Raw genomic sequence first — 125,581 nt, forward strand, 5'->3', positions numbered from 1 at the left:
AGTGTCGGAGGAGCGCTCGCTCTTCAGAATCGCGCTCGCGCCAGCTAGGCGCGACCCGCGACAAAACCGCGCATAAACCGCGATGAGTTTCTGGAAAAGTTTGGAGGCGCGCCCGCGCCTTCGGTTGGCGCGACCCGCGCCTAAACCGCGCTAAAATCGCGTCAACTTTCTGGAAATTCAGAAAGTTGAGATTCCAGAAGAGGAGCGCCCGCTCCTACTTGAGGAGCGCCCGCTCCTCCTGGTGGAGCGCCCGCGCTTCTGTGTGGCGCGCCCGCGCCTCTTCGCTCGCGCCCGCGCTTCTTGCTGTTTTGCGGTTTTATACGACGATTGATTCTATTTTATATAGAGGAGTTTCTTTCGAAACAGATACACAGAACATTATTATCTTCATCTTCTCCCCAAGAATTCTCCACTTTTCTCTAAATTTTCTTGCAAACTATTTTGAGGAAAACCTCTTGATTTTAGCCTTCGTTGTGAATCATCCATCGGTTTTCGATTCTTTGTGCTAAGAACGGAAAGTGCTGTCCATTGTTTCTCAAAGGGAATTTCCGGATCAACCCAAGCACCGTGTGGGGGAAATTAATTCCTTTAGGAAAGTATTCATACGCCTTTGACAGTGTATCAAGATCATAGTCTCAAGGGACATTGCAATTCTCATGTTCATGCTTGGTTGATTGGCTTGGAGTTAAGGCAAGTGTAATTAAACTTCACATTAGTGTTGTCATTAGAAATTTCTGTAATTTCTTAGTGATATTAATACTTGATTGTAACACATTGGTTGTGTTTGTTTGTATTACATTATATTGTTAGTGTAATCACTTTACTTAGGTTTTGTCCCACACAATTTATTAAGTGTTTTCTAGTCTTGAATTCACTGTAAACCTAACAAAGACTACAATAATTAACTCAAAGCATTGCCCAAGCGTCCAGGCTCAAAGTCCGAAAGAACTACGAGTCAATAATAGAGGTGTCTTAGGGAGTGATTTAGTATAAAACCGCTAATATCATTAGAGGTTCTATATATAGAACTGCTAATACCATTAGAGGTTATATGCATAGAGCCCCTAATACCATTACCGGTTCTAAGTTGAAGCTACCTCATTTACTTTAGCTTTCACAACCAAATTATATAGAACCTCTAATACCAATATAGGTTTTATATTAGTTAAAACCGCCAACAATGGTAGCGGTTTTATACCTACGAATACCGAACCTTGAAACCGAGCCTGCGTGGACAGTATCGTAGGAAATAGTTTTTAAACCAATATATATAAGGAATAAGTTTGTGTTATTTCATTATTTTGGGAAATCACTCTGTATTAGAAGTTTTACTTAATTACGAAAGTATTTCTTTAGTTTTTTATTAGATGCATCATTTTTGAAATTGCGGACTCTAGATAGTTTTTTTTAGTAGAGAGACATAGAAAAATAAAAAGCACTCATGTGATATGAGAGAGATAGAAAGAATCAATGCGTTTTGTGTGCGGCTGACCATACCATGTGACTGCTTGTAAAATAATAAAGTAACCCCTATAAGTTTATAACATTGACCGAGTAACACTTGTAACACTGACTGTGTAACCCCTATAACACTGACAAAGTAACCCCCGTAACTCTGACCAAGTAATCCCTATAACACTAACGAAATAATCCCATGATTAGGCCTGTACAAAACTATCCGAGAATCCAAAAATTCAATAATCCGATCTGCAACCGATCCGAGTTTTCATTTCAGATCGGATATCCGATCCAAAAAAGCGGATATCGGATGCAGATTTGGATATTGATTTTCAAAATTTCGGATATCCGAAATATAAAGGTTGAAATAGTCAAATATATATAATTTTTTAAAATTGTTCTTATAAAACTAACCCTGTATTATTAACTTATTATAATACTTAATATATTTGATGATAAATTTCATTGCAAAAAGATTACAATATTGTTAAAATATGCTGTACAACTTAACGATAAAAAAACTGTAAAATTAGTGAAATTTAGAAAGTAATCATAATCAATTTTACTTAATATTGGATATTGGATATTCGAATCATCCGATTCGAAAATTTAGGATATCCGTCTGAAATTTTCAAATCGGATTTGGATATCAGTTTCTGGTACTCGGATATCCGATTCGTAAACAGGCCTACCCATGATGGCTAGCCGCACCGTGTGTATAATCAATAATTTGTGAAAAAAATAATGCGTCCAATAAAAAACAGAGGAAGTATATAATCTATAATTTGGGCTCTTGATTCTCATGCTAAACTAAGTATAACAGCAGGCAAACGACTAAAATGGCGACGGAGGAGAAGTCAAAGAACAGTGTACCGGAAACCCAACTCCTAGGAAAGATCTCCGGCGCTATCTCCGCCATTACCACTGCCAAATACGTCGACGACGTCATTTTAGCTCTTCATCCCGTCGCAATTCTCATTTTTCCCGTCGATACTTCCTCTCTTTCAGGTGGGGTGCAAAAACAACTCCATATTTGCTGTTAATTTCTTCAATTTTTTGCATTTTCTTCCTGATTTTCAATATTTTTAAGCACCCATTATTCATAAATGTTACAAGAAATAGTAATTTGAAGCATTTGAACTTGGAAAACTCGAGAATTTATCTATTTGTTGTGTATAAACAATGAATTTTGAGGTGTTTGTTTAATTTTGGGAATTAATTTAAGCATTGAATGAAAGGGGAAAACGTGGGGTTTGCTAATAGTCTTGTATTTGTGTGCTCATTGAATTGGCAGGAGTAATTTCAGAGAGATACAGGGATCAGGTAACTTCTATCATTATTATCTGACTTCTTAATAAGTTTTCTACTTTTTTCGCCGCGAAAACCCTTATTCTAACTTATTAGCCCTTATTAGAACTTGTTGTACCGAAAAGCTGATATCTTGTTCATGCATACATGAAACAATATACTTTAATGTTTAAGGCTTGCTAGATGACCATGGGCAGTAGAAGTTTAATGTTGCTAGGTTGTGAATCTTGCACAAATGCCAAATGGGTGCCTCTTTTTTGCCACATCTTGAGTTCCGACTACTCACCCACCCTTACCTTTAAGAAAGTTACATTTGTAGACTGCAATTCCAACTCACAATACTTTGGGGGGGGGGGGGGGGTAGGTGATTGTCTATATGGGATTACAATTATAGAATTTTAGGGTTTGTTTGACATTGTTTTTTGTTTTATGTTTTCTGTTTAATTGAAAACAAAAAACCAAAAGCAGGAAATAGGAAAAAGGTGTTTCCACTTTTCTGTTGTCAGTTTTCAAAATTATCATGATTTTATTAAGTTTAACTAGTTTTTGGTTAATTATATGACATATATCATATGATTTTGAAAAACAAAAAACCAAAAAACAGAAAACCACAGCAATGCCAAACGAACCCTTAGCTATTGTTGATTTTTGGTGTGGGTTGTTGATATATGATGATGCTCTTGACATTAATATTCCAGCTCAATCAAGTAGAAGTAGCCTATACAAGTGAGGGGAGGAGCCAAGTGTGGGAAGTCTTCTATAAAGGAGTTTCATTTCCTACATTAGCTCGATTTTTGATTCATGGTATGTTTTCTGTTTCTCGTGTTTAAATGCTATTCAATGATATGGCTTGTTAGATACATTGATGTTGCATCAGTATGATGAAAAGAAGTTAAGTAACTAGAAGTACTATATCATGACAACCTGGGTCATTTTGTTTAGCAAATGGATGCAAGAGGAGAAGTCTTTCAATGAGGAAAATGGTACTTATGAATCTTGTCACTTTGTTATAGTTTCTTGCCTCCACTGTTTGAAAAGATAGAACTTACCTAGATCCACTATTCCATGCTAATCAAGATGCTTAACATTCTCTTTTCAAATTTTATACCCATTGCGATTTATTAAACCTCTCAATCTATTACTTCAGAAGGTCAGAAGAGGAGGAAAATGGTTTGAACACGAGTTCTACAGTTGTTCGTTGGTAGTTCTGAAGGGTGAAGCTTAATATACCAGTGAGAGAAAAGTTTCTGTGGAAGCTTGTGGTCATGATGACCAAAGAAATAATATGTCATATATGAATTTGTCAGAGGCTTTGCTCAAACTTGAGTTGGATTTGTTGTGTCTTTGGGGTGGTTTTCCAATTCTGTGAATTAAGGCCTAGACACTTTCTAGTTGTGAATGCTAGTTGTATTTTTTTTTTCTTTTCAATTTAAGCTACCTGAGTGACGACGTGGAGAAGCTTGACTTGTTTGAGGTTATTATCTGCCAGCTCAATATATTCACTTCATGAGGCTACAATTCTTTCTTCTTTTGATGATTTTGCAGATGTTGCTTCCAATTGGTTATCTTGCTTCCCTTTGACTGCAAGGAAGCTGGTTTATGATGTATTTTTCGTAAAAGGTCTCATTTTTGAGGTTGTTCAAGCATTGATTCCTTCTCTAAATCATAGTGCCACTGTTGTAAGATCAAATACTGAAAGGTGATTATGATGTTGATAATGCACTTGTCAAGTTTCAGATTTGTTTCCTGTCGAATTTTGTCATGTTCTTACTGGAAGATTGGTTGCAATTTGTCTACCATAGGCAATTGTAAATTTATATAATGTCGCTCACAATCTCTCTCTCCAAATATTCACAGATTAGTTGAACTCTGCTTGTTAGAAAATGAAGGAGCTCTTCAGTTGGCTAAGGAACTTGATTTTTACCATGAATCTAATGATAACTCTGATTCTTTAGTCAAGCTGACAGTGTCTAGAGTGGCACAGCTTGTTGCATCTGTCCCAGACAAAACACGGCCTGGAGTTCTGAAATCTCTTTCACCTCAGTATCCTTTCATATTCTTAATATGCATGCTTAATTCAGCTTCTTGAAAGTGAACTCCCAAATGGACATTTTGCACATTTCCTGATATTATGAAGGATTGTTGAGTCTTTTTGTTACTGAAAAGATATCTACTGAGGTATGTGTATTAAGCTGGGCAGCTCTGGTTGTTTATTCTTGACAAAGGCTCTTAGTTTATTTTTTAAGAGCATCACTATCCAGCTTCTGGATGGAGCAGAAGAAAAAAGCAGGAAGTTATATGGCAAAGAAGTTTACACTGATGTGGATGGTTCCTTCCAATTTGTTGCAGAAATGTTTGCTCGCATTTGTCGACGTGGATCAGCTGGTAAAATATTAATGCTGCAATTTCCATTGGCTACTGTTGAGCTTGCAATTTTTGGCTTTTAGCAATGAATTTTCCTGGTTAATTGTGGTTACAATTACTGAAATTTCTGAGCATAAAAGTAGGGTTAATACATTTCTACTATTTGCTCCATCGTCATTATCAAATGTTTGGTATATATGATATATCTGTATTCATTTAGCAATCTAACTTTCTTAGAGCAAACTTTTTAGACCATATAATATGCTAACATGTTACTTGTCTCAGAAAATGGTAAAAGATACTGAGACAAGATTATTGGTTTTTTCAGACAATGGCAATGAAACGACGAGTATATCTGTTGGGGTCAAATATGATGACTGTAGCTTCTACTTTATGCACTGCTTGCTTCCAACTTTTATTTGTTGTAATTTTTTTGAAACTTATCAAGTTATCTCGGTCCATTTATGACTGTCCAGATATGATAGGACGAACTCATTTCCTGTAGGTGCAGGGCAGGCTGTAGGGGGCTCAGATGCTTCATGTGGGGTTCGAACTATCCAACTGTCTGGGGCGCTAGGGTGGGTGGGGTGTTGTAAGAGTGCTTGCGAACACATCATCCCTGGCAGGGAATGCCTTATAAGTTAATACGTTTCCAATCAAGGATTTTATTTTGGAAAGAGTTAGATTTTGTGAGGAGTAGACTATTTAGTTGAAACCAGCTTGGCCAGTGCTTCAAAAGTACAAAGTGAGTGCTACCTGTAAATCGAGTGATATATCTGTTTGTCATATCCCGTATGTCTATATATGGATCATAAGTTTGGTAATTATGTGCTGTAAATTTTTTGGAATGCTATGATTCCACCAACCGTAGTGAATCATGAAGTGTCTTTTACATGTATCATAACAGCACTGTGGTCTTTGAGAGGATGGTAGTTGAATGGTAAGTTTGGGGATACATGAGATCTGTTCCATAGTAGGGAATAGGAATTTTTTCGTTTGAGGAAAAGAGGAATTAAATGAAAATAAGGAGGTTTTCCATGCTTTTGTTTGCTATGAGGGGGAGGATGGTTGGGCAAGTAGAACCTTTATTAGCATATCAGTGGTGGTGTTGATGGTATTTCCATCTAAGCCTCGTTTTCCACTGTAAAAACATCTGGAACTTTTCTAATCTAGTGCTTCTTTTCTCTATGATAATACAACGACAACGACAAAGCTTTAGTCCCAAAATGATTTTGGGGTCCTCTATGATAATAAATTAAACATTGTCCCCGTTCCTTTTTGTTTTCTACACTTTCTTCATATGTTTGTTCCTTTTCGTTCTTTACACTTCTACTTTATTCCATTTTTGGCAATGTGTTTTTTTTTGCACACTTTTATATCTTTACCCCACACAGAAGGGCATACTTTTCCCCAAATGATTAATTTTGCCACGTAAACCCCACTTTTTAAATTTCTTTATCCCTTTTTAAAATTTTATGCAAATAGCAAGCATCAAGAACACTAAGGAGGACCAAAGGTAGTGCATCTGATTAGAACTCAATCAATCAATCAAAGCCTTAATCCCATAAGTGGGATTAATAATTACAGACAACTTTCTTTGTCACTCCTTCACTTGAGGTAGCTTTAGTAGTTATATTTATTGAAATGGTGAATGTAATTTAATACAGTGATTTATTTTTTTTTAAAATGAAAAAGTAAGTGTGAAAGGTAATAATGAGGTATTGTTTTATTTAGTGCAATAGAGTGTGGGATACTATGTTTTTGTAGTGGAGATGAGATTCCGAAAGATAGAACGTAAAGATTTATGTGAGAGAGTGAGACAGATGATATAAGAATGTGTAAAAACGAATCGGCTACAAAGTGAGTAATGGATTTAGAAAGTTTCAAACTTACTTTAGCGACCATGTGGAAATTGTCCCCCATCCCCCCCCAGTATTTATATACTTATATATGTGAAGCAAAATAGACAATTAGATAATTGCCTATAGAGGGTAGCAATCTTAATGCTGACTTGAAATGCTGACTGCAGATTTGCTGGTAAGTGAGGTGACTCCCCGAATTCATAGACGTGTACGAAACCTTTTATCGTCCCATGACAAGGATATAATCACTGAGAAAAGTTTCAAATCAGACCCCAGTTTCCAGTTCTGGTTATTGATGATAGGAATCATTAAAGATGCATATGTTTTGGAAAAAATGACTGAGCAAATCTTGCATCAGCTGGTATATGAATGTGCAAACGACACCGAAGCATATTGGATATTATGGATATTATTTCATCAGTCATTCCAACATCAGACAACAGTCAGGTGAGAGCAATTTTTTTAAAGGGTATATCAAGTATAGGTTTAGTTTGATGTAAAAGTTGGTAAATTTATTGCCAATATTTTTTTTAATAAATTTCTTTATTTGATTTGTTCTTTGGTTGGACAATGATTGATACATTTCTTGGTGGTGGTTTGCACTGCACTAAATAACTATATAGAATTTGGACTTAATGTCAGATTTTATGTTTCTAGGACTCTACATTTCACTTGAAGAACACATGCCAGATTCTCGACATTCCTATTACTCGATAGTCCTACACAAGTATGGGCAGTTGATACATCATTTTGAACCAAAAATATTACTAACCATAAAATTGCCGGTGACTCTTTAACACACACCTGTGTCTAATACCTCATTTTGATTAACATTGGTCAAATATGGAAGTTTGGAAAAGTCCATGTCCAAAAATGGATTGTTATATAATTATGTACTAGTATAGTGCCGGTGCAATTGCACGGTTTTGATAGTTTAAATATTAAATCTCACAATATCGAAACCAAAGTTAGCCTAATGCATAATAGTGATATTTTTTACATTATTGATTATTCATTATCAATAATGTGTATCATGATATCGCGTATCATTATTTTTAACTCAATGTTGAATATATATATATATATATATATATATTTTTTTTTTTTTGAGATATAAAAGGGTTTATGGTCTTTACATATTTTACCTTTTAGATTAGAATGACTCATGCATTACCTAGGGATGGCAATGGGTTCAGGCTCAGACCTAGATCTAACCCATATTTTAGGGTCTGAGTCCTAAATGGATTTGGGAAAAGTTCAAACCTAGACCCGACCCAGATTCAACCCATAGACCCGTAGATTTTTTTTTTTTTTTCTTTTCAAAATGACATAAGTCATAAGCTACCTAATAATCTAAAGAATCAGATGAAAGGAAAACCTAAAGAGCCTACCTTCCTCAATTCTATCATGCATACGGAAGTAGCTAGGAAATCACCATTATCAGAAGTATTGTGGTCGATCACATGCATAACCGGCCGCTAAATTCTGGATTAAATCCTCTTGATTTTTATTATTGCCAGTAATTTAAACATTCATTTTTTCAAATGTAAGATTTCTATATTTATTTACACCTTTTGATTGTGGGTGATGATTTCTATTTATTTTTTCCTAATTTTGCTGAATTGATTGTGACAATTCAATTTGGATTTTGATGTTACAGTGGGGTAGCTAAGTTTGGTATTTTTTGTAATTGGATATTAAGTTTGGAGAAGTAGAACTAGAGGGTAAATTTGTAGACTTAGAGGCTATTAAGTTAGGATTTTTTTTAAAAATCTATTGCATAATGATATACTGTTGATACAAATACAATTTATGCTCACCATTATAGAATGATATAAAATATGGATATAACTCATATAAGGAATACTACACTATTTTTATCATATATATTACGTAGTAGATATTTTGGAAACAAGGAAATCATATTGACAGATTCATATAAAATGCCTAAATGTTCTCTTGTTTCCTTCCCATATATCTTTCGTTTTTATTATTATTATTTTTTTTTAAGATTATCTTTTGTTTATTACTCCGTATTCTTTATGACATTCTACTTTCTTGTGCTTTTCTGACAATTAACAATAATATATACTACGTACTTGACTACTTGTATACATTTAGTTATATATGATAGCATATACATTATTTTTATTTTTTTGGTGTTTATAGCATATACATTATTTAATGTTAATCTAATAAGATCACTATTCAGAATCTTGCTTTATAATTTATACACAGCTTAAATGCCTTATTTTGTTAACTAAAATCTATAATATCATTTTATATGTTATGAAATATTTGTATTGTTTATACTACCATATATATTTAGTTATATAAAATATCCTATATATTATTTACTATATTTAATGAGATTGATTATTGATTATTAGTAACTAAAAAGATTCCTTTAGATTGCATATAAATATATCGTAATAAACTTTAGAATTACCATAAATAGTATTCAGTAATTAGGTGGGAAAATATTCATTGTAAGAGCGACATGTGTCAAGTATTAGGTTGAGTGTCCTATATAGATATAGATAGATAGATTCTGTCCTGAATAGGGATTTTTATTTTTTATTTGTGAATGAAAAACGCATAAGCAGACTTACATTGTTATCTACTTTCTACCCAGGGTCATATTTGTTGATAAATTTCTCCTCTTGAAAGTATTTCCATTCTGCTGCTTGAGATGGATACTCCAGTTTGCTGTTTTTGGTTGCCCTTTTGATGATGGCAAGTTGAAGAAAAGTGAAAACAATCATGTTCTGTTGGAAGCTGTCAACCGTGTTGTACAAGTATGGTCTACACGGGAATTTGTACAATCGGCTCCTTTAGAGCAGCAATTCTGTATCCTTTTCGGAAAATATTTCTGTGTGATTATTTGCTGTTTCTTCTTATATCTCCATGTAATATCTTCTTGTTTCTTCTTACCCTTTGTACATGATTCCACTATTATTTAGCTAAACACTGAATGCCACTATTTAATATTGTTACTTGTGTTTTGGAATGCATTTCACCTTAACCTTTACTGCAGATGTGACAGCTGTGGCAGGTCTTTTGTTGGAGAATATGTCTAGGGAAGAGCTAGACTCGACCAAGGATGTTATGCGCTTAATTCTTGAAGGAGTTAGCTGTACAATCTTGAACCCTCTCAAATTTGTTTTTTGTTTCTTTTTTTTTTTTTGGTTTTTTTTGGCAAGTTATTTTAAAGCTTACCAGTGTGTTTTCTTTTCTTGATAGGTAGACTGGAGAACCCTGATGAATTAGTCAGAAAAATGGCTAGCAATGTGGCACTTGTATTTTCTAAGGTAGTTGATCCGAAAAATCCTCTTTACCTTGATGATAGCTGCAGAGACGAAAATGTAGATTGGAAATTTGGATTACCCTCCTCAAAGGGTGCTTTGTCTAGTAAAAAAAGAACCTCCAACAACGTGGTGAATACAGAATCAAATGATAAAGGTGTGCATCTGGAAGACCAAAACCATGGAGATACCCATGAAAGAGGAAGCAAGCTGAATCCTGAAAAAAAGAAACCTTTTGGGCTTATGTTGGTTGATCCTGATGAGATTGTTGATCCAGCATCATTGAACGATGAGTTTCTCACTGGTGAAGAGGTGGATGATAACGCAAGTGATGATTCTGAATCCTCAAGTGACTCGTCATTGCAGCCTTATGACTTGACAGATGATGACACTGATCTTAAGAAGAGGATCTCTCAATTGGTGGATGTTGTTGGGGCCCTTCGAAAATCTGATGACCCAGATGGAGTAAGCCTTGTTATTCAGCCTGATTTCTAGTTATATTTCTTGTCTTGACTGTTTAGAAATAAGGAACTGTGCATCTAGATTGTAAATGGCTGGAGCTGTGCTGGATGGCTATGGTGGTGTTGGTGATATCTGAATTTGATATTGCAAAATACTGGGCTTAAATTGCACATACATTATAAAAAAATAAAGAAAAGGGTCAAGGTGAGGGGGATATTGCAGGTGACTTGGGGTCTAGAAAACTAGGAATATTTTATCACCTGGACTTCTAAGTAAAACTGTCCTGGATACCCTATTGTTAACTAAGTGAGCAGCACAGCAAGCATGCACACTTGTGCTGGGGGATACTAATGGCTGCCAAGTGCCAAATGTAGTTGTAGTGTTCAACTCAAACCTAAAGGTGCATATAGAAGACAAGATGACCTGTGGTAGTATGTTCCTCATATGGTATTCAAGATGTTTTTGCACTTTCTGATTGTTCATCCCAACCCTGTCTTCGTTTCTCGCATTGTCGTGGTCAGGGGGAACCCTGACCTTTCACTCATTAAGCTCAGAGTCTTTAAATGATTTTAGCTCTACAAAAACACATTTCTGCTTGAGCTTTAACCAAGCATCTTTTGACATAGTTCTTGAAATGTCTGTCTTGTAGTAAATCTTGTTGTGAATGAAGGGATCATTATTTCCAAGTTATATAAGGGTGTGTTCTATTTACCTTTTACCTGATTATCACTTCTTTGAATGTATCCGAACTTTTAGACATTATCTTAGCTGAAATAAGTGGAAACAAGATGAACAGAACAGGGCCTAAGTCTTGGCATGTTGAGTGCCCTGATCTATAACTCTATTGAGTTCGATAAGTTTTCAGCCAATAAGATTTTAAGGGGTTTGTTTTGTTTTGTTTCTTAATTTTGCAGATGCATTGGTGGGGGTATCTTTGTGAAGTTACAATATATCAAAAAATCATAACTGAATTTAATTAGCATTAATTTCAAATCAAATATGGAGTACTCTATATTAACATGAATTTTAAAATGTTGCCGCCTAATCTCTGACAGCATTCTAGATTTAAAGAAAAGGCAGCTGAGGGGGCCCTTTTTTTTTTTTTTTTTTTTTTTTTTTTTTTTTTTCCGTTTTGTAGTTTGATGTACCTGTAGTTTGATCAAATAATTTCAATTATACTGCTCCTGTTTGTGGATCTTCTTGCTTAGTGGAATTTTCATTTATGCATTCTTTTTTACATTATTCATAATAGCGGAAAGGATGATGATTTGACACCATATAGAAATATGTTTAGATAATTTTGCTCACTTTTTATGCAGGTTGAAAGAGCTCTTGATGTTGCAGAAAAGCTTGTGCGAGCATCACCTGATGAACTTCGGCATGTAGCCAGTGATCTAGTAAGAACGCTTGTACAAGTCCGTTGCACTGATTCAGTATTAGAAGAAGAGGAGGATTCGGCTGAAGAAAAAAGGCAGAAGGCACTGGTTGCATTGCTTGTGACGTGCCCTTTTGAATCTGTAAATACTACGAATAAACTTTTATATTCTCCTCATTTGGATGTGAGCCAGCGTATCATGATACTTGATGTCATGACAGATGCAGCTGAGGAACTTGCTAATGCTAAAACCATTGTTAGGAAAACCCAGCCAAAATCTCTGATATCATCCGCATCTGAACCTCAACCCTGGTTCTTGCCTAGTAGCAAAGGGCCATCTGGAGCTGGATCCTGGAAAGAAATCCCAGATACACTTCCTTTCTCTTCATTGAATTTGACCAACCGATTTGAGAGAGAACTTCCTTCAAAGTCTGTAGAAATCAAAGGAAAAACACGCCGATGGGGTCGTAAACCGGCAAACTTGCAGGGTAGTGAGAGTGACTGGTCTCAGAACAAGTTTCCTCTTTATGCGGCAGCTTTTATGCTTCCTGCTATGCAAGGGTTTGATAAGAAAAGCCATGGAGTTGACTTGCTCGGAAGGGATTTCCTTGTTTTAGGAAAACTTATTTATATGCTTGGAGTTTGTATCAGATGCATAGCTCTGCATCCAGAAGCATCTACTTTGGCTCCTGCTCTTCTGGACATGCTTAGGTCAAGGTATTGAATGATGATTATTGAACAACTAGCCTAATACTTTCCTCATCACATACATTTTCCCCCTTTCGCAATTTAAGCACACTTTCAAGCGTATTGTATACAGAAATTTATGTGGGATCTCGTAGGGATTTGTTCTTTTTGAAAGGAATTTGTGCCATTAAAATAACCGACTGAATTGAATGTTTGTCTGTATGCTTGATAATTTTTTACTGCATTAACTAATGCTGAACTAATGGATTTACTGATGCAGGGAGGTATGCCACCACAAGGAAGCATTTGTTCGGAGATCAGTCCTCTTTGCTATATCATGCTGTCTGACAGCACTTCATCCCTCATTTATAGCATCTTCCTTAATGGAAGGGAATGAGGAAATTTCTAGAGGACTTGAGTGGGTTCGGACATGGGCGCTTCAGATAGCTGAATCAGACACAGATAGAGAATGTTGTACGGTGAGTTAGATTTGGTGAAACATATGTCACTTCTTCAGATTTTTATAAACACGCTCTAACGGTTTTAATGGTTGTCGGTGCATATAGATGGCCATGGCATGCCTTCAGCTTCATGCACAGATGTCTCTCCAAGCTTCCCGAGCTTTGAACTCCGCTGAAAGTAGTCTGCAAAAGAAAAGCACCGGGCTTCCGTCTAATCTGTCAAAGGGGGTTATCAGAATTCCTGGATCCAACAGTTTTCTTGGCTAATTGGGTTTTGATTTTGGTAGGCTGTACTGCACAGTTAGGCATTGTTGCAATCCACTGTAAATATTACTTGTATCTCATAGGTAGCTACTTAAGTGTTGGAGGCCTGGACACTGCACACTGTACTGGGTTTTTAAGTGTTTATAGCCTACTTTTATTAATCTTCTTAATTTTTGATGATACTAATAAGATAACAATAAGATGAAAAAGGACCCAATACATCATCTTAGTGTTAGCATTTCTAATAATATGGTCACAAATTCTCCACTTTCAGTTTTCCTACCATAATTGTAACCATGAACTAAGCTTATTTACCCAACACATCAATATGACTAGATCATCATTTGCCTTGGTCGATATCAAATGAACATCCCCTACCTGCAAATTGTCATATAACATGTACTGATGTACATTCTACGTTTCACAAAAATGATTGTATTTTGTAATTGATTTCTTAACAATATCCAATGCATAACTTTGACCATTATCTTTAGTGAGACATCGGAAAACGAGAATACTCTGTAATACATATTACAATAGCTAACTAGTTTATAGGCCCGGACGATGCCCCGAGTTACTGCATTATAGCTTAGTGGTTAGCACCTTAGAGCTTAAACTTAAGGCAGTCGGATTTAAATGAAGGATTGGAGTTGCCACATGACTTAAACATATAGAGTAAAAAATAAAAAGAGTGCCATGTGGCACCTAAACTTGTTTAATAACCCCTTTTAATAAATAGTATAAATTCACACCGTGCCTTACAAAAAAAAAAAAAAAAAAAAAAAAAAATTATAACTAGAAGTTCTTGGAACATTCTTGGTTCATTTGAAGCAGACCTTTCTAGTACCTTAAGCCCCAGCAAAACCCCACAAAATCACAAAAAAGTACCAACAAATTACTCTGCAAAGACAATTTTGAAAAAAAAAAAAATCAAAAGTGAAGAAATCCGCCATGGCTGCAACTTCAAGTTTCTCAAAACTCATCTCATTCTTCCCCCAAACTCAGAACACCAAAATCCAAATCCCTCCTTCCCTAAAAACCCACCTTTCATATCCTCTAAATTGCCCTTCAATCTCTCTCAAAAACCCAGAAAACCCTAGAAATCGAAATGGGTTGTTCATAACATCAATGGGTACTTATAATGTGCAGGTTGTTGTCGAAGAAAACGAGCATGAAGAAAAGCTGTTGAGTAGGTTTAGGAGAGAAGTATTTAGAGCTGGTGTTATTCAAGAGTGTAAGAGACGAAGATGGTTTGAGAATCCTCATGATAAGAAGAAACGCAAGTCTCGTGAAGCTGCTAAGAGGAATAGCAAAAGGTTTGGTTTTTATATATAGATTTTTTTTTTTTAAAAATTTGTTTTGGTTAATGTTTATTTATATTAATTGTCTAGACGAGATTTGATTTCAGGTCCTCGGGTTTGCCGCCAAAAGCTTAATTCTTTGGTTTGAGTTGATGGGTTTTATTTTGTATATAGTTCTTGTTTTTGTATGTGGTTTTGGAGTTTTATTTTGGTTTGTTTGGTATTCAATACTCAAAACTCACCCTATAAAATTAGAATTTTGGTAAAAATGTGAAAATTCCATCATCAAAGTATCAAAGTCATCAAACAAACCTTCAGAGAAGAATTTTGCTTGGGGTGGGGTGTGGTTGTGAACTTGTGAAGTTGTGATGGTTTTTTAACTTTTTTTTGGTGATAGTATAAGATATTTCATGATTAATAACAGTAATGATGAAAATTGAAGCAGAATTAGAAGTGGTTTGTGAGTTACAATGATTGGAAACTCATGTTTAAATTAAGAATAGAATTTAGGTGGGGTAATGTGTTGTTGGGCCTTGTGATGAGCATTGAGGTAAGCCAATCGAGTTTGTTGTTGTTCGATTGAGCTTGACTGAGCTTTACATGGTGTTTCATCTGGCGACCAGCTACAGAATTCTGTCCCAAACTTGTAAACATGATTCTTATATGAGTCAGGAGAAATTGGTGAAGGAAGTTTGAAGATTTAGCTGCAGACTTTTCTCCTCTTTATGTGTTCTTGTCATTTTAAGGAATTTTTGTGGCTTTGTGAAGTATGGAGTTATGGACTATAGGACTGAGATTTTGCTAATAAGTTAACTACAGAAATTTGTCTTTTTTTAAGATTTTAACTCCAAATTTAGGTTTTGTTTATGGAGTTATATTTTGCTTGAGGAAGAAAAGCGGACGAAAGAGCTGAAATTGAAATACGGATTGACTTACTATAAAATTTAAACATGTGAATGATAGTGAAGGATTAGAATTTGAGGCTTTTAGAGATGAAGGTTTTGGTTTCATGGTTTCTATGAATATTGAATAATATGATTGACTAATAGAAATCTAGAAGAAGTCATATGAGGCGCAATGAAAACATAAGTTACTCCTCGGACAGACATGATGCTTATACATCTGCATTCCTTTGGATGTTCTGGTATACTCTGTTACTCCTTTGACCAGAGTCTAGACTCACCAGAGTAATCTTGACCAAGTTTTAGTGTATTTGGTATTTGAGGACTTAATGTTTTCGGGAGATGAACAATTTTATAGTTAATTTTGCTGCAGCTGTGGTTATATTATAACACCTATAGGGGATCCTGAAGCTTTCTTGTATTGTGCAAATATCATTTTGTGAATTATGCACTGCAAAGTCTTTGATGGGCAAAGCTAACACTGTTTAGGTAGTTTCCTACTGAACGAATCTGAGATTCATTAATAACATTGTTGTTTCCCTCTTTATCTTATACGTAGTATAAAATTTATGTCCTAAGATTCCAATTCTGATACGCTGCGGAAGGAGTATTAGAGCTATTAACCCTGCTTGATGTAATACTTGATTCAAAAGAGAACGGAATATTGGGAGTCTTGTCTATTATGTCATGCAACTTAACAACCAATATGACAGATCTTTTACCAAATGTGAGATTGTTTACATGGAATCTTTGGAACAAATTAGCATTCATTATCCTTGTGAGACTTGAGAAGCTGCAACCTAATTTTATGCTTGCTATTGCAGTATTGCTTACTTATGCAACTGTGCTATATTATTTACTCCTTTTGCTTTTAAATAAGCCACATTTCTCCTGTGCATGCGGTTTTAGGATAGGAATGTAGTGGGGTTTTGTTGATTAAAGTTGAATAGAAAGAGAGGTGGTTGTAACAATTTATTGGTTTTAGGGGAAGTGAGAGAATGTATAGTGGGTTAAGGAGGTTTTGTTGGTTAATATTGACGGAGAAACGAGGTAAATGGATAATTGACCCTACCCAAATGGGAAATGAGGCTTTTATTTAGGCACAAGAGTTTTGACAGAAACGGGGCTTTTATTTAGGGACAGAAAAGTATCATTTTGCCTATGATGTGATGTGAGTTTTGTATGTTATTACAGTTTCCTCTACTGATATTCCGTGTTAATCCCTCTGTACTTAAAATCTGGTTGACATATTATGCGACTTTGACAGATGAAAAGGTTCTTCAGTATACTACTTACAGAATCGTTAATACTCCATAGCATCTTGCAGCTGCTACTTTGTGTTTCTCTGATATGCTTTGTACCTTTTAATTTGTGTTGGAGACTTGAGAGAGCTTGATCTTCTGCTGCTTTCTTATTGGAATTGACATTTTTAATATTATTTCTGGGCTGTTGTAGAATTCAATTTAATACTTGTTAATACAGGCGTTTTCAGCCAAAAGTTACAAAACAGAATAATACTGATACTCCAAAGAAGGAAGATGATGATTTTGATAATGATAATTGGGAACTTCCTGAAGGCAACCTTCCCTATTGACCAAGCTGATGCAGTTGCTAGCAGGTGACATGCTGACAATGACAGATACTGAGATACAAAGCTAAATTTTTCGATACATTTTGACCTGAGTTTTGGATTGTGAGTTTATGACACTGTAAAGAGCAGTATAGTATGAATATTAGAAGTATATGTGATCTCTGTTTGTTTGAATTACTTAGTATTATTGGTGTTGCTAATTTCACGTTTCAAATCCAAAGAGGCAACTCTTATGTATCTTGATCATCAGAACAAGAATGTATTAAGAGAGTTTGTGGTACATGTCATGCCCACTCGATTTATGTGCTTTGATTAGACATGTACAATATGCTTTCGATTCAGGATCACAAATCACAAATCGCAAAATAGCTAGTGGAATGCGTACCAATTTGTATGTCTTATTTATTTTAAATAGCCCCCGAATCTGGTGAAGTATTTGATCCAATGTTTTAGCAAACTTGCTCAAATATTGCTAATCGAGCTAATTGACTAATGCATATGACTATACCCAACCAAGGCAAAATCTCACCATTAACTAAAAACACGAATGATACAATTTTTTTTTTCTCTCCATCATAAAAGTTATTAGTGGTAATTTGCCAAATTTAACACTTCAAGAATATACAAGTAATCTATTTGGGTTCATCTACAATGAAGTTACAAGATCTCTCTAATTCAAGTGAAGAAAACACTTTTGACTCCTACAAAGTACATTGAAAAATGTCGGGATTCTTTCAAACAAAAACCTATCAGCCTACTACTACACTCAATTTGCTGTATATAATGCCTCATACTAGAAGGACTTGTATGAGCAAGTAGATGTGTCAATTTGGTTACTTGGGTTGAGTTCGGTGAGGTTGGATTAGATCAAGTCTATTTCAAAGGTAAGTTGTGTAAAATTATTGTGTCCTCAAACCGGGATTTTTATCGGATCAAGTCAGTTTTTAAAACCATCTATAAGCAAGCCCTTTTTAACAGGCGACTGTCCGGCCCAAAACTCATTCTTAGCCAGAGAGAGAAAAAGTAACATTGTTTTCTCAGGAAATACAAACATACTCTCTACTCTCTAATCTCTACAATTACAGTTTCTCCTTCTCCAAGCAAACAACACAAAAACCTCTTTACTCACAGAGGAGAGAGAAACTCGAAGAAAGAAGCCATGGAAGCTAAAGAAGATTCGCAAAATGAGCACCTTAAACTCGCTAACAAGATCTTCCACCTTACTCATCCCGATGTTGAGGATATCGAGAAAGTTCGTCTCAAAGATGAGGTCTTATCTTCCATCAAATCTGATTGTAAGTTGTTTTTTTTTCGATTCAAACCCTAATCCTTCATTTCAGTCATTTTTTTAGAATCAAATTGTGTTTAATTTTGTGTTTTATTGATTTTGCAGTTATGGTTTCGCTTTATGAAACCCTAGCTGGTGATGGAGTGTTGGAGTTGGATCAATCGGTGCTTGATTCGATGCGGAAAAGTATTGAAGATGAGCTTAAGAAGCTTGATGAGAAGTGAGTCTTATGTGAATTTTGATTTAGGGTTTGTTGGATGGTTGAATTGAGTTTTTCTGTACAATTTTGTAGTTACTATTGTTGAATGCAAGTTGATTTGATTTTTTAGGGTTTTATTCTATGCTGTTTTTATTCTATTGAGCTGGAATTCTTCTAGTCTGTGAAATGAAACCATTAGTGTTGACAAAAATATGCTTCGGGGGTGTTGCCATTACTGATGTGTTGGTCATCAATTTGGGTAATTCTATGTTACTTTGACCTGGGTAATCAAGTTGTCCGCATTAAAATTTCTAAAATTGACCCAAAATGGAATGTCGAAGTGTCTATCCCGAGAGTCTAGGATCCGACAAGGGTACTTGAGGTGAAATGAGAGTAGCATTATGTGGTACTATACATCAGAGGGGCTTATCACTGTCTAAATAGATCTGCCTGCTCCATCATGCTCGTTGTCTATTGCTGTACTATTTAGTGGATCAATATTGACCTCCAAATCTTCAATATTGGTTGTTAAATTTTACATATTTCTTTTACTACCATATAGCTCCACTGTTTTTAGCTTTTGAATCTCTGATTACCTACAAATATGTGGTGACCCTTACGTTGAATTTGCATGTCTCTTTGTAATAGCCTAATAGGGGAAGGAAGGGTGTTTGTGGGGGGGGGGGGGAGGTGTTAGAATTTTATGGATAATTAGCTCTGATATTCATTACAAACAAGTATTTCATGTGTTAAAGTTTACTTGACTTAGTTTTCCATTTCTTTAGCTCCCCAACGTAAGCTGCTAGACTATGTGATATATGTTGCAAATAAAAGAATCTAGGAAAGGGTATATTTGTTACAGTTTATCTGCTATTAGTTGAGGAAGGGCCTATCTTTGATAGGAGAAGCAGGTTAAACATTTGTTTTTATTCTGCATAGGTACTTAGTGTATCAATTAATATTGAGAACTTAAATTTTCAACAATTTTGCTGTGATGTATAACAGGAATTAGATGATGATTAAGTCGTAAATTCCTTTCTTTCAATCCCCAATTGTGAATTTGTTATAGAATTTGGCTTTAAAAATGAAGCACTGCCATGTGTTTTGGATGAAGTGCAATGATCCAGTGATGTATGATGCTCGTTGATATCGTTCCAATTCCTGAAAATGCGGCTTTATCATATCTGGTAAAGTTCGAGAGGTGGAAATGAAGAGACATCTGAGGATTCATGCCTTCTAGATTTTCCTAGTTACACCGTTGTTTACCTACTGGTGTGAAACATAGTATTTGTATTACTTTTGAGTTCAATAAAAGCACAGACATGATACATCCAAGTGCAGAATATTGGTTCTTTGTTCATTTACAAAGGTTGTGTTAGTGAGGCATACAATTGAGTGTTGTCCCCAGAAACTAGCTTAAAATTGTTTTCAGTCATGAGTAAAAGGGTAAACATTTTTTTGGTTGAAACATTCAATTAAAATTGTAATTGTCCTTGATTCCTTCCTATTAACATCCTCTCTCTCTTAAAGTATGAAGGATAAAGTCCTATAACATGATTTTGTTGTGATCTCTGGAGTTTGATGGATTGAGCTGTTTGAGTGTAGATTTGTTTATGTATTGTATTGTTTTGTATTGTATTGGAAAGATTCCTTAATTTCTGATCAATATGATCTTACCTCTTTTAACTTTTTTGATTAGTTTGATAAAGAAAGAAGATAATTTTTATATTTTCTGTTACTAACGCTGGCCAGGGATCATACTATGTTCATATTACATGCTAGACTAGTCAATGTTTGATTTTCTGTTTACTTTTTATTTAGAGGGTAAGTAGTGGTTTTAGTTTGTTTAATATCTTTGCCTGTTGCATGGTTATGCATCTTATAAATACTACTATGAAGCTCACTGGAAAAGTAGTTTTACAGCTTTATGACCTTTTTTTATCTGTTCTTTGTGTAGGATAGCTGATGCTGAAGAAAACTTGGGCGAAAGTGAAGTTCGAGAAGCTCATTTGGCAAAGTCTTTATTCTACATAAGAACTGGTGATAAAGTAAGGACCTCTTCAGCAGATCATTCCTCTTAAGTTTTAGGGGTTTAGGGCTGTTTATTTTGTAATGTTACTTCATTCCATTTCTTAATCTGATTTATATCTAGGATAAAGCGTTGGAGCAGCTCAAGGTAACTGAGACCAAAACTGTTGCAGTTGGGCAGAAAATGGATCTGGTGTTCTTTACTCTTCAAGTTGGATTGTTTGACATGGACTTTGATCTGATTTCCAAAAGCATAGACAAAGCCAAAAAGTAAGTTTGCATGGAATCATCATAATTCTCTGCAATATATTGCTCTTCAGATTCTTGAATGTCTCAATCAATTTTTGTTTTTCTTTATTTATTTATTTATTCTATCTATTTCTTAATTCAGCCTGTTTGAGGAGGGAGGTGATTGGGAAAGAAAAAATCGATTGAAGGTGTATGAGGGGCTCTATTGCATGTCTACCCGAAATTTCAAGAAAGCAGCAAGCTTATTTTTGGACTCCATCTCAACTTTCACAACATATGAGCTGTTCCCTTATGATACCTTTATATTCTACACTGTCCTTACCAGTATCATATCTCTTGATAGAGTTTCTTTGAAACAAAAGGTAATTTAATCGTAATTTTATGTCTTTATATTTGCCCCCTGAATTTGTTTTTCTATTGACATAGTGGTATGTATTAATGTTCATGGACATGTGTGACAGGTAGTGGATGCACCTGAGATATTAACTGTGATCGGCAAAATTCCTCATTTGTCCGAGTTCCTGAATTCACTCTATGATTGTCAATACAAGTCGTTTTTCTCTGCATTTGGTGAGTAAGATTAGTTACTTTTTTGCCTACTGTGATCACTTCATGTCTCATTTATTGCATATTTCACTTGTGTTTTGGTACTTGCCATCATTTTGGCTAGTTTATCTGTGGTTTTGGCTCTATCAGTCTACCATGGTAAGCAGACTTTGGTGTGCGGATAGGAATTGTGGGGGAAGGGGGTGGGTTGGAAAGTAACTCAATGTAATAGTGGGCATGCTCATCATCCCTCTGTCCTCTCCCTGGAAATTTAATTTTTCAGTTTAGATGCTGCTGCAAATTAATGGGTAATAATGGTCATCAATTATCTCTTTGTGATGTGCAGCTGGTCTGACGGAACAAATAAAGTTTGACCGCTATTTGCATCGACACTTCCGCTATTACATGAGGGAGGTCAGGACTGTCGTCTACTCTCAGTTTCTGGAATCTTACAAGAGTGTAACCATAGAAGCAATGGCAAAGGCTTTTGGCGTGACAGTGGAGTTTATTGACTTGTGAGTATTCTTAATTATACTTTGTGGTGGAAAAATGTCTGATTTCGAGCTGCTTGAAAAAAAAGTGTTTTCTTATGGCATTTGAAATTCTAAATCAGCCCCCTAAATAGCTGAAAGTATTCAGTCCTTGAAAAATATTTATAATGGAGAACCAAGATCAGATGACCATTAAAAAAAAGCTTATAAAGCTGGATCTGGATTGAGGCCTTTTTTATTTGCCCTTCCTCCTTTTTTTTTAATTGCTGAAGCAACGGAAAGTTGAAATTGGTCAATTACCCCCTTCATCTGTTTAGGTTCCCTTTGTGTAAGATGAGACATATTTGCTAATTTTTACTCTTCTGAGAACTAAAATTTGGTTTTCCAGGGAGTTGTCTCGCTTTATAGCAGCTGGAAAGCTGCACTGCAAAATTGACAAGGTAGCTGGTGTCCTTGAGACCAACCGGCCTGATGCGAAAAATGCTCTCTATCAAGCAACTATCAAGCAAGGAGATTTCTTACTAAACAGAATCCAGAAGCTGTCTCGTGTGATCGATCTGTAAATTTAGTAAGAAATTTGGAGCTTGCAGTTTGTTCTTTTAGCTAGAAAATTCTCCATTTCATGAGTCAGGAATTTAAGCGTTCAATTTAATGTTTCTGCATTATATTGGAGAAAATTAGCCATTGCAAATTATAATCAATTTTATTGTATACGCGTACTTTTGCAACCATTTTTTTTTTCCTGAATTGAAGATCAAGCGTCAATATGTGCTGTGGCTATCTTAAGATTCCTAACTAGATATGTATGAGCATAACCTTACTGGCCTTGCTCCTTGTGTTTTATCTATCTAAGTTGTGGATTACAATTGACATGTTCAATCTTTTGAAGCATATATGATGAACCCTTTACCCTTTTGGCTAAAGTACATCAATGAAGCAAGTAAATAGAGAAATGCTTCGAGGAAACTACTCCATTGCGAAAAATTTCTACTTGTAGGAAATTTTCAATCTTCAGTTTTGAAGATAATTGTTTGTTTCAGCTTTTTGGGTTGCTTTTAAAATTACAAACACGAATGACATTTATTCTGATAATTAGATTGATCTTTGTAATTTTCTAAAACTAGAATGTACCGTGCTACTGCACGGCTTATAGGTATGTTTAGGGAAGAAAAAAAGAAATAGTAAGTGAAAGGTATAGATTTTTTTTTATTTTATTTTTTTTATTTGGGTAAAGGAAGTGATGGGTAAGTGTTAATTTGGAGTTGTAGCATGCAGTTATTTTATTAAACACACACAAAAAAAAAAAAAAAAAAAAAAATGCATGAGAATTGAGAGTTGGGGTTTTGGAGTGATGTGGTTAAGTGTTGCAAAAACGACTCTTAAATTATATACAAGATTTGATTGACTATATAATCATCGGTTCAATTAAGAATAATCAGTGAAGGGCATGTTGTTATGGATGGAAGAAGCATTAACGAAGAATTACACACAAAGATGTTTGTGGTTCACTCACTATGTGTCAGCTACGTTCATATATAGATGAGATCATGAGACCCTTACGCTGAGGCATTCTCATTCATGGGGGCAAACTAATTCAATACATATTTTAACATGGACATCATTCTTCCTATAATATCTCATACTCCCTCTTTTTTTTATTGGTTGCAACATTTGATCCAAAAAAACTCTCACATAAAGTGGGTCCATGGTACAAACAAAAAGGGATTGAGGGAGTAATACATCATTGTGTCAGCGATAAATAAAAATCATTAGAAAGAAAGCATAAATTTGTTGCCATAAACCCATAATCTTTGGCATCATCTAATTAAGACGGTAAATACATGTAAAAATTGCATTTATGCATGCATTCATTATCAATCTAATGCTCTATCAGTTTATTACTTTATATTTTGGAATAAGTAGTAAGCTTTGCAGACTACAGTGCTATTGATTTACATATAGATCAGTGTATGTACAAACATCAAAATATTTTGATTTTGGAATGAATGATACAATAGCTACTGCCCTTAATCTTAATTCTTTTAGAGCAACTCTGACACCAGCTGGCACTGCAGAAGCCCATCATCTAACTTCATGATGATCATGTAATACAAATACACTCCGAAGCTTGATTGTAAGAGAAGAAATTCCATTTGATTGAGGATCATCTCTATTTCTAACTTGGAAAAAAATAAGATCAAATTTGGCTGCTATATGATAAAGACACATCTGTGTATGTAAATCGATTACATCCCAAGAGGCCCGACACCTAAATGAAAAAGTGTAGTATTGGTTTCATCAAATCAACTGGAATTCAGTGTCTGCTAAACTGCTGCAGGAGAAGTGATCACTTGATTTTACAAATCAAAATTACCTGACATGGGCATTGGTGGCATTGGAGGTCTCCTTGGAAATGGTTGTTTTTCCTCAATGTCAACAGCTACAGCATCTGATGTAAGAAATGTTTTTGCAACAGATGCAGCGTTCTCCAAACAGCACCTGACTACCTGCTCACATTTGTGAGGGAAATGTCAAAAATTGTTGTCACTTGCAACAGAGCATGTATTAACAAGAATACAAGATGTGAAGAAGTTAACGGCAAGGGGAGTGATAAGTGTGCATTTTTTTTTTACATAAGATCAACACTAAAAGAGCATGGCTTGGCCCTTCAAACAGTCTGAAAACAAGAAGAATACAATGAGTTCTTTGGTTTTGATGCATTTCTCTTCCATTAATACTTCAGCTTGGTACTCAAATAGTCAAATCTTTTCGTGTATTAATGATAGTTGGCTTGATGGCCTCTATAGTCCTTTAACATTTCTATTAATAAAGTAGTAATTCAAAACGGAGCTAGAATGCTATACTTTGAACATACTACATTATCCAAGCAAGTTGAAAAAGCACATTACTATAATTATTTTCCGTAAGTAATAGGAAAAATTACATTTGAACTTATATATACCTTTGTAGGATCTATAATCCCAGCTTCCATTAGATCCTGATAACAGTCACGTGCAGCATTGTACCCAAATCTCAAGTTATCATTAGCAAGAACCTGCAACAATAGTTTCAGAGTTAAATTTAAGCAATATGCCTACACATTTTGAGCAGAGCAGAAAACAGCAAAACAGTATGCAGGACCTTTTGTACAACCACACTGCCATTAACACCTGCATTTTCTGCGATCTTTTTTATTGGGTAGGCCGAAGCCTGTCTGAAGATGTCCGCTCCAATCTGTAGATATAACTCAAATTCAGTCTCATTTCTCAAGGAATGCTCTAAATAATTTGAACACGAATACCCCCGAACATTCATTTGATGTTATGACAAGTTCTGAAGTTTAAACATAAGTACATTCCTTGAGCTACATATGACATTTTAAACATTTAAGCAGCTCAGAAAGAACATAATTAAGGGTACTCAAAGAAGGCAAGATCATAATCATTGGCTATAGACATCATGAGTTTGTTTTGCATATAATTAAGCAATTTTCCAAGTTTAATAATTTAAAAGAAAGACAAAAGGGAGTGCTGCATCACCTTTTGCTCCTCATTATCTAGCTGCTCTTTGATTTTATCAATCTCCAATGACAGCCGTAAGAGACAACATCCTCCACCAACTACAACACCTTCTTCAATAGCCGCCTGCAAAATGTCATTATTGAGATTAGAGACAAGAGTTGACAAAAATTTACATGGGTTGTTAGCAAGTATGTTCAAGATGCAAGACAGCAAGAGTAGAAATAAGTAGATAACAGATTGTAAGGATTCAGTTCTTGTTATTTAGCCACGTAAAATGGTTAGCTATTGTTATGACTTATGAGAGCAATAAACAACGTGCCCAAATTTCAATTTTTCTAATGGTCAAACAAAACCTTTCCTTGATACTGCTCCTAAAAAAGATCATAGGAGCCTTTCTTTGATTTCTTCATGAATTGTCCTATGCTTAGACTCAATTTTATAGGCTCATATGCTTCCTCCATTCTAAAATATAGGTCATATTTTGATTTTAGTTTGTCCCAAAATAATAGGTCACTTGCTAATTTAGTAAGTTAAATTGGAACTTACCCATAATATCCTCAATGACGTTCTACATTAATAATCCCAACGAAAAGTTACATTGGTAAGATGAAGTAAATTTTGGACAGTAAAGGATAGTTTTGGTATTTTAGCTGAGATCCTTATAAAGACCATGAATCAAATGTGGCGTATTATTTAGGGACAAGGGGAATAATTGTTAATATAATCTCCTTGAAGTTAAAATATATAAACTGAATAAATCAATGACAGTACCTTAGCTGCATTCAAAGCATCTTCAATCCTTAGATGTTTATCCTTCAGCTCAATCTGTGTTTGAGCTCCCACCTGCAAAAGGCTGCAATATAGTCATTTCATTTTCACAATATGTCCGCAACACGTGGTACCCGTTCCTGTAGATAAATTATGAAATTACCTCTATGATAGCAATACCCCCGGATAACCTTGCTATTCTCTCATGCAGAATTTTACGTTGAAAGTTCTCTTCGACATTCTGGAGATTGAGCAATAGCATATTAAAAACTAAGCATCATGCAAGGAAACCATACAAAAACTGTCAGCGAATATCCTCTGCACATATCTAGCCAGATATTATCTTACAAGCTCAAACCTTCAAAATCAAACAGAACATTATAATGCCTAAAAAAGGTATTTCCTAGGAACTAGAATAATACACCTGTTCATATTTCTTCGATATTCCACACTCCACAGCACTGATGCCATTGATATTTTAAACAGTATTTAGATCAATACTGACATATCAAAGTTCTATAGTTCATATGATAGGCCATATCTGTGAAGAACTTGATGCGTTACCTCAGCATATGCTTTGATTTCAGAAACTCTCTTCTCAACAGCTTGCCTTGTACTTCCATCAGTAACAATTAAAGTAGATTTGTTGGTTATGATCACTTTAGTAGCAGTTCCTAATACATCTATTCCCGCCTTTTCTAGTTTGAGGCCTATATCATCTCTGATCACAGTTCCTGCACAGTGCATGAGAACATAAAGAGCACACTTTTAAAAAGATACAAAGTGTACACCCATTTTGGTATTTGAGGACGTGACAAAGGTACGTGAGGAGATATGATGAGTCCGAGCAACATAAGCTATAACAATGTGGTCAAGCTTAAATTGGATCATGGCTGCTTTAGGGAAGCATAAATGTAACTCTTATGAACAGTTAAGGAACTACCTCTTGTCAATATAGCAATGTCATCCAAGCAATGACTTTTACGTTCTCCAAAGGCTGGAGCCTTGATAGCAACAGCCTTCAGAGCACCCTTCAGTTTGTTCCTGATTATTGGCGCCAGAGCTTCCTGCTCTATGCCCTCTGCAACAATCAAAATTGGAAAATCTCCCTGAACTGCATTTTCTAACATTTTGAACACCTCCTTCGGATGAGTGATCTTTTTGTCCACCAAAAGAACCTGCCAGGTGAACAATTAATCCTTTGATCACTCCTCAGAAGAAGATCATAGAAAACAGATCATTGATGTATAAAACCTACCTTGCAGTTATCATACTCTACAGTCATTTTTCGTCGATCTGTGACAAAATAAGGAGACAAGTACCCACGATCAAACTGCATCCCTTCTACAATCTGCAGTTTGTTTTCTGTGTATGTTCCTTTCTCAACTCTCACAACTCCTTTCCTCCCTACTTTTGCAACAGCTTCAGCAATCATATTGCCAACTTCATAATCATTTCCTGCACTAACAGCAGCCACATCTGCAATTTCATGATCTTCAATCTGCATTATTTTTGCAAACTTAATTTAAGTACTATGAATATGAACTCTTAAATTTCTTCCTTTCTTTGAGGTTTTCATGAGGCTAAAGCATTGAGAAACAATAGAAGAACAGTAATTCACCTCCCTAGATATTAGCTTAAGCTGGGAAACAAGGGCCTTTGCTGTCTTCTCGATCCCACGTGAAATCTGGATAGGATTCCTGCCTGCTGCAATGACCTTAAGAGTTGCACCATTAGTACAAGTAATTAAGAAGCTAGAAAACAACACCAAGAATAAGGCTTTTAGTTTAACGGTGTCCTTATTCCTTAACTAAGGAATAAATTAAGTGCAATTATGAAATTAAAGCAAATTGTCCTAGCAGTGACCCTTTCGGATAGGGATATGATTACCTTCACACCCTCATCAATGAGACCACGAGCAAGAACAATCGACGTTGTAGAACCATCACCAGCAAGATCATTAGTTTTAGCACCGGCTTGTCTCACCAACTTTACTCCAACATTCTCTAGAGGATCCTCCAACTCAATCTAAAGTATGATCAGTTAATTACAAATGAAAACTTCATACAAAATGAAATGGTAGCACCTTCACATATAAAAAATGCTAGTCTAGTCTGTTAGAAATTGCACTGTTTCACAAAATGCATAGATTTCTGAAATCTGCTAAACATGAACTTATGAACGAAATTCCACTATTAATTGAAATAAGCTACATTGATCCAAAATCACTTTTAAGGAAATTGAGTTAATACATCATAGTTTGTGTACCCACCATACATATGTTGTGTACATAATTAATAACTTAATTCTTTAGTCGTCTTTTATTAAGGATATTATGATAAGTTCACATTTCAACATACCAAGTACTACACAAAATGACCAATTGATACAGGGGACAACCCGAAATATAAATGTGGCCGATTATTTAGGGTTGCAGGGAAGTATAATATTTATATCATCCCAACATACTAATTTAATAACAGAATTGATGAAATAAAATGGGTACAAAGTATAAGCAAAGTAGATAACCTCTTTAAGAACAGTCTCACCATCATTGACAATCTTGGGAGGTCCATATTTATTTGGCAAAATCACATTTCTTCCCTTTGGACCCAATGTCACCCCTAACAAATCTCCCACCAAATTCACCCCTGCCTACAATTGCCACAAAAAGATTAAAAATTTAATAAATGTAAAACTTACAAAATAAAAAATCAACAATTAAAAATTCAAAAATAAAGGTGAAATGGTCCAAAAATGTCAAGAAATGGTTGACCTGAAGTTTCTTAGTGACAGAACCATCATGGTTAAAGTGGAGCTCTTTAGCCATGGCTTTAATGGTGGTGTTAATTGAAGTGGGTTTAGTGTAACAAGTTCTGTGTAATGTTTTTTGATAAATTAGAGAAACTGGGTTTGGTATAGAAGCCATTGAATCGAAGCTCAGTGATTAAATTTTGTAGGAAAATTGGGTTAGTTTTGTGTTATAAAGTTGTTTGTGTTTTCGTGGGTGATTGTTTTATTTGGATGAATGGAGATAGATGTGGATAATGAAGAGAGATGGTTAGATGGAGGCCCAACGGTCGATATATTTTTGGGTTTATTTTCTTTGAATTTCCCTCTATTTTAGAATCTTTATTCGGTGTATATTTATTTAGTTATAACATCCAAGGTTAACATGAGTCCATTATTAGATATTGTTATCTTTGACAGAATGACAGGTGCTTAAAACGCTCTCATATCGAAAACTATATTTTAGTAGGGGTGAGCAAACTGGGTACCCGATCAAAATTTTAGGAACCGGACTCGAAATTGATTGGAACCTGGTCCTAAATCTAGAATTGGAATTGAAACCACTGTTGATAATTTAGAGTGTCGGAGGAGTGCTCGCTCTTCAGAATCGCGCTCGCGCCAGCTAGGTGCGACCCGCGACAAAACCGCGCATAAACCGCGATGAGTTTCTGGAAATTCTGGAAAAGTTTGGAGGCGCGCCCGCGCCTCCGGTTGGCGCGCCCGCGTCATGGCACGGCGCGACCCGCGCCTAAACCGCGCTAAAATCACGTCAACTTTCTGGAAATTCAGAAAGTTGAGATTCCAGAAGAGGAGCGCCCGCTCCTACTATAGGAGCGCCCGCTCCTCCTTGAGGAGCGCCCGCTCCTCCTGGTGGAGCGCCCGCTCCTCTGTGTGGCGCGCCCGCGCCTCTTCGCTCGCGCCCGCGCTTCTTGCTGTTTTGCGGTTTTATACGACGGTTGATTCTATTTTATATAGAGGAGTTTCTTTCGAAACAGATACACAGGACATTATTATCTTCATCTTCTCCCCAAGAATTCTCCACTTTTCTCTAAATTTTCTTGCAAACTATTTTGAGGAAAACCTCTTGATTTTAGCCTTCGTTGTGAATCATCCATCGGTTTTCGATTCTTTGTGCTAAGAACGGAAAGTGCTGTCAATTGTATCTCAAAGGGAATTTCCGGATCAACCCAAGCACCGTGTGGGGGAAATTAATTCCTTTAGGAAAGTATTCATACGCCTTTGACAGTGTATCAAGATCATAGTCTCAAGGGACATTGCAATTCTCATGTTCATGCTTGGTTGATTGGCTTGGAGTTAAGGCAAGTGTAATTAAACTTCACATTAGTGTTGTCATTAGAAATTTCTGTAATTTCTTAGTGATATTAATACTTGATTGTAACACATTGGTTGTGTTTGTTTGTATTACATTATATTGTTAGTGTAATCACTTTACTTAGGTTTTGTCCCACACAATTTATTAAGTGTTTTTAGCCTTGAATTAACTGTAAACCTAACAACCACTTCAACCGGGTCCTAAAATATAAGAATTGGAATTGGAACCGCCGGGTACCCACTAATGTACATAATTGTTAAAATTTAATACAATATTTTGATCCAATTCATTTTAAGCGTTTAATACTTATATTTATATATGCATAAAGCTATTTTATTTATGTTTGGTATTATTATAATATTTTTTTTTATTTTACTAACTAGATACATTTAACATATATTTGTTTATATATATATATATATATATATATATATATATATATACATACATATATATATATATATATTAGGTAATCGGGTACCCAACCGATTCCGGGTCCAAAAAATTGAGAATTGGAATTGGAACCGGTTGCAACCGGTTTCTTAATTTATTACCTGGAATTGGAACCACCGGGTCCAATTCCGACTCCGAACCCGCCGGTTCCTAACCGGTTCCAATTCCAATACCGGGTACCCGAAATTTTTGCTCAACCCTACATTTTAGTATTATATCTCTTTCACATGGTCTCTATCCAAATCTAGTGCTATTTTTTTAATTATTATTTTTTTCCTTTCATATCCATTATTTTTCAATAAACTATTACCATATATTTTTAATTTTTTTCAATTTTTAGAGGGAATTTATCAATAGTACACTTCTGATTTTGACTTTTATCTTTGATACATATCATTAAACTTTGATTATCAACGATACACTCAAACTTCACCCTAATTTACTACAATAATCAAAACGTTAATTGTGATTATTGGAGCTAGTTTAAAAAGAAGAGAGGTTAAAAATACTAGAATGTCCCTCCCATCTAATCTCCCTCCAAATTTCCATTACACTTTTCCCTCTTTTTTTTTCGAAGAATTACACCACCCCTCTTCCCAATATTTTTCCTATTTATGAACCTCTCCCTCTTTGTATTCCCCCTGCCATTCGTATTATCCACCCTTATCTACCATTCTTATGTTATAAAAAAAGAAGGCACAATAACATCATGTAGGAGAGCTTGAGAATTTAGTAGAAAAATATAATAATTTATTAAAATAGTAGGTGGTAAAATAAAAATTAAAAAAAATTATTAATAAAACGACAATTGTAATAGGTGGTTAGTTCAAAAAAAAAAAAAAAATTCCTAAAATAAATTATAAATTTAAATCAATTCTCCCATAAACATCGTGAAGTAGAGGCCCTTGATTAATTTTCCAAAAAATAATCTCCCTTGCAATCTCCCTTGGAAATAGGATGCCTACTCTTAATGTCTTTGCCTTGAAACCATCTAAGATAAATACTAATCAGATCACATTGCTTCCCACCAAAAAGAACCATCACGGTTACAGCTATCCCTTTTCCTTGGCACCTGTATGTGACAGGCATAAGAAACAATAGAGATGTTAAGCCAAACACTTCAATGAGTACAAATACGGATTAGAAGATATTATATGGAGATCGAGATTGTTACATGTATCCGGGTACAAGGTATACCAAAGAGTATTTTTTTTCTTCTCATTTTGACAGATTTTTACACATTTAGTCATCAAATGATGAGCAAAAACTAACCTTATGTTAGTTGGGTATAACTTGTTTCCGAGTGTAAATAAAAAAAATTCATATTAGGTTCGCCAAGCCAAGCAAAATAGATTGCCATTCACTATTTACAAGCACTGATTTCTAATTTAAAATCTTTCTCCCTATAAATGGTGAATTGGTGACAACTGACAAGGGTTTCCCTCTGCATTAGGCATGCTTTGGTACTGATCTGACAAGGGTGCACCCTAGGAACAATTTGCAGTAAGAGAACACCAAAACCTCTAATTCCAAGCTAAGCAGACAGATTCGATCTCTTCCAAAGTGTAGATCCAAAAATAATTCCGTATCCTCAATAATAATTCTCCAAGAATAGAGGTAATAAAAAGCATTATGTTTTGCCAAACATCATATCAAGTAATGCAATACCTTCCCGTACATCCTAAACTTTTCCATTCAAAACATCGAAAGTGACGTGGTAGCCTGATGAGAGAGTCCAAGGCATGCAGAAGAGGTCCCCGGATACATGAAAAAATGCAAACTTTCACTCACCATAGTCAGTGACGGACCCAGGAATTTCCGACTGATGAGTCACAATCGTTAACCAAATACGTAAGAAAAATTTTGACAACATGACAAGCTTAGCTCTCTAATAATTGACAAGATTAAAATCTGTACAAGCATTAGGGTGTATTGACAATTTGACAGACATAATTGACTATATCATTAGGGTGGGTCGACTATATCATAAGCAATCGTCCGAATCTCCAATCAAATCAGCACATATGCAAAACCCCATATAAATCTACCAAAGCCAATGGTGTATTGACAATTTGACAGACATAATTGACATCAATAAACACCCTAAATAAACACTGACTACAATTCACATGGTAAAAAAGGTTCAAATTTCATCAAAAACCCAGCAACATTAACAAGAGGTTCAAAGTTTACCAAACAAACAACAACAAAATCAACCAAAGAAAATAATTTTTTTTTCTTTTTTTTTTTTAAAAAAAAAAAAACTTAGAATATTTTTTTGGGCCCTGGTGAGTCAAATGACTCACCATGCACAAGGCCAGGTCCGCCAATGACCATAGTGCGCAGAAATCGGAGGTCTATCTCAACAACATTTCCTTGATAAACCTCCATAGTTTCCCAATTAAAAGCAAAAATAGGGGTGTCAGTATCCTCCTTACGTTGAATAATAAATATTGAATAATCTCCTTACGTTTCAATAGAAATGAGGGATTTATGGATTACAAAATTTTGTGATACTTTCTTAAAACTTTAAAAGACAAGTGGTGCAATATTAAAAAAAATGAAGGAAATATATTATATATTTGCAAATACATAACAATACTCCATTTGTACTTCCTAAAAAAACAAAAAAAAAAAAAACTGAGTGTAAATTCAGCAATGACTAATCCTACCATAATTCCTCTTATCTTGTAATTAATTTCTATCATTGTCAAAAAAAAAAAGTAATTTATTTCTATCACCCAATGATAAAAATCAACGTAAAACCAATGAATTATTTACATGGTCAGCTTTCAAAAAAAAAAAAAAAAAAAAAAAAAATTTATTTACATGGTCAACAAAATTAGTTGAATCCTATAAACTGCCCTATTTGTCATAAAGCCTTAAACGTACACTATTCCCCCCTCACGGCCTCAACACACTCCTCAGCCAAAAAAAAAAATGCATAACTCTAGTCTTGAAAACATAGAAACTACGAAAAATGCAGAGGAAGTAGAAATGGAGAAGAAGCTCTATGTTGCCGCTGCAAAAGGTAATGTAGAGTTTCTTCAAGAAATTCAGCACGGCGACAGATATTTACTAAACAAAACTTATTTAAAAAACAGTATCATTCACATCGCCGTTCAACACGAACAACACGAATTCGTAGAAGCATGTCTTAGTAAACTTCCAAACGATGGTAATGAGTTAATATGTGAGAAGAATTCCAAAGAAAACACCCCTCTTCATGTCGCGGCCGAGGTCGGAAACTTTAGTATAGTGAAGTTACTCTATGATCATTTTGGTGATGAGAAGCGAATGCTATGGAGGGGGCAAAACTCAAAGGGTAACACTCCACTTCATGTTGCACTTGTTCATGATAATGTTAAGATTGCTAAGTTTTTGTTGGAGAAAGATCCTTCCTTGGCTTGTATTGTGAATAAGTCAAAAGAAGCACCACTTCATCTTGCAATCAAACACCATGTTAATTATTGTAAGTTTGTCAATTCCCAACCTCAACTTATTTGTTTGTAAGGCTAAGATTTATTGTGGTGTGTGTACTTAAATTAGCTTGCTTGTTTGGTTCATAGATACAATATTTGTTTTCGGTCTATTATATCTATATATAGTTCGAGCCATGAGTTGTGGGTTAGTCTAGCACAATTTAGCTTGAAGCTTGCTCTTGGCACGACATAACCTGGGTGGCCAATGGTCTACCGACAAGTCTTGCATTTTGCAAAAATAGGAGACCATTATTTTTTGGTAAAATTGGCCGCAACACGCTGAAGTATGGCTTAGGTGCACTGAGCACCCTAAACTTTGCGTAGTAGCCAAAACACCACCAACTATGGTATTAGGTGCGCGCGTGCCTTAAGCTTAAATGAAAATTTTCGGCCAATAATTTCACCGGAGGAAGTGAATCCACGCATGCCAAGTGGATGGAAGACTGCATCACTGTTCTAGAGAGTGAAGATTTAACTACTCCGATGAAATAAGTGGCCGTAAATTTTCATTTAAGGTACGCGTCGCACCTAACACCATAGTTGGTGGTGTTTTGACTACTACGCAAAGTTCAGGGTGCTCAATACACCTAAGCCATACTTCAGGGTAATTGCACCCAATTTTCCTTATTTTTTTCCATTCTTTTTTAGTTTTAATTTAACTCATTTGCTTAGCTTTTTTTTTTTTTTTTTTTTTTTTTTTTTTTTTTTTTATAACTTGTATTCAATTTATATCTTTAACTAGTATCTATACTTAGTATTTAAAAACACAAACCACAAATCATTCAATTCATATACCACATGTCATCATAAATCACCTATATGCCACATGTCACCTCCCTTAATCTTTCCTTTTTGTATTCCTTTTTAATATAAAAACTAGTGTGTGACCCGGGCTTTACCTCGGGTGATACTTTGAATAATTTCATTTTTATATTAGACGCTTTAAAAGACTTATTAATTTTTTTAACGTGGGTAAATTAGAATACAATGACAACAATAATTTATTCTACATTCTAATACATGTATGTATTTATTTATAAATTTGGATTAATAGAGCATGAATTAATTCTAGTCAAGATGGTAATACATATGGTTTCTATTCAATGAGATTTAGGGTTCAAATCTCTTCGCATACATTTTTAATTAAGATCATTGGATGATGATGTGGCATGAACTTAAAAGTTGTTGAATGATGATGTGGCGTTATACAGGTGTAAGAAGCTAAGAGATACACGTGGCACGTATACAAATTTATGAACGCCTTTTAATGTATAGTATAGATTAAAATAAATAGATTATATAATGTTTAAGTCTTTATACATTCCGTAACTTGCAAATTTAAGTAAGAAAATGAAGTGTTTCATTTCCATCATAATTAAATAAAGTTGAACTAATTAGTACACATTACATAAAACACATGATGTCCAATAAAAATAGTCTTTTCATCTCTTAAACTTAAAATAAAACTTAAACTAATATGTCATTTCATATCTCGCAATATTCATGTACATATACCTAACTAAATTCCTTCATCTTCTTACACAGTCTCACCCCCACTCTTTGTTTCTTTTACATTTTAGCAGTGAACTTCATTTACCTCAATGGTCATGAAACAATTACTTCGTATTTTATATCAAAAGTTCCAACTATTGAAAAGCATACCTACGTATAAAAATAATCTAAGTAATAACCCGTGCATCGAACGGGCCAAGCAAAATGCTAAATTTATATAATATGTTGACGGTCTTAAAACGGTAGAGGCCGGAGAAAGTTCGGTTTACGGTGTGGTTTATATCCCAAATTAAAACCAAACTATATTAAATCGGTTTGGGATTTTTCAAACCATATTGCATCCTATTATTATTCCGTCCAAATCAAATCGTTTTTAATTCGGTTTTCAAAACAAAAACCAAACCGCACCGCAATTTTTTGGGTCTAGTGTCTTGAGCTTTGATTTGTAACTTTTTTTTTAGGCTTGATTCAACATAACTTGTTTTTTGCTTATACAGTAGAGCTAAAAATCATATTTGGGCTATTATAATTTAGATATGGGCCTATATTTTGGTTTTGGTTTTTGAATTTTCAGTTTTTCAAATCCTAAAATTGAAACCAAACCGCAAATCACATTTTTTTTTTATTTCTCAAACCGTACCGAATCATATTAACAAAAAACCAAACCACATGACTAATTCAATTTAGTTTACATTTCGATTCAGTTTTAAACCGTATTAGTTTTACCCCTACTTAAAAGTCTAGTGTGGGTATGAGCATTTATCTCAATTCTCAAGCTCTCAACCACACACCAATGCTTCACCATGACATCATGACGGTAGGACACCATGTGTGTACAATATTAGCCTAGCCAACCAGCCAACCAACCAACCAACATATGCACTAATGCACTTGCATATTTTTCAGCTATTTGTTGATTTATTTAATTTGTCTCTTTCATTCAATATAAATGCGTTGAATTTTCAACGCTTTATTTACTCCTCTACAGACATTAAAAATGATGTTTTGCTTTATTAGTTTCTGGCCACATTTTCATCTTTTACCGTCTGATGACTACACATCATGTAGACTTGTTTCATATTGATATACTAAGTGATAGTAAGTGGTAGTAACCATTCTTTTTTTTTAAAAAAAAAAAGTGATAGTAACCTTAGCTTGAAAGTTCTATATATAACTTTATATATACACCAAAAAAAAAAAATCAACTTTAGCTTGAAAACGTGATATTTAATTTTATATTATTTACTCTTTTTTTCTGTTTTATAATACAAAGCCGATTTAGGTTTTTTCACAAGAATTAAGAAGGTTATGGGTTCCTTAAAACTAATGATTGAGAGTACATATATGCATGTAGGGTTAGATATAGATAAAGAGAAAGAAAAAGTAGTTGAAAATTATTGATCTTTCTCAAATAGCGGGGTGTTTACTCGCTAGGTTATCTTTTTCGTTCCTGCCCTGCATGCGTGCTTCACTTCACTCTAACTAACACAAGGGAACAGAGGGAGAGGAAGAGTAAAGATTGATAATTGATGTTCAAGTACATTACTAATTAGTTCAAAAAAGAAAAAGAACAAAAGATGACAACTCATCAAAAAGATAATAATATTGTCAAACAATACAACATTTAGATAGAACTAGGCTTTTAATTTTGATTTACCTAAAAAAAATACAAGCTTTGTAATATGAGACGAAGGGAGTACTGAATAAATCACCAATATTATCCCAAAAGTACACGTATTACATCTATAACAAAAAATTTCCAACCAAAAACCTTTTTTTATTTTACCCCTTAAAAAATATCATTAAAGAAAAATTAGTAAACACAAACTTACATTAAATTATAAAATATATAATAATTTTGAAATACACATTTGAGCATGCTTCAACAAGGAACTAGTATAGTAGTATACAATTAGACATTGGAAAAAAAAAATGATAGTAACCTTAGCTTGAAAGTTCTATATATATTTTATTTACACACAAAAAAAAAAAAAAAAAAAGTGATAGTAACCTTAGCTTGAAAACGGGAAATATACAATTATACATTTTTTTTTTTAAAAAAAAAATACCACTTCATATAGTTGTTGGATAAGTTGGTGAGGATGGATAATTACGTTATTGGTGGTTACTTTTTTTTTTTTTGGGAGAGTTGATTGAATTTGAGGTTTTGGCTTTTGGATTAAATCTGGTTAAAAGTAACTTTACAATTATAATATAGACTAGAGAACAACATAAACTGAATTGGTTGTAGTTATTAGACCCCTTTGAAAAAAATAAAGGGAATTAGTAGGCAATAGTTATTGTCACTTATTGGTACTTTAAAAAAAAAAAATGAAATACATAAGATTTGAGTATTGGGGTTTTAGTCCTTTTAGAGGATTGTGGTGAAATGTTAAAAAATTGACTGTGTAATTACAATATAGATTTTATATATATACATTTATGTACTCAGTGTGTAATAAAAAGTATTACACTATAAAAATTTATATTTTAAAATAAACTTTAAAATGATTATAATAAAATTGTACATGATAAATTGATAATCATTTATATACATATAACTTCCTTCATTCATTGTATAAACTTTTAACAAGTTACTGATAATAAAATATATTGATTGTTGAACTTGTACATTGATAAACGTGATGAAGAGGTATGTCAACTCCAATTTTTTTGCCCATTGCAAATAAATGAGTCAAACTTCAAAAACTTTTACCATAAATTCTCATTAATCAATAAGAGATAAAATGGTCATGTAGAGTTTAAAAAAAAAAAAAAAAAAGTTGTAGAACATTTGGATTACGATGTTAAGGTACGAAGCCTTACCAAGTACGAAGTAGTCTTCAACAATCTGGTAAGAGCTTCAACGCTTCGTGTTGTGACCTGGTAGGTCTAGCTGGTATCATGCAATAGAATTAGACTTGTTATATATAGTTGTCACATTTACCATTTACAAGTAAGAAAACAGAGTAAAATAACCATTTATTTGAAGAAGAAGAATACTTAACTTCTGTTTATGTATTTGTGCTATACATAGCTGAGAGTGAATCAATAATGGACAAAATAAAACAACCTATCACTGAGGGAGGAGCTGGCTTGGCTATAACATTTGTACCCGGCGAAGATATGTCAAGTTTGATATTATTTCTGGTAGAGAAATGGAGTAATGTCACATGTTGGCCTGATGCAAACGGTTCGACTCCTCTGCATAGTGCAGCATCGCTAAGTTCACCTTATAACCTTCAGGTCATAAAAAACATACTTTATCATTGGCCGCAGTCTGCAGAGGTGTGTGATGCTTCTGGCAAGTCCATCCTACATCTTGTGATAACTAGGATGCCAAACTATCAACAAGTTAAAAATTTGCTTAAATTTAAAGAGATTTATGCCCTCAGAAATTGTCAGGACCTACAAGGAGATACACCATTGCATATTGCTGCAAGAAATAAGGACATTAACATGGTACGAGTTCTATTGGAATCCTCGGCGAAACTTAGTATTAAAAACGTGGAAGGTGTCTCGGCAGCATCATTGATACAACAACATAATCTGCTTGAGGTACTACTCTCATCTGTAGGAACTGAAACTAGGAAACAATAGCATGATTACTTTGTCTTTTTTCACGAGTGAGCCCCAGTTTCTCTTCACGAGAAACACTTTTGTTTCTTATAATGACATTTTGGAAAATAATGTGATGTTTTTCACTGGCGGGGACCGCCTGTCAATTGAGTGGACCTCTCATATCTTGACACATACTCAAGAGAAACAAAATTTGTTAATCAATAGGAGAAACAAGGAATTACTCTTTTTTCACATGCCAAGATATATATTGTTTTATATGTCGGAATATTGCAATAATGCAGATGCTAGGGAAGCGAAACATGACACTGGAGGAATCCAAAGCAGCGGACAAAGGAGACATAGCCTTTCTCAGGCAAAGAATGAGAAAATTAGGGATGGAAAATTTGGATATCATGGAATTCTTACTCTCACATGATTCCAAGGGAAGAAATATCCTTCATAAATTGCTACAGATAAAAAATGAAAGCCATATAATGCATGACGACTTCGTAGATTTCATCCAACAAGTTCTTGGAAATTTTCCGTCACTTGTCTCTCAAACAGACCTTAATGGGGACACTCCGGTTCATATCCTTGTACAAAATCATCCTTATGTCGCTTCAGGAAATCAAGACAACCTTGACATGCCACACACTGATGTTCCTATAACATTGTCCACCTCAGACTTTTTGTCTCTATTACTAGAACTATGCCATCAGAGTATCCTTAGATTTGAAGAACAGACACCTTGGTTGGTACAGAATGCAGAAGGCAATACACCGCTTCACGAAGCAATCGTAGCAAATAACAAACATTTGGTAAGAAGCTTGTTAATGCACGATCCAAGATCGGCTCGTTTAGCTAACAAATGTAAAGAGTTGCCTCTTCATTTGCTCGCCGGATGCCCCATGAGTAAATATTTTAACTTCAACAAGTTCTGTTTTCTTTTTTTTCTTTTCAACATTTTTAATTGCTTAGTTCTGTTTTGCTTAAGGCATGGATGAGCCGCTCACGATAGAAATCATAGAATCAATGGTAGAGGCAATTCAGGCAAACGACACAGCAACAGATTGGGTCGACAAGGATGGTCTCACCCCCTTAATGAGAGCTTTTAAAGCTGGTAACCTCCGAATGGCTGCAGAACTATGCATTCTGTCACCACAAGCAGCACAAACTTGTGACGCTGACGGGCAGACATTTTGGCACCGGCTAATGGATCATCCTGCATCATCCGAAGATTTTGTGTGCCGCCTTCTTGAACATGAATCTGTAAGAGATCTGCTGAAATTGAAGGACAAGCATGGAAACACACCGTTGCACCTTGCAATTGAAGGTAATCGTTACGATCTTGTAGGAAGTTTCCTTGTTTGGGGGAGAGAACGTATATCATCAGAGGACAATGAACAATGGCTACTAGATCTTTTGAAAATACAAAACAAAGCCTGTAAAACCCCTGCCGATCTTATCAGAGAATCACCAAGTCTTCCTCCCAATGTAAGTACTTCTTAGTGGCAATGTGATACTATATTTTGTATTGATTGAGTTGAGATATTTGGAACATTTAATGCACATAGACTCACACCTACTTTGCCAAACACTAATATTTGAAGCTTTGAACTAAGTAATGCTTTGTTTCTGTCATAGTAACGTCGCTAATGCAGGGATGTTTTTATAGTACTCAGTTTGAAAAATGTCTATTGTACTTGTAGTATTTTAATTATAAAACAATATGATCGGTTCATTTTTTCACGAGAAATTCCCTATTTCTTATAATGAGAAACGGAATTTGTTTTCATGGGGCATTTTTGTGAATAAATGAACAACTTTTTCATTATTGTGGGCTCCACAATTAAATAAAGTTGTTGATTTATTTACAAAAATGTCATGTAAGAAACAAATTTTGTTTCTCACTATGAGAAACTGGGACTCCCTCTTTTTTCACGATATGATATAAACACAATTAAGCTTTTAATATTTGTACCAAGAACATCATAACAGTATAACACTACAAGCTAGATTGAGTTTTAAATTATATTGATCCAATATCCTCGACTCAGTATTGTACCGAGTACATTGTTGTTTATTGTAACTACTATCTAGGAATAATGTTTGATCATATCGAATGAATCAGTCACCAATTTATTATCACTAACATATAGGTTTTTTTACCATTCAGATTGAGAGAATCATAAAGGCTAACAACGGAATGATAGGTGTTCGTAGCGCGTGGGGAATTCCTACAAAAGAGATGCAAACGTATGTGAACACAATAGGTATAATAGGTGCACTTCAGACAACAATAACATTCACAGCAGCATTTACAGTTCCGGGAGGAATAACCCAAGATAATGGGACTCCAGTCCTGATAAGAAAGGCCATGTTTCATGTATTTATGATCTCGGACATATTTGCAATGTGCTTATCAATGATGATTTTATTTTGTCTCCTTTGGATCATGGCCACGAGCAACAGAAAAAAGTCCGTGATGATACTCGATTTCAGCGTGCTAATGCTGCTAGTATCATTATGTGCAACTCTTTTGACATTCCTGGCCGGTCTGTACGTAACAACTTCCGCCGTGGAACACTCGATCGCTATTGTCACTTTGGTTATGGGTATTTTGGTGATGGCGTTGCTCGTCCACAAATTTTTTGCCATAAATTTGCTCTTTCCAGTTGGAAAAGCTACACTTATTTTTGTGTGGTCCATTGCTGATTTGTGCAAAAGTATCACCAAATGTTGCAAGCCAAACCTAATAAACAATACAGCAACAACAGCTAGTCAAGGTCACACTCGGCGTCATCAACATCCGTTTCATAATGTTTAGACAATATTTTTGTAATTATTGTATGCACTTAAAAAATTGGAAGACTTATGTCAAGAAGGACCTTTTATGTTGATATTTTTTTTTTTTGGGTGAGATGATCTTTTAAAAACAAAAATTGGCAAATAAGAGCCTTTGAAGCGGGTTCTGAGAAGGGACAATATAGTCGGAATCCGAGAGTTGACCACCAAAGTTTGACGTTGACCAACACATGAGAGTACTAAAATACTCCATTCGTCTCTTATTTACATGCCTATTTTTCATTTTTCTCGGGAATTAAGGAACTTAGAGATTCCTTAAAACCCACGATTAGGAAGTACAAATGTGCATATGGGGTTAGAGAGAGATAGAGAGAAAGAAAAGGTAGCTGGTAATCATTGAAGAGATAGAGAGAGAAAGTGTTGGAAAATGATGTCAAAAGTACAAAAAAAATAAAAGAAAATTGATAACAACTCATCCAAAAGAGGGAATATTGTCAAAAAGTACATTCTTTAAATAGAAATAGACATGTAGTTTTGAAACCCCAAAAAAGGAAAGTAGACATGTAGATAAGGGAAGGAGGGAGTATCCATTTCTATAATTTAACGATTTGCAAGCTGAAAAAATTGTTCGATTAAGCTTTTTGAGATCATTTTGGTCTTTACGAGCCTAATTTAATTAGTACAAAGTGAAAAAAAAAAATTATTAAACATGTCTTGTTTGCAACCCAAGAAATGCATCGGTTTGTGTTCCACTAATTTCAAGAGGATAAATTGTTTGATTATAGTTTTGGGATCATTTGGCCCATAGGAATCCACTTTGAGTTCAAAATTGGCAAATAAATTATTGAAAATGTCTCAATTTGTGTGTTACGGATAATCAATAATGCCCTGGCCAAAGTGATAGAAAACCCTAATAACAAAAATTTCATAACTTAAATGTTATAACAACCCACAATTCATTTTCAAAGTGAAGAAGTTAGTGCTAAGTTATAAAATCTCCATGTTACATTCACACTTTAAGCTAAAAGAAATCTCCTATGAGGGGGCGGCATGATACACACAGAAAGTCAATCAACTGCACCAATTTTTATACAGTAACTCTTTACTTAGCTTCATAGATGGAGTAGCTCCATATATATTATTAAATTACTAATGTTCAATTATTGAGGTTTGGTCAATGTAGACCATGTGGTAGTATGCAAAAAATAGATAGGTGTTTGGTAGGCGTAGTTAAATTTACTAATTCAAGGGGGGAAGGGAGTGTTAACCTAAGTTGTGTATCACATGGATTCATATCATGCTGACCTCTTTGGCTTTCATCATGTTGCTATAATCATTATAATGCCATCATACACAAGTATTGTGTTATCCATACGACACTATAAATTATAAATTACTCCTTACTTGTTCATACTTGTGACAATGGATTGAGTGTTACATCTGTCAATGTATATATTTAAACATTAATATTTTTGTAACACTTTTCTTTTACATTATTAGTTTCTGATTACTAATTGTAACACTATTTTGTTTAGTAAGAATATACGATTATTTTCTTATATTCTCTCTTCCACTAATACTACTTTCATTGCTTTTGATTTATATTAATCTAGTGACAATATTATAAATAGGTGCACTTTTTTTTTTTATGGTTTATGGGCAAAATCGCTACCATGAACAATAAAAAAATGTACTTGTTTACAATATTGCCACTAGATTGATAACATTTATCAAGTATGAAAATTAATTTTTATTTTCTCCTTTTTATTAATTTAGGTGTCTTCAAAATGTCACTTTAATATATTTCATATTGGGCATCCTTATCCTAAAGTTTACAGTAAATGAGTTGAACGTTACAATATGAAATACTCCGATCCATACGTAGTAAATATACTTTTAATTTTCTCCTACTTTAAGTTGTTTGATGAATGAATGAATATTTATATTTGTCCTAGGCATTGAGCAATTTAAGCGAGAAGACATTAAGGCAATAGTGGAAGCTAATGTCCAAGCGGCCTATTCGCTCGACAAGAAAGGTCTTACTCCCTTAATAAGAGCTGGTAACTATTCTGCGGCTGCAATACTATGCAAAGCTTCTCCGAAAGCAGCAGAATCTGGTGACGCCAATTGCCAGGCATACGGGCACCTGATTGTAAAACACCCATCAAAATACTATTTCTCCCGCCTTTTTCATCAAGAGGAATTTAGAGATTTGCTGAAACTCAAGGACATAAACGGAAACACACCATTGCATCTGGCAATCATAGATAACCGTTTCGACCTTGTACCAGATTTTCTTCAATTCTGAAAGACGAACGTAAGCAACAAAGGGGAAAGTTGAATGGATAGTGGATCTTTTAGAAATCACAAACAAAGTTGGTAAATCACCCAATTATCTAATTGCAGAATTACCCAGTCAGTATTTCTTATACTCGTATAACATCTTTTGCTATGTTAAAATTGCAACTGTTTGACTTTTACATAAATTATCTACGTAGTATTAGAGTTGTAAATTGGTAAATGTGCTAGTTAAACAGTCATACTTTAGGAAATGAAAAAGTATATAAGACTATGATGGATGAGTTTGTCTCAATTGAGTTCCGTCTCTAAATATTGTTTTCATTTGACTTATTTGGGTCAAACTTTAAAAACTTTGACCATAAATTTTCGTACTACGTGCACTTCTATTTTAATGAATATGTTTGCTTTTTTCAATCAATAAAACAAGTGTTTTATTCAAAGTCGTACATAGCAAGTGTGTGACATTGTTTTATCAATGGTGCTTTTTTTGTGTGGCCATGATTACTTATTTAGGGGTTACTTAGTTGGTCAAGAGTTATTTAATTATTCTAGGGTCACTCAGTTGGTTAGCGTGTTTTTGCGCGCTGTAGTTACTTATTCGAGAATTACTTATTTAGGGGTTACTCAGATCATTTAGTCAAGGGTTACTTATTTTAAGTTCTCAGTCGGTTAGCGCATTTTCTGTGTGAGAGTAACCCCTAACCAACCGAGTAACCTCTATATAAGTATCCCTTAACCGAGTAAATCTTGACTGACTGACTAACCCCTAAATAATAAATAACCCCAGCCACATACAAAAATTTATGTTTATTCAATCAATGGAACTTATTTCGACTTAATGTATTTAAAATTTTAATTATTTCAGTTATCGAGTACGTACCTATTTCTATAAAGGATTTAAATAAAATGATCAATAAACGAATAATGTCTGCGACAGGCCTAACAGCTAGATAGACACAAGTAAACAAGAAATCACTTTAAGGGTGACAAGCTCCTCAATCAGACTACTTTTAATTAAATTCAAGTGACCAGATCAATATAACATCACTATATTACCTACTCCATATAATATAATTTCGTCAACTTCGTATATCGTATTATTTACAACTAATACAAGTAGGTTATAGATAATATATGTTAAATAACGTGCAATGGTTTACCTACGCATATAACTACTGATAAAAAAAAAAAAAAATTATTGGACTTCGTTTAAAGACTTTAATATATAATATCAGTGCAACATTTACATGTATAGTTCACACCTACAAAATTAACATTAAATCATCTATATTAATAGTCTAGTTCAAAGCAATAATAATGGTACTCAAAAATAAAAAGGAGAGGAAGAAATAAATTAGATTAAGCTAGCTAGCCATGGAAAATATAGAGGTAGTAGAAAAAATGGAGAAGGAGCTCTATGTTGCCGCCATGAAAGGTAATGTAGAGTTCCTTAATAAAATACATCATGATGAGTACCTAAAGAAGAAAAGCCATGAAAAAAATAACATCTTTCACGTAGCAATTCGACACGAGCAACGTGAATTCATAGAAGCATGTCTTGGGAATATTCCTAGTGACCATGAGATAACTCGTGAGAAAAATTCCAAAGGAAATACTCCTCTTCATATAGCTGCCGAGGTTGGAAGCTTAAGTATAGTAAGTTTACTCTATGATTATTTAGTAAAGAGTGATGTTGAAGGTGATGATGAAGGTGAAAAACCATGGAGGATGCAAAATTCTAAGGGAAATACTCCTGTTCATGTTGCAATTATTCATGATAATGTCAAAATTGCTAGGTTTTTATTGGATAAGGATCCTTATTTGGCTCGAATTGTTAATAATTCAAAGGAAGCACCCCTTCATCTTGCAATCAAACACCATTTTAATTATTGTAAGTTGCTTATTCCTTATATTCACCTTTTTCTTAAGCTTAGCTTTTTGGGTACGTCTATTTTTAACAATAATTTGGTTGAATATAGAAAACGCTGAGATAGAACTTTTTTGATGATACAAAAAATCAATATCATTGATGATGATGGAATATAATCGATGTTAGTATTTGTTTTTTTTTGTTAATGTAACATTGAAGGTCTGTTTGATAACTTTGGTTTTTGGTTCTCCTTATAGTATAAGTTTAAGTAGCTCGATAGTAAAAATGAAGTGAATAGAATGGACGTACTCTTATTGACATTTATCATGTGATCTGAGTTAGTGGTATTTCGACTCATTTGACGCTGGTAAAGTTGGTATAAACTAAAAAAAAAAAAAAAAAATCAAATCTAGATAGTGAGACAAGTAAATAAGTCATACTAACAAATTCTTCTTAAAAACAGTATGACAGATTCATTTTGTCACACCAGATTCTCACTAAACTAAAAGACTCATAAATAAGTTACAAAACTGTTTGAAGTTCATTAGTTACAAAAACTAATCATAAGTTAAGAAAAGAAAGTTATAAGCAAACTGAAGTAACAAAACAAAACAAAAAAAATAAAAAATAAAAAATAAAAAATAAAAAATAAAATAACAAAGTTGAATATAGAAAAATAAAAAGGAAAAGTTCTCAAAAATTATATATACGTACAACCTTTGGTCGCTCTTCTAAAAATTAAACAACCTGTTTAATTGATTCTTCCAAAATAATATCACCATTGGAGGTATCTCCTTTAAATAGTGCATGAGTTCGTGTTAATTGGTAACCTATTCATCAATTGGTTAATTATGACAAATATTACATTGTAATTGATGGGATCTTTATATTTTTTTAATTTTCTTTTTTCAAATTTGATTAAACTTAAAAAATAATCAAACACCATTCCCATCAACCCTTTTGCCGACCATAACACCACCCTAGCCACCACCCCCCATCCACTACCAACCCAACCAGACCACCAACATCTCACTCACCCTTCTTTCTCTCACCCAACCACCTATACGATCAGAAGGAAATCAACTGGAGGTTGTTAGGGGGGTGGGACGACTGGTGGTGGGAGTAGAGAAAGAGAAAGGAGTCGAGGTAGGGTAGTCGGGGTAGGGTAGGGGTTTAGGTGATTGGGGAGTTTTGGTGATGGCTGTGGGAGGGAGGGGTATTTTTTTAAAAAAATATTTATTAAATTTATCTGTTAAATAAATTTAAAAGTAATCAATCAAATAGTGACATGTGTCACATATTACTTGTTAAAATGTTACCGATTTTTTACTATATTCTATTTAAAGTAGATAACGGAAGGTGGTATTATTTTGGTACAATCATAAAGTTGTTTTGTTTTTTGGAAAATTGTCCACATGTTGATTTATTACCGACAGTTTTTTCAAATTAAATTAACTAGATGTATTATGCCTATTATTATATTTTTGGAGGAAATATTTTATTTTACCATCATATGGTGTTGTTTAATTTCTTGTACCACAATTATTTACATCATACATTTATATAAATGATATTGTCGTACGTCAGTATATCATGTTATTTGACTGAGTTTAACGTAGTTTACTTTTCTCTTATAAAATTGATGGATAAGAAAAAAATCTTAAATCTCAGCTCAACTACGTTATCTCCTAATATTGGCTAAACTATAATGCTATCTAATCTTTTGATTGTCATAAGTTAGGTTCGAAATTATTAAAGTGATGGGTCCTTCACTCCTTCCAAGAAAAAATTAGTCCTAACTACTTTTAAATTGCCACCAATTAACATGTCTTACCATAATACATTAGATTTAGCCTAGCAAGGAGAGAGAGATTAAATTATGTACGGTGTATAACGTGCACCGTAATATTTATTTCTTTTTTTATGAGCACCCTAACAATAATAATTAAAATAAGTCCAGTTATTTTGTGCATACAAAAAAAAAGAAAAAAAGAAAAAGAAAAAAGTCTATTTGTTTTGTCTTATACAATCTTTTCAAGAGTTTAGAAGAATAAAAAAAAAAACAAATATAAAATGTTATGGCTAATTTGGTACTTTGTAACACGTAAGGATAAATGAAGTTGATCGATTGTTAACAGCAATATATACCATGATTGATGAACAAAAGTATAACGTACGTTTTTGGTAATATTTTTTTCAAATACAACTTAGTATGTTAATTATCTTCAATGAGTCTCCTCGTTATTACGATCTTAAAAAGGCCTTTCTAGTTCTACCCATAAAATAGCGATTGATCGACGAACAATTTTCTAACTTCTATCGTGCAATTTTTGTTGTAATAGCTGAGAGTGAATCAATAACGACCATATTAAAACAACCAATTGCCGAAGGAGGCGCGGCATTGATGACAAAATTTGTACACGGAGAAGATATGTCAAGTATGATATATTTCCTAGTAGAGAAAGGCAGTTGTGTCACATGTTGGCCTGATGCAAATGGCTTGACGCCTCTTCATAGAGCGGCATCGTTAGGCATGCCCTTTAATATAGAGGTTATAAGATCCATACTTTACCATTTTCCGCAATCGGCGGAGGTGTGCGACACCCTTGGCAACTCAATCTTGCACCTTTTGATTGGTAGGATGCCTAGCTATCTAGAAGGCAAAAACTTGCTAAAATTTAAGGAAATATTCGCCTTGAGAAATTATCAGGATCAACGTGGAAATACACCGTTACATATTGCTGCAAGGAGTAAGGACATTAATATGGTGCGAGTTTTATTGGAATTTTCGACGAAATTAAGCATCAAAAACAAGGAAGGCATATCCGTTGCATCTTTAATTCAACAACATAACTTGCATGAGGTACGTAGTATGAACCATTCTTCAATCTTTCATATGTTTGAACTATTCAAATGTATTAGGATCTTTTACCAAAACGGCTAGTTATGAATTTTAATTCCAAAACTAGCTAAATTTTTTACTTGGAAGGAAATCATCTATTTCTTATTTTCCTTTGAACTAGTTTGGTTCACTTTATTGATTTTTTTTTAATTTTGTTTTTTTGGGTTTATTTTATTTTTATTTTCTTAGGATTTTTTTAAGTTGAAAAATTTAAGCCATATACAAATATAAGGAGTATGTGGACAGTCGCAAAAACCCTAATTTCAATCACAAATAAAATAAAAAATAAAAATAAAATTTTAAAAAAAATCGTCTAGACAGTATCACAAAAGTTTGGAATTTTAAGTAGTATTGTTCTATCAACACAAGCGCAACTTTATACGACGATAAGGGATTTTAAGGTATTATTATTCATCTTTTTCATGTCCATTAATTGTATGTTTTCTGTTAATGTGAGTTTAATGTGTATTATAAATCAAACTTACATATATGTATGTGATATACAATGGCAAACAATGAATATGTATGTTCGGAGAACAGTCTGCTACTCGATTGCTTGACCTCGTAAGCCATTTTTGCTCCTCTGATGTGAATAATGCATATATATGGATAATCTTATCTCGTATGTAGTGGCTAATGAGGTTTCAATGCTCAATAAATGAGATAACAGATAATGTTAAAGAGAATAATATTGAAGTTCTTCAGTCTGACTTTGAAATTGAATATGAAGAGCCCCCATATTCAGATTTTATTGATCCTATGCACTTTATTTTTTTATGCTGATAATTACGAATAATATATTATGTTGAATGTTAATTACAAATAATATATTATAATGTTGAATGTTATTTTTCAAATTAATGGGATATTAAACTACGGCATTAGAATATTTTAAACAATATCAGGAAAAAACCCTTCCTCTCCGCCACTCCTCTTATTCTCTTCCTCCTCAAAAACCCTAAAAAAAATCTTGTTTCTAGGGGCTTACCATCAACCAAAAAGTTTTTTACTTTATGCTCACAATAATTGTAGTCTCTCTATTGAGAGTTTTTCTACCCTTATATCGGGTTATTTCTACCCGTATATCGGGTTTATTTTTCTCTCTTTTTGAGAGTTTTGGGGCTATGTTCTTTAATTTCGTACGAAAAATTGATTTGTTGATGAGGAGTTGTGTTGTGTTGCCATGGAGGTTAATTCTACATCTACAATCAATTATATCAAATGGTGTTCGATTTCAAAGCTACAATAGATCGAAAGACCCCCTCGTGAAAAGTTGTATCAAACAGTGGTGTGAAAGAGGGCATTTAGAAATGTCAGATCTAGATAACAACGATTGTAGTTTTGTCAAATTAGAATATTATTCGATTCAATTTGTATTGTATTTGCTAGTTTTGATTTATATTGTAGATGCCAATTAATTTTCTTTTCAAAATAAAAAAAAAAAAAAAAAAAAAAAAAAAAAAAAACTACGGCATTAGAATTTTCCAAAAAAAAATTAAAAACAAAGTGAACCAAACCGGTTCAAAGGGAAATAAGAAATAGATAATTTCCTTCCAAGTCACTAATTTAGCTAGTTTTGGAATTAAAATTTATAATTAGCCATTTTGATAAATACTTTTGTAAAATTAGCCATTTTGGTAAAAGATCCAATGTATTACTTTACTATAATTTTCTACGGTAATTAATATTTTGACGTATAATATAAGATTTCAAAATAATAGTACAACATTTTTCTAACTTTTTACTACTATACAAAATAAATAAATAAAATTAATGGTGAAAGTGGCACATGTGTAAAAGTCAGAGTAAATTAGAATCCCGCAAGTACTTCATATTTCGAAATGAAAATATTTTGTTGGGTGTTTTTTCTTGAGTTAATGCAACCTTTCAGCTCGGCTTGACTCGTTACTTAAAAATAATAATCGTCAATTCGTCATGCAACTCAAATTATCATCACTCATCCATCACCTTCCTGTTATTTGATATTGACAGTAAGTCCATTCGTAACGTGCAGGTCCTAAGGAAAAGAAAACTGACACCAGAGGAATGTAAGGCAACGAACAAACCAAACATAAGCTTTCTAAGGGAAAGAATGAGCAAGTTAGGAGAGGATTTCTTGCTCTCACAAGATTCGAAGGAAAGGAATGTTCTTCATAGGTTGATGGAGATAAAAAATGAAAGTCATATAATACAAGACGACTTTATAGATTTCGTCCAGCAAATTCTTGAAAAATTTCCTAAACTTGTTTGTCAAACAGATGTTAACGGGGACACTCCGATTCATATCCTAGTGCGAAATAATCCTGATTCAACAATTTATGTTGCTTCTGGAAATCGTACAAACACAAACCAAAATGTTAACGATTTTATTTTTTCATCCTTGTGGCGATCAGGCGTTTTGTCAGCGTTACTAGAGCTATGCAACCAGTGTAACCTTAAAATTCAACGAGAGGAAAGCGCCAAGGAAGCTCGCTATGATCCACCGTGGTTGGTGCAGAATGCACTAGGAAATACGCCTCTCCATGAAGCGCTCATAGCAAATAACCATGTACTGGTGAGAAGATTGTTAGCACTTGATCGGAGGTCGGCTGGTTTAGTGAATAAATGTAAGGAGACACCTCTTCATCTGATTGGTGGACGTCCCATGTGTAAGTCTTCCAAAGTTTATTCGTCCTTTTTAATAATTAAACACTGGCCCTATTTAATTCATTTTGAAAAAAATAATATTTAGTAAAAACAATTTCAGCTCATCAGTAATAATTAGTAACTTCAAAGAAGTATAATAGAGAACTAGTAAAAAAAAATCCAGTTCAATGAAAAAAAAAATTAGTTTAGCAATTTTAGTTCAATAAAAATAATTTCAATTCAGTAAATAATATAAGTTCAGCAAAAATTGACTAAATTGAACTGGGTTTAATATGTTGTAAATTGTGTGTAGACAAACTCTGTCTAAATATTTCAATTAAAAAAGAACATATGAAGTACGTCTTTTTTTGTTTATAATTAGAACTAACAAATACACATACACATACACATACTTTGATTTGATTTTAACCCTAAATCATCATATTTAATTTATATTCAAGTGTTTGATCAATCCATATATATGTTTATTTCACCAAAGACATGGAGCAATTTAAGAGAAAAGACATAGAGTTAATGGTGGAGGCAAAAGCTGAAGCTGCCTATTGGCCTGACCAGGATGGTCTTACTCCCATACTAAGAGCGTTCCAAGTTGGTGACCTATCTACGGCTACTATACTATGCAGTATCTCACCGGAAGCAGCAAAAATTTGTGATGCTAATGATCAATCATTTTGGCACCTTCTTGTAAATCATCCATCAATCTACTATGTACATCTCCTTCTTCAAAATCAAACATTAAGAGAGCTCTTGGGATTAAAGGACAAGAATGGAGACACACCGTTGCATCTAGCCATTCAAGAAAACCGTTTTGATATAGTACAAGTTTTTCTAGACACTTGGGAACGTGAACGTGAGTCATCTAGAGGCAGACATCGGTGGCTCGTCGATCTTTTAGACTTACAAAATAAAGCTGGTAAAACCCCTAGCGATCTAATCGCAGAATCACCAAGTCTTCCTCCCAAAGTAAGTACTCCCTCCGTCCCTTTATTATTGCTCCATTGTTATTTTTTGAGTCAAACATTAAAAACTTTGACCATAAATTACCGTTAATCCATAAAGGATAATATAGTCATGAGTGGTCTTGTTAGATTCGTTTCATTGTATATTTTATTGATATTACTTTTTTTTATAATTTTTATGTGTACGAAAAAAAAGATATAGACGTTTTAAGAACCGTCTTAGAGACCGTGCACAGTCAAATGGGGCAAAAAAATAGGGACTGAGGGAGTACTTCGTATTAAACTTCATAGTATGTAGCATTACAACACTTTTCACCTAACATATGTTTTATATGTTGAATATATACAAGATAATAAACTAACTTGTATTCAATCAACCAAACTAACACCATACAAAGTCTCTTATCATATATATATATATAGGACATTATTATTCTACATTTTTGAGAAGAAAAACCGAGTATATATATGATAGCTAATAGAGGTGTTAAACATGCTCCGGTTCGAAGAGCTTAACAAGATTTTTCTTTTAAAATTAGAGGATATAACATTTTTTAAGGTTGTTTATTTGTTTAATAAAGGTTAGCCCTATATATATAAAAAAAAAAAATAGAAATTAAACACTAAAATAAAGTTTGATCATTGCGTTCAGATTGAAAAGAGCATTGGGGACAAATATGAAATGATAGGTGTTCGAAGCATGTGGGGCATCCCAACATCACAAATGAAAACCTATGTGAACACAATGGGTATAATAGCTGCTCTTCTTACTACAATAACATTCACAGCAGCATTCGCGGTTCCTGGTGGACTAATTGAAAATGTTGGTACACCGGTTTTGATAGAAAGGGTAGCATTTCAGGTTTTTATGATCTCGGATGAGTTAGCAATGTGTCTGTCGATGATGGTTTTATTTTGTCTCCTTTGGATCATGGCTACTAACAACAGGCATAATTCAGTCAAGATACTTGATTTCAGTGTAACATTGCTCCTAGCATCATTCTACGCAACTATTGTGACGTTCATGACGGGTCTTTTCGCAACGTTGTTCTCTGTCAAGCCATGGACCGCTATTGTCACTTTGATTCTTTGCTCTTTGCTTATGTTGCTAGTCCACAAGTACCTCGTCATCAAGTTTCTTATTCCGTTCAAAAATGTCATACGCTATTTTTTTTGGATGTTTTTGCGATTTGCTCGAAAAATATGTACAAAAATCATCAAATGGTGTACAGCAATGGCTCGTAAATTCATTGGATGTTGTAAACCAAAACCAAGCAATGGAGCAGATGGACAAGGTCGCACTCGTCAACGATCTGTAATTATTGTTTAGACAGTGTTAAAATGTATTGTATTGTGTTACTCCTCAATAACAATAAAGTATAGAATTTTAAATATTTTAACAAAAAAAAAAAAAAAAAAAAATCATATCTAAGTAAAGATATTGTACGTGAAGTAACACTGCTACAAAACATTAAATGAGTGAAACATACATTTTTAATATATCTTGTTAGTTGACCATCTCAACCAAAAGCCTAAGCTGATGGTTGAAGCCCAGGATTATGTTTTATACTCTTTCACGCCCCTTCACACGAGAGCCTTGATAGAGTATTCCTATCACCAACGTACAAGCACATTGAGATGGACGTTCATTTTGTACGCGATAAGATCGCTCTTGGTCAAATCAAGGTCTTACATGTTCCTCCTTCATATCAGTACGCGAATATTTTCACAAAAACTTTACCACGACAACTTTTTTTAGACTTCAGAGACAGTCTAAGCGTTCGACCTCCTCCCGCTTCAACTGCAGGGGTGTGATAGATAATAGGTTAATATTATCTTGTTAATATTCTGTAAAGATATATTTTGTGTAATTAAGGATGTGATAGATAATAGGTTGATATTATCTTGTTAATATTTTGGGTTTTATTTTAGTATCAAAATTTTTTGGGTGTATTGCTAGTTTTACTTTTTATTATGTGGCTTTCTCTCATATTTTTAGAGAAGATAATTGTGTTGCTCACACTTTGGCACATCTTACCCATCTTGATCGAGTATTCTACTATGGCGTGGGTTGGGACTTGGGAGCTGTCCTAGAGTGGTGGATAATGATGCTGTTGCTTTGGATTTTGTTCTAAGTATCAATAATAATAATTAGTCGCTTGATCAGCTTTTCTCAAAAATATATATATAATTAGCCGCTAATAAGCAACCCTTATTTTAAGATCACAAAAAATTATAAACTTTTGTCTATATGGTATCACAAAAAATTGTAACTTTAAGTAGTATTGTTTTATCAATGCAACCGTAAATTTATACGACGATAAGGGATTTTAAGGTACCGTTCATTTTTTTCATGTCTGCTAATTATTATATGCTCTATGCTAATGTCTGCTAAATTATATTTTTTTTAGTGTAATGTGTATATAAATAAAACTTAAATATATTTATCTTTTTCTAATGTATCATTTTTCCCTGTAAGTACTAGAGGTTTTGCTGTCCTAACCTCTTGTAAGGTTACATTTTGCCTTTAGCCCTTAATATATTTCTCGACTTTATGTGATTAAAAAAAGAGGGGGTTACATATTTTATTATTTTTTTTATTAATTAGAAGTTTGGGATGACTTTTAAGGTGATATCTAGTTCTTGCAAGGTGATTTTTTATTCTTATTTTGTGTGACTTATAAGAAATTGAGAGTTTTTAACTATGGCTTAGAATTTTCCCAAAAAATTAAAACCCAAAAAAAAAAAAAAAAAAAAAAAACCGTATATATTTAACTCGGAAAAATTGTTAAAAATAATCCCAATTTTTGTCCGTTCGCTCAAAATAATCCCAACTTTGGATTATTTTTTAATAATCCGAACTATAAGGGTCATTCGTTCAAAATGGTCCCAAGTAACCGGTAACTTGTTAAAAAAAGTTTTTTTTTTTTTTTTTGGGTTTCAGTGACACGTATTAGGACGCTATAGGTGGAAAAATAAATTAAAAAAAAAAACAGAAAAAAAAAAAATCCCACACCTAACACCAGGTTACCGACAGCCCCCTAGGCCCACACAACCCCTCCGGCTACCACCACCATTCCGGCAACCCCTAGGCCCAGCCCAGGTCCCCTTTCCGGCGCCCAACCCCTCCCCTGCTCCGGCGCTGTCGACGCCCCTTCCCCAATTCATTCATGCCAATTCATCACTTTTTGCTATCAATCCTAACAATAATCCCCCAATTTACAGCAATTTCTGGGTTAATCTTTGTTGAATCATCAATGGATTTGTGGTCGATGTCCTTTATATGAGTCGTCGTCGTCTGGATCGCCGCCGAGAATTTCTCGATCTCAGCTCAATGATGTTCTCGTCGTCGCTGCTTGTGGGGAATGTTGTTCTCGTCGTCGCTGCTTGAGGGGAATGTTGTTCTCGACGTCGCTGCATGCTTGAGGGAGGTGAGCTGCTTGTGGGGACGATTTGGGTGATTGGGTGGTTGTGCTGGAGGAGGTGCGGCAAGCTTCTTGTGGTGGCGATTTGGGTGGCTACTGGGCTGTTGAAGGTTAGGCGACAGTAGGTTCTTGTGGGGCTGCTGCAAGGTGGTTTCGTAGTGGTTGTGTTTAAGGCGTACGTGTTTGTGGGCTGCAGCTAGTCGCGGCGGAGCTGGCGGTGTACATGGGTGATTGGGTGTTTGGTTGCCGGAGGGGATGGAGGTTCCGGGAAAGGGTTGTGGTGGTGGTGGAGGGTGGTCGTGAGAGGGGTTAGGTTTAATTTTTTTTTTAAAAAAAAAATATTTGAAGTTTTGTTTTTTAATTTTTAAATGTTTTTTTTAGTTTTTTTCCCAACCAATTACGTGACACGTGTTACCTTAACCTTTATAACAAGTTAGGTGATCGATTAGGACCATTTTGAGCGAATGACCCCCAAATCGAATTATTTAAAAATAATCCAAAGTTAGGATTATTTTGAGCGAACGGATCAAAGTCGGGATTATTTTTATCAATTTTTCCTTTTAACTATGGCTTTAGAATTTTCCAAAAAAAAATTAAAACCCACAAAAAATCCCCAAAAAACTTAACTAAACCAATTCAAAGAAAAAAAAAAAAGGTAATTTTCCTTCCAAGTCAATAATTTAGCTAGTTTTGGGATTAAAATTTATAAATCGCCGTTTTGGTAAATACTTTCTTTAAATTAGCTATTTTGGTAAAAGATCCTAAATATACATTACGGAGGCTTGATTTGTGATAATTTTTTGTTTTATTTTTTATTTTTATTTTATTTTTTTGAAAGGAACGGCATACACGAAGTTAGGATAGCTTCTCGATTGATAGATATGATGCATGTACTGTACAATAACACTTGTATCTAAAGAAACAACTGGTTAATGATTTGGATGATCATATTATGAGTCGATCATTACATGAAGTATGAGCGAGTTTTTTCTCTTCATAAAATTAGTGAAATAAAAAACTTTATAATACATGCATACTCTCAAAAAAGGTATAAATCAAGATTAATCTATAAAAGTCCACATAATTGTTCCTTTATGTTAAATCGTAACGATGTCCAAGAGGTAATAATGTGTGTGAACACTGTAAAATTAAAGTCTAAATGATACAATTAGTAAATTATGGAATGTATGAAAATCAAAATGTTATAACAATTAAAAAGTTTAAAGAGAAAAGTTTATAAAACGATGAACATAATCAGCTAACAGTACAGCTGGCTTAGCAGTCAGCACAAGTAGACAAAAGCTTAAGGGAAAAGTAGACTTCTATCGTTTCGTCAACCGCGCAGCGGTTTATTTTATAACTCGGTAATTACGAGTAATTAATGATCTGAGTAATAAACAATTCGGACTTCAAAGTCTTTCATTATTTCAGTGTATTACATACGCGGTTCACTCTTACAAGATTGGATCTTGTATACTTGTGTATACAAATTACTTATAAAAACCTTAAAAAAATTAAAAAAAAAAAAAAAAAAAAAAAAAAAAATTAAGTGAAACTTTAGTAAAATTAGATCAATAGACTCAAAAAATGGAGAGGGAGCTTTACGTTGCCGCCAAGAAGGGTGATGTAGAGTTCCTTGGAGAAGGCTATAGCAATGAGTATTTACGTCGTAAAACATACGAAAATAATAATATCATCCACATAGCAATCCGGTATGAGCAAAAAAAAATTCATAGAAGCATGTCTAAAGAAATTTCCCAATGATAATGAGTTGATTTGTGAGAAGAATTTCAAAGGAAATACTCCTCTTCATGTAGCAGCCGAGGTCGGAAATTTTGGTATAGTAGAGTTACTCTATGATCACTTAAGTGATGAGAGGCCAATGCCATGGAGGGTGCAAAACTCGAAAGGCGATACTCCTCTTCATGTTGCACTTACTCATGATAATGTCAAAATTGCAAGATTTTTATTAGAGAAGGATTCTGATTTGGCTCTAATAGTTAACAACTCAAATGAAGCACCACTTCATCTTGCTATCAAACAGCATGTTAATTATTGTAAGTTCGCTTATACTCGTTCTCATTTCCTTGATATGGTAGAGCTTTGTTTTTTTTTTTTTTTTTTTTTTGGGGAGAAATTCCTCCTGAAGTTCTAGAGCCAAGATACATAACAGAGAAAAACAATATTAAAACTCTTTTTACTTTAATTGAGATGCTACTGTATATTTTGATGGTAAAGATTTGATATGATCGGTTGGATTTAGTTTTTCAATTTATCATGAAATCATTAATTATTATACAAAACCATCATATATGTAAAAGATAAAAATTTATGATAAAAACCATTTATCTAAAATATCAAATTGATTCAATTACTCAATATCAATATCCACAAAATAGATTAACTAATTTGTTTAAAATTGTTCACATCTCCCCCTCTTAAAAAAGTTATTGTAAATTTGTACCTATCCTATAATATTGTAATTTTCACATCTCACCCTCTTAAAAAAGTTCAAATGCTTTTTTCTTTTGACTTTATTTATTCTCACTTCAGTTTTATTCGTTTTTTATTATTATTATTATAATGTTTTATTCACATAACGTTAGTTGCACGTATGGACCTCAGGTCCACAATAATAATATTGTGAACCAAATCCACACAAGTTTTTTCCTCTAATTTTGTCGGTTCAACTTTTATCATATAATATTATTTCTAAGTTCTAACTTGTGCTATGTAATCGTGTTTGTGTTTTTATGTAGCTGAGAGTGAATCAATAATGGCTAAAGTAAAAAACCCAATCAATGAAGGAGGAGCAGATCTAACAATTGAATCTGCACCCCAAGAAAACATGTCAAGTATGATAGAACTTCTAGTTGAGAAAGCGAGTAAAGTTACATGTTGGCCTGATGCAAATGGGTTGACTCCTCTTCATAGAGTTGCATCTCTCATCACACCATATAATATATTGTTCACAGTATTCATACTTGATAGATGTCCGCAATCTGCGGAAGTGTGTGATAATTCTGGCAAGTCCATAATACATCTTTTGATTAATAAAATCACAAATTACCCGGACGCTAAAAACTTGCTTAATATTGAAGAAATATATGCTTTGAGAAATTATCAGGACAATCAAGGAAATACACCATTACACATTGCTGCACAGAATGTGGACTCTGTTATGGTTCGAGTTTTACTAGAATCCTCTGCCAAACTCAATATCAATAATGCTGATGGTATCTCAGCGGCATGCATAATTCAACAACAAGATATGCTTCAGGTAATATCCATTTAATTTTGCTAGCTAGTACTCGATCTCTCCATTCTCCTAAGTTTTACTTGGTCTGATCTACATATTGGTACGCATAATCCTTTGTTTGTTTCATGGCTAGTACTTATCACTCCATTTCTCAAGATTATGTTTTTTTCACGGCTAAATCTAATAATACTTCCTATCTTTTTTATTAAGAGTAGTTAACGGTTCAAACTTTTGATTAAATCCTTAGAGAGGTTGTTATATACACCTAGGTGTACTGTACCCTCGTGAATATTTGTTCTCATTTTAATGATTGTTTTTCATTTTATCATTAAATGAAGAATAAAAATTAACTTTGGGTTAGTTGGGTGTACGGTACACCCGGGTGTATATAATAAATTGTACAAATGACTTATATGTTAGGTTTTTGTAATGTTGATTATTTTAAGGAGAATTTGTCAAAAGAGTTCTTTTAAATAAGTATTTTACTCTAAATATGTGGTTTACAGATCTTTATTATTGTAGATGTCGTATGGCTATTATTTAATAATATTATTAATTCCGATTCAAAAAAAACTAAAAAAAAGTAAGTCTTTTGTTGTAAAGGTCCTTCTATAAAAAAGGTGGCACAAAAGGTCCATTTATCGCACTTAGGTTGTGGCGAGGGTCCTTAGACCAGATTTCGGCCATTGACTTTTTTTTTTCCAACCAAAAAAAGTCACGTGTGAGGCATGTGACCACTTAAAATCCTTTATCTCCCATTTTCCCTTTATTAAACCCTAATTTCTTCGATCATCACCCTAATTTTCAACCAAACAAAGTCACGTGCAAGGCATGTGACTTTTTTGTGGAAAAAAGTCAATGGCCGGAATCCGGTCAAAGGACCCTCGACACAACCTAAGTGCAATAAAAGGACCTTTTATGCTAACTTTTTTTATAATAGGGTCTTTACAATAAAAAGGCCTATTTAAAAAGACCTTTCTGACAAATTTTCTTTATTTTAAAATATTTCAAATGTAATAAAGGGCAAATTTGACCTACATATTAAGAGGACACCATACACAACCCTTTTGTTTGGATTATATAATAGAGATTATTATTAATGATGCAGATATTGAGGAAGCGACAATTGACAATAGGGGAAATTGAAGCAGTAGACACAGCCAATGTGACCTTTCTAACGGAAAGAATGAGAACCTTAGGGATCGAAAAAAAAAATTTACTCTCAAAGGATACCGAGGGAAGAAATATACTTCATAGATTAATGCGGATTAGGAAGGAAAGTCATGTAAATCCAGAGGATTTTGTAAATTTCATAGAACTAGCTCTTGAAATATTCCCATCACTTATCAGTCAAGCGGACAAAAACGGGGACACTCCAATTCATATCCTTGTGCGAAATAGTCCTAATACCAGAATTTATGTTGCTTCAAGAGTTGAAGATAACAAGCAATATAATCATAGTGATGAAGGCACGGGTGATTCCGATAGGCTACCATACGGATGTGTTGTCTTAACATTGAAGGAATCAAATATTCTATCATTGTGTCTAAAAAAATGCAATGAAAGTATCCTTAGAATTGAAGACGAGGCTAAACACAAAGGACATTGTTTCGATTCACCATGGTTGGTGCAGAATGTAGAAGGTAATACACCTCTCCATGAATCACTCAAATCAGATGAAAACATTAAGTTGGTGGAGCTACTGTTAAATTACAACAAGGAATCGATTAGCGTCACGAACAAAGATAATGAGACACCTCTTCATTTATTTGCTACTCGTATCGTAGGTAAGTAAGTCTCTTAGCTTGAGTATGCACATATATACTTTCTCTCTTTTTTTAGATGTGTCACTTTCTAAAAACAGAAGTTTTAATTTTGATCATGCATCATAATTTTAATTTAATACTCCGTATATATATATAACTTTCTCTACTATCTCCTATAACATGGATCTACTTTTCTCTTGCTTTCAGCTTTCTCTCTCATCTTCAAAAATTACCTAGGAGTCTACAATTTTTAAAGTGATCCAATTATAAAGAAACGGTGAAAGTATTACTTACTCCATCCGTTTCATATTAAATGCAATATTAGTGTATTTGAAAAGTTTAAGAAAATTTATAAGGTGGGGCCCAAAAGAGGATTTTTTTATAATACTCGTATAAAGTATTGTTGGTAGGAGAGAGAAATAATAAATAAATAAAAAGTATGAGTGGGGTTGGTAGGAAAGAGAAATAATAAAATATTTGTGAAAGTGCGGTTAGTGAGAGACAAATTATAAAATAATGGTAGGTCTTTGCCAAAAATAATAGTGGTGCTATTATTATGAAACGGCCAAAAATGAAGTGTTGCATTTAATATGAAACGGGTGGAGGTATTCTTTTAAACCTTGTTTCTAATATATGAGCACTTTGTATTATAGTCGATTTGTACTTCCTCCATTTGATAATGTTTGACTCACTTCAGTCACTTGGGCATCTTCCAATAATAAATTATTAACAAAAGGAAAAGGAGATGGAAAATCACAAGTAGTATTTTGGATTATTCTTGAATAATCTCAACTTTGAGGGTTGTTTACTTTCTTCATTTATTTCAAACGAATGCTTCTACTCATATAAAGTGGTTCCCAACAACTTAAAAGAGCAATGGTAACGACTATCGAATAGGCCCATAAATAAAAACATGAGCATGAGCATGAGCATGCTTCTACTCATATGAAGGTGTGTATCACATCATGCTGAGCCTTTTGCCTTTCGTCATGTCATTTTGATTTGAGGAATCCCTTTATTATACTTGTGAGGTTTGAATATTATGATTGTCAATGTATATACTCAACCTATAATTTTTCCTATAGTAAATACTGTAATTAAAATTACTTTTTTTGTCGAGAACAAAATTGTTGATTCACATGATTGTAATTATAATTTTCAGTAATTAAAATTACTTAATAGAAAACAAAAAAGTTGATTTCTTTTTTTTAATATATAAATTTAATCTAACAAGAATTTACATAATTGTAATTTTCTGAGTAATATGTAAAAGTTATAGAGAGTCTCATAAAAGTAGGAATTACAACTTCTTTTGTTTCTTAAAATTATTCATGGTTTAACTTTTAATTTGCATTGTGAAATTTATTGTGTCAAATGAGATGAAACTTTTAGAGATGAAGGGAGTATTCTATAGATGGGTATTTACATTTTTATTTTTATTTTTATTTTTTTATACTGACAAAAGCTGTTAAGTTAAATCTTCTAGAGTATAATAGCTTGCTAGACACATCTCATCCACAAGTAAAATACAACTTACAAGTAATGACTTTGGGGGCTGACAAGTTAGTACATTTCATTATCTATATTTTATTTTTTGTTGTTGTTCTTTTAGCAATACCCACTGCTTTTAATTTTAAATAATCAACAAACTACTTACTAATAAAATACTCCTATTTAATTTTACCTCGTCAATTAATCATTCAATTAACAATACTATACTACTATTGCTAGATTGCAACTATTAGTAATAAGATCTTGCTAACGAACGTCCCCGAAGCGTTAAACAAGTATTAAAATATTTTCTAAACTGGTATTAATTTGGAAAGGCATGCCAAAGTCACGCAACGATCGGTGTAATTAATGTTCGATCATTTTAATTTAATATTTCTTTTTTTAGTTATCTTATCCAACGCCGCGGGGCGTTCGTTAGCTTTTGACTTAGTAATAACATAATTTAGCTTGGGTCGTTGCTTATAGTCTAATTAATCGGTTGTAGTAATCAATAACATGTAGGTAAATTTTGAGTCTTTAATTAATGCATTTTATTACATTAATTAATTTACTCCCACAAGATTGGGTCTATAAATTGCCTTCATCAATAAATCAATAGATCAACCTAAACTTACGATAAGTTTGAAATATAATATAAGTAGCCATGGCAAATTCAAAGGCAGTAGAAATGGGGAAGGAGCTCTACTTAGCGGCCGCGAATGGTGATGTAGAGTTCCTTGGAGAAGGCAAGAGTAATGAGTATTTACTTAGGAAAACCTACGAAAAAAATAACATCATTCACATAGCAATTCGACATGAACAACATGATTTCATAGAAGCATGTCTAGAAAAATTTACCATTAATGAGATAATTTGTGGGAATTCCAAAGAAAACAACCCTCTTCATATTGCTGCTGAGGTAGGTAATTTATTGATAATGAGCTTACTTTATGATTATATAGAGGAGAGGATTGCAGGGTATGTAGGTGAGAAACCTTGGAAAGTCCAAAACTTGAGAGGAAATACTCCTCTTCATGTTGCAATTATCCATGAGAATGTCAATATTGGTAAATTTTTGTTGGAGAAAGATCCTTCTTTAGCTTGTATTGTCAACAAGTCAAAGGAAGCACCACTTCATCTTGCAATCAAACAACATGTTAATTATAGTAAGTTACTTATTCTCCCTTTATTTATTTGTTATTGATTGAATATAAGGCACGTCAATAGGCTGTGTGTATGTGATGAATATCATGTTCAAAATTTGTCATAAGCATGATATACGGGTTGACTTGCATGTTTGCTCACTCATTTTTAACCAATAAACAAAATATCTAAAAATTATTACTACTGCTATTAATTTTTAGTTGCAACAAAGGGGTATTATTTGTGAGATACTAATAAAAATTTCTTTGTTGCAATTATAAAATTAACAGATGTAGTATAAAGGTCTTATTCCGTCACTTTTTTGAAGCTAATATATATGTGTTGTGTGCTCGTATTTGTGTTTATCTAGCTGTGAGTGAATCAATAATGTCTCGAGTACAACAACCACTCGACGAAGGAGGAGCAGCTCTAACAATCCGATCAGCACCCCAAGAAGATATGTCAGTTATGATAAAACTTCTTGTTGAGAAGGCGAGCAATGTTACATGTTTTCCTGATGCAAAAGGATTGACTCCTCTTCACAGAGTAGCAACACTCATCACACCTTATAATATACAGTTTACAAAATTAATACTTGATAATTGCCCGCAATCTGCGGAGGTGTGTGATAATACTGGCAAGTCCATCTTACACCTTTTGATTAATAAAATCCCAAACTACCATGAAACATTAAATTTGCTTAATCGTAAGGAGATGTATGCCTTGAGAAATCATCAGGATCACCATGGAAATACACCATTACATGTTGCTGCAAAGAATATGGACATAAATATGGTGCGATTTTTACTTGAATCCTCGGCGAAACTCAACATCAATAATATGGAGGGTATCTCAGCGGCTTCTGCTATACAACAACAAGATGTGCTTCAGGTATGAAATATTCATTATTACTACTCCTCCCATTCCAAAATAAAGATATCCGTTTGACTGGCACATTATTTATTTATGTTATGTCAGATGTCTCCGAAGAGACATTTGTTTATGCTATATTTTATACATTATTTTGGTAAAAAATTATGGTTGAATCATGTGAATAATACAAAAAGTCAACTGTTACATTTATTTTGGAACAAATAGAGTAAATATTGTTGCAGTGTTGGTGGATAGTAGCTACTAGCACTTTCTAATAATAGATTATATACACAGAATAATATTTGAACAACTTTGTTCTAATTATAGTAGTTATATTTCAAACAATCACTATAAAATTTTCAGTATATGTATAGAAGACTATAATAAGCCCTTAATAATGATGCAGATGCTAAGAAAACGAATATTGACGAGGGAGGAAATTGAAGCAACAGACAAAGCAAACATAATCATTCTAAGGGAAAGAATGAGCAAATTAGGAATGGATTTCTTACTCTCACAAGATTCAAAGGGAAAAAACATCCTTCATAGAATAATGCTGATTAAAAAGGAAAGTCGTGTAATGCTAGACGACTTTGTGAATTTCGTTGAAGAAGCACTTGAAAGTTTTCCATCACTTATTCGTCAAACAGACAGTAAAGGGGATACTCCGATTCATATCCTTGTGCGAAATCATCCTGATACCACAATCTATGTTGCTTCAGGAGATCAAGATAACGCGCAAAATAATGATACTGATGGTAACCCTAATTATGTTTTCTCAACATTGTGGCAATCAAATCTTTTGCCATTGTTGCTAGAGAAATGCAATCAGTGTATCCTTAAACTTGAAAACGAGGCTAGTGTCAAGGGAGCTCGTTTCGATTCACCATGGTTGATGCAAAATGAGGATGGTAATACGGCTCTCCATGAAGCACTCAAATCGAATAAAAACATTGATTTGGTGAAACGATTGTTAACGTATGATCAGAGATCGGTTAGTGTGGTCAATAAAAATAAAGAGACACCTCTTCATCTTTTCGCTAGCCGTCCAATAGGTAAGTACATACAATACTTGGTTCATTTCATAATGTTCGTCTCATTGTTCATTTTGGGTGTCTTGCTTCTAATATTTTCACGATATAATTACTTAATTTCGATTTTAGAAAAAAAAAAAATCCGATATCTTACATTGACATATTTACACTTTTTCATAATGTGTTTTCAGTAATTAAATGAGTCAAACAAGAAAGGAGTAGTACGTTATTCTTTTACATTCAAATTTACATGGCTTCTTACTGTAAGCTTAGTTATTTCATACTTCCTTCGTTCTAAATTAAAAAATTAAGAGTCAAAATGTATTGATATATAAAAAGTTATTAAAATACATTTATTTTATCATGTTTGTCAATACAAGAATTCATTTATAAGTATCTCCAATTATCAATTAATAAAAAGTTATTAAAATTTAATATTTTGAAAATATACATTAAGATGAATCGATCTAACAAGACCTAACATGACATGATGTTGATAAGTATATTAGGTGACTCGTACTTCGTAGCTTTGTCCGCCCGATCGGGCGGACATTGCCCGGTCTGACCGGGCGGAAGAAGAAGAGGTGCCTGGCAAATTCGTTGAAGAAGCTGCTCTCGCGCCCGACCGGGCGAGCCTTCGCCCGACCGGGCGAGCCTTCGCCCGATCGGGCAGACCTTGCCCGGTCTGACCGGGCGGTGGGGGTTGGATACGTTGAAGCATTCGTATGGAGTTTTCTTCTCGCGCCCGATCGGGCAGACCTTGCCCGGTCTGACCGGGCGGAGAAGGAAAAATACGGAACGCGGATTTTGCGGTTTTAGGTTATCTTATTTTATTATCTTTTTGCCCAAGTATCTTTTAATTAGGGATTAATATAAAACCTCCCTAATATCAGTATTAGGGTGAAGAGAGACAGAGTGAGAGCCGTTCTTGAGAAATACAAGAATCATCTTTGTAATCTTTGCAGTTTATAGTGAAATCATTCGATCTCGGTGCCCGTGGACGTAGCTATCACATCGATAGTGAACCACGTAAATTCTTGGTGTTGTTCTTATTGTTTGCATTGAATTTCTTTATTGTTTTCTTGTTTGTTTACGACCTTTGCTTCCGCTGTCGCACAACAATTGGTATCAAGAGCTCAGGTTCAATCCTTGGAGAGTTTCTTGAAGATAACAATGGCAGGAGATTCAACAATAAGAATTGAGAAGTTTACCGGGAAAAATAGTTTCGGGCTATGGCAAATTAAGATGAAGGCTCTGTTAAAACAACAGCAGATATGGCGTCCGTTGGCTCCAAAGAGTACTACTTCGGAGTCAGGAGACGGACCGACTGACTCGCAGTTAGAAGTTATGGAAGAGAAGGCACACTCTACCATATTACTTAGTCTTGATGATCAAATCATCACGGAGGTTGCTGATCAGGAAACGGCGGCTGGATTGTGGCTGAAGCTGGAGTCATTGTATATGACTAAGTCGTTGACCAACAAATTATTACTGAAACAGCGGTTGTTTAGCCTCCGGATGCAGTCAGGTACTTCCTTACGGGAACATCTAGAAAAACTTAACTCTATTTTGCTTGATTTACGTAATTTAGATGTTAAAATTGATGATGAGGATGCTGCGTTGATTTTACTTGTATCTCTACCGTCTAGCTTTGAGAATTTTGTAGAGTCTTTTGTTGTTGGTAAGGATTCTATAACCTTAGAAGAAGTGAAGGCAGCACTTCATACTAGGGAACTCAGAATGAAAGCTACGAGTGATAATGGGGATAATGGTAGTGGGTTGTTTGTTAAGTCCGGAAAGTCTAAAAAGAATAAGGGGTTTAACAAGGGGAACAATGCTGGGTCGGGTGCTGGAAACGGCAAGGATGGATCTAGTAAAACTACTACTAAAACATGTTATTACTGTAAAGAACCGGGTCACTTTAGGAATAATTGTCCGGTGAGGAAAAACAAGTCCCAGGCTGCTGTAGTTGAAGAGAAACCGAATGAGAGCTATAATTCAGAGGAAGATTTAGCATTAGTCAGTTCTGCTAGGTCTGATGATTTATCTGATAACTGGGTTCTAGATTCGGGGTGTTCGTTCCATATGTGTCCACGTCGAGATTGGTTTGATACATATGAACCTCGCAATGGGGGTATGGTTATAGTCGGTAACAATGCTCCATGTAAGGTCACAGGTATTGGTTCCATGAGGTTGAGGACTGTTGATGGGCGGAGGTTAACTTTGACTAATGTACGGCATGTTCCTGCTTTAGGAAAGAATCTGATTTCATTGGGTACCCTGGATGAATTGGGGTACAATGGTGTGTTTTCAGATGGGGAGTTGTGTATTTTCAGAGGTTCTGAGTTGGTACTTAAGGGTATCAAAAGGAACACCCTCTATGTTTTTGAGGGTGTTACACTGCCTAGTTCTGCGGTTTGCGCATCTGTATCTCACCAGGAGATGACTAAGATTTGGCACATGAGGCTTGGTCATATGGGGGAGAAGGGGATGCAGCTATTGTCCAAGAGGGGTCTTCTATCCGGGGTCAAGGTTGCCAACCTTGAATTTTGTGAGCATTGTGTGTTTGGTAAGAAACACAGGTCAAAGTTCAGCAAGGGTGCTCACATTACTGATGCAGTGCTCGATTACATCCATTCAGATTGCTGGGGTCCATCTAGAGTTGAAGGTATGGGAGGTTACCACTATTTTGTGTCATTTGTTGATGACAAGTCCCGATACACATGGCTTAGGTTGCTTAAGTCAAAGGATGAGGCCTTCAAAGTTTTCAAGCAATGGAAAGCTTTGGTGGAAAATCGACAAGGAAGGAAGATCAAGAAGCTACGAACGGACAATGGGCTAGAGTTTTGCAAAGACGAGTTTAATCAGTTCTGTGCAGATGAGGGTATAGGTCGGCATCATACTGTCAGGAAGACACCACAGCAGAACGGTGTAGCAGAACGGGTTAATCAGACACTGCTAGAGAGAGTTCGATGCATGCTCTCTAATGCAGGGCTTGGGAGGAGGTACTGGAGTGAAGCTGTGTTAACAGCTTGTTATGTCATTAATAGGGGTCCTCATTCTGGAATTGATTCCAAAATTCCGTTTGAGATCTGGAGTGGTAAGTTGCCTAATTTTTCGAATTTGAAGATTTTTGGTTGTGTTGCTTATTATCATGTTATTGAGGGTAAGCTGGATCCACGAGCCAAGAAGGGGTGTTTTGTTGGGTACGGGGATGGTGTGAAGGGGTTTAGAATTTTTTCACCTTCGGAGGGTCGGGTCATTCTTAGTAGGGATGTTACTTTCGATGAAAACACCATGTATTCAATTAAAAATGCAGAGATTTCAGATTTGAGAAGGGAAGTAGACAATTTATTACAGACAGATGGGGTACTTGAGGTACATCAGTCTACCATTGCTGATTTACCTCGGGTACAATATATTGATGATGATGCTGATGTTCCAGTGCCGGGTACTCCTGAACCTGAGATTACTCCTACTCATTCTAACTCTGGGGATGAGGTGGAGCAATCTAATCAGGGGTCATCTAGTCAACCTGACACCATTCTTGAGATGCCTAAACGAGTTATCAAGAAGCCTGTTAGATTGATTGAAGAGATGGAGGGAAGAAATTGCTGTGTTGATGCGATGACAGGTTATGCATTGAGTGTAGCTGATGATGTAGAGTCATTTGAACCTGCCACATATAAACAAGCAATTAGTTGTAGTGAGTCTGCGCAATGGCTTGCCGCAATGGGTGAAGAGATGCAGTCTCTTTACAAGAACAGAGTGTGGGAACTGGTAAAGGTACCGGAAGGGAGGAAGCTTGTGGGTTGTAAATGGATTTACAAGAAGAAAGAAGGGTTGTCGGAAACTGAGCAAATACGTTTTAAGGCTAGGCTAGTTGCTAAGGGGTTCAGTCAGGTAGAAGGGGTTGATTTTGTTGAGATATTCTCACCTGTGGTTCGACATACTTCTATCCGTGTGTTATTGTCAATTGTAGCACATTTTGATCTTGAGCTGGAGCAGTTGGATGTTAAAACGGCTTTCCTTCATGGCGATTTGGAGGAGGAGATTCTAATGAAGCAGCCCGAAGGATTCGAAGTTCCTGGAAAGGAACACTATGCCTGCAGATTGCTAAAGTCATTGTATGGACTTAAGCAATCCCCCCGACAGTGGTACAAAAGGTTTGATTCTTTTATGGTTTCACAAGGTTTTGACAGGAATTCATATGATTGCTGTGTGTATCATAGTAAGCTGGATAATGGTTCCATGATTTATCTTTTGTTATATGTTGATGACATGTTGGTTGCCACAAAGAATAAATCTGATATTGCTAGATTAAAGGAGATGCTTAACTCGGAGTTTGACATGAAAGACTTGGGTGCAGCTAGGAAGATTTTGGGTATGGAGATCTACAGGGATCGGGCTAGAGGTAAGCTTTTCTTGACTCAGAAAAGCTACATTGAAAAGATTTTGTCTCGTTTTGGGATGGAAAAATCGAAGCCTATAAGTACGCCAACTACTGTTAGTTGTAAGTTGTCTTTGTCTATGTCACCTCAATCAGAGGAGGAGTTGTCTTATATGTCTAGAGTTCCATATGCAAATGCGGTTGGTTGTTTGATGTATGCTATGGTCTGTACTAGGCCGGATATTGCGCATGCTGTTAGTGTTGTAAGCAGGTTTATGGCTCGACCTGGGAGGGAACACTGGCAAGGGGTGAAAAGGATTTTTCGCTACCTGAGAGGGACAACTGATATTGGTCTTGTGTACGGGAATGGTAGGGAATGCTTGGTCACTGGGTACAGTGATTCTGATTATGCAGCTGATGTGGATACCAGGAGGTCTGTGACTGGTTATGTGTTCACTTTGGGTGGTTCTGTGGTTAGTTGGAAGTCTACATTGCAGTCATCAGTTACGTTGTCAACTACTGAAGCTGAGTATATGGCTCTAACTTCTGCAGCTAAGGAGTCTATTTGGCTCAAAGGCCTAGTAGGTGAACTGGGTATTGCACAGGATTTTGCTACAGTGTATTGTGATAGTCTAAGTGCGATTTGCTTAGCTAAAGATCAAGTACACCATGATCGGACGAAGCACATTGATGTCAGGTATCATTTCTTGCGTACTGACAAGAGGATTAAGGTGAAGAAGATTGGGACTGCTGACAACCCGGCTGATTTCTTCACTAAGCCTGTTCCGTTTAGCAAGTTTAAACATTGCTTAGACTTGCTAAATATTGATTACTACGTGATGTAGTAGGCCCTGAGGGGCGAAGTTGGGGAGCTCCTGGTGTAGGTGTGTTGGCCTTAAGGTGGAGCTTGCCCGGGGCTTGTGATGCAGGTGGAGCATTATGAGTTGTTATACTTGGAGACGAGTATGTGATGGGTCTTGGTTGAAGACTTATCGGGATGTATGGCTTATGCATGAGTCCTGCATCGGGTTTGGCTTGAGATGTTTTTTCACTATGTCTTGATGGGGTCGTTTGCTGACTACGAGTTCTCGTCAAGGTGGAGATTGTTGATAAGTATATTAGGTGACTCGTACTTCGTAGCTTTGTCCGCCCGATCGGGCGGACATTGCCCGGTCTGACCGGGCGGAAGAAGAAGAGGTGCCTGGCAAATTCGTTGAAGAAGCTGCTCTCGCGCCCGACCGGGCGAGCCTTCGCCCGACCGGGCGAGCCTTCGCCCGATCGGGCAGACCTTGCCCGGTCTGACCGGGCGGTGGGGGTTGGATACGTTGAAGCATTCGTATGGAGTTTTCTTCTCGCGCCCGATCGGGCAGACCTTGCCCGGTCTGACCGGGCGGAGAAGGAAAAATACGGAACGCGGATTTTGCGGTTTTAGGTTATCTTATTTTATTATCTTTTTGCCCAAGTATCTTTTAATTAGGGATTAATATAAAACCTCCCTAATATCAGTATTAGGGTGAAGAGAGACAGAGTGAGAGCCGTTCTTGAGAAATACAAGAATCATCTTTGTAATCTTTGCAGTTTATAGTGAAATCATTCGATCTCGGTGCCCGTGGACGTAGCTATCACATCGATAGTGAACCACGTAAATTCTTGGTGTTGTTCTTATTGTTTGCATTGAATTTCTTTATTGTTTTCTTGTTTGTTTACGACCTTTGCTTCCGCTGTCGCACAACAACATGACTATATATTTTCTTATCTAAAGTTTGTAAATAGTGTTAAAAGTCAAAATGTATCATTAAATTTGAAACGTAAGAAGTTTGTTATCAAAAGATCTTAACTTAATGAATAAATATAATTATTTTGGTTAAGGCATAGAGCAATTTAAGCGAGAAGACATTAAGGCAATGGTGGATGCTAATGTCCAAGCGGCCTATTCGCCCGACAACAATGGTCTCACCCCCCTAATAAGAGCGATAAAAGCTGGTAACTATTCCGCGGCTGCAGTGTTATGCAAAGCTTCTCCGGAAGCAGCAAAATCCGGTGACGAGAATTGCCAAACATACGGGCACCTCATTGTAAAACATCCATCAGAATACTATTTTGCTCGCCTTTTTCAAGATAAGGAATTAAGAGATTTGTTAGAGTTGAAGGACTCGAATGGAAACACACCATTGCATCTGGCAATCATAGATAACCGGTTCGACCTCGTACTATTTTTCCTTGAATTTTGGAAAGAAGAACGTAAGTTGTCAAAGGTGAAGGTTGAATGGGTATCGAAACTTTTAGAAATACATAATAAAGCTGGGAAAACTCCCAACGATCTGATAGCAGAATTGCCCAGTCTTCCTTCCAAAGTAAGTACTTAATTTTAGTTGAATGGCCTTACATATATGTTTCTAGTATATCTTATACAGTATAATAGTATATAGTATCATACTTTAATTTATCTGTTTTTAGTAAAATTGCAACAGTTTGATTTTTACATTCTTCATACATGAGCTTTGTCCACAAATTTTATTGATATATAAAAAAACAAAGATTATTGTATAAGACGTTAGTTGGTGGGTTGGTTTCAACTTATGCAAAGTTTTATAATTTTTATTAAAATATATTCTGAGATTTATATGATCAAACTATATACATTATATCATAGTTAATTTGTGTACTGTCTTAGTAAATATGCTGGTCAAACTGTTGCAACTTTTAAGAAAATTAAGGAAGTTTATGTATGTGATCAATGAGCTTGTCTTGATTGAGTTCTTATTCATTACTAAGTGCGTGGTCAATTTGTTATATGTACCAAGAATTACTTAAAAGCATGGCGTCAAGTCATTCATATGATTTAGACAATGTACCAAGAACACACGTTGTACCATATTACCGATTGTACAATAGAAATTGCCTACAATTACTACAGTATTTTTACTATGTAATTTTACCTTCTTTTTTTTTTGAAGCCATTTTTACTATGTAATTAATTGCATCTCGAGCCTTTATCGTTCAGATCAAGAAGAGCATTCTGGATGAAAAAGAAATGGTAGGTGTTCTTAGCACATGGGGCATTCCTTCAACAGAAATAAAAACCTATGTGAACACAATAGGTATTATAGCGGCTCTTTTGACGACGATAACATTCACAACAGCATTCACAGTTCCTGGTGGGCTTCTCGAAAATATTGGGACACCAGTTCTAATAAAAAAGATAGCGTTTCAGTTTTTTATGGTATTAGACATATTATCAATGTGCTTATCAATGATGGTTTTATGTTGTCTCCTTTGGATCATGGCTACAAACAACCGGAAGAATTCAGTGATGATACTCGATTTTAGCGTAACGTTGGTCCTAGCATCATTTTGCACAACTCTTTTGACATTCATGGCGGGTTTGTGTGCAACTACCTTGCCGGTTAAAGCCTGGATGGCTTACGTTACTTTGGGTCTATGCACTTTGCTTATTTTGCTAGTTTACAAAGATGTCATCATCAATGTGCTTATCCCTTCTAAAAATGCTATAGTGATTTTTGTATGCAATTTTTTGTGCTCTTCTTGTGTATCGCGCTCAAATACGAACCCAATCAGCAGTCGAGCGATAGTAGGTGCTGATCTACAGCTCCCTCGCCAAGGTTCTATTTTTAATGTTTAAGTAACAAGTTTATGTAGACATGCACGTATTGTATTGCTATTCAATTGTAACAAATGTTTGCCTTTTTCAATTAATAAGACGAGTGCTTTATTTTAAATTAGAGAGGACATTGTTTATTTAATGAAGTTCGCGTTTAAAATTATCTATGTCTATGAGGTTTGAACTTATTTTCTTAGAGTATATTAACAAATGATCCATGAAGTTTACAATATATAATAGGCTTAACAGATGGATAGACACTAGTATAGAAGAAATCAAGAAATTACTTTAATCAAGGATGACAAGCTCAACTCCTCAACTAGCTAGATTACTTTTAATAAGTTTCAAGTGATCAAATCAATATAAGATCACTATAATGCTATACCTACTCAATATAATATAAGTTTTCTAACAATTCTAGCACGCAAGTATCTAAAGGGAAAAAAATAAAAAAAATAAAAAAAAAATAAAAAAAAAATCCTCCTTAAAAAAACAAATATAACATTATAACATGCATGCATGTTTCATATAGCGATTAAACACTACGAGCAACCTAAATTTTAGAGACATGTACATCTTAACAACTCGATCTAGTGAGAAAAACACAAGCATACTAACAAGTTCTTGTAAAATACAATCTGACGAAGTCATTTCATCACATCATATATTAGCAAAACGAAAAGACGAAATATAGTTACAAATTTTAGAACTAATCAGGTTTAGAAAAGGTAATTATAAGCTAACCAGTGTGGCAGTGTGATAAAAAAATACAGGGAGTAATTGATTTTTCTTTTTTTTTTTGTTTTTTGTTTTTTGTTTTTTGTAGAAAGAGTCGTAATGACATATGATTAGACAGGACGTGATCTCAAGTCGTCTTGAGTACTACCTTTCAAAACTTTAATCAACTAAGTTGATCATCCATGAAAATAAGGATAATAAATGTAAGAGAATCTTAAACATTTATAGCTAAAATTACTAATTAAATGTATTATATTGTTGATTTTATTTTGATGTTAATATGTTGCACTTGTACCCAGTGGCGGATCTTGGCCGAAAATGTTAGAGGGACCAGAATTTAAATTAAATATTTAACCTCTTGCTCAAAACTAATCACTATATCCCAATAATTTATAAGTAAATATAAATCATTTTAATTCATTAACTAATTAATTACAATAATTTACGGGGGCCCGGGCCTTGAATGGCCCCGATGAAAGGTCCCCCTGTGCTTGTACCTCGTCATATATGTGATATCACATTCATATATATAAATATAAATGATATAATGCACTCGTCGGCATGCATATGTAATTTGACGTACTTTAGGTCTTTAGTTTAACATTGTTTACTTGCCTATTATAAAATTGATGGATAAAAAAAAATCCTTGAAACTTGACACGTTATTTCCTATTATTGGTTAATACTACTTATAACAATAATTAATTTGAATGTCACACGTTGACGTTAATTCTCTTAATTATTTGATGAAGGGTCCCATTAATAAGCTACAACTAATAATAATTTTCCTCATATTAAAATAGTAGACTGAGATAGCAACTTATAGTGTATTACGTGCACCCAAACATTAATCAAACTATTGATATGATTTATGGGTAATTAATATACAAGCTAACTAAGGATAAGCAATGAAGTTGATTGTTAGGAGTTTTTTTTATTTTATATGAATTGCCTAGAACAATATACTATGGTGAGACCCTTACCCACCCAAATTAGCCAGTAGGGCTGGCTATATCAGATATTCGATCCGATCCAAAATTCCAGATATCCGAAAATTTAAGATCGGTATAAATCCAATCCGAATCCGATCCGCAAAAAATCAAATATCCGAAAATCCGAAATTTTGGATCAGATACCCGGATTATCCTATCCAAAAAATTTCCAAAGTTTATTTTCTTAAATGTGGAAGAAATGCAAACGACGGTACACTCTATCACCTATTCACTAGTCTTGTTGACAGCTTTATATTTTGAATACATTTTAATCAAAGTAAAAAGAAAAAGAAAAATCAAAATACAAAAGATAAATATGCTTTACTGCTTCTGATTTACATAAATTGATACTACATATCAATCACATAAATTTCAAATTTTCAACGACTAACAAACTAACAAAGTCTAATACTCCGTAAGATCGAAGAAAATGGAATTTTTTTTAAAACCTCTTGAGTGTGGCTGCAGTGACGAGATAAGAGGGATACAATTTGTTGTGGTTCGGTGGCTCCGTCACTTCGGTGAAGCGGTGGGAGCTGGGCGAGACCCACTGGGTGGCTGCGCAAGGAAGCTGGAGTGAATGAGTGGGCTTCTAGAGTTTTAGGGTTTAAGTTGTTTGACGGATTGTATAAGTTATTTAAGACTTTTTAGTTTTTATTTTTAAAAGAAAATAAATAAATAAATAAACCCAGATCGGATCGGATATCCGATTTTTCAAGTTTTTTATCCGAATCCGATTCAAAATATCCGAAACCTCAAAAATTGGATAGGGTATCCAATTTTTCGGATCGGAGCAGCTAAATCACAGATCGGATCAATCGGACCGGGTTTTTTGCCCATCGCTACTAGCCGACCGACCCCCTTAACCCACCCCGACCCCCAAAACCACCTCCCAGCCAACTCCGACCCCAAAAACTCTAATTGTTCAAGCTTCGTATTCGAGGCTCCGGCGACTATAATGTCATCAAATCTGCCCGGGACTTCGCCGCCTACTCCGAAGCCATCGCCAAAGGACACGCCCGCCGTCACACCATTCTCTGTCGACCAAAAAATCGATGTGAAGGTGTGACTACAAGTGGTGACAGTGACTGTAGGTGGTTTTGGAGGGTCGAGGTTGGCTGGGCAGGTGGTTTTGGGAGTTGGGGTTGGCTGGCAGGTGGTTTTGGGGGTCGGGGTTGGCCGGCCGGTTGGTTTCGGTGGCTAAAAGGGGGTGGGCGGCCGGTCTGGCGAGGTTAGGGGGTGGGGGTTAGGGTTTCACGGTGGGAAATAAAGGGTGGTTGGGATTTTTTTTTCTTGTTTTCTTTTATGTTTTATTTTTTAAAATTTTCTTGTTTTCTTTTATATTTTATTTTTTAAAATTTTGGACCAATCACGTGTTGACACGTGGCAAGGTTATCTGTTATAACAGGTCGTTGACTTGGTGTTGACCGGTTGGGATCATTAGAGGCAACAACGTAGCATAGTTAGGATTATTAGATAATAAACCTTAGTTGGGATTATTAAAAGTAAATCGCCCATAGTTGGGATTATTAAAGTGTATTTTTCCTTTTAAAAAAAAAAAATTAAGTATTCCATGATGTCCAAATTGTCCATAATACAATACAGAAGTGTCAAAAATTGACTTGACTTTAAACAAACCACACAACCCAAAATATTGACCTCATCATTTAGTATGACTCAAATTTGAAATAACCCAACTCAATTATACCCAGCCCAAACCAATTAATGGGCCGGTTTGACACTCTACAATCGACATTAGGCCTAAATTCTTCTTTAAAAAAATTTGCTCATTAGACGAAACCGTGAGGCCCTTATTTGCCTGAGCATTGTTAGCATGCACAAAAAAAATACTTTGTATTGCTGAAGCTAAAAGCCTAAAAGCAACAACCGCAATGCAAGTTACATGACCTTATTTTGAGCCACAATTTTTTAAGCATCATTTTTCTGGCATTTGTTGATCACTTAATCCTCATTCATTACTTCTGTATCAGAAGGTTCAGAACCAAACAAGAGTAATACAACACTGAAACTAAATTACTTTTTTTTTTTTTTGGAAACAACTGAAACTAAATTACTTAAACGTGCAGCAACTGTTCATCCCCAAAAATTAAAAAAAAAAAAAAAAAATTTAAAAACTTGAATATACTATTGTTTCAGATTCACTTTGAACACTCAGGAAAAAAAATGCATTTTTTTTCCTGCTCCACAATTTGATGAATTTCGAGATAAACTATCTGCTCAATTAAGACCATGGCATCGTTCTCTTCAATTCTGGGCTCGTACTGCTGAAATTTATACTGGTTATAAGGTTTTATTTCTGGGGTTCTTCAATTTTTTTGTTGGTCTGTTTCAATTTTTGTGGGTTTTTTCCAATTTTTAATGGGTTTTAATTTGAGAATTTATCTGTATAATTATGGTTCTAGGTTGTAGTAAGAAATGGGTTTAATCCCAATTTAGTTGTTGTTTTTTTATTGAATTTTGGTGGGAATTTTTAGGTTTTTCAAGTTCAAGTGAGTTTTGTGAAAGATGCAAAGAAGCAAGAGGAAATGTGGGAAAGGCAACATGAGATTGCTGCTGATAAGATTTACAATATGTGCTATGATCTTGGTGGGTTCTTTCTTAAGGTATTCTAATTTTCCCTCTCATCATTTCCAATGCAGTTTTTCTTGATTTTTGGTGGGTTTAATTGAATGTCAATCATAAACATTGAAATTTGCATTAATTTGGACAAGCTTAGAAAAGTTATTGATAGTTTATGTTGAATATTTGTTGCCTTTTTGTTTTCTAATAAAGTGGCATCCTTCATTAATCTATATTTTTCAAAGGGCATTGGTCCCTTTGGATTAAATTTATAATTTTGCATGTAAATATTTTTAATTTGAAATGGTTAGTTGGGTGGCTTTTAAGAATTGTTTGTATTTATTGGATTGTGTCCCACCATATCTATAATTGAGCTATGAGTTGATGATGTTGTTCATTATTGTAAATTCGTATAGGGGTTTTGGTGAGACTTTGTGTTGAAAATTTGCTATCTTTTACATTATCAGTTGTTCTCTATTGAAATGGCATTCTGGCATCCTTTATTAATCTATAATTCCAATGGGCATTGGCACTTTAAAGTTTGATCTTAATCTTGCGTCTAAATTTGTGTAATTTAAAACGGTTTACTTTGAAGAATAAATTCTGTTCATTGTATTGTGTGTTGTGTCCCAATATTGCTATGGTTGATAAATTTCGTTCAATATCGTATTGATGTTATTGTGATGTGTAGGGAATATATTGGCCTGTATATTTGATAAATGACTAAAGTTTATATTCTGAATGCTTTTGGTGATGAGGCTTTGATCAGATTGCTCAAATTGTTGGGAAACCGGATTTGGCCTCTGCTGCCTGGGTGCGACGGCTGGTGACTCTTTGTGATCAAGCTCCCCCTACACCTTATGAGACTGTTAAGCATGTGCTAGAGAAGGAGTTAGGAAAAAGCATTGGAGAAATGTTTGATGTATTTGATGAAAATCCTCTTGGTTCTGCTTCCATCGCACAGGTATATCTTCTACATTGCAGATTCTGAAGTCTTTCCTGTGACTTATCTCGTTGTTATGTTGATACTTTTAAGTTGGAAATGTTCTTGACAAGATGTGTTTTGTTGATTCTATGTTTCTCTGATAGATTTACTATTTGAGCTAATTTCTTGTTGATAAATGTTTGTTTTCATCCCTTGATTTTTGTTGGCTATAAGATCCTTCTCTGTTTGCATATTACAAAGAATTTCGAAGGTTCAGCTTTCCCCCATTAAGATTTAGACTTGTCTACAAGGTCATTAGTCTGAAAACCTTATGGAACTAAGGGATATTTCATCACACTCAGGATCGTTTGTCAGGTTTTTCCAGAAATCAAGAATGAATGTCATTTTGCGTGAATGCAACTTCAGTCTACTCTTCAATCCGAGTTTATTAGCTATGTCTCCTAGTGATCTTACCTTTATTAATGCAAGTACTATTTGGGATCCATCAGCCAGCCGTTATGTGAAAAAATTCAGGCTATTCTGCTTGCAAATATTTTAAGGCTTTTGTTGGGAATAAGTGTCTTTTTTGCTTACTGTGGACTATTCTTGATGTTATGATTGTTGAGAGCACTGTATGGATAGACATAATTTGTCAACATAGTATAGGTCTGGTTCTGCACCATGACTTGCTCTCAAATAGATATGTCTATGATTCAGCTAAGCTGTTTCTTTCAATATATTCTTTTACTGCATGCATGCTGAATCTTATGCAATTCTTGCATTCTCTTTCAATTTAGGTCCACCGTGCAAAGTTGAAGGGTAACACAAGTGATGTGGTTGTTAAGGTAGATAACTTGGATGCTTTCTAGGAGCTTTAATAGTGTGACTAGCATCTGATGCATGAAAAATCTTCTAGGTCCAACATCCTGGAGTTCAAGAGTTGATGATGACTGATATTCGTAATCTGCAAGCTTTTGCTTTATACATGCAGAAGACAGATATCAAATTTGATCTCTATTCTGTAACAAAGGAAATGGAGAAACAGGTGAAATTTTATGTTTGCTATTTTCTCTCCTATCTTCATTGTCATCCTTGCCTGAAGCTGGGAATAAGTAAACTGTATTGAAGGGAGTTAATCATTAAATGCAATTTGTGCTTTTGTGGTAATTCATGCCCCTGCTAGGCTGCTACAACATGAATCATGATGAGACTTATTTTGCAAAAAACCTGTGTGTACATGGCTATGAAATTTATGGCTTCTTTAATACCATTAAATTGAACTTTTATAAAAAAAAAAAAAAAAAAAAAAAAAAAAAAAAAAAAAAAAAAAAAAAAAAAAAACTTAGTTTATGTTTTGCATAAGTCTCTATCTCATGTTTTCCAACTGCAATATTCGATATTGTAAAATGATTCATAAGTACAAATTTAATGTTTGAGGGTTGAACTTAATTGAGTCAGAATGAACGGATCTCCTGCATTACTGTTTTTACTCTTTGAGAAAGAATGCTTCATGGTTTATCCATATCTGAAGAGTTTTATCAGTTTATGCTGCGCACAGTCAAGTAATCTGTATGTCAGACTGTCTGTGGACAAATTATCCCTCTTTGGCTCCATATTTGCAACATGGTGAGTAAATGCAAGATTTTAGGAGCCCATATGATGAGAGAGAGAGGCCCATGGAATGTGGGGAGACTGAGACTCGTTATCCATATAAAGTATGTAGCAATTAAGGTGAAACTTCCTAAATAAAAACAAGTGTTGCAAATTGCAATTATTATGGAACAGAGGAAGTACTTCAAATTTAATTTTTTTCATTACAGAGATTATTGAGTTAGTAAATTGGTTTTTGCGTGCATGTCTTTTCATGTAAAGTGAAATAAAATGAGAGATGCTACAGGACTAGTTTAACAACTTTATTCATATGTATGTATCTTTAGCTGTTTTTTTAGGATATGCTAAATCCTTTCCAAAGTTCTCTTCTAGATTCAATTTCCGATGATTATTGTCAAATACTCCGGGGTATTATAGGTTATTTATTGTGATAAAAGTATATACTTCCCAATTGACTTCATTATCCATCATATTTAGTGGTTTCTGGGTTGATTATGTGCTACCTTCAAGAACTTTTCTGTTTGCTCCTGATCCTGACTGGAAAGTTAAATTTTTTTTTTTTTTTTCCTTCATAAGATTGCAAATGAATTTGACTTTACAAGAGAGGCTGCTGCGATGGATAAGATCAGGCAATTCCTGTATGAGAATAACAAGAAGAGTCCTGTTCTGGTACCACGAGTCATGAAGGACTTGGTCAGTAGGTAAGCTGCTCATTGTGATTTTGATGGGCGGGTAAAATCTCATCCGCTATTGAACCATTCACAACCATATATATGTTCTCTTTCACAGCTGTAGATTGTACAACCTTTTTTGTCTATATCCTATCAGTCCTGAAAAAAATAAAAAACTTATGCAAAGAACTACAATTTACTACAATTTGTTTTGCCTGTTCTTCAGTGCCTCTTATTAGGCTCTAGCCTGTGGCAGGGTTGGGGGGTAGAACATATGTGTGAAGTGCCTCGATTTGGATTGACAGAGCAGCTGTATCCATACACCCTTCAATGAAAAGGCATTGGCTGACCTACTACTTCACAAGAAATTGGCATTCTCTTTATTTTATTTTATTTTTTATTTTTATTTTGTTTTATTTTTTTGGCAAGGGAGAAATTGGCATTCTTACTGATTATATAATAACAAACATGTGCAAAACGCTTAAATGTTGCACATTTTATATGATGTTTATAATTTTAGTATGTGGATGAATTATACTTTTATTAATGGTTATGTGTGTGGTGGATGTTGATGAATATAGGTTATATGCAGTAGAGTTAAAGCATCTCTATTAAGATTGATTTTCTTTTATTAGGAGGGTATTGGTGATGGACTACATTGATGGGATCCCAATTTTGAGACTTGGAGATGAAATGGCCAAAAGAGGCCTCAACCCTAGTGGTAGGGTTGCGGTTGCAGCAAAGCAGTAAGCCCACTTTTCATTTAGAAGTATGCAATCTCATTTTACCTCATTTCCTAGTGATTTTGTGACTGCTAATGGATTGTGTTTATACATCTATTTAGCTTTACATTCATATACTCTTATTTTTTCATGCTCTTTGAAAATGTAACAAAATTTTCACTTCTAGTTTTGTTGGCACGATAAAACTTAGCATGGTTTAATCTATATTGGGTTTGTGCAAACATCTTTGCATGCAGGAATATCCTCAAAAGCTTGGCTGTGGCATATGGGCAGATGATAATAAAGAGTGGATTTTTCCATGCAGATCCTCATCCTGGAAATATTCTAATATGTAAAGGTTCTGAGGTGAGTGAGAGGCCAATTACCTTTAAAGTTACAAGCATTGAACTCATTATGTTGACTAATTTTGAATTGTTCATATGTTAATCGAACTTGGTTACTATTTAGGTTGCATTGCTGGACTATGGGCAAGTAAAAGACCTCCCAGAGAATCTGAGGCTTGGATATGCAAATCTAGTGCTTGCTATGGCTGATAATGATCCTATAAGAGCAATCGAAAGCTATAGGTGGTTACAAACCGACAATCTTGTGAAATTGATTAAAATAGGAAGCACAAATCTATCTCATTGAAATTAATCTATAAACCATATATACCGACATTAGGTGAGAAAAACTTTCATGTCAATCTGATGCTTTGTTTCTCATCCTTGACATATTTCTTGTCTGTTCAAAGGGAGCTTGGTATCAACACTTTGAGTAAATGTGAAAATGAACAAGAGGAGATGCTGAAGTTAGCACAGACAATGTTCGACACAAAGCTACCTCCTGGAGTAACAATGCTGCAACCTTTCTCTGAGGGATCCTCTATTAAAAAGATTTCCGTTGAGGTGCTAAATTTTGTTGCCTAAATTGTTGTCCAAAATGTTTTTCAATCCTTTATTTTCTTATCATAAACATTGCATCTCTCCTTTCTTTCTTATTTTTTACACAAAATAAATCCCCTAAAAGTTCTGCTCTCTTGTTTGATTGTATCTGAAGGCTTTTCCTGAAGAACTGTTTTCTGTTCTTCGAACTGTGCATCTATTAAGAGGGCTAAGTGTTGGCATGGGCATGAACTTTTCGTGTGCTGAAGAATGGCGATCCATAGCAGAAGAAGCTTTATATCGTGCCGGTAGACTTCAAGGTAGCCCTTGAGTCTCTATTACTGTACCAGAATATCAGTTATTTTATGCCTTTAGATTTGATATCTACTTGTATAATTAATCAAGACTATGATTTCTGGTGGTTGTACAGCCAAGGATCTGAAGGAAAAAACACAAAGACACGGCTGGTTCAGAAGAACATTTCGCAGGCGATAGCTGTAACAATTGTCAGGCTAGAGACAGATGCAAATCTGGAGAACATGCAAATAGCTACTATCTCATCCACCTTTGTTCACTCATTTCTTCTAGTTAATGCTTTTCTGTTGTTGTGTTCATTCTTTATTGAGTTATTACAGAAAAAAGGAAGAGAAGAACCGAAAAGCGGCTCATTTTGATTACTTTTGTATTATTCTAGCCACTCTGATGCCTATTGGCATAATCTTAGATGTTTTCTGTAAACCTTAGCAGGTGATACTGCTGATACATGTGCCAATATAATCTATTAATCTGAAATTGAATACATGCTCGACATTTTAACAACAATGAGCATCTTTATTGAGCTATAAGTTTTTGGGTGAACATTTAATCAGTTTTCCATACAATCAGGTTGTGTAGGATTCATCATTCAGGATTCTCTTAAAGGTTGGAGGCCAATGTAGGTGACTTCATAGATGATGATCCATTGATCCTAGATAAAAATCATAAAATCATTAGAATGGAAGAGAAACCGAAGTATAAATTATATTCCGTACAATGTGAATATGTTCTTTCAAGTGATGTAATAATTGAGAAGAATGAAAAGGTTTGTATGTAGATTCTTTGTATTGCACTCCCTTTATCTCTTTATGTTTACCTCATTTTTTTTAGTCCGTCTTTTCAAGTTTGCTCCATATTACTTTTGGTTGTAGGAACCACCTTTTACTCTCACAATTCACAATCACTACACTAACCCCATCATTTTTCTTTCCCATCAATTTTTTTCAACCAAAAATTAAAAAAGTATCATTCCCCTAATGGAGCAAACAAAGGTGGCAAAGGAAGTATCCAATTAGTAAGTCACCTACATATTCTACAGTCCAATATACTAGTTTACTTCTTTCATCTCCTTTTGTTTAACTCATTTTAGTACTGTTACTTTTTAAATTTTTGGTTGGGTAGAGTTGACGAGAAAGAAAATTAGTGTCATTAAATTCATCCTATTTCACATTTCATTACACCTATTTCGAAGTATATAATTTAAACACTAGTTTTCCATCCCTTCTGCCTTCTCAATGTTCAATTTTATATTCTCTAATGATCAATTTAATGATTTAATCTACTAACCACAATTTCAATATTAAACAAGGGTTTTGTGAGTGAATTTGTGACTTCAAAAGAGCAAACAAAACCCATATGGTCATATCCTAACACAAGTACACAACCCACCATTCCACACAAAACCCAAAAATATTCTCATCTTCAATTCTTCACCATTGTTAGTTTTGGTTGAAGAAAGAGAGAAAATGGAAGCAATAAGTGGATTAAGCAGTCCTTGCAATTGCATTTCATCGCTACCAAACTCTTCCCTTCCCACCCACCACCAGAACCTCCACTTCCGCCGCAACAACCACCAAAAGTTAGCCGCATTTCACTCACAATCCCATCTTTTTTCCACAAAATGCCCTCTTTCCTCTCTCTCTCCTCTCCGAAAGAATTCCTTCAAACCCCGCATCTTTCTTCCTCACTTAGTCGCTTCAATGGTCTCTTTTTCTTCATTAAATTTCACTTTTTTCTTTTTTTTTGGATAAATTATTTTGAATTTCACCTTTTTTTTTTTTGTTTTATTGCAGAATCAAGTTGAGGAGACCTACATTATGATTAAACCAGATGGGGTTCAGCGTGGCCTTGTATGTTTCAATTTTGATATATTTTTTTTAATGGGTTTGTTTTAATTAATAGAAAAAATTATGGGTTTTATTGGGTTGAAGATTTGCTGTAATGGGTGATTGATGAAATTCAATTTTGTTTAGGTTGGAGAGATAATTTCAAGATTTGAGAAGAAGGGTTTTAAGTTGATTGGGTTGAAGATGTACCAATGCCCCCAAGAATTAGCTGAGGTATAATTATATAATTTTGTCAATTCTATTTTATGAATTTTCTTGCTTCTTTTGATAAAATGAAGATATTGTTTGCTAGATTAGGACTTTAGGTATTCTGTTCGGGTTAATTCGATATTTATGTTATAAATATGCCTAATTTATGAGAATTGATTGCTTATTGTGAGCTTGGAAATAATCAAGGTTTCTTCTAGTGAGATAAACACAGTTTTTGTTTGAATTAATTAAAAAAATTCCCCCAACGTTTTGGAACAATTAAATTATGTTGGTTGTATGAAGCTCAAGCTCCCTCTATTGCTGGAATGTGATGAATATAGGGGTAAATTTAATTTTTGCTAATTGAAAATGATAAATTCAATTACTATGAAAAAACAAGACATCATCATTCCTAATATCCTATAAGAGTAATTGGCATCAAAGATTACAAGCTCTTGATTAAATGGACCCTTAGCGTGGCAAAGATGTTGACTAGAGATCACCGAAAAAATGTATTTTTTATATGGTTATTGTGGAGTTTCAGTGGGTTCTTATTTAGCTTAATATCCACAGGAGCACTACAAGGATTTAAGTTCCAAGTCATTTTATCAGAAGCTGATTGAATACATTACTTCTGGTCCCGTTGTGTGTATGGTAAGATTTATTAACCTTTATGGTCTCTTTACATGCAATATTGGAATTGGGATATAAGTAGAATTTTGAGGCAATATTTGATGAATACTAGGCTTGGGAGGGTGTTGGAGTTGTTGCATCATCACGCAATCTAATAGGGGCCACAGATCCTCTTCAAGCTGAACCTGGAACTATTAGAGGAGATCTTGCTGTTCAAACTGGAAGGTTGGTCTTTTAACTAAAATTGTTATGGTGACAGATTCGTGATGCCATATTAGAAATTATTAGCTATGCAATGCTCTTAACTCTACCTAATACTTGTAGGAATGTGGTTCATGGAAGTGATAGCCCTGACAATGGAAAGCGTGAAATAGGTTAGGACTTCTATGCTTCAATCTTACTCATCTTGAGGCTTTCTCTCTGAATTACTTCATGGTTGTCATGTTCGGTTAATGGATCTAAATTTGCCTGTTACGTGACATTGTATATAGCTTATTTTTTCTGTAGCATTTGTGGCCTTCTGAATGATTTATGGTGTATTACCAATGTGTTACATGGCAAACTGCAAGTTGGGTCAGAGAACTTTGTGACTGGCAATTTTAAGATGTTACATTTCTGTCTAGTGAATAGAAACTCAAGTACTAGGAGGTCAAAATCTGGTTAATATGGTATTGTTCGAATATGAAGATCAGGAAAATAGGAAACTGCCAGTAATTCTGCTTAGAACAGTTGCTTGCTGAGAAAGGGTTTAGCATGAATTGGCGCTTCCTTGATATTGCCTTTCTTAATCAAAGATTGACTACTGGTGCTTTGCATATTTCAAATATTCTATCCTTCAAAAATTTCTAGTGATGAGATCAACATGCTTATATGAGGGTGTGTTTCCTGTTCTGTATAAGTGTATAACATTAGGAGCCTAAGAAACTCACTTGACGAGTTGGCGGGGAAGCTATAGAAGCAACATAACTCTGCTGTAACTGCAGATGAATCTTAATGCTTTGTCCCAGTGTGCTGATCTCTTCTGCAAGACGACATTTTTCTGAATATTGATAGTGCTATAAAGGATAGCAATGTCTATCAACCTACTTTTTGGGCTGGTGGTTGTAAAATTGTACTCACACATTCATCAACATTGATGTATATGTTATGCCAATATATACTTGAAAATTGAATAAGATCTGACTTTATACTCACATTGCAGGTCTGTGGTTTAAAGAAGGTGAAATATGCCAATGGACCCCTGCTCAAGCACCATGGCTGAGGGAGTAGTGATTTTTTGACCCGTTTCTATGATTCTATTTATAGAGCGTTGCACAGTTTTGAGGCCTTGTTTGCACTGGCTAAACATTAATTTAATTCTGCCATGTGCTTCAAATGCATTTTTTTTCTATAAGATTTGTGTATTAGATCTATACAGACAATCACAAGTTTTGTAATCGAATACGAGTTGCTGTTGTAATAAAATGCTGATGATTCATTACACAATCACGCATTGCGATTGTAACAATATGTGAAGTTTATGACTTTTTATTGCTGAGATTTCCAAAGTTCAATCAGACCATACAATGGCGATACTTATCAGATTAACCAACACCATTAAACATTACAATAACATTAATTTTTGTTACAATCATTGTACATCCTTGCCTGTAAATTAATCAGCAAACAAAATATTGCCAACTTCCCAAACAGCACTGTCGAGTATTGGAGATTACAGATTTCCGAGCGCTCAGTATCTTGAGCAACCTGTCGATTCAGAATCACTCGAACAAGTAGAGATACTCACCGAAGAACCACCATTACAACCAGTTGCCCCTTGTTTTTGTCGAGAATTAGCATACTTGGAAAACAGACAATGTATTGAGATCTCTCTGCCTGTCTTCTGTTCCTGATTAGGACTCGAAGAAACACTGATACAAGAACTATCAGTATTACAGGAAGTTAATCGTCCTTGCTCGCCGCACAACCCTGAAACCTTGGGTGAATCCTCCAAAACATTCGAGTTTGATTCATACTCCATAGAATCTAGAGTTGTCGGGCTAAGATTACGCTGAGAGCCTTGCTTGAGCTTCACAAGCGTCGATTCTGCATCAAAAAGCTCAATGAAAAACCACACATAACCACTAAATCAATCAAAATACGGAATTTCAACAGTTGAATTGGTCTGTTTTTTAATTTCTTTTTTTGGGTATAATTATTAGCACTACTATAAATTAACAAATTTGAAATCAATGAAAATTGACTGTAAAGTTGAAGCATTAATAATCGATTAAGCAGAATTTGAGTAGTACAAATAAGAAAAGAAAGGGGGAAAATGGGTTGATACCATAGATGGAGAGAGAATCGTGTTTAAGAAGCTTGGAAGGAAGACGCTCTAATTCCAACAATTCCACTGGTGACGGCGACGATCTAATCCTCCCAAACATCCCTCTTCAATATCTTTCTCACTTTCTCTCTCTTCAATTACTGTATTCTCAAAAATGAAAATGGAAGGAATCAAGGGGAAAAGGGGAAATGATGGAGTTGAAGAGCATAGAGCGGGAAACTTCTTCTCCAAACTTGTTCCAAATATTTTACAAACCCGCCTTTATTTTTCATCAATGGGCTGCTTTGGTGCGCTTTGGGTAATATATTTTTATTTTCAACGCTTCTAAAATCTAGAGATGTACTACCTTCGATTCAAATTATTTACAACAATCTAAACAGAGGTAGTACGTTGTATATGGAATTATCTCAAAGTTTGGTTTTATATTCTTAAGAATTAGTACTGTATTTTGTTTTGTATGCAACTTACTTTGTTTCAAGAAAGACCAACGAAAGGAAATCGAAATCAAGTATTTTACCAAGTAAATAGTTGGAATCTAAATATCTAATCCACTTCTTACGATTCAAGTCAACTAACCATTTCCATATTACCAAGTATTTTTATTTTTTAGGGTTATCCACTTCAAAAGTGGATTAATTATAGAGTCCATTGAATTGTTATAGCTAGAAAAATAAAGGGGGTGTTTGGATTTATAACCTTTATCTAGTTGGTTTCTACATTTGATTGATCACATATGCAGCTATTCTTATTGGACGTGAAAATTTGTGTAGAAAGTATTGGCTTGTTGCAAAATGAGGGGTTGAATTGAGATTGAGCTTGAGCTTGGGCATGGGCATGGAACTAGACTGATGTCATAAATAGAATAGAAGACAATGTGCAATGGAGGAGAATTAGGGGTGAAATTAATGCGGTTTAAAACTGAACCAAATCACAAACCAAACCAAATTAGAAATGTGGTGCGATTTTTTTTCGAATATAGTTCGCTGCGGTTTGAGGAATACCAAAACCGAATTAATATGGTTTGGTTTTGGTTTTAAGATTTGAAAAACCAAAAATCGAAATCCAAACCGAATATTAGCCCATATCCAAATTATAGCGTAGCCCAATACTAATTTTTAACCTACATATATAAAACCAAAAAATAATAAACTTGTGTTTTTTTATGTCCTAAAATGTCAACCAATGTGGGCGATGTTGGAATGAATGACCAATTAGATGGAGCAAAAAGGAAGAAGATGAAAAATTTCGGTGTGATTCGGTTTTCTTTTGAAAATCCGAATTTAAAACAGTGTGATTTGGTTCTGTTTTAATAGTAATATGGTGCGGTATAATTTGAAAAATACCAAAACTGAATTAATGTAGTTTGATTTCGGTTTGAGCTATAAATCATACCGCAAACCAAACTTTCATCCTTAAGGGAAATGTTAGAGCTGGCATAAAGACCAGAGAGGCACATTATGGAGATTGTCATACTAGGCACAAGCCCGCCATACATAAGCCTAACTCTTCAAGTCAAACAAAATGGAGGGACATAAGCCTTGCATGGACATTAATTTCAAATTTGGCAAGAGTCTAGACAATAGCACAAGAAGTCAAGTACATAGGCTTCGTTTATAAAAGGCCAAAACAAACTCAACATGACATGACTTTTTCTTGGCTTAAGTCGCTTGTGAATAAACCCATTAGAACAGTACATGAGCTTTCAAGACTGGCATGTACCCATTCAAGGAGTCTGTGGAGGAAACCTTACAATTTTCCTTAAGTAAATAAATTATTGAAAATATGTAAGCCAGCAAGAAAAATGGGGAAAACAATGGTAGAACCAATTAAGGGGTAAAATATTAGGACTCATACAATTATTTTCTATTTTCAAATATTTATTTAAGATGATAATTGTTACAAAATTAGGTAACATTGTAGACAAAGATTTACCTAATTTTTTCTTCTCAATTATTGAGGATAATTGGGAGGTAAACTTGCCAAACATATGCCACTTTATTCAGCAAAAGTTCGAGCATAGTTTGGTAATTTATAGTCAACTACTAGCATTTCAGCCAGATTATTAATCTATAAATTAGAGGCAATTACCAAATGAAAAGTTAAAAATCTTAAACGTGAACAAGTAGCCGTCATATTTGGTGGGATTCATCTATCATTTCAAGATTGTGACAAAAAAGTTACTAAAAAATTTCACCCAAGTACTATAATCCAGTTGAGAGTTAGAGTAATTTACACAGGCAATACCCTAATTTGAAGGGTAACTTCAACAAAGATTGCTGACCCAAAAAAGGGCCGTGTATTTTGCCCTAATCATGATTAAAAGTTAAGGACATTTCTACAGATTGAGATCCAACAACACTTATCCAAGACAAGTTAACCTTTTCTCATTTCTCGCTCCCTCTCATCAGTCATCAATGGCATCCCTCCTAGTTTCGCTACTTGTTGCGTTTGTGTTTCTCACCTTTCCGTCGGTGACCATGGCCACTAATGATAACTACTATCCACCGCCACTCCCACTCCCACCACCACCACCTCCCCCACAAATGATGTCTCCACCACCTGAAGGTCTGTCCATGTCACCGCCACCATTTCACCATTTAATCCTATCCCCACCACCATCACATGAACTCTTTCTACTGCCACATTTTATGCCACATCACAAGACTATCTTACCACCATATCATTTACCACCGAGGATCAATCTCCCACCGTGCCATCCATGTCATAAGATGCCACATAAATTCAGGCCACACCCGCACAAACCTAAGCTGCCACACAAGTTTAGACCACACAAGCATAGACCACCACATAAGTTATTTTTGCGACCACATCACCATCGCCACCACCATATGAGAGAACATCATTGGCCGCCTATCCATAGGCACCACTCGCCAAGACATCATCACTGGGAGCCAATCCATAGGCACCACTCGCCCAGACATCATCATTGGGAGCCAATCCATCATAGGCACCACTCGCCCGAACATCATCATTGGGAGCCAATTCATCAGCCAATTCATCATAGGCATCACTCACGCGAACATCGCCATTTGGAGCCAAATCATCATAGGCATCACTCTTCCGAACATCATCATTCTACTGAACCTCCCCACCGGCAATTTTATCATCATTGGGGTCCCTGGCATCCACACCCCTTTTTCCCACCTCTCTATCCCCAGCCAAGTAGTCATCACCACCACAGACACCATCATCATAGAAGACATCATGGCCACGGCCATCCAGCCCTGCATCATCACAGGAGGCCATTCTTAAGGAACCACCATACACTACCTCATCACATGAGAAGAAGAAACCGCAGCCATGAACAACCAACCCACCATAGGGGCATGACCTACCATCGCCATGGAATGATATATCATAGGCACCACCTACCACCTGCTCGCCATCAAACGATATACCATGGACATCACCCTCCAGCAACTCACCGTCGCCCAACACCATATCACAGGCCAACAGTCCATAGACCCCATACCACAGCACCTCATCATGATAACCAAAATCATGGCCATCCTGCTCACCAATACCATGGAACGCATCACAATACTCCATTATCTCATCATCACCGCGAACAAACACATCATCAGACCAAGCCACCCCATAGCCACCATTCTGCTGCTCATCATGCAAAGTCAACCCTTAAGAAACGTAATCCATCAGCAAGGCATCATCACAGTACAGAACACAACAGCCGTCACCACCACCAACCTTCTCATGAAATAAGTGCCACACAGCAAGCTATGCCCCCTTCATTACAATGACTGATTGGCAGCCGATAGAAAAAAAATCAAGCACTTGGCAGATACAACTTAATCAACAACTTGAAGAAAAATGGATTGAGTAGCTACTAGATTAGTCCACTAAATGTCATTTTAAAAAAAAAAGCAAAAAAAAATCCAAGTTTTCTAATTATTTGTAATTTTTACAAATATATAATGATATGAAAGTTCATTTCTGATTTAATTGGCAATTGGTATGCCTCAGTGTGTGTACCTGCTTAGAAATCCCTAGTGATATCTCAAACCTGTGTGGCTCACTGTCTAATCCTCCACTCAATACAACATTACTCCACAACCTTTGAAAATCACTAACTGCGTTATCATCTCATTCACAAGTCAGAGACAGTGATAACACACCAAGCAATTATTCTGTAACGCTCAAATCCTTCAAGTTTTAATTAGACCTAAGTTATACAAATTAGGGTCATTTTAATCAGGATTAAGCATCCTATGATCAGCAATGGTGGCACAGATAGACAAGGCATCATTAATGTCTTACAAGATTCAATGACTAAAATTATGACCTTGCCTAAGTATATTTCCCTGTTTATCAAATGGATAGACTCAATAAGCAATATTCAGCATAATGCAATACCAATGCACAGATCAAGCAACCGAGCACCAAACACCGCGAATACTCTGAAGCAGCAAAAAAAATACTCGAATTCTAGCAGCACGATAAGCATTTGCGGTGATTGTGCCCCAACATTCAACAAGACTGTTTCTCTTCAATCACTGAACAATCTAAAAGAACCCATCTTTTTCATTTTTTGCAGCTCTGGACGAATTTTTCCAAACAATTTTTATCAACAAATTGTCAAAACAACCTCAAATTTCGAGATTTACCATCCAAATCATCATAATAATTGCAACAAAAACAATTAAAGAGCAATATCAATAATTATCTAAAATTCAAACTGATTCATTTCACCAAAGAAATCCATACAAAACCAAAATCTCCAACAAAATTGCAAATAAACGAAAATTACCACAAAAAACTAAAACCCATTAAAACTGAACCTCCAACTTTAGAAAGACAAAGTGAGGAGAGAGAAAACGATACATCTAAAACAGGGTAGTTCCCTTGCCCTTCTTATCACCACCAATCTCAAAATGCTTGCAACGCTTAATGGAGTGTTGAGAGATGTGCTTACAAGTCTGACATTGAAGCCTGAGAACAATCTTCTTAGTAGTCTTAGCCTTCTTGTGGAAAACTGGCTTAGTCTGACCTCCATAACCAGATTGCTTGCGATCGTAACGACGCTTACCTTGCGCCGCTAAACTGTCCTTGCCCTTCTTATACTGGGTAACTTTGTGGGTTGTGTGTTTCTTGCATTCTTTGTTCTTGCAGTAGGTTTTCTTCACTTTTGGGATGTTCACCATTTTTGCAGGTTGTTGGAGGAGAACGTAGAAACCCTAGAAATTGAGATGGGGGTGGAGATGAGATAGAATGGAGGAGAGAGAAAATTGGGGTTATTTGTTTTGACGGTGATTAGGGTTTTGAAGTTGTGGGCTTTTTTGATGAGATGCTAGTAGTGTTATGGATAAGCCCATGGAAACTAATTATTTTTGTTGGGACTTGTATTAGAGCAATTGGGGTTGTTAAATCGATTGTTTTGGTCGGGTTCGGTTAAGTCAAGTCGGGTTTAGATCGTATCGAGTTGGGTTAGTTTTTTTTTTTTTTTTTTTTTTTTTTGTGCATTATGCTAAATTATTTGATCTATACACATTCCATTCATGTTTGGGTAACTAGGTTATTTGGATACAACAACTTTTGTGTGCGGCTGTCACACCGTTTGGCCAGCTGACACACATCAAGTAATCCTTGATTGTTGAGTAACCTCTGACCGAGTAATCCCTGATCGACCGAGTAACCCCTAACCGACCAAGTAATCCCTGACCGACTTAGAATTCCCTGATCGAGTGAGTAACTCAGTAACCCCTAACCGACTTAGTAACCCTTGACCGAGTGAGTAACCCCTATAGCACTAACAAAGTAACTACCAAAATAATTAGGCACACGGTGGTGACCAGCCACATATAAAAGTTTTTAATTTGGATATGATTTGAGTCAATCTTAAGCCGTACTATCATGGAGACAAATCAAGTGTTCAAATTGAATTTGAAGTAATTATTTAGTTGTTTAGTAATGTTAGGTCAATTTTGGATCATCGTCTTGAATTGAATGAGATTTTGACGATTAGTATAAAAAAAAAAAGTATTAATAAGTCGGACTACCAAATATGTATTGATCACCAAATGAGTTAATACTCACAAATAGAAAAAGTTGACAGTACTTATTATTAATCGTTGACAATATAAAGTATTCTACCAAAACCCCCCAAAAAAACCTCAACCTCAACGAGGCCTCCTCTTCTCCCTTTTCTCTCTTATCTCTCCTCTCTTTTCTTTTAGGGTTTCAATTTTTTTTTTTTTTTGTCGTTTAGGCTGAAAATAGTCTAATTCTGGCTCTTTTTCTTGATTTAATTTAGGTGTTTGCTTTGTTTTCTTTTTGCTTTGTTTTGTTCTCTTCATTTATGATAGTCTGTCCCAATTTTTTGGGCTGACTCTCATCTATGGATGGGAATTTTATTTTCAGGGTTTTAATAATTGGGAAGGTGATTTGGATTCATATGGATTTGGGGTTTGTCATCAACTTTACGATCAAAACATTAGCGCATATTGCGAAGGTCTCTACTTGGAAAGATGTGAAGACATAGAAAATCACTATTCGCGTCAAGTTTGAAGCGGTGGAGTGTGAGCTATGCCAAATATGCAAACTAATTATGAGTTTGATTGTAAAAGTTATGTTATTTTCTCTAAATCTGTGGTTTACAGAACAATGCTATTATTGTAGGTGCATTATGGCTATTCATTAATAATAAATATTTTCTTCTTGTAAAAAAAAAAAAAAAAAAAAAAAAAAAAAAAAAAAAAAACCCGTTGACAATATAGTTTTCAATGCTAAATTAAAAAGAAAGCAAATTAAATTAAACAAAGAGATAAAAGGCTAAAATTAAATTGTTGTGATAATCTATACTTCCTCCGTTCTTTTTTAATTGACCCGCTTTGACTTTTACACTATTCACCACCCCTCCTTTGACCGTCTTTTGTGAATAATATGTAAGAAAAAACATATTTATGTGGTATATGTTTGAATTCGTCTAAATAAGTACTATCATAATATATAACTTTTATAATTTTTACTTATGGAGAATTAAAGTTATTGATCGTTAAAGTTTTGCATTGACAAGCGTGATAAAAAAAACGAGTCAATTAAAAAAGAACATAGGAAGTACTTACTAAGTAGTACTCTCTCTATCCCTTTATTTTTGCCCCATTTGACTTTTTACGATCTCCAAGACACGCGTTAAATCGTTTATATCTCCAATTTTACATGCGAGAAAATTATAAAAAGTTGATATTAATTAAATATACATTGAGACGAACCAAACAAGATTTCACATAACAATATTACCTACTATAGAATAACGAGAATTTATGGTCAAAGTTTTCAAAGACTCAAATTTTGATAACGGAGCAAAAAAACAGAGGCAGAGGGAGTATATATATGAAAATGCATTCCAATAGAGATTTAAAAATATAGCTTGTACAAGATTTGAACCTACGAGTTTAAGTTTTAAAAAAATATAGTGTTAGCGACTAAGTTATTACCATATTCTATGTCATTCTATTAAAATTAATTAAATATAAATAAGAATTTCAATCGTAAAATTAATACAATAACTCGAGAAATTGATCGGACCTGAAAACTAGTTTAAAATCAACAACTTGAAAACGATAATTTGACGCAAACGAGATGACTCCAACAATAAGTTGTAAAAGAAACGTGACACGTGCATAAAACATAGCATACGTAGCTCCAAGTTGGTTGATTCATCTCATCTAGCTACGTAGTCTAATTGAAATTTTAGTTTGATAACGACTGTAGCTTGTTAAAATTTGACGAATTATTCTTATTTCTTTAATGTCTACTGATTAAACCAATCACCAACTACTTAAATTGACATTATTTTGGGGTACTGATTAAAGTGACGGCCAAATTGAATCAAGATGAAATCTAACTAATTTTAATCAATTAACATAATACCAAAACTTTTAATTTTATTTTATTTTATTTTATTTTTGTGTTTTTGAGATTTTAACATAATTTTACTTTGGTTATATCATGAATTGATAGCGATTTTTAAAGGGTAATAAATTATATATTTTCATTAAAATGGTATTTTTAATTTTAGCAAATTTAAGTCGGTAAAAACAGGCAAAGAGAATAAATCATTAGAGTGATGCCAAATGAAAATTTCAGTACGGATGCATGCTAAGTGAAATTACTTCACGTCAAATTTTGAATCGCCTAGATATGAAATCAAGTATGCCTCATGGTTTCTACGTACTCTATTGTTAAACAACAATATAATGGACGAATTATATTTAAACTTTGCAAAAGAATTAGGACTACATCACTATCATTTATCACATTCTTAAAATAAATAAATTGTCATATGTACACATGTTAGCTAAGCCAATAGCAAGTTATATAAACAGACAATAACGATATGTTAAATATCCTCGAGGGTGATTATTTCACTCGTTACCAAAATTATACTAATTTAATCATTGATGATTAAATTAGTATAATTTTGGTAACGAGTGAAGTAATGATAAACAAGCCTTTTATAATAAATGTTTCGTACTTTTATATTCGAATACTGATGAGAAATAGGATTTTTTAAAGGGTTTGCTATGTAAAATGTAGACCCCATATTATAAGTGAATCAGGGTGGTCTTCAAATATTGTGTATGTGCAAATATGCTAGCAAGCTTATTGTCTATAAACTCGATCTTAATGTGGGTCTCGATGGATCATAGATGATTGACATGATAGCCTATATAATTAGTCCGTGGCAAGTGTAGCCGCTTCAAGTATATCAATTTTGAAATGAGCCGCTTCAAGTATATCAATATTGAAACAAGTCCATTCTTGACAAACATCCTATTAGAAGATTTTAAAGATACCAAAAGCCAAATTGGTGTTTGATCACTACCAATAATATGTGACGTTTATGTTTTTCTAGTAGATTGGTCATCACGCGTAAGCCATTAAACGTGGTGATATTGACATTAATTTCTTCATTCTCTTATTTAGTCACAATAACTCAATCTTACCACTACTTAAACTAGTATTACATGAATACATCAATCCCTGATTCTCGGTGCTTTGCATGCCAGATAGTCATTGATACTGATTAATATTGTATACGTTTGATTTATTATCTTCTAGGTTTCGACCGACTTTTTTCATACCATAACTTTATAATACTAATGCTTTATTCATTGCTAGATTCATCTCGATCCTTAATTTTGAATTTTTTTTAATTAAAAATATTATTAATCAAATATATTTATTCAAATACAAAAAAAACAAAAGAATAATAATGTAAACTAAAATAATCCAAAACTCACACACAAAGGTTCTTACTTGCCCTAGTAATCCAAAACCCACGAGGTTTCCTATCCCCTTTCGCAATTTACAAGGACTTTCCACTATTTATTTATTTTCATTTTTCTTTTCTCTTTAATTATTATTATTATTATTATTATTAACTAGTACAATATACACTACGTATTTAACTTGATTTTTTTTGGTTTTTTTGGGTTTAATACTTTTATGGCATCCACTATACAGTTAAATAATAAGAAAAACATGTGATTAATCCTAACATAATACCAATCTCCAAATCCAACAAAAACACAAACTTTTTTCTTTCATTTTCTCTCTCCTCTTTTGATACCCTTCTTCACTTCTTCACTTTCCCACCATTTGATCTCACCTTCTCCCAATTTATTTGCCCCCTTCACTTAAATTAGATCTAAATGCATATTATTATGTTAATTAGTTAAGATTAACACCCATCTTCATCATCTCTTATTCCATTAATTTTGGAGTTTATATCATTAACTACTTCATTTGATGCTGCTTCAGCTTCACTTATGAGCTCCAAAACTCACAAAAAGGTAACAAATTAAAAACCCATTATTTATTTTGCTGGGGTATGTTTATTGATTCCGTGTGATCGTATGTTACACGTAATTGGTATAACTGTTGTATGGGAAATCTTGTGACTTTTTTTCGTATATTCTGTAATGGATCCAATTAATGATAGTTAAATGTTTATTTTATTGTTTAATTTGATTGATTGATTGATATGGGTTGTTTGAATTAATTCAGAGAAAAAGGAATCAATTTGGGAAGATGGAAGATGGAATTCATCAATTGGCTAAATCAATAAGAAAAAGGTTTGCAGAATTACCCCCTCTTTCTTCCAAATGTTGCATTTATAGAGTCCCTAGAACACTAAGAAATGTCAATTTGAGTGCCTATAAATCTTGTCTTATTTCAATTGGGCCCCTCAATTATGGTGCTAAAAGGTTACAAGGATTACAAGAGCAAAAATTAAGGTATCTCCAAAATTTTCTTAGGAGAAATGAGAGGAAATCACTCAAGGATTATCTTAAAGCTATTAAGGAATGGGAGAATGATGTAAGAGAGTGTTACATGGAGAGTATTAATTTGAGTAGCGACGAGTTTGTTGAAATGTTGTTACTCGACGGGTGTTTTATTATCGAGTTTTTTTTGAGTTGGTATTGGGAGACATTAGATGAGAATGATCGTATTTTTGGTAAGCCGTCTTTAGAACATGTAATTAGACGTGATTTATTGTTGATTGAGAATCAACTCCCTTTTTTCGTGCTTGAAAATTTATATGGGCTCGTCTTTGATGGCGAAGATGAGGATGACGAGTCTTTTGAGAGTTCAATCCCGTTTATTGATCTTACTTCCGAGGTCATAATTGGTAGAAGGGAGCTTCCAAAGAAGTTCAAGAAGCGCGAAATTTTGCATTTTGTTGATTTTTTGAGAACCCATCTCCTCCCTAAAGAGCTTAGGGACCCTAATAATGTCCCATCACGCGATGATGCGTGTTGGGAGTTTCCTCCCGGTGTAGGGGATCTTCATGATGCAGGGGTAAAATTTGCAGTAAATAAAAGCGATTCTATGCTCGATATAGAGTTCAAAGACGGTGTTTTGTACATTCCGAAATTAGAGGTGGAAGATCACACGGAATCAATTCTTCTAAACTTATCGGCGTTTGAGCAATGCCACTACCATTCCGACTCTTACGTTGTGGATTATGTCCTTTTGATGGATGTACTAATTACCACTCTAAAGGATGTGAATCTTCTTCTAAGTAGTGGGATCATAACGAACGCCTTAGGCAACAATGACGAAGTGGCACACTTGTTTAATACCATATGCAGAGAAACAAACTATGAAGCTCACAACTTTTATTACACTAAAATATGTAGGCGATTGGTTGCTCACTCGAAAACGCCTTGGAATAGGTGGAAGGCAACTTTGAGACACGATTACTTCAACAATCCTTGGACTATAATTTCGGTCATTGCTGCTGTTGTATTGCTCATTCTTACTGTCATACAAACTGCTTGTACCGTTATTGCTTTCAGACGTTTGTGATTGTCTGATTGATAATCTTATATACGAGTTTTTGCTGCATTGATGGCCTTATTGCCCTATATATGTCAACAAGCTTTTTGAGTATAATCATGTTTGGTCATTGCTCTTAGAGTTCCCTTATTTCTTTTACCTTTATTGCAAGAGACCGGACGGCTATATAAGCTGTGGAAGGGGCAGGGATCAGGGACGGGAAGGAAAGAAGCTGATGGGAGTCCGAGTGAGGACTAGATATAAACTCGATAGCTTAGAATAAGCACACAGCAATCGCGCAGCTTAAGTTGCTGCGGCACATATGGTAATCGAGCAGCATAAGTAGCCGCGGTTACAACTTACAAGTGATACAACACATCTCTGATTATGCAATTAGACAATTAGTAGCACATACTTAACAGCCACCGTAAATATAGAGTCAAAATAAGTAGACCACCAACAATTTTAATACCAAAGTTGAAAAAACATGCACCTATTTTATTATTCAAATTACCAATAATGAGCTGGAATCTAAGATATACAACAATGACTTGATTGTGATATGCACATCAGTGAAAATTTTGTTTAATTTATGATAATTATTTGCTGATTTGACAAAAGATAAATTCCAATTTTAACATTATTATAGTCCCAAATAGATCACAAAATAATAAAGAATTGTCTTAGCATTTCTTGAACACATTAAACTAACATTGATAAATAGTGAAACTTCTAATTTTGTAGGCCTCATGTTCTGATCATCTGCATTTAAATTTGTACTGCCGTTGTAGCTTATTTGGACGAAAACAATTTGTAGTTTAGTAAATGGGTAGAAATGGGTTACATTGTTGATGATTTGTTGTGTTCAAGTTCGTCTAATATTGAGTCGGCCTTTTGCCAAACAAATGTAACTTATTTTGCAATAAGTCTTACGTGTATCCTTGATAGCTGTACCACACCCTGTAATATGAACATTTAGTAAAAAATATGAACACGTAAAAAAACAATGAACATTTAGTAATAAAAAAATGAACACGTAAAAACAAAATGAACATTTAATATCAAAAAGTGAACATGTTAAAAAAAATGATTATTCCGTATATTAAAAATGAACATGATTATCATATAATCATAAAATTGATGGACCATGACCTTAAAAATGAACATTTAGTAAAAAAAAAATTTGAAGACGTAAAAAATAAAATGATCATTTAGTAATACAACAATGAGCACTTAAAAAAAAATGAATATTTAGTAATAAAAAATGAACATGTCAAAAAAATATGAACATTTAGTATAGTAAAAATGAACACTATCTTATAATCATAGAATAGTTGAACCATACCTAATAAAATGAACATTTCATAAAAATATATGAATACATTATATAAAATGAACATTTAGTACAAAAAATAAACACGTAAACAAATGAACACGTTTAAAAATATTATGAACGTTAGTATAATAAAAATGAACATGATTTTCATATATTCATATAAGTTCAAATTTATAGTATATAATAATAATCAACAAAAAATAAAGATATAATATATCGTTAAATTATGTTCATTTTTTATAACTAATGTTCATTTTTAATGTATTAAATCTTAATATTTTACAAAATGTTCAATTTTAAAGTATTGTATGTTCATATATTTTTTTATTTACAGAACACAAATTCAATTGTAATTATTTTAACTCTAAAAATTTGAATATCTACCTTAAATCTAATCTTAGTTCATCATAGAGATAATAATTATCGATTTATAATATAATAGATTAGTAATCACAACATTCACATATTTTTAATTAAAAAAAAAACTCAAAATTACTTCAAATTTCACGATCGTGACGAAGATGATGATGATGGATAATGTTACAATGGTGACGAATTGGAGAATATCCGAATTAGAAGGACAAAGAAGTATAAATATTGAAGGAAGTGAGGTAAGAAAGAAAATTAACTTATAAAAAAGGGGGGAAAAAAAGAGGAGAGAGAAAATTTCAGATTGAGAAGAAAACAGAGGAGAGAGAAAATTAATAGAGGTAAGAAAGAAAAACAGAGAGAGTTAAGATATAAAGAACGTATGTTTATTTTTAAATTACTATGTGTTCATATATGGGTACAATGGTGCATCTAACTTAGCTACACAAGTGTGTAGCTAAGAATTTGCACTTATTTTGGGCCAACAAGTCAATTGGGCTTGGGCTTAAAAATTGGGCTAGAATTCCATCCTAATCCAACAATCTAGGTGTACTAAGCTTGAAAATTTTGGGCATCAGATTAAAAATAGCATAAATATATATTTGGGAGTGCTAGAATCAGACACAGTAATACAAATTTAATTAAACCTTATTTGATACAAAATACATTTTTTTATTAATGGATTAAGGTACATATATGATTAAAATTTAGTCAACTTAAATTAGATCAAATCAAGGAAAAATACCTTCATATTAGATTAGATGAACAAAAAAAAGGGGTGATTTCAGCATAGCTTTGAGTAAGGACACTCATTATAGGACAAGATGAACACCTCTATTACTTGTAAGTTAAAGGGCTATTCTACAATGCAACTACGATGCAATTTTGCAAATTGAAAAAGAACATCATCAAACTTTTTGTGTACATATTTTGCAATCTATTTCGGTTTACCTGTAATTAGGACATGTTCTCTTTGATTACCTTATTTTTGTTGAATTGAATTTATTTTTGCATAACTTAAATTATTTTACTGATATCAAATTGTTTGTACCGAACTTAAGTTATACAATATTAAATTTTTTTGATAATAACAACATACTCAATTCTACTTCGTATATAGTATTAAAACAAAGTAATGATATACAAATGGAGCGAGCAACTAATTTGAGACCGAGGTGGCGAGATTATCCGTACTACCACAAGGCTACAAGATGACAATTAAGGAGTACTTAGTCAACTAATCTCCCACAAACTACAAGATGACAATTACGTAACTACGTACAAACTTCAGAGAAGCTTCCTTCTTTCTCTTAGCTTTTAAGTTTTAACCTTGCATTTTGCAATAAAATCCCTCTAAACTCTTTTTGACTTTAATTTGCTTCTACAATAAGCCAATAATCCCATTAACAACAACCCAACTCCGATTCATATTGTTCTTTCGATATACTTGTTGAAGATTCAAGGGTTCCTTGATACTTTTAATGTCTTTGATCTTCGAGCTATGATTTTTGATTCCGATTTCTTTGTTAGAGCCTTAGAGGTAAACGTCTCTTCATTAGTTTTTTTTTTTTTTTTTTTTTTTTTTTTTTTTAAAAAAAAAAAAAAATTCATTAGCTTTTAATCATTAGTTTTTGTAATTAGTTTAAATTTGTTATAAAAAAAAAAAACAAAATCAATATACTTGTAGATTTTTTTTATTGCATATGACAAAAACACTAGTAAACAAGTTAAAAATCATCAGCAAAAATAAGTTTTGACTGTAAAATCTAGTTTTGATTGGTAAAAATCTGCTTGAAGTCGGGAACATGACTAATCGTATGGGAAAAAATGATGAAAAGATCCATCGATTAGCGACTTCCATTAGAAAAAGATTTGAGGATTTACCTCCTATATCGCCCAATTGTTGTATATATAAAATCCCTCGACCCCTTCGAATGGTGAATAAATCAGCCTATAAACCATGTTTAATTTCGATTGGCCCTTTTCACTACGGTAAGAAAGGGTTAGAACCCATGCAAGAGCACAAATTAAGGTACTTGCAAAACTTCCTAAAAAGAAATGAGAAGAAAAACTTGTCCAACTATTTGGAAAAGATTAAGCAATGGGAGAAAGAAATACGTGAATCTTACGTAGAGAATGTCGAGTTAGATAGCAAGGAATTCAATGAGATGGTTTTGTTGGATGGGTGTTTTTTGATCGAGTTTTTATTACTTTGGTTCCTCGATGAAGCAGAAGTGATTGATTCCATATTTAGGAAACCATCTTTGGAAGTTGTAATTATGCGCGACATCTTATTGTTAGAAAATCAACTTCCATTTTTTGTCTTGGAAGGCTTGTATAACATTGCTTTTGGTGATGAGAAATTGGTGCCACATCATCATACTGAAAATTCTGAATCCACCACTGACTTTGATGATATAGATAAGAGTGACACTACAAGGTCACTACCATCCTTCATAGGTCTATGTTGCCAAGTACTAATTGTGGGAAAAACGGAGATTTTGGAGAAATTTGACGATTGTAAAGTTTTACATCTTGTTGATTTCTTAAGGACATGTTATTTGCCTTCGGTTCTTAGGGATCCAAATGAGGGTGAAAATGATGATTTGGACTTTCCTCCTACCGTGGAGAGGCTTCAAGATGCCGGGATCAAATTTGAGGTGGCAAAAAATGGATCCTTACTAGACATAGAATTCAGTAACGGCATCTTAAGAATTCCTAAATTAGAGGTGGAAGACCACACAGAATCATTACTTCTAAACTTATTGGCATTGGAGCTATGCCATTATCATTTTGATTCTTATATAGTCGATTATGTTGTGTTGATGGATGTTCTAATTACGACTCTTAAGGATGTTGATATCCTTGCGACTAAGGGGATCATAATGAACTCCTTAGGTACCACAGAAGATTTTGCAGAAATATTCAACACTATATGCAAGGGAACAACTTATCAAGTAAAAGGGTTCTATTATTCTCGTCTTTGTAAACAACTAAGTGCATACTACAACACACGTTGGCATCGATGGAGGGCGACGCTAAAGCATGATTATTTTAGCAATCCATGGACAATTATTTCATTCATTGCTGCAATTATGTTAGTCATACTTACTATTGTACAAACCATTTGTACTATTATTTTAATGTAATATTTTATAAACTTGTAAATAAAACTGACTTACCATCGTAAGACCACCTTTTAGGTGGTTGGATCGAGGGAAGAGAGAAAAGAGAATAGATGGAGTCACATGCTTATAGTGACTCACAGAAGTGGTTTTATGAAATAAAACGGTTTTAGACAAATATTTTTCTTTATATTTTAATTGATGTAATTACAAAGTATAAAGGAGGTCTGCATGCTTTCAAGTAACATATCATTACCAATTGTTATTAGAGTGAAGTTTAATTAAGACTTAAAAAATAAGTCATTAACTCTCCTTTTCAATAATAAGTGCAGTCCACGTCATTTTGATTCAAGTAATTTATCCTTGAATGAAATTTAACACTTTTGTGAATGTCTTATTGTTTGATGAGGCGTACCTGCATTAGCTTTCTTGTGTTTGTCTCCACGTTCCTACAGTTTTATGGCAAAGAGAAGAATATTCATGATTTATGATGTCCTCATCATTTGCTTTCTATGAGTACGGACCATAATTTTAATTCATAAATAATACAAATTATGGAGATTGTTGGAGAATGGAGATAGTATCCTATTACAAACAAATAATTAAATCAAATAAGACTTGGTCTAATGAAATTATTTTGCATTATCTTAAAATTATGAGATTGTAGATCAAATGCCACTAGACATATTTTGAGTGGAGCTCCTTCAAGACAACCCACACCCCCCTCCCCCCCCCCCCCACACACGTTCCAAGGGCATAGCCCACTAATACGTATCAGGTTGATTTGTGAGAGGTTTTAAATTTATAGGGTTTTTCCCCTTACCTACCCAAAAAAGTTCATCGCTTCATTCAATTTAATTATCAAAAAAATAATTCAAATCAAAGCTGAGTAAACCTCATTTAGGATTTCGTTATCAGGAAATTATCTACTCCGTTCGTATTAAGTGTTACACATTCGATAGTTAGCCTTTTTCTAGTGTTACACATTTACATTTTTTTTGTCAAAATTATTAATTTAATTACAATTTTGCCACTTTTTTTAACTACCCAAAAAGTAGTTCCTCGCTTTTTAAACTCTATGTGCTTGTTTGGTTCAACATTGGGAAATAAATTTCCACGTGAAATCATATACTATAGGAAGTTAATTCCCTTGCTATTTGCATATAAATTCTTCAAAAGTGTTTGGTTGACATCATGGGAATTATTAGTATTTCCCAGGAAATAACTTCCTATGCATTGTAGGAATTCACTCACCTAGGGGGGGCTTGGTGAGTTATTTCCCATGCTATGTATAAATTTACATTCCCCTTGAAAATTTCATTTTCTAGGAATTTTTTAACCAAACACAACATATTTTAGTTATTGCCTAGGAATATCCATTTCCAAGGGAAATATCTTCCAACCAAACAAGCACTAAGTTAACTACTCGGGTACTAAAAGTTGTTGATTTAATCACAATTTTAATATTTACTAGATGAAACCCGTGTAATGCACGGTTTGTTTGTATTTTTTTAAAACAATTTTTTTTTGTTTTTATAAATTGTGAATTTACATTCATTCCTTATATATTTAGATAAAATTCCTAATTTCAAAAGATAATATATTATATTTAATTAATTCAAACTTTAAAATCTCATTCGCCAATTTTGCTTATGTGGCATTTGAATTATTTATTTCTAAAAGAAATTACAAATCTCTTATTTGATTGGCGCTATCACTAAAATTTATAATTCTACATGGCACGTTAAGAAATTTCTATCATATGTGGCTTTCTAAAAACTCGGAAAAAAACTCCCCTTTATATATATACTAGTTTTGTGCCCAGACGATGCCCGAATTGTTGATAAAATTTTAGGAAAAACTTTTTGGCTTGAAGGTTAAATACGATCATATAATCCTTTTTGATAAGCAATATATTTAGACATATGATATCATATTAATTTGAAATTATTTTTATCGAACTTAAATTATTTTTACTTTTGACATTGACTAAAATTATTTTTACTGATTAATGTAAATAGATATCTATCATATTATTAACTTGAAATTATTTTTTTCGAACTTAAATTATTTTTATAGAACTTGATTTTTTTTTTTGACATTGACTAAAATTATTTTACTAATTAAAGCTTATTTTTAGTCTAGTCTCTATTATTTTATAAATAAATTAAATATATATTATAAATGAATCTTATGTTAAATAACTTTTTAAAATGAAATTTAGGATGGAAATAGAATCGAGTTATAAGATATTTATTAAAAGTTATGATTAATTTTGTATATATGAAATATTAGAAGTATATCGATAATAAAACTCTATACAATATTTTTATCTTAAGAAATCTATCCAAAATTCGCTTACTTAGCATCATATGTGTCACAATAATACCCATTTATTATCTACGTGGCGTGACACTTGGCGAAAAATTGGAATGCCAAACGTCGCTATCTCGTGGCCTGGCTGCGAGATAGGCTTTATATACTAGTGATATATGATATGATATAACTAGTTTTGTGCCCGGGCAATGCCCAGATGCTTGATAAAATTTTAAGATAACATTTTTACTTTAATGTTAAATACGGTCAAATAATTTGTTCTGATAATGTAGGATATTTAGACATATGATAGTTTTGTGCCCGGGCAATGCCCAGATGCTTGATAAAATTTTAAGATAACATTTTTACTTTAATGTTAAATACGGTCAAATAATTTGTTCTGATAATGTAGGATATTTAGACATATGATATCATATAGCTTATATTTATATAATAATACTTTTTGTAATTTTGTTTGTAAATAGATATTTATGTCATTATTGATTTGAAATTATTTTTAATGAACTTAAATTATTTTTACTGAATTGAAAACATTTTTACCAAATTAAAATTAATTTTAATGATGAAAACTTATTTTTACTAATTCTCTAATATTTTTTAAAAATAAATTAAATAACAATGCATTTTGTATGCGGCTAGCCACACCATCTAGCCGGACAATAATAACCCTTATAAAACTGACTGAGTAACCCCTGTAATACTAAGTAACCTCCAACACTGACTAAGTAACCTCTATCTATAACCGAAAAATTGCAATGCCAAGTGTCGCTATTTTGTGACCTGACTGCGAGATCGACTTTATTTAATAGTGATACATGATATGATATGATATGATATTAGATTTTATTTTTATATAAATATTTAATTACTTCGTATGACTTTCATTCACATGCGTGGAATTGGCTATAATGCATCAATCAATCGATCGAAGTTTCTTCCTTCCCAAAAAAAAAAAAAAAAAAAAAAAAATTATGTTTTTTTCTTTGTATTCAGTTCATTACTTTGACTAAAGTATGAGCTCACTATCTCTATTGAGGCATTGATCATCCTAATTCTTAAAAAGCTGTCAATCGATTTGTTCTCAAAATCCCATCTTTTGAAATTTCTCTCTTCAGGTATTCTAACTTCCTAAACTTTTTTCCATCAGAAATCGCATTATTTAATCTTTTTCCTTTTGCCATTTTTTGTACTCATGATCATGGAATTTTTAGCTAGCTACTTCTAAATTCAGATTCAATTTTATGATAATTGGATTGCCTTCTATAATTTGATTTTTGAGGATTTAATTTCTCTAATTTAATTTGGTTTATTTGAATTAGCTACTCTTTTTTTTTTTTTTTTTTTTTTTTTTTTTGAAAGATTTGAATTAGCTTGATTGTCACTTGAACATATATTTTGTCCTGTATTTTAAAAGATAGTATTATAAATTAAATATTTTTTGAGGGTAATTTTGAATACCCATCAGTTGAGATGTAAAATCTGTAACATCAAGCTATGTGCTTCAATCAGTAGAATTGTTCTAATTCTTTGTGATTTATTGGTATTAAATACAGGCGAACTCATTAGCTTACAAACGGAATATTAATGCTTGATTAACTGATTTTACTGTATTATTGAAAAAATCATCATTAGAGTATATAAGCTGATGAAACCGAGCTGGTAGGATCTATATTGAGTGTGTTATTATAGATGAAACCGAGCTGGTGGGATCTATCTTGATTATGTTCTTTTAAGTCTTGATGTAGAGGTTCCAAAGTTTTCTTGATTGTGTTCTTTTAAGTCTTGATGTTAAGGTTCCAAAGTTTTTTTGATTGTGTTCTTTAAAGTCTTGATGTAAAGGTTCCAAAGTTTTCGTTCTGTTTGTGAGGTATGAATGCCTGTTTATAATTGAATGATTATATGCCAATGTTACTTCATTGTATTTATTCATATTCGAAGAATCTGAATATCGATTGAAATAGACTTAGCTTGTGTATCCACAAGTTGCATTCTGATAAAGGGCACAAATATAGGCCTTTTGCTATTTTTTTTTTTCCTTCCATAGTTGGTGAAATCATTAATTCTGGTTTGAAGCTTACCTTTGAGTAGGATGTGCATTATCCTTCGTCTTGGTTACAATGGTACATTTTTTTTTTTAATTTTTTTAATTTTTATATAGCAATAGATATTGGTCTGGTACATGTTTATGATTATATTATCATATACTTCTTGTTGATTTTGGTTGTTTCTGGTTGAATGAAAACTCCACAAGCTGAGCAACTTTTATATATGACTAATGAAGTATACTCTGTCGTATGATGCAGTGCAATGGAGGATCCAATTGATGAATTAGCGACTTCCATCAAGAGGAAGTGTGAAACACTACCCCCACTGTCTTCAAAATGCTGTATCTACAGAATTCCCAGAAACCTCCGAAATATTAATGAAAACTCCTACACTCCTTCCCTTATCTCCATTGGCCCCTTCCATCGCGGCAATCCAAAATTGCATGGCATGGAGGAGCAAAAATTGAGATATTTACGGAAATTCATACAACGGAATGATAATAGGGACTTGGAGGATTATCTGACTGCATCAATGAAATGGGAGAAGGAAGCACGGGATAGTTATTTGGGAACCATCAATCTCACAAGTGTGGAGTTTATAGAAATGCTAGTGCTTGATGGCTGTTTCATTATTGAGTTTTTCTTGACATGGTTAGGATGTACGATTGATCCCAATGACCGTATCTTTCACAGGCCAGCTCTGAGCCAAGCAGTTTTACGCGATCTTAAACTGCTTGAGAATCAAGTTCCCTTTTTCGTCCTAGAAATTTTATACAACATTGCTTTTGAAGACAACAAAAAAGCTCCTAGCTTCTTGAAGGTCACTTGTGAATGTATGATAGGCCTTGGCAAGGTCCCTCAGCATTTCAAGAAGACGAAGATATTGCATTTGGTTGATTTCCTGAGAACTTACTACCTACCACCAGAAAGGAAAGAAATTTGCCACAAGGATGAAAATTGGGAATTCCCTGATGGAATTTCTGAGCTCTACGAGTCTGGTGTGACATTACAGGTAGATAAAGATGACAAGTTCCTCAATATCAAATTCGAAAATGGAGTCCTTTATATACCTGAGCTAATGCTGGAAAATCACACCGAATCTCAACTCAGAAACTTGGTCGCCTTTGAACAATGTCATTACCCTCAGGAATCGTTTTTGATCGATTATGTATTGTTTTTGGACAGTCTCATCTATGACAGGAAAGATGTGGAAGTCTTGGTCAATCATGGGATTATACTGAACTTTCCTGGTAGCAGTGAAGATGTTTACAGACTCTTCAGCAATATCTCCAAGGGAACGACTTATTCACGTAAAACTTTCTATTATGCTGATGTATGTAGGCGCCTCAATGAGTATAGTGGGACACCTTGGAACCGGTGGAAGGCAATACTCCGTCAAGATTACTTTAGTAATCCATGGTCCATGATTTCTACAATCGTAGCTGTAGTTTTGCTTATACTTACTGTCATACAGACTTACTGTGATATTATTCAACTCCAGTACTGAATATCCCAATTTTACTGAACATTCTTTTGTGGTTGCAGAAAAAATGATGGTTATCTTAGAAAAAATTTGTTGTTGCTGCACATAACTTTCCAGAAATCGCAGTTGTATGTAGCAATATGTATCAGTTTTAATGTCATCTCATCTATAAGTGTGATTCACCAGTCGCTGTTGCTTCTTTCAAATTTGATTAAGCACCTTTATTTATTAGAACTTGTTGGCTATGTTAAGTACACTGATGTCCACTCGTTAGGCACCTACACAATATCCTGCAAACACCCTACCTCAAAGTGCCACTGGTGAGCTTGGAACTTGTGAGCTTGAGTTCGGGAAATGCTTTAATTACTTGAGCTCCCTCACCTCTTTAATTTGAGTATCTAATTTAGGCCAGAGTGATTTACTTTATTGCATTCCAATTTTCTGTTTTGCTCAATTTTTGTATTACAGGTGCAGTTTCTTGTAGCAATCAGACTTCCCAAAACAAATTTTCGCAATATTTGATTCAAGCAAACCTTGTCCAGAAACTGATTTATGTCCTAATTGTTGGAGTAACAACATAATACTATGCAGGGTCTTCATTTTCTAGCAATACAGCAAATAGGGGAGTACTGTGCAGAATTATCTTTAAGAACTCACATCCAAATTGGTCACCTCTTCTGCTCCACCATGCATTGTCGTCCTCCAATCAAACTTATGCAATAGATTTGCTTGTAGAATTGTAGAAGCCACTGTTTGCCATGTCAGATGATATTCCGGGCACATCCTTCTTCATGATCCAAGCGGGATGTGCTGACAGTCTTACCTTCTGAAATCTGTCATCGAATGCAGGAACTTTTTTGGTTTAAAATCGTTGGGTTCATTCCACAGAAACGGATCTTTTTGGACAGCCTAAGCATTGATAATAACCATTGCCTTTGCATGAATATCATAGCCATTTATTCAAGCATCTTTGGTCGATTCTCTAGTTTGGTATTAAAGGAACGCAAGGATGTAGCCGTCGAGTTTCCTTGATCACAGATTTCAAGTATTGCATATACTGTTCTTTTGCATACAATTTTTGTCTTAGAAATTCTCTTACTTGTGCACTTATTTGTTGCATAATAATTATGCCATTGCTCATCCTAGGTGTAAGGTGTATCAATCCCACCAAAAGGGTCGATGTTCATGCAATTAGAACCACCAAGCCACATAGATTTAAAGCTAGTGTGGCAACAAGAATTATAAGTTACAGTCAATCCATTTCTTAATGTGATTGTTTGTAAAAAAAATTATATAGGGTTTATTAGCTAGTCATCCTCCTTATTCTTCAAACTGGGACAATATTTTTAACTCACATGTAAGCACCATTACTTATCAAAGTTACAATGAGGGTGTTCGATAATTGGTTTTTGGCCTAACTTTTAGCTTTTGACTTTTTAGTTTGGTCAAACAGTAAAAAAATATGTTTGATTGTTGGCTTTTTAGCCAAAAACTAAAAACCAATAGAAGTAGCTTTTTCTATTGGCTTTTAGCTTTGTTGGCCTACTTTTTTTTTTTAGTAATAATAATTAACAATCACAACTAATTTTGATACACTTTATAAACAACCAACTTAAAAGTCAATCTATATAGCTGGTCAAACAAGTCAAGCAAACCCGCCAGCAACCTAAAGCTAGCCAATTGTCGATTGTCAAACAATCCTTTTTTTTTTTTTTTTTTGGATAATTACGGTCGTTTTTATTTAAGTATGGGTACTTCCATTTTTTGACATTAGTTTGGTTAACCACCTAGAGAGTGTTTGGTAAGTGGGAATTGAGGGTGGGATTAGGAATATTAATCCCAATCTATAGTAATTCCATGTTTGGTTCATGGAATGGGAAAATAAAGGGGGAAGGGGAAGGGGAATTAAATGCTTCTATTCCCATTATTTTATTAAGGGGGAGTAGGTAGTAGAGATGGGAATTAGAAACAAGTAATGAATTGACTAAAAAATGCCATTAATAAAATAAAAAATGAAATGATTTTTATAAGGGTGTTTTCGTAATTGTAAAATGTTATTTCTCATCTATTTCCATCTCTTTCCAAACAAGATATTGGACATATTTTATGAATTACCACCTTCTAACTCCCACTTGCCAAACACCCCTAATGTAGTTCCCTCCCAATCAATCAATCGCCAAATCTTGGTCTCTCTTTGCTTTAACTATGAGCTTTTTGACTATCAGTCGCCATTATTCTGGGTTTTCTAAGCAGCTGCTTATCAAATCCTTCTCAACTTCTATCTTCTTTATCTTTCTATAATCAGGTAATCTCATTTTTCTTATTTTGTCGATTTTCATGATTAATCCCATTTCCCGATATCTAATCTAGTTTTGTCATCATAAATTGCCATTTTTAACTTTAATTTTGATTAAATTTAGTGATTTGCTTCTGATCTTGTACTTTGACTGCCTTCATCATCATTATTCTGTTTAAAATCCTAATTGCTTCACTCAGAAAATTAAAAAGGGGGTTTCATTAATTTTAAAGTTGCTAGTAAATTATATTACTGCAAATCCAAGTTTTGGTTATAATAAAAGGAATTGTGCTGTTTTCTGTGATTATGATGTCGGAAAATCAAATATTTCCTTGTTTTTGTAGGCTTTGATGCCTCATTTTGTGCAATATCTATGTTTTTATTATATGGGATTGTGATAAATCATGATTATAAACTATCCTGCTTAGATCTCCTTGTTGATTGAACAAGCTGAACCCCATCAGATTATGTTTTTCCTATGGTATCGTGTCGAAAATATAGCAGGAAGTTGCATTAGTAGCTCATAATTGCTTTTGAGTTTTCCAACTGGCTTTGGTTTTGAAGAAAAATTGAATTAGAGAAGGGAGGAATAGGAGGAGAAACGAAGTGAAAAGTAAAGAAACTATGGATTTTTTCCTTGGTTTGATAAGATAGAACAAGAAGTAATCTACTATTATCCTTTTGATTTGGTTTGATAAGAAAGTAACCTTCTTTCGACTTCTTTCTGTCCAAATGTTACCGTTTGGGTGGAAAATCTAAGAAGTTTGGTCGATAATGAAGCCTTTCCTCTTGTTTTGATTCCCTTTTTTTCCACTTATTGGTACCAAATACGGGCAAGCAGCCCTTTCCTTTCTTTAATTGCCATTCCCTTACTTTCAAATAAGAATTTGAAGCTTTTTCACAGAGATCACAAAAGCTATATTTCCTGGCTAACAGTCGTATTTCATGTAGCTTACACCGTATGGTCGAAGGTTTAATCATGTTATGTTTATTATGATGTTAGAGGCTGTTCTGCAATCTGTTTTCTCAAGCTTGTCTGAGCAATATGGCTTCGAGTTAGTTTTTAAAGATATAAGCTAGTTAGAAATTAGTGCCTATACGCGTGGCGGGTTGCCTAGTTTCATATGTAAGGAAGAATGGATGTACCATAAGTAAATTATATCGTATTAAACAAAGCCTTCAATCTCACTTAATTTACCCACGGCCAATTTCCCATTCCCAGGAATGGCCAATAGCTAGTTTTAAGTTTCTTGGATTTTTTTCATATGAAATCGAACCCTTGTTCAATATCACAATGAAATCTGTGTACTGCTCCATATAATTAGGTTTGGCTTTAATGCTAGAACTTTCCCTGCGGTTTGGTTTTGTGACATTTTGTCACTAAATTTTAGTCCTTTTATTTACTTTTGAAAGCTTTCCAAGTCTGTTGCAGCTTTGTAAAAGGGCTTTTAATTAAGTACCTGGTTGCTAGATAGAGCCAGGAGCATAAGTATGCAATCTTTTTTCTTGCTAATCTGCCTCTAATTTACTCAAGTAGTCCTATTGTGTGAAGATATATTGTCTGCTGAAGGCCTGTGCCTTAATTAACGATCAGGATTGGTCAAGACATGTTTAGATCGAGCTGAAGTGGAGAAACTTCTTCGTTTCAGTTAAATTAGAAATTTCTGATTTATAATGTGCTCCCATTCTTCAGGAATTTGATGTCGGAAGCAGAGCTGGTGGGACTCATCATGAAGCTGGTCTTTTACATTTTACCTTGAAGCTTCTGAGATTTCCTTCTGTTTGTGAGGTATGGATGCCTATTTCTAATTGAGCATATGCCTATGTTAATTTATCAGAGTTAGTCAAATCTCAAAGGCTCCAAATCACAATAGGAAATAGCTTGAGACTCTGCAATTTGCTTTCTGATAAAGAGAAAAAAGAGGTTTTCTTAATTTCCAGCCATAGCTAGTGGAAAAACTGGTACTGGTTTGAAACTAGTCTTTGACTAGGATGAGCACTCTTTGTCTTGGCTACAATGTTGCAGCACTACCGCCATTTATAGCAATAAATTACTGATGTAATTGATATGAGACTTTTTTCTGATCACATCAGCTCTTGTTAGTTTTCGTTGGTTCTGGTTGATACCTCTTTGAGCTGAACAACTTGTATGTCTGACTGCGTTTCACCTGTCATATGATGCAGTTCAATGGAAGACCCTATTGATGAGTTGGCGACTACCATAAAACGGAAGTGTGAAACACTTCCCCCTCTGTCTTCAAAATGCTGTATCTACAGAATCCCCACAAATCTTCGGAAAGTTAACGAAAACTCATACACTCCTTCCCTTATCACTATTGGCCCTTTTCATCGTGGCAATCAGAAATATCAAGCCATGGAGGAGCACAAATTGCGATATCTACAGAGATTTATTCAACGAAATAGTAACAGGGACTTGGAAGATTACCTTACTGCGGCAATGAAATGGGAGAAGGAAGCTCGAAATAGTTACTTGGCAACCATCAATCTCTCCAGCTTAGAGTTTACAGAAATGCTAGTGCTTGATGGCTGCTTCATTATTGAGTTCTTCTTAACTTGGCATGGAAGCACTATTGATCCCAACGACCGTATCTTTCACAGGCCAGCTCTGAGCCAAGCAGTTTTACGCGATCTTAAACTGCTTGAGAACCAAGTTCCCTTTTTCATTCTTGAAATTTTATACAACATTGCTTTTGAAGATGACAAAAAAGCTCCTAGCTTCTTGAAGGTCACTTGTGAATGTATGATAGGCCTTGGCAAGGTCCCTCAGCATTTCAAGAAGACGAAGATATTGCATTTGGTTGATTTTCTGAGAACTTACTACCTACCACCAGAGAGGAAAGAGATCTGCCACGCGGATGAATATTGGGAATTCCCTGATGGTATTTCTGAACTCTATGAGTCAGGTGTGACATTAAAGGTTGATAAAGATGATAAGTTTCTCAATATCAAATTTGAAAATGGTGTCCTTTATATACCCGAGTTAATGCTGGAAAATCATACGGAATCTCAACTCAGAAACTTGGTTGCCTTTGAACAATGTCATTATCCCCGGGAGTCCTTTGTGGTTGATTATGTTCTTTTTTTAGACAGTCTCATCTATGACAGGAAAGATGTAGAAGTCTTGGTCAATCATGGGATTATACTTAATTCCCCCGGAAGCAGCGAGGATGTTTACAGAATGTTCAGCAATATCTCCAAAGGAACGACATACTCACGTGTAACCTTCTATTATGCTGATATATGTAGGTCCCTCAACGAGTATTGTGGGACTCCTTGGAACCGCTGGAAGGCAATACTTCGCCAAGATTACTTCAACAATCCATGGTCCATTATTTCTACAATCGCTGCTGTAGTTTTGCTTATTCTTACTGTCATACAGACTTACTGCGATATTATTCAACTTCAGTACTGAATATCCTAACTCTCCTGAACATTCTCTTGGGCTTGCAGAGAAAATGTGGGTGAGTTTCAGAAACTTTTCGGGTTCCTATGATTCTATGGAGTATTTGTCCAGAAATTGCTGTTTGTAGTGATTTGTATCAATTTCAGTATTTCACTGTCATATACAGTATACCATATTACTGATGTATTGCAGACAATTCAATCAAATTTGATTCAGCACCTGTATTATAGAAATTTTTGTATCATCAATGTCCTGAACTAGACACCGTATAACCTTCCCCACAGTGCCATTACCACCAATGAACTTGGAAATTGAGAACTTGGGTTCAGGTAGAACTAACCACCCTGACCGAGTCCTCTCACTTCTTTGATTTGATTTAGCTGACTCAACTCAGAGAGTTGGATACTTCTATTTCAACTTTTAGTTTTCCCTATATTGGTCCTTTTTTTCTTGGTAGAATTATACAATTTGTTTGGCGCTTTTGGCTACTAATTACACATTTGAACAATAAAAAAAAATAATTAGTGTAATGTTTGAGATATTCTGTAATAGAATTTGAGATATTAAATTACAAGTTCCTCAAAGAATTGCTATATAAAATAGTAAATCAAATAGACAGCTTCGTATTATATGTATATCTCATCAAAAGTTCATAAAGATGAAGCTTATAATGTATCAAATTCACAAAAAAGGAAAATTGAACAGGTTGATTAGTTTCGGAACTGAACATGTATTGCTTTCATCTAGGTGTATTCGTCTTAAAACCGTCTTACATAAATTTTGTGTCTACAATGGTAAGAAAAAAAACTGTAAGAAATTGTCCTCAAGAGAGGATTGGTACCACTGAGTCACTGACTGATACACGCTATTTAATTGGTATATATAAAGTAACATGTTATTGTGATAAAAGAACATGATATATAACATTTTAATTTACTAGTATACTATAAATAAGATAACATATACCTTGTTCTATATTTATAATATCATGTTCTTTTACCTATATACTTGTGTTATCCGAGAGCAATGTACTTATTGTTCACTCGTATACATGATCTAATTAATTTATCGTTTTTAAGTCTATTTACATTAGTTTGGCATTTTTCTGATACATTCATTTATGGAGTACATTGATATTCGGTACGAAGTACTTTTGTGAAAAAAACTAATGAGAACTAACTTTGGTGTAGATGTTTATCCACTTGATGGAAAAAAAAAAAAAAAAAATCAGTATAGTTATAGTAGGTCATTATCTTGATTTCTAGTTAAGTTGATGTGTTTATAAAGGAATTGTTAAGTCAAATTTCTTTTATTTGATTCCATTCGAATTTCTTATTAGACCAATTTTTGTGAGAGTTTTTTGAGTCAAATAAGACAAATTCAATAGAATGAAACAAATACGTGTTATAGAATACAGAGTAACTTCTTACTTAATATGACGTTTTTTTTTCCGCAAAATGGCAAAGAGACTTAGAAGAGTAGAGTTGGTCTATTAAAGTGAAACTTCTCATGTAAACATTTTAAAAAGAGTCTAGCTTTACTGAGAAGGGAGGAAAATTGTACATAAAGTTGTAATATGACATATTTTAAAATGCAACTACCAAACAACAGTAATTTGATTTTGATAATAAAAAATGAGTTAAGTAAATGGAGTAATTATTATACTAATGATTAGAGAAGAAAATAATTAAGGGTTGAAGTGTACTTTTTTTATTATCAACAGTAATATGAATAGTAAGTTTATTTTAGGTTGTAGACTTACTTAGCTTGTAGTTTATTGAGTGCATCTGTGCATGTGAACTTACAGAAAGAGACATAGATGGAAGGGATCTTGTCAATTATAATCTGTATAAAATGTACTTGTACTTCATAATTTTTTTTAAAAAAAAAAAAAAAAAAAACTGTTTCTTTCTTCATAAAAATAGTATTATATCTAGTAATTTTTTTCCTTAGCACAACAAGCAAATAGTTGGAGTTTAGAAATAAAAAGAGAAAAAAAAGACATAAAATAAATATCATATATTGTATTAATTTGTCTAATTTATTTGAAAGCTCACAAAGAATGGATAAATGACACTTATGATCAAGAGGAACTACTAGTGCCAAATTACTTACTTATATGGTCTATAAATGCTTCCGACCTCCATCCAAAATTTCTTTGCCACATTGGTATATAGTGTCACTTCAACTATTAACGTGACAAATAATTTTAAGCAGAGATTGTAGTTGAACATCTACTACTAAATTACTCCGTATGCATGATACAACAACGTAAAAATTAAAGATAAGAACTAGAGGGAGCACAAGCAATACAAGCAAGAAAGAAGATGGCAGAAGAAGCACCATCTTCTTCAAGATTAGAACTACTTCTCTTGAACTTCTTAACTTTGCTTTTGTTGCATTGCACTATTTGCATTACTTGATCTCTTTGTTGTTGCTGTTGCCTTCCTTTAATGGCTTCTTCTACTCTTGACACCATTTTTTTTGTTTTTGATTTGGGATCTTTAAGCTTAAAGGATGTAGTATTGTTTGTATGATAAGAATTGCTTACAAATTTGGATGAACTTCTTCTCACTTATATAGCCAACCAAAGTGAGTGGGTGGGTTTTGTGCTATAAATAATTGTGTGCCAATTGCCAACCATTGGTGGGGTTGTATTGAGAATGTATAAGGGCAATGTGCCAATCCCTTCTTTTTTGTCTTATAAAATATAAAGGGTTCTCTATCATTTCTAAATATAATCAATATTTTTTTAATAGTTTGAGATATAAGTAAGTTGAGAATTTATGACCGATATGCATAATTAAATAATTATATATATATATATATTTTTGTACGAGAAAGTTATCAATTAAACCAGCAAAGTTCAAGAACAACACATGAATTATTATGTGATTCACAACAATTAATAGCCACGTTCATAAGAGAATAAATATATTATAAGGTCTCAAGCAATTCAAATTACAACTTATAAGGATTAAGAGATAGTTCATATATAAAAATATCGCACCTTCAAACTCAGAAATTATACGTCTTACCTTTTCGGCCTTTTGTGTCTCCTATATGTCTTATATAAAGATATTGTTTTAATAAATTTGATTAAACTATGTATAATTGATTAATTGTTCTTGCTTATTGCATATGCTGCATTGGGAATATGGGGGAGAAAGATCCAACAAGGCAACAATACATTTGCCAATCCTATAATTGCTACAATAAAATAAGGATATGTTAGAGATTTTGCATGGAAGAAAGTGATACATGAATCAATCTATGGTTTTTGACTAATAATAAATACAATAAAGCCGTTACTTAATGCACAATGCAACAAAACTACATGATCTATTGACTAGGTACTCTGGATTTTGAGATGTACATAACAGATTATAGATATATACGAACCGACTGACCTACGTACAAAGTTGTCCAACTACGGAGTATATCGTAATGTCAAATTATATCTTCCAAAAAATTAAAAAAAAGGGTAATTTCCAATTATAAACATTGTTGTTAGAACTTAGAATCGCGATCCAAATTGTAGGATTGTATGATCCTACGATCCAATTTTTACCAAACGATCCGAATCGTTAACAAAATTGCAATTACGGTGGGATCATAGTAGGAGATCGTATAGAATCAGTAGGATCGTACGATCCCACCCGTTCATACAAATCAACTAAATGGTGAGGAATTTCAGCCTAAGTTACAATAGGAACGCTGTAGGATCGGATAGGATCACTTAGGATCGTGTAGGATCGTACGATCCTACTAGATCCTATCTGATCCTACTAATTTTTTAGATTATTTTGTATTCTAAATTATTTTTTGGGTTGCATGTCTTAATCATGGCTAATTATTTCAAAATTATTGATTTTAGCATCAATTTTACCCCGAATCACATGTAATAAGTATTATCATAGTCTTTAATCACCCCTTTTACAAGTTTTTGTAGGATCTTACGATTTTACGATCCGACTTTACCGATCCGATCCTATCACCCCTTTTCGAATCCAGAGTAAATAAATGAATGAATGTACTTCTTAATTTACATACATAAATTGATGTACAAGATCCTAAATTCTACTAAATTAGATATAAGTTGTATCTCTAAGGAGTGAGTCTAGACTTCTAGTAATCAAGAATATTTATATTTGTAATACTTTGTACTTACTCCGTTCTTTTTTACGTAAATTCACCAGCTCTTCTTTGACCGTATTTTAATTTGTGATTTTTATGTAAACAAAAACATATTCATGTGAGATCTTGTTAGATTCGTCTCAATAAATACTGTCATACTCCGTAATATATAATTTCTATAATTTTTACTTATGAGGAATTAAATTTATTGATCGTTAAAATTCTGCATTGGCTAGCGTGATAAATGAAATAGGTCAGATAAAAAAGAACGGAGGAAGTATATGTTATTCTATTATTTTCCTTTATTTTGGAGGGTGAAGGCACAAAATCAAACTTGCGATTAGAAGAGAATTTGATGTTAAACAAACAACACATCGTAGATGTTGCGGGTGAGCTCCAGTAACTTGAGTATTGGGATCCGTAAAGATTTATCGGCCAATTAGGTATCTGCATAGTCAATACAAATTAGCTAGCCCGGGGGATTATCCGGGGATAACCGCTCCGATGCTAAAGTTAGCAATTTGATGAAAAGAATAAAAGAAGAGATGAGAGAGTGTTTAAGAGAGAGGGAGAGAGAAATTAAAGTTAGAGAGATAAAGATCGTACCTTAATAATGAATTATGCTTGAGTATTTATATAGGAAAACAACCAAGCTGATGCCACCTATCGACATAGGTGGCAAGTGGACTTCGTAGGCAGTAGGTGCTTACGTGGTCGAAAACAGCTCTCCACGTAGCCATGATGAAGGTCGTTATGGATAGTAAGCCGATATACGTAATAATGGAGAAATAACAGCGTAACCTATTTTTAATGATCGAAACCTTAACGGTGTCGGCACTATCCCGTATAGTAGATTTGTAGATTCTACTTGCATTGTATAGGTTATTATTGTGTGCAATTAAACATCAAAATTGTTGATATATAAGGAAAATTCAAATCTTATGCATTGTATATACATACAATTATACAAAGTATATACAACACCGGAATCAATAAAATGCATGCCCATATTCGTTGTAATTAGCTTAGATAGATAGCACAAGCTCAACTATGAGCTTTCAATTGAATTCAAATTTTTGAGGCCTTTGAGCATGTATTGTGAACAACTGGTTCATTATTATTAATCGAGTCTTGTTCATGAACACAATTTGTTTATAACCAAGCTCTACATTTTAGACCTTAGCCCTTCAAGTTTCACGTTTGACTTTGCACAATATTAACTAATTAAACTCTATAGCATTTTGCATGAATCCTTGTCTAGATCATAATTGATACATAGTTACATACCTTGATGAATAATCTATCGATATAAATAAATAATTATGATATTAGTTGACCGATTTGGAAACTAAAATAATTAAGCTCCAAAATTTGTCACATTCATGAAAAATAAGTCTCTAGTAATTGTATGATTTTTGAAAGATTTCCATAGCACATGGCAACGTACATGGAATATATACCATATCATTAATGTTTTCTTAATCAACCTAGCTAGCTAATTAGTTGCTAACATTGAAATATTCCGTTATTCAGCTGGATTTTTATCTCAATGTATAGACAATTAAATATATAGTAGTTCCAATTGTAAGGGCCAATAATTATTGAAAATTAATGATCATTGCTCCAATAAGAGGAAGAAAAAACATGTAACATCATTTTTACGGTCATAGATTTTTTGTTTTACATAAAAAGAGTACAGCTTAGCTACTAACTACTAGGAGTAAGTTACTACGGAATAGTTTGTAATACACAACTTATTTTAATTTGCTGTCTCTAAATAAAAGTCTCATTTTTATGATTTATCTCAAAAATTTTGTCTCTACACAAAAGCTCACTTTTTCATTAGGTCGTCTTAAGTGTAATCCATCCTTTTTTAATTTCTTTATTTTATTAATCAATTTTTTTTTCAATCGGCATTATTTTCTCTCATGCTTGGTAAAAATAATATTTCTTCTTATTATCTTTATTTTTTTATCCAACTTTAATCAACAATACTCCACTATAAACCAAAAATTTCTCTCTTAAGAAAAATGAGATTTTTATTTGGAAACTAAGAAAATGATTTTTGTAGTTGAAATAATGTAAAAATTATTGGTGAAATTGATACATCTATTCTCATGTGCTAAGACTGCTAACCCATGTGAGCATGTGTTTTACGGTCATGTCTTCTAGTGGCAAGCGGCTAACCTTCCTTAGCTTGGACCCAATATTTTACCCCTTTTTGTTTTGTCATTTACTAACCACATTTTAATGATTTCTCCGAAATATATTTATAGAAATGTTAAAGAAACTAACATAGGTTTATTCGAACTAATTTAAGGTACGGAGTAATAATTTTGAAGGGAGCTTAAGTATATATTAAGTATATAATACACAACATGTTAATGATTAAGGATTATGTTTGATTGGATGAGATAATCTTGGAACAACTTGAACTAATTCTTCCAACTGTATCTTGTCTTGATTAGTTAATCAATTGACTCAACTTCTTCTTGTATATTAACCACCTAACCTTTGCAATTGCATGCGAATGAAACTTTATCGCTCATCATTTATAATATTAGTACTTACCTATAATAAGACTCTGATACTATGTAAAATATCATAAATTAGGACTTGCTTTTGTAGAGTGTCCAGTATTTATAGTATACACCTATATGATTATATAAATTTCACTGGTGAGAGTTGTGAGACATTGTTTTCTTGTTACTATGTAACTAAGACTTCTCAATAATGGAATGGAACCACTTCCACCACATCATCACACTAAATTGAGAAAAAGAACTAACGTCTTTTCAATTTTTTAACATATAATGTGACTTTACATATCCATTTTTGTGCATATAATGTGACTATACACTTTATTTTCCTATAAATTTAACTACTTTGTACCATTTATCAGTGGCGGAGCCAGAATTTGTAATCCGGGGGGACAATTTTTAGATGTTTAATAATCGACAATAATTATAAGAAAAAAGAAATTGATCACATAAATTGTTTAATATATATTTGAAATCGCTTATGAGATATGACAATTATTCTTATATGGTGAAAGAGGAGTTGTTAAAAAATTAATTGCATATTAAGAAATTTATTAACCAAATTTTTTTTTTTATGCTGGTAAACCCCAATTTTAAGGTATGTAATCCTTAATAATCGATAAATATGATTTATCAAATGATAAGCATTTACACAAATTGATAGTAGATGTAAAGGGATTTGGGTTACATTTTAAAAAAAAAATAATGATAAATAAATAAACTTTCTTTGACTAAAAATAAAATTGGAAACTTAGTTCCAAACAAGCTATAAAAAAAATAGAATTTAGGCACACATAATTAGAGAGATAAAAAAATACGGAGACATGTGTTCATTACAAATAGTTTAATAACACATTAGTAATCACTATCAACAAGGCGATACTTGATTAAACAGTTAAATGAGAGTAATTAGAGGTTTGAAGACTTATAATACTTTGTATATATAAATTACATACTATATAATGAAATTTAAAAACCAGTAAAAAAAAAATGGCAAAATCCAAAAACAAGAAAAAGAAGTTAAATAGGAGCACTTTGTATAAACTATAAAATGAAATAAAAATAAAGTCCAAAAATAGCAAAAAGAAACAAAAAAAATGATCGGGTAAAGAATCGAACCTAGGATCAAAGAGAAATACAAGCTTTACTCAAGCCCATCAACCACCAGACCAAATGTTGTCTTTGTTATATAAGGTATACATGTAAGGTATTTATTCTTATTTACAGCATTTATTTAAGCTAACATAAATTAAATTTTTTTTTGGAAAAATGGGGGGACAACCGTCCCCCCTTGTTCCTACATGGCTCCGCCCCTGCCATTTATGATAAAATCACACCGAAAATAAGAAAAGGACTTATCTACATACTTATCTAAAGGATTGATAGTCCTGAAAAACATGAAAGGGACGAGGTAGCTATGAGTTATAACTATCATATGCAAAGTGACAAATAAGAAGTGCAAAGTATGATAACCCATAATTCTAAGGGAAGAAAGTTAAGAAGATGCTGCCATACTTTGTCCTTAGATAGTGGGCTGTTGGCATCTCTTGTGACATCCCCATTATCCTTGTTTTTGACCATTTTCTATAGTCCTTTTTAATGTTGGAAGAATGCTTGGCTAGTAACACTGTTAGAGCACTACCAGCAGTGAGGAAAAAAGCCCTCACGAGTAAAAATAAGGGTGTAAAAAAAAAACCGAACACCACGGTAGTGAGGGAAAAAACCCTCACCCATGAGGGAAAAAAAAAACCCTCAAGAGTTGAGGGTTTTTATCTATGAACAGTAACAGGTGGGGCCCACTTCACGTGCCAGCTTTCTGATTTTTTTTTTTTTTTTTTTTAATTTTTTAAGTGATGAGAGGTTTTTTTTCTCCTCATTGCTGTGGTGAAAAAAACATTTGATGAAAGAAATTGTATGGGAGGAGTGAGAAAGTGGGTAGAGAGAGATTGAGAGGTTTTTTTTTTCCTCACTGCTGATAATGGTCTTAGATCAATCTTCAATATTCATATATAAGGGCATTTTAGATATTTTTTGACAATATAAGATGATATTTAAATTGGAAGAGAATATCTGACTATGAAACTCTTTAATCCACTCTAAGCGATGGGATTTCTTTTCTCGACTTAGAAGATAGAATGTGGATCCGTGGGGGGGGGGGGGGGGGGGCACCACACATTTTTGTCACACACATGAATATGGTTCATGCATTGGTACATGATCTCAAAAACATGTAATAGTTCCCAATTTCAAGGCTTGACTCACTTAATCCTAACAATTGACCAAGTCTTTGTTCTTCACTCATTATTTTTCAGGCATTTTATGTTAATGAATAAGTTCTAATAAGATGAGATGATAGCTTGCTAATAATTTTTTTTTACTCAAAAACTAATAAGTTCAAATAAAATAAGATATGAAATAATAAATTCAAATAATATAGATTATGACTAATAAGTTCCAATAACTCAATAAGACATCAAGGCCTAATAAATTCCAATGAGATAAGGGTTAAAATAATGGCTAATGTCAAGATAAGATAAGTAAATTTTGAGTAAAATTAAATGGAACATATACATACAAAATGAAAACTACTTTTACACTCTCCCTTCCTAAATGCATGGAAAAAGCGTGCAAGTGTAAAAATAACTAAATAATTAAATAAATAAATAAAGAGTGATGAGGTTAAAAAA

General features: G+C 34.0%; 16 protein-coding genes across 17 annotated transcripts; 12 read left to right on the forward strand and 4 right to left on the reverse strand.

Moving 5' to 3' along the window:
• Nucleotides 1-2,250: 2,250 nt before the first annotated feature.
• Nucleotides 2,251-13,763, forward strand: LOC110687895 (telomere length regulation protein TEL2 homolog). Its single transcript, XM_021864538.1, has 13 exons — nt 2,251-2,466; nt 2,753-2,781; nt 3,465-3,570; nt 4,312-4,465; nt 4,624-4,809; nt 5,000-5,151; nt 7,160-7,439; nt 9,628-9,842; nt 10,030-10,128; nt 10,236-10,762; nt 12,079-12,851; nt 13,102-13,300; nt 13,388-13,763. The coding sequence occupies exons 1-13, from the start codon at nt 2,298-2,300 to the stop codon at nt 13,547-13,549; spliced, it is 3,051 nt and encodes a 1,016-aa protein (XP_021720230.1). The 5' UTR covers nt 2,251-2,297; the 3' UTR covers nt 13,550-13,763.
• A 666-nt stretch (nt 13,764-14,429) lies between these two features.
• On the forward strand, nt 14,430-17,633 carry LOC110687896 (30S ribosomal protein S21, chloroplastic-like). Its single transcript, XM_021864539.1, has 2 exons — nt 14,430-14,862; nt 17,232-17,633. Exons 1-2 carry the CDS (start codon nt 14,498-14,500, stop codon nt 17,341-17,343), a joined length of 477 nt encoding a protein of 158 aa, XP_021720231.1. The 5' UTR covers nt 14,430-14,497; the 3' UTR covers nt 17,344-17,633.
• A 724-nt stretch (nt 17,634-18,357) lies between these two features.
• LOC110687899 (26S proteasome non-ATPase regulatory subunit 6 homolog) lies at nt 18,358-22,969 on the forward strand. The gene is made up of 8 exons (XM_021864542.1): nt 18,358-18,635; nt 18,734-18,848; nt 20,785-20,875; nt 20,980-21,125; nt 21,247-21,466; nt 21,566-21,674; nt 21,997-22,165; nt 22,530-22,969. Exons 1-8 carry the CDS (start codon nt 18,500-18,502, stop codon nt 22,702-22,704), a joined length of 1,161 nt encoding a protein of 386 aa, XP_021720234.1. The 5' UTR covers nt 18,358-18,499; the 3' UTR covers nt 22,705-22,969.
• Nucleotides 22,970-23,132: 163 nt separating this feature from the next.
• On the reverse strand, nt 23,133-29,718 carry LOC110687897 (chaperonin 60 subunit beta 4, chloroplastic-like). 2 transcript variants are annotated; one of them, XM_021864540.1, is made up of 14 exons: nt 29,207-29,718; nt 28,960-29,085; nt 28,321-28,458; nt 28,052-28,147; nt 27,689-27,931; nt 27,374-27,608; nt 26,995-27,164; nt 26,594-26,671; nt 26,434-26,505; nt 25,681-25,785; nt 25,283-25,375; nt 25,104-25,196; nt 24,516-24,648; nt 23,133-24,410 (listed from the first exon to the last, which is right to left on the reverse strand). In XM_021864540.1, the coding sequence occupies exons 1-14, from the start codon at nt 29,357-29,359 to the stop codon at nt 24,388-24,390; spliced, it is 1,758 nt and encodes a 585-aa protein (XP_021720232.1). In that variant the 5' UTR covers nt 29,360-29,718; the 3' UTR covers nt 23,133-24,387. The 2 variants fall into 2 exon arrangements, with proteins under 2 accessions (XP_021720232.1, XP_021720233.1); XM_021864541.1 differs by having other exon boundaries at nt 28,980-29,085; nt 29,207-29,300.
• Nucleotides 29,719-32,818: 3,100 nt separating this feature from the next.
• On the forward strand, nt 32,819-42,467 carry LOC110687900 (ankyrin-1-like). The gene is made up of 5 exons (XM_021864543.1): nt 32,819-34,478; nt 39,038-39,558; nt 39,864-40,473; nt 40,556-41,055; nt 41,738-42,467. The coding sequence occupies exons 1-5, from the start codon at nt 33,947-33,949 to the stop codon at nt 42,386-42,388; spliced, it is 2,814 nt and encodes a 937-aa protein (XP_021720235.1). The 5' UTR covers nt 32,819-33,946; the 3' UTR covers nt 42,389-42,467.
• Nucleotides 42,468-45,685: 3,218 nt separating this feature from the next.
• On the forward strand, nt 45,686-54,544 carry LOC110687901 (serine/threonine-protein phosphatase 6 regulatory ankyrin repeat subunit B-like). The gene is made up of 5 exons (XM_021864544.1): nt 45,686-46,558; nt 48,880-49,400; nt 51,454-52,087; nt 52,564-53,048; nt 53,697-54,544. The coding sequence occupies exons 1-5, from the start codon at nt 46,042-46,044 to the stop codon at nt 54,372-54,374; spliced, it is 2,835 nt and encodes a 944-aa protein (XP_021720236.1). The 5' UTR covers nt 45,686-46,041; the 3' UTR covers nt 54,375-54,544.
• Nucleotides 54,545-63,625: 9,081 nt separating this feature from the next.
• Nucleotides 63,626-74,168, forward strand: LOC110687902 (ankyrin-1-like). Its single transcript, XM_021864545.1, has 5 exons — nt 63,626-64,151; nt 64,499-65,019; nt 65,408-66,056; nt 72,295-72,779; nt 73,430-74,168. The coding sequence occupies exons 1-5, from the start codon at nt 63,650-63,652 to the stop codon at nt 74,066-74,068; spliced, it is 2,796 nt and encodes a 931-aa protein (XP_021720237.1). The 5' UTR covers nt 63,626-63,649; the 3' UTR covers nt 74,069-74,168.
• Nucleotides 74,169-77,917: 3,749 nt separating this feature from the next.
• Nucleotides 77,918-83,989, forward strand: LOC110687694 (uncharacterized protein slr0889-like; the record flags this gene model as incomplete). Its single annotated transcript, XM_021864319.1, has 12 exons — nt 77,918-78,085; nt 78,273-78,401; nt 79,127-79,321; nt 80,080-80,127; nt 80,199-80,327; nt 81,470-81,594; nt 82,200-82,310; nt 82,544-82,652; nt 82,755-82,873; nt 83,041-83,194; nt 83,346-83,490; nt 83,601-83,989. Coding segments are annotated over 12 exons (1,497 nt in total), but the record flags the coding sequence as incomplete, so codon positions are not given.
• An 817-nt stretch (nt 83,990-84,806) lies between these two features.
• Nucleotides 84,807-87,680, forward strand: LOC110687903 (nucleoside diphosphate kinase 2, chloroplastic-like). The gene is made up of 7 exons (XM_021864546.1): nt 84,807-85,188; nt 85,279-85,335; nt 85,459-85,545; nt 86,095-86,175; nt 86,267-86,379; nt 86,479-86,528; nt 87,356-87,680. The coding sequence occupies exons 1-7, from the start codon at nt 84,952-84,954 to the stop codon at nt 87,421-87,423; spliced, it is 693 nt and encodes a 230-aa protein (XP_021720238.1). The 5' UTR covers nt 84,807-84,951; the 3' UTR covers nt 87,424-87,680.
• Nucleotides 87,681-87,780: 100 nt separating this feature from the next.
• LOC110687904 lies at nt 87,781-88,936 on the reverse strand. The gene is made up of 2 exons (XM_021864547.1): nt 88,481-88,936; nt 87,781-88,239 (listed from the first exon to the last, which is right to left on the reverse strand). Exons 1-2 carry the CDS (start codon nt 88,578-88,580, stop codon nt 87,884-87,886), a joined length of 456 nt encoding a protein of 151 aa, XP_021720239.1. The 5' UTR covers nt 88,581-88,936; the 3' UTR covers nt 87,781-87,883.
• Nucleotides 88,937-93,158: 4,222 nt separating this feature from the next.
• LOC110687905 (60S ribosomal protein L44-like) lies at nt 93,159-93,776 on the reverse strand. Its single transcript, XM_021864548.1, has one exon. It carries the CDS (start codon nt 93,658-93,660, stop codon nt 93,343-93,345), a length of 318 nt encoding a protein of 105 aa, XP_021720240.1. The 5' UTR covers nt 93,661-93,776; the 3' UTR covers nt 93,159-93,342.
• A 3,890-nt stretch (nt 93,777-97,666) lies between these two features.
• On the forward strand, nt 97,667-99,963 carry LOC110687907 (UPF0481 protein At3g47200-like). Its single transcript, XM_021864549.1, has 2 exons — nt 97,667-98,313; nt 98,528-99,963. Exons 1-2 carry the CDS (start codon nt 98,290-98,292, stop codon nt 99,830-99,832), a joined length of 1,329 nt encoding a protein of 442 aa, XP_021720241.1. The 5' UTR covers nt 97,667-98,289; the 3' UTR covers nt 99,833-99,963.
• Nucleotides 99,964-103,109: 3,146 nt separating this feature from the next.
• LOC110687908 (UPF0481 protein At3g47200-like) lies at nt 103,110-104,824 on the forward strand. Its single transcript, XM_021864550.1, has one exon. It carries the CDS (start codon nt 103,313-103,315, stop codon nt 104,654-104,656), a length of 1,344 nt encoding a protein of 447 aa, XP_021720242.1. The 5' UTR covers nt 103,110-103,312; the 3' UTR covers nt 104,657-104,824.
• A 2,964-nt stretch (nt 104,825-107,788) lies between these two features.
• On the forward strand, nt 107,789-110,703 carry LOC110687909 (UPF0481 protein At3g47200-like). The gene is made up of 2 exons (XM_021864551.1): nt 107,789-108,084; nt 109,273-110,703. The coding sequence occupies exon 2, from the start codon at nt 109,277-109,279 to the stop codon at nt 110,519-110,521; it is 1,245 nt and encodes a 414-aa protein (XP_021720243.1). The 5' UTR covers nt 107,789-108,084; nt 109,273-109,276; the 3' UTR covers nt 110,522-110,703.
• Nucleotides 110,704-112,611: 1,908 nt separating this feature from the next.
• LOC110687910 (UPF0481 protein At3g47200-like) lies at nt 112,612-116,461 on the forward strand. The gene is made up of 3 exons (XM_021864552.1): nt 112,612-112,802; nt 114,487-114,582; nt 114,978-116,461. Exon 3 carries the CDS (start codon nt 114,982-114,984, stop codon nt 116,224-116,226), a length of 1,245 nt encoding a protein of 414 aa, XP_021720244.1. The 5' UTR covers nt 112,612-112,802; nt 114,487-114,582; nt 114,978-114,981; the 3' UTR covers nt 116,227-116,461.
• Nucleotides 116,462-118,257: 1,796 nt separating this feature from the next.
• Nucleotides 118,258-118,801, reverse strand: LOC110687601. Its single transcript, XM_021864241.1, has one exon. It carries the CDS (start codon nt 118,694-118,696, stop codon nt 118,496-118,498), a length of 201 nt encoding a protein of 66 aa, XP_021719933.1. The 5' UTR covers nt 118,697-118,801; the 3' UTR covers nt 118,258-118,495.
• Between the last annotated feature and the right edge of the window lie 6,780 nt (nt 118,802-125,581).

This window comes from Chenopodium quinoa, unplaced genomic scaffold (assembly GCF_001683475.1).
Source record: "Chenopodium quinoa cultivar QQ74 unplaced genomic scaffold, ASM168347v1, whole genome shotgun sequence".
Taxonomy (NCBI): Eukaryota; Viridiplantae; Streptophyta; class Magnoliopsida; order Caryophyllales; family Amaranthaceae; genus Chenopodium; species Chenopodium quinoa.

Bases quoted from the DNA above. Each gene is read 5' to 3' on its own strand.
- LOC110687895 (XM_021864538.1), top strand. From the start codon at position 2,298: ATGGCGACGGAGGAGAAGTCAAAGAACAGTGTACCGGAAACCCAACTC. The intron at 4,466-4,623 runs GTGATTATGATG...AAATATTCACAG, and splicing joins GTAAGATCAAATACTGAAAG to ATTAGTTGAACTCTGCTTGT. The intron at 5,152-7,159 runs GTAAAATATTAA...TGCTGACTGCAG, and splicing joins TTGTCGACGTGGATCAGCTG to ATTTGCTGGTAAGTGAGGTG.
- LOC110687896 (XM_021864539.1), top strand. From the start codon at position 14,498: ATGGCTGCAACTTCAAGTTTCTCAAAACTCATCTCATTCTTCCCCCAA. The intron at 14,863-17,231 runs GTTTGGTTTTTA...TTGTTAATACAG, and splicing joins GCTAAGAGGAATAGCAAAAG to GCGTTTTCAGCCAAAAGTTA.
- LOC110687899 (XM_021864542.1), top strand. From the start codon at position 18,500: ATGGAAGCTAAAGAAGATTCGCAAAATGAGCACCTTAAACTCGCTAAC. The intron at 18,636-18,733 runs GTAAGTTGTTTT...TTGATTTTGCAG, and splicing joins ATCTTCCATCAAATCTGATT to TTATGGTTTCGCTTTATGAA. The intron at 21,126-21,246 runs GTAAGTTTGCAT...TTCTTAATTCAG, and splicing joins AGCATAGACAAAGCCAAAAA to CCTGTTTGAGGAGGGAGGTG.
- LOC110687897 (XM_021864540.1), bottom strand. From the start codon at position 29,359: ATGGCTTCTATACCAAACCCAGTTTCTCTAATTTATCAAAAAACATTA. The intron at 28,459-28,959 runs GTTATCTACTTT...ATCATACTTTAG, and splicing joins GTGAGACTGTTCTTAAAGAG to ATTGAGTTGGAGGATCCTCT. The intron at 24,649-25,103 runs GTATATATAAGT...AAATGTGAGCAG, and splicing joins GGATTATAGATCCTACAAAG to GTAGTCAGGTGCTGTTTGGA.
- LOC110687900 (XM_021864543.1), top strand. From the start codon at position 33,947: ATGCATAACTCTAGTCTTGAAAACATAGAAACTACGAAAAATGCAGAG. The intron at 34,479-39,037 runs GTAAGTTTGTCA...TGCTATACATAG, and splicing joins CAAACACCATGTTAATTATT to CTGAGAGTGAATCAATAATG. The intron at 40,474-40,555 runs GTAAATATTTTA...GTTTTGCTTAAG, and splicing joins GCTCGCCGGATGCCCCATGA to GCATGGATGAGCCGCTCACG.
- LOC110687901 (XM_021864544.1), top strand. From the start codon at position 46,042: ATGGAAAATATAGAGGTAGTAGAAAAAATGGAGAAGGAGCTCTATGTT. The intron at 52,088-52,563 runs GTAAGTCTTCCA...ATTTCACCAAAG, and splicing joins GATTGGTGGACGTCCCATGT to ACATGGAGCAATTTAAGAGA. The intron at 53,049-53,696 runs GTAAGTACTCCC...CATTGCGTTCAG, and splicing joins CACCAAGTCTTCCTCCCAAA to ATTGAAAAGAGCATTGGGGA.
- LOC110687902 (XM_021864545.1), top strand. From the start codon at position 63,650: ATGGCAAATTCAAAGGCAGTAGAAATGGGGAAGGAGCTCTACTTAGCG. The intron at 64,152-64,498 runs GTAAGTTACTTA...GTGTTTATCTAG, and splicing joins CAAACAACATGTTAATTATA to CTGTGAGTGAATCAATAATG. The intron at 66,057-72,294 runs GTAAGTACATAC...ATTTTGGTTAAG, and splicing joins TTTCGCTAGCCGTCCAATAG to GCATAGAGCAATTTAAGCGA.
- LOC110687903 (XM_021864546.1), top strand. From the start codon at position 84,952: ATGGAAGCAATAAGTGGATTAAGCAGTCCTTGCAATTGCATTTCATCG. The intron at 85,189-85,278 runs GTCTCTTTTTCT...GTTTTATTGCAG, and splicing joins CTCACTTAGTCGCTTCAATG to AATCAAGTTGAGGAGACCTA. The intron at 86,176-86,266 runs GTAAGATTTATT...GATGAATACTAG, and splicing joins CTGGTCCCGTTGTGTGTATG to GCTTGGGAGGGTGTTGGAGT.
- LOC110687904 (XM_021864547.1), bottom strand. From the start codon at position 88,580: ATGTTTGGGAGGATTAGATCGTCGCCGTCACCAGTGGAATTGTTGGAA. The intron at 88,240-88,480 runs GTATCAACCCAT...TTTTTGATGCAG, and splicing joins CGATTCTCTCTCCATCTATG to AATCGACGCTTGTGAAGCTC.
- LOC110687905 (XM_021864548.1), bottom strand. From the start codon at position 93,660: ATGGTGAACATCCCAAAAGTGAAGAAAACCTACTGCAAGAACAAAGAA.
- LOC110687907 (XM_021864549.1), top strand. From the start codon at position 98,290: ATGAGCTCCAAAACTCACAAAAAG. The intron at 98,314-98,527 runs GTAACAAATTAA...GAATTAATTCAG, and splicing joins GCTCCAAAACTCACAAAAAG to AGAAAAAGGAATCAATTTGG.
- LOC110687908 (XM_021864550.1), top strand. From the start codon at position 103,313: ATGACTAATCGTATGGGAAAAAATGATGAAAAGATCCATCGATTAGCG.
- LOC110687909 (XM_021864551.1), top strand. From the start codon at position 109,277: ATGGAGGATCCAATTGATGAATTAGCGACTTCCATCAAGAGGAAGTGT.
- LOC110687910 (XM_021864552.1), top strand. From the start codon at position 114,982: ATGGAAGACCCTATTGATGAGTTGGCGACTACCATAAAACGGAAGTGT.
- LOC110687601 (XM_021864241.1), bottom strand. From the start codon at position 118,696: ATGGTGTCAAGAGTAGAAGAAGCCATTAAAGGAAGGCAACAGCAACAA.